This window comes from Eleutherodactylus coqui, chromosome 7 (genome assembly GCF_035609145.1).
Source record: "Eleutherodactylus coqui strain aEleCoq1 chromosome 7, aEleCoq1.hap1, whole genome shotgun sequence".
NCBI classification, from domain to species: Eukaryota; Metazoa; Chordata; class Amphibia; order Anura; family Eleutherodactylidae; genus Eleutherodactylus; species Eleutherodactylus coqui.
In genome coordinates, this window is record NC_089843.1 from 185,392,105 (window position 1) to 185,536,283 (window position 144,179).

The following is a 144,179-nucleotide window of genomic DNA, read 5'->3' on the forward strand; positions in this document are numbered from 1 at the left end:
GACATGAGGGTGGTGTGGCTGTGAGGCCAGCGTGTGGCATGAGGGCAGCTGAAGGCTGCGCATGGGACACTTTGGTGTGCGCTGTGGTCACTGGGTCGTGCGGGGGGGTTGGGCAGCATGTAACCCAGGAGAAGAGGCAGGGGTGTGTCCCGCAGGCAGTGCTTGTGCTTAGTTGGAGGTAGTGTGGTGCTTAGCTAAGGCGTGCCTTGCTAATGAGGGTTTGTCCGAAGTAAAAATTGGTAGGGGGGGGGGCACTCTTGCCGCTATTGTGGCTGAATAGTGGGACCTGGAAACCTGAAATGCAGCCCAGCATGTTGCCCCTCGCCTGCCCTATCTGTTTCTGTGTCGCTTCCAGCACTTTCTTGGGTTTTGCAGATTTTCACCAATGAAAACCTTAGCGGAGCATGGCTGATATACAAAAATGCTCTAGTCGCCCATTGACTTTAATGGGGTTCGTTACTCGAAACGAACCCTCGAGCATCGCGGAAAGTTCGACTCGAGCAACGAGCACCCGAGCATTTTGATGCTCGCTCATCTCTAATAATCATATCTTATATCAAATGCTTAAGAGAAGAGTCCATATTGTCTTTTTTCAGGAGACCCAGTTCTGCAGAGGCCATATTCCCACCATTTATGATTGTTACCACACCTCTTGGTTCCACAGTTCGAACCGGTCTGCAAAATCAAAGAAAGCTTCATTCACCATCCACAAATCTCTGCAGCACAAGGTAATTGATGCCATTACTGACCCTAAGGGCATATTTGCATTGCAAAAGTTGAAAGTCTGGAATTTGTTATTCACTTTAGCCAACTGATACCTCCCTAAGCGGGGCTCGGTGTAAAACTGCAAACAGTTCTTAATAAAGCTGGCGCACTTTGCTGAGGGATCAGTTGTAGCTATGGGTAACTGTTATTTAACCTCAGCCCTTAATGGAACCTTAAAAAGTCATTGCTTTTGGAGAAGGATGACATAAAAAAGTGATTATATTAAGTGTTTTTATTGCCCAAAAGAAGTTAAGCTAAAAAAAATATATAAATTTGATATCATCAGCAGGTTTTTTATAGGGTATAAAGTATTTTTTAAAAGACATTTTAAAAAACTGTATAAATTTGGTATTGCTGTAATTGTACTGACCCACAGAATAAAAGTAACACACTATTTATATAACATGGTAAATAAGTTAAAACACAAAGTAATGGCCAATTGTTTTTTTTCATTACTCCCAGAAAGAGTTAATAAAAGGTAATCAATAAGTTACATGTAGCCTAAAATAGTGCCATTGAAAAATATAACTCATGCCATGAAAAACAAGCCCTTATAGAAACACAGAAAATGGAGTGCAGAAAAAGAGCCCATTTCCATTTAGGCCTTAGTCACACGGGCATTTTTTCCCGCGATTTGAGGATCGCATGACGGATGCGCATCCGCAAATCGCGTGACCAGGACCAAAAAATCGCCCGAAAATACTGCTCCTAGCCGCGTTTCAATAGAAACGGGCCGGAGCTGTCCAGCGCATTGAATTCAATGGAGCCGGCAATACAGCCGACTCCATTGAAAGCAATGCGCTGCGGGCGATCGTGGGATGAATTGTCGGTAAGGGCTTAAATATATAAGCCTTTCCCTGCAATTCATCCAGAAATGTGTAAAAATAAAAAAATATATATACTCACCTTGTCCCGGCAGACGGAGTTCAGCCGCGGCTGCCGGCAGTTCTCCTGAACTACTCTCTCTAGTATTCAGCAGCCGGGGATTTAAAATCCCCGCCTGCTGAATGAGCTGCTTCTGATTGGTCACAGCCTGACCAATCAGAGGCAGCTCTCACTCACACCCATTCATGAATTCATGAATGGGTGAGTGAGTGCTGCCTCTGATTGGCTCAGCGCTGAGCCAATCAGGGGCAGCTCTCAGCTGTCATTCATAAATTCATGAATGGGTGTGAGTGAGAGCTGCCTCTGATTGGTCAGGCTGTGACCAATCAGAGGCAGCTCATTCAGCAGGCGGGGATTTTAAATCCCCGGCTGCTGAATACTAGAGAGAGCAGTTCAGGAGAACTGCCGGCGGCTGCGGCTGAACTCCGTCTGCCGGGACAAGGTGAGTATATATTTATTATTTTTTTATTTTTACACATTTCTGGATGAATTGCAGGGAAGGGCTTATATATTTAAGCCCTTCCTGACAATTCATCCCGCGATCGCCGGCAGCCCATTGCTTTCAATGGAGCCGGCTGTATTGCCGGCTCCATTGAATTCAATGGACAAACATCGTTCTTCTCTGCCACAGCTGTTACAGCTGTGGCAGAGGAGAATGATTTGTCTACTATATGTTCTCAATGGGGTCGGCGCTGCTGCCGCCGGCCCCATTGAGAGCATATAGAGAAGAGAACAGGAATCGCAGATAGGTGCGATCTGCGATTTCTGTTCTATAATTTATCAGACGAGCGCATAAAAAGCGCTCATGTGTCTGATACCATTGCAAAGCAATGGTTTTATAAAATCGGCCGACGCATGCGCATGCGCAAATCGCGGCAAAAAACGCCCGTCTGACTGAGCCCTTAGTCTGTCCTTATGTTATTTCCTTGGTATTTCTCTCTGAGCTCTATGATTATCCAATGGATGCCTGAATTCATTTATTGAAAATTTTTCACCCATATCTATTCCAAGCATTTGTTATTCTTTCAATAAAAATATTTTCTGACATTGCTTCTGATCTTCCCTTAACTTATCTCAGAATGTGCCCACCTAGTTTCCTAATAAAAACACTTCCTTCCTGAACCATATTTAGATCTTTCACATATGTAAAGGTTTTGATCATGTCTCCCCTCTCCCTTCTTTCCAACAGGCTGTACAAATTAAGTTCTTTAAGGCCTCATGTCCACGGGGAAAATCAGGCCCGCTCCGGATTCTCCATGGAGAATCTGCAGCGGGTCCCTCCTGCCCCGCGGACATGAGGGCTGAAAATAAGAATAAATGTGAATAAACTCACCTCCCATCCGCTCCGTTTCTTCTCTTCGCCGCGGCGTCATCTTCTCTGCGTCGCGGCCGGATCTTCTTTCTTCGGCTCGGCGGATGCGCATGATGACGTCGGTGACGTGCCCGCGCATGCGCCGTCCCGAAGAAAAAAGATCCGGCCGCGACGGAGAGAAGATGGCGCCGCGGCGAAGAGAAGAAACGGAGCGTGTGAGTAAATTCCGAAAATTTTCCACACAAAAATGGAGCATGGTCCAGATTTTTTCATGCTCCATTTTTTTTTAAATCTCTTTTATTGACGATCCGCGGGTATTTATCTACCTGCGGGTGGTCAATGCATCCCTATGGGGTGCGGATCCGCGGGCAGGAGAAGAGTTAAAATCCGCTGCGGATTTTAATTCTTATTTTGCCCGTGGACATGAGCCCTAAGTCTTTCCTGGCAAGTTCTGTTCTTGAAGTCCAAATATGCTGGCCCTCATATCGTTACATCAATAGAAAAACAAAATAGTTATGGCTTTCAAAATGCGACAATAAAAAAAAATAATCATTGCATTTTTAGGGTTCAAAAGAGTCGCTGTCTTAAGGGGTTAAAAAATAAAGAAAGTAGACATTGCAAATGAAAGGTAATATTTTAGGGGAATTCATACATGATTTCTATGTAGACATATCAGAAACTTTAGATGTAAGGAAACCCATAGAAACAAAATACACATCTACTGGGCTATCTTCGGATATATAAATCGAGATAAACAAATATGTACCCTTAAACTTTTGTTTATGGTGGCCATGGCAGGGGTGAAAACAGTCTTACAGACATGGATTAACGCGGTGCCTCCCCCCCCCCCCCCCCCCCTCCCTTTCAAACTCTTCTTGGAGAAGCTCTCCTTCCTTATGCCTATGGACTGGGTTGAGGCCTCTCTCCAAAAGGAGACATAGATAGAGGGATTCTTCCAGGTATGGGAAAGCTTTATTGACATCCTATTGTACAGAGTAAAAAGAGCAATATATGAGTCTTTCAGAACGACTACGTGGTATATGACGAGATCTATGATGGAAGACCCCCCAATTGGCGGGGTGTGACTGACACAAGGGGCGTGGTGGGGGCTTGTGTGTACCGGAGTGCATATATGCTTCCGAGATGGATATCTGTATCTGTTCAGGATTCTATGGAAGAGAAGAGGTACAAAAGACAAATGAAAGAAATTTATGGTATCAACTTAGTTTATGGTTGGTTAGGTTGTTGAAATATGTTGAAGGTTTTCAACCCAGAATGTGTCTCCATGCCTTCACCTGCCCTCTTTTCCTGTCCCCCCTACCCTTCGTACAAAATGAAAAAGTAGGAAAATCATACTTAAGTATTAGTGATTGAATTTATTGGCAAGAATAAAGGATAGAAGATAAATATATACATGCTTCTATACAATTGTATATCATTATATGCTTTGTAAAAGTATGGAAACCCTGTCTAATGGAAAAAATGTTTAACAAAAAAAAGTTGATTAAAATACACATCTAAATAGGAATATGCTTATATTACTTCTATGAAATAAGCCATTTTCCTCAGAATCTGACTATTTAGGACACAAGATACAATGATATTACTTTTGTATATAAACTTGGACCTTAAAAGCTCCTTACTTAAAATAGTTTTTGGAGGGAAAACTAGATGAAAGGCTTTTTACTGCACTCTACTATACTCTGAAAGATCATTATATGTTGGCATTGGTGACCAAACCCTTCCAGTAAACTTAGACCTTCAATTATATGGAACGAAACAAACATGCTGGCATTGTAGGGACGTTTTTGTAAACTGTGTGGCCATAGCAAGTGTTGACATTACAGGTTCTTATGGTGAGAACGCTCTTGGTGATGTCACTCCTGTGGTTTGATTGGCTGGAGATGAACAAAGAGGGAGTTTATATTGCAATATGTCCAACAAATCCAACAAGCTAAATCTGTGCTCTTCACTCTTAGCTTCAGAACACTTTGAAAAAGGTAAGAAGGACTTTTCCAGCATTCATTCACTTATCTACTATTTGCCTTTTATGTGTTTATGTAAATTTTATCCTTGTATAAATTTTCATTCAGAAGCTGACAATAACTAGTAGTAACTATATGGATTAAATAGACTTTGGCTAACTAATTGTAATGAAGATCTACAGTGTCCTTTTCAAATATGGCCTTCTGGGGCCCTCTATTTGCCTGACAACAATATGATATTTATGTATAACATTTCTTATTTTATTTTATTATTTTTTTATTTACTTTGATTCTGGATGTTTTTAAAATGATAATGGCGTTCTTTAAAGAAAATCTTTTGAAGGCATATATAGACCAAGTGCCTTTGGGATGTTTTGAATTACATAAAGCTGATCTGGGAGGAAACTAAGCCTGGTTATTATTATTTTTGCTCAACTGAGCATCAATGTTAGTAGTATAGTGTGTGAGGTATAAACTTGGTTTTCATAGTTATTGAAAATTGGGATTCCAAGTAAAACAACAGCTTTCATCGCAAACTTGAATGGAAATCCATCAAAGTGTGATCTTCTGATAGTTCTTAGATATCAGTCAAAAGACATCATCATTGCAGTCCATAACCCTAGATCATGTATGATTACCACCACAAGCTTTAGAACCCTTACACATATTCAGAAAGTGGAAACATCTGCCACAATGCTTCAACCACGGAGCTAGACAAATCAATGAGAATTCCATTAGAGTATTGCATAAAAGATTTTCATACTGTATCAGAGTGGTACAAAGGGGTTCAGGTGCTCTGCAGTTTGGGTACAAGCATACAAACTGGTGCTAATTATGATTAAACTGTAGCTACACTTCTAAACTTATAAATACTACAAGGAAAGAGGGATAGTTGTATACTGAATACGTATGCTGAGCCAATGGCAAAAGTATGACATCAATGCTTAAATGCAGATAGATATCAGTAAAACTATTAAGAAGAAAAACGCTTCAGTAACAATTTAATGACGTCTTTGGCCAGTATAATAAGAAAACCACATGGAGTAGTAGGTGCTTAAGTGCTCTTCTGGTGAGTGGGTATCAAAGGAGATGTTAAAGGGCCGAAAATGGGAAGGCACCTTAATAGGACATTTTGTACTGTCTTTAATTATAAGGGTAAAGGAGGATGGGGAGGGAAATCAATATACACAAATTATTGTTGCATTATTATTGTTTTCAAAGATCTTTACATGTTTCTTTTATGTAATAACCCCTTAAGGACTTGGGTGTTTTGCTCCTAAAGGACCAGACACATTTTAAAGATTATACCCATGTGGTGGTTTAATTGCCCCTTTTTTTTTCTTCCGCTACCAGAATTATTTTTTCAGTTTTTTTTCCCATGACATATGGGGCTATTTTTTAATATATTTACTTTCACTGACATTTTCCCCATTTTTCAGTTTTATTAGGGATAAAACAGTAAAGAAATTGTTTTTTTTATTTGTTTTTAAAATTAGTATGTTTACAGCTATAAAATAAAGTATAGGAATGGCTTCCTCATTTTTGTTCAGACGTCTTGATATATAACTTCTATAGTTTTGGATTACAGGGTGCATATGGTGACAGTTTTAGTATATATATATATATATATATATATATATATATATATTTAGTCTGGGGTCATTTACATCACATTGTTTTGTTTTTTTTAATTTCATACTTTTCCACTATAGCTGAGGCGTCCATAGGAGCCCCAGTTACGGGGTAAAATATCCACCTGTAGTGACATCAGTCACTAACAGAGCTGATCTGGGTCTGTGATGCTTTTCTCAAACAGACTCCTTAAAGGGATTGTCCACGATAAGAAAAACATGGCTGCTTTCTTGCAAACACAACACGGCCCTTTTACATGGGTTGTGTCTGGTACTGCAGCTCAGCTCTCATTCACTTCAATAGAGCTAAACTGCAATATCACACATGACGCTATGGACAAGGGTGGCACTGTGTTTGGAAAAAAGCAGCCTTGCTTTTCGAACCCTGGACAATCCCATTAAAATGTAATGTATCATAATCTTCCTAAGCTTGTGCATCTCTTTTTAATTGACAGCAAAATGAAGACGGCACTCATATTTATCGTTCTTTGGGGTCTCAGCAGTGCGTTTTATGTGAGTAAGAAACAATAAGTGGTGACATTTTATATAGATTTAACATCTCATTATCTGATAGTATTAAATATTTTATCATTATTTTATTCTTATAAAAGCAATATTAGAAATACATTTTACATCCAAGCACTTGTAGATTAAAGTACAGACTGCCAACAGTCGTTGATGTCACAAGCACCAAGTCATCTTGACCGGTGGCACTCATCTTCCTCTCAGTGCTGTCCTCTGGAGCAAGGAGGCAGACATGTGTGAATGAGATTACATCTTTCTGTCAGCCCCCTCTATTCACTAAACTGTACTGAACTTTCATAAAAGTATATGGAGGTAGGCTAAACTACTTACCCCTATGCAATGTAGGCAAGTCATGTTGACATGTAGGTCAACGCCAGGCTCACCTTATGGGCCAGGGAGGACATGACCAGCAGCACCAATATGGTCAGGGTAAATTACCGCTTCAGCTGGAGAACGTCTTGCAATCTTACTATTATGCGTGATAAGTTGGTATTACGTGGGACAATTTGTCGGCAAAGCAAACTTATAGGCCACATGGTGATGCTTTAACAGACACTTTAACAACAGTCTCCTTCTTGGGTGGCGACACTGACCGGTGCCAGAGGTGTTTGTCACCTGGCAGCAAGGCACTTGCTTTCTCATTCAGCAATTAATCAGCTTTAGGCTTGCTTGCAAACAACGGCAAGGATTTGTGCCACAGTGCTGGGTGCATCAAAACACTTGTGGGAGCATCGGTCAGCAGTTCCTGCATGTACAAAACTCAGAACAAGTGCAAAAATTGCAATTTAAAGGTGCTCCATTCTCACTCCTACATACATGTGCAAAAGCCACCACCACACACATGGCTACATGTCATTACAAATACACAGTCATCCTTAAAGTGACAGTACAAAATACAAGCCTAAAATAAACTTCATATGGAAATATTTGCATTAACACATGGTCTGCAGCAAAGTGGTAAAATGCACGGAGGAATCTGCCATTACAGACCCATAGGCCACTCTCACACATGTGCTCAGTATAATGCCATAATTTTGATTGCGGCGCTTTGCAGCGATTTTACTTTATTTTTCGGATGCAGGTTCCTGCGTCTGACAGCGTGTTTTAGCACACCCTATAATTTTGATGGGTGATGAGGTGCGCTAAACATGGCAAAATAGAGCAGACAGCGCTTGAAAATCGTGGCGCTAGAAAGCACCGCAATCGAGTGCATGACTGCAAGGCCCCATTGAAATCAATGGGAGCATTATACCGCGGTGTTTAAAACGTCACGGTAATCGCGGTAAAAAGCGTATGTGCGAGAGAGCCCTTACAGACAACTAATATAAAACGGGTTGTCCGGAATTAAAATATTGATGACCTATCCCCAGGTTAGATCATCAATTTTAGATTGGTGCGTTCATCAGTTTAAAATTGGTGTGAGTCCGTTGCCGGAGATCCCCACTGATCAGTTGCTTGAAGTGGCGCAGTGTTACGATCAACACCAACCCTCCTTTCAGGCGAGTGATGTCAAGTTATTCACGATGTGGACTAAGTGCAGCTCAGTCCCATTCAAGTGAATAAGATTAAGCTGCTATACCAAGCGCCACCACTACAAAATGTACAGTGTTGTGCCTGGTATGCAGTGAAGAGCTGCAGTGCTTGCCTGGACACCGTGGCCTCTTCAAACAGCTGATTGCCAAACCTCCATGGATCTGATATGTGTCCTGAAGGCAGGTCACCAAATCCCAGAAAACCCCTTTAAAGAACAATCATAATAGTAACATAATGTGTAAAGGTTGAAAAAAAAAGACTTTTTTCCATCCACTTCAGCCTATTATCCTGCAATGTTGATCCAGAGGAAGGCAAAAAACACCATGAGGTAGAAGCCAATTTTCCTCATTTTAGGGAAAAAATTCCTTCCCGACTCCAATCTTGCAATCATAATAATCCCTGGATCACCGACCCCTCTGAAGTAATCAGCGATATAACATGTAATATTGTAACGCTAAAAAAAGACATCCAGGCCCCGCTTATAATCTATTAGTGAGTTCTCCATCAACATGTCCTCAGGCAGAGAGTTCCGCAGTCTCACTGCTGTTACAGTAAAGAACCCCCTTCTCTATCAGTGAATAAACCTTCTTTCCTCTAGAAGCAGAGGGCGCCCCCTTGTTACAGTCACAGTCCTGGGTATAAATAAATGATAGGGAAGATATTTGTATTATCCCTGATATATTTATACATAGTTATTAGGTCACCTCTCAGTCGTTTTTTTTTTTTTTCATCTAAAGTGAATAACCCAAATTTTGATAACCTTTCTAGGTATTGTAGTCCGCCCATTCCATTTATTACTGTAGTTGCCCGCCTTTGAACCCACTCAAGCTCTGATATGTCCTTCTTGAGTACTGATGCCCAACATTGTCACAATATTCCATGGGTGGTCTGACCAGTGACTTGTAAAGATGAAGATCAATGTTCTCGTCATGCACCCCTAGACCTCTTCTGATGCACCTCATAATCCGATTCGCCTTTGTAGCAGCTGCCTGACACTAGTTGCTCCAGTTGCATTTACAGTTAAAAGGAACCCGTTAAAAGGTTCATGCTGCACAAACCACAGACAGCATGAATCCAGGACAGGTAGGCCCATTGTCCCCATGTATGTGTTATTTTGAAATGCTGAGGTGTTTCAGAATAAACACATTTTAAAGTTGACTTGGAACTGAGCTCTAAGTCAACTCCATGGCATTTCAGAATAACACACACATGGGTGCACTGGGCATACTGACATGAAAAATTACTTGGAGAGTTTAGTTAAAGGAACCTGTCATTGGGTTTCTTCTGCCCGAGCATGGCTAGCATGAGCCTAGGACAGGTTCTTTTAACTAAAATCCCCAAGTCCTGTCAGCGTGTCCCAGTGGTTTCCCATTTAGTGTGTAATGGTGACATGTATTTCCTCTGCCCATGTGCAGAACCCTATATTTATCAGTGTTAAGCCTCATTGGCCACTTTTTTGCCCCAACTTGTCCAGATCCATTTCTAACTGTATAGTGTCCTCTATGTTGTGTAATGATTTCCTAATAATGTGCATTCTACTGAGATGGGTGAAGTGCATCTTGGTGATGTTTGACAAGATGAATGTAATCACACCGCGGAAATGGTTTTTTTTTAGCAGACATTGTACCTTGTAGACTAGTATTGCCAATACCCGCCTATAACATGTACTAGAACATTTCTGGGTTCACAAGCAGGCCTTATGTCTGATCTCCTACAACTTAGAATGTATTTATATTATGGTGCTTCCTGTCCGTTATTTATTTTTTGTTTTGAAAAACCCCTTTGCTAAACTATTCTTATACAGAAAAAAGGGAATTTCAGCTAATGTGTACTAAATATTTTCACTTTTAAGATAAATCGTTTCCAAAGGAAATGGAAAGGGGATGATTCTGATGAAAAAGGGGTAAGTGATATATTTTATTTTCTGGGGTATCAAAACAACCTTAGGGCTTCTTAAGACGAGTGTATTTGCTAGTGTTTTTGTGCGTGTTTTTGGTCAAACGGATCTGTCTTATGATGGAACAGCATCAAATAGACTCAATTGACTATAATTGAGTCCATTCGGTTTCCGCCGAGCTACCCAGCATTTTATTGGAAGAAAAAGCGTTGCATGCAGTGCTATATATTCTGGTATTTTGGTCCAGGATCTGCGCTGAACCCGATGCGAACCCGTCCTTACTTCATCATTTTAAAGATATAGATGTATTGCAAAAGAGCAAGCTCATAAAACTACATTAACTCTTTATATTTCAAGAGCTTCTTCCTCTACAGATGGGGGTTTGGGAGATCCTTATATAAAGGGTGGCTTCACACAGGCGTATGCGCAATTGGGTCGTGAACGTATTACTGTACTTTTTTGTGCACACAGGGCCTGTTCAAATGGGAGAGGTATATACTCCATGACTTAAAAGACTATTTAGTGTAATGAGGTCCAGATGTGATTCCCATATTTTGCGCATCCCACTGCATATTGCCTGTGCATTTGTGCACCCCTTACAGACTTCTATGGGGCCCTTTGGTGTGCAAATGTGCACAAAGTAGAGCGCGTTCTATTTTTTTGCACGTTATATCAATGGCTTCAATTCTCTGCATATTGCGAATGCAAATTATGCGCACACAAATACATTTGTGTCTTGGCCAGTGGATGCGAATTTTAGCTGTGTGCAGATAAAATGTTATTTTAAAGCGTTTGGAACAAATGCTGTAAGTGTATGTGTGGGATCACCATCTATATATGTTTTGGCAGAGAATACCTGCAATTACATGATTATAGAGGAACGTCGCGTTCACCTCCTCTACTTTAGAAGTCGCACTGTAAATGATCATTAAAGTGAATACATAGCCCAGCAAAAAATGTGATGGCACTTATTTTATAAGCACGCAAAATCTATTTTCAAAGTGGAGCCTTTCTGGATGGACTAGACCAATACTTGACCCCCAACCACTGCTTTACCTACTATATAACTAGTTTATGCAAAATGGTTAGATAAATATCCCTTTCTCTCCATTGCCTGCCAGTGTTTTTGTCATATTCACTGAACTGTGTAATGAAATTGACCATTCTGTCCACATAAAACCAACCATAGATGAAAAGCAAAAATGCACATTGAGAGCACGCTCATTCATATACAGGTACGCCACAAACTCTGTTCAAATGCTTTTCACTTCAAAGCTATCGCTAATGCTGTCACTTCTGTTCTCATCCTTGCTCTCAGTCTAAGAATTTCTTTCAAGTGCCCACCTCCAGGGGGCACTATTCACATTAGCCCCTCTCTCCTGTCCTCCCCTATGCACAGCTCACATGCACTCTATACTTTCTTACTACGCCTCACACCCCCTAATACCACTAACAAATATAACTGCCACCCCCATAAATCTCCTAACCATCTGATCACGCTTGCTATCTTGCTGCTACTAGCAGCTGGGGGTATCTCTCCCAATCCTGGCCCACCCTCCACTGCTCCTAACTACTACTCCCTACCTGACTCACTAAGACACCCCTCAAGCCCAACTGCTAGCCCACGCGAACCCTACCCTGACTCCTTTCAATGTGCCCTCTGGAATTGCCAGTCAGCATGTAATAAACTCCCCACCATCCACGACTATTTTACTGCCCATTCTTTTAATCTGCTTGCTCCAGAAACATGGATACAGCAGTCTGACACGGCATCCCCTGCTGCACTGTCTTACAATGGCCTGCAGTTCTCCCATACCCCGAGACCAGATGACAGGCGTGGTGGAGAAGTAGGTGCTCTTCTCTCCCCAAATTGTACCTACCAGGTCATCCCCCCTGTACCCTCACTCACCTTTCCATCATTTGAGGTACATACGTTACGGCTTTTCCGCCCACTGTCCATGCGAATAGCAGTTATCTACCGCCCCCCAGGTGCTGCTCGCCTGTTTTTGGACCACTTTGCCGCCTGGCTTCCCCATTTCCTATCCTGCGAAATCCCAACCCTCATCTTAGGCGATTTTAACATCCCCACTAATGACCCCAACTCCCCATCTGCCTCTCAGCTTCTTTCGCTCACCTCCTCCCTTGGTCTCTCTCAACTCTCAGCCTCTCCCACTCACAGGGATGGCAACACTCTGGATCTGGTCTTCCTCCGTCTCTGCTCTGCTTCCAACTTCACTAACTCCCCTCTCCTGCTCTCAGATCATAACATCCTCTCTTTCTCTGTCACGCTCCCTAACATCTCTCCACACCCACCTACCTACCGTACCTATAGGAAGTTTGAGGCCATATACACCCAAGATTTTGCTGAGTCCCTACAGTCCTCTCTGTCCCCTATCTCTCTCCTCTCCTGCCCCAACCTGGCTGCCGATCGCTACAACACCGCTCTCAAACATGCCCTGGATGAAGCGGCTCCCCCCAGGATCCAAGCCATCCGATGTAGACTGCGGTAACCCTGGCTCACGCCTCAAACGCGCTTTATCCAGCGGTGCTCTAGAAGTGCTGAACGGCTGTGGAGGAAGTCGCAAACATCCACAGACTTTCTCCATTACAAATTCATGCTCAGAACCTACAACCTCACCCTCCATCATGCCAAACAAGTCTATTTCACCTCTCTCGTCTCCTCATTATCCCACAACCCTAAACGGCTCTTTGATACTTTTCACTCCCTTCTCGGTCCTAAACCGCAGCCCCCAGTGACGGATCTCAGTGCTGTAGAGCTGGCTGCCTATTTCAAAAAAAAAATTGATGACATCCGTCAGGAAATAACTTCCCAATCCCAGACTAGGCCTGACCCTAGTCTTGTCAGCACTGCATCTAGGTCCTGCTCAATGTCTGTACTCAGACCAGCGACAGAGGAAGAAGTCTCCAAACGGCTCTTCTCTGCTCGCCCCACCACCTGCGCTAGCGACCCTCTCCCCTCACACCTCCTCCGATCCCTCTCCCCAGTGGTCATCTCCCATCTCACCACTATATTCAACCTCTCTCTGACCTCTGGCATCTTTCCCTCTTCTTTCAAACACGCCATCATATCCCCACTGCTAAAGAAGCCGACTCTTGACGCGACTGACGTTGCCAATTACCGACCCATCTCAAACCTCCCCTTTATCTCCAAACTACTTGAACGGCTGGTTTACTCCCGCCTTGTAAGCTATCTATCAGAGAACTCTCTCCTCGACCCCCTACAGTCTGGCTTCTGACCCCAACACTCGACAGAAACTGCCCTTACAAGGGTATCAAACGACCTACTGACAGCCAAATCGAGGGGCGACTATTCCCTACTGATCCTCCTCGACCTCTCCGCAGCATTTGACACTGTTGACCATAAACTCCTCCTCAGTATGCTTCGCTCCATCGGCCTAAAGGACACCGCTCTCTCCTGGTTCTCCTCCTACCTATCTGACCGCTACTTCAGTGTCTCCTTTGCTGGCTCTACCTCCCCTCCTCTTCCCCTTGCTGTTGGGGTCCCCCAAGGCTCAGTCCTCGGCCCCCTCCTTTTCTCTATTTACACAGCCCCTGTTGGACAAACCATCAGGAGCTTTGGCCTCCAATACCACCTCTATGCTGATGACACCCAGCTATATACCTCTTCCCGTGACATCTCTGCACCTTTCCTCCAAAACATCACCAACTGTCTGTCTGCTGTCTCCAACACTATGTCCTCTCTCTACCTAAAACTAAACCTCTCTAAAACTGACTTACTGGTATTTCCACCCTCCACAAACCGACCTCATCCTGACATCTCCATCTCAGTGTGTGGCACCACCATAACTCCCAAACAGCATGCCCGCTGCCTTGGGGTCATATTCGACTCCGATCTCTCATTTACCCCATACATCCAATCTCTCGCCCGAACATGTCAGCTGCACCTCAAGAATATCGCAAGAATCCGCTCTTTTCTCACCATAGACACGCTGAAAACACTTGTTGTTGCCCTCATCCACTCACGACTCGACTATTGCAACTCATTGCTGATCGGCCTCCCCTGCACCAGACTCTACCCTCTCCAATCCATCCGGAATGCCGCAGCCCGGCTCATATTCCTGTCCAGCCGCTACTCGGACGCCTCTGCCCTGTGCCAGTCACTGCACTGGCTGCCCGTTAAATACAGATTTCAATTTAAACTTACTACCCTAATCCACAAAGCCCTCCACAGTGCAGCGCCCCCCTATATTGCCTCCCTCATCACAATCCATCACCCAGCCCGGGCTCTCCGCTCGGCAAACGAAACTAGACTGCACACCCCTCTAATTCGAACTTCTCACTCCCGCCTCCAAGATTTCTCCAGAGCAGCACCAGCCCTCTGGAACGCATTACCAAAGGATACCCGGGCAATCCAGGACTCGAAAAACTTCAGGCGTGCTCTAAAAACGCACCTTTTCAGGGAGGCATACCGCATACCCTAAACCGACTCCTCTGTATGCCACCTGATAACATGCTCCCTGACCTATTGACTGCAATCCCTGCTAGCTGTCATAAACTGCCCCTGCAGTCATACCGATTCTGCCGTCACACGGCCAAACATCTGACCATTGTTTGTGTATAGAATCCCTCACTCTCCACCCCGCTATACCGTGCACATCTCCAGCCCTTTACCTTTTGTATCCCCCCATTACTTGTAGTATGTAAGCTCGTTGGAGCAGGACCCTTCCCTATTGTTTCCACCAACTGATTACGATTGTAACCGTCGTTCTGTAATTTTTTGTACTTTTGTCTTTCTGTATTCCCCCTGTCTATGTAAGCGCTGCGGAATATGTTGGCGCTATACAAATAAAGATTATTATTATTATTATTTACCAATAGAGAAATACATTTTGTATTACACTTTATTATTTAGTAGTCTGTCTATTATGTGTTTTTAGATTGACTCATAAAAGGGGTTGTCCCGCGAATTTAACTTAATGCCTATCCACAGGATTGGTGATAAATTATTACTGAGATGTAGTCCTACTGCAGGTACCCCCATTAGAATGGAGATCCTGCAAGTGTCCCTGAAGGAAAGAAGTGATAGTCTTGCATGCGCATTATTGCTCCCTTCATTTCTATGGGGCTGCCAGAGATTGTACTCGGCTGTATCTCAGACTGCCCCATAGAGATAAGTGATTGAAAAATTCTCCATAGTGTTACCTATTGGAATGGTAGCTACTAGAGATGAGCGAGCATACTCGCTAAGGCAAACTACTCAAGCAAGTATTGCCTTATTCGAGTACCTGCCCGCTCGTCTCTAAAGATTCGGCTCAATGTGTAAAGAGGTGAAGCAGCATCCACGGAAATTATTTCAAACGCTTTAATTCCCCCAGCATAAAACAACGTTTCAACCAACTTGTGGTCTTTGTTGGCTGAAACGTTTTTTTATGCTGGAGGAATTAAAGCGTTTGAAATAATTTCCGTGGATGCTGCTTCACCTCTTTACACATTGATTCCTCTTAAACTCGGTCCAGTGGATCCAGGACCGATTAAGAAGCGTGCAACTTCCTGCCCAGTGGGTTCTTCCCTCAGATAGAGCTTTGGCGTGTGCTGTCGTCGATTGTCTTTCTTGCTACGATCTAAAGATTCGGCTGCCGGCGCGGGTGAGAGGTGAGTTGTGGCGGTGAGCAGGGGGAAGCGGGGGGGGGGGGGGGGAGAGAGGGAGAGAGAGATCTCCCCTCCGTTCCTCCCTGCTCTCCCCCGCCGCTCCCTGCCCCCCGCCGGCAGCCGAATCTTTAGAGACGAGCGGGCAGGTACTCGAATAAGGCACTACTCACTCGGGTAGTTTGCCTTAGCGAGTATGCTCGCTCATCTTTAGTAGCTACCCTTTGAATCAATATCCGACAGGCCTTGCAATATGGGATGTGAGCCAAATCTGAATATCCATGAACTTACAGCTGTTTCGTGGGACTTCGCCCCACATCGGTGTACAGTAGGATTCTGGCTAGCTAGATAAGAGGCCATCAATGTGAATCCAGGGAGGTAATCTTTCTCCTTCTGGGGATAAATCATTGTTTGAGGCTGCATCTCCAATAACGTAGATGGGGATTGCAGCAGGTAACAATAGGTGGATGTGAGTAAGTGGACCCAATAGTCCTGGTAGGTAAATCCAAAGAAGAAAAGAGGAGGGTGGAGTGACATATTAAGAATATAATTTAAAAACAGATTTTTTTTTAAGACATATAAGGTTCTGCCAGTCCACATTTTGCCACCCTATATAACGGGGCACATTAATGTTACTTGCTGAAAATTAAAGACCATGGACCCTAGGTGCAACCCTTTTGATCAGAAAGATAATTGAAGCAAGGGAATTAACCCAATTCTTCTATATCAGTTAATAAAACAGCCAGTATACACGCGTTCTATTGCATTTTAGGTGCTGTTATTCTTTTTTTTGTTGATTACGCCAAGCACGTCTGCCCTATCATCTACCATACTCTATCTAGCCATTTCTGAGAAAGGGACTGTGTCCCCGAAATGCGGGGATCCCATATGTGGCATTTTTGGCATATACTGTCAACGGGAGTACTCCTTTACTCTGTGGGGAACACTGGCGTAACTATAGGGGAGGCAGGGGGTGCGGTTGCACCCGGCCCAGGAGCCTTAGGGGGCCCATAAGGCCTCTCTTCTCCATATAGGGAGCCCAGTACTATGAATAAAGCATTATAGTTGGGGGCCTGGTTACAGTTTTTGCACTGGGGCCCTGGAGCTTCCAGTTACACCTCTGGTGGGGAAGACTATAATGGTATTAGTGTAGTATGTCTCCACTGGAAGTATGGGTTGGCTGGGCTCACCTACAGGTAATGCAGGTGCTGGCCACAGCTCCCGATTGGTGGAGACATACTACACTAGAACTAGTACTAGTAGGCGGCTCCCAGCCCTCCTCATCCCAACCAATGCCGGTCAAGAGGAGTGTTCAGGAGCTTCCTGCTGTAGTAATGCCAGAGCCAGGAACCGGCTACTAGTACTGAGCGTTACTAGTGTTGTATGTCTCTGCTAATCGGGAGCTTTTGCGAGCTTCGGGCGTTACCTGTTGGTGAGTCCGGCCAACCCATACTTCCAGGGGAGACATACTGCACTAATACCCACTATAACTATCAGCATGTCCTGAAAGTCTAGAACTATCAGGGCATGCAGGGAGTTATAGTTCTTTATAGTGGAGATGACAGTCATTTCTTTGCAAAGTCTGTAGCTGTCAGTACAAGCCAGGACTTATAGTTACCCACAGAGACGTGACGAAGAATTTCTTCGCAATCATGGATGCTGAGGCCAGTGATCGGCTGTAGTGGTCACATGCCATTACAGCACATCATTGCTGGCAGCCTGTAAGCAAAGGCCAACAGGCGGCTACCAGAGCAACTATGCTGCACTAGAGGGACATAGAAGATGCCAGTAGTGCATTGTGTTGTTTTTGGTGTTTTTTTTTTTTTGGGGGGGGGGGTTTAACTACTACTTAACCCCTTTAAGAGAGGCATGCTATGGGTTTCAGAAACTTGGAGAAGGTAGTGAAAAGCTTAATTGCAACATCCTTAGTGGCTTCAGGCAGTGAAGGGCACATGCCTGGTGGTCTAAGGCAGGGAGGGGGTTAACAGGCAGAACTCTGGTGGTCTACAGAAGAGAAAGGGCTAATAGTCACATCCATAGTAATTCATTTGACAGTGAGGGGTTAATGAGGTATATTTTCGGTTGTCTAGGACAGGAAAATCCTAGCTGTCCCTGAACTTATGCCCTGGTTGCCCCCTTACCACAGCTACACCCCTGTATAAAAGAACTACAGCTCCCAGCATGTCCAGGCCATTATGGGTTATAAGAAGAAATTATAGGGAGAGAATATGGAAGGGGAGAACTACAAATCCCAGCATTTTCATGGTGTCATTGTGTGATACCAAATGACATTACAGAGAGGATGTATAAGCGAAGAGAACTACAACTCCCAGCACTTCCAGGCTCTTATTATGGGATGTCAGAGGATACTGCAGGAAGGAAGAGACAAGAACTAAAAGTCCCAGCATTTATCTCACTACCAGCTGCTGACACACCATAGAAAAGACTGAATCCATTACTTCCCTTCCTCCTCCATACAAAGTTCCGCTCCCTCATAGCACATGCTGGTAGCGTATTTGTGCAGCGCATTACCCCTGAACAAACACAGTGAATAGAACCCATTTCAATGAATGGGAGCATTATTGCGTGTTTTTTGTGTACGCAAATGTGCACAATGGCATATTAGGGGACATCTAATAATATTTCACAACACTGCTGATAATGCCGTTACATAATATATCATTGAAAGTGACTACAAAGGGAGCTTCACTTAATAAGACGCTGTACGATGTATTTGCTGTCTCAGTAGCAGAATGTACAATCAGTGAAACAATGTATTTTTCATCCGCCAGGCAGTAGGAAACAGATACAGCAACGTTCTCAGACACATGTACTTCCAGGCACCTCCAAGATACATAACTTATGCCAAGGTAAGAACAAGCTCTTCTATGTAGCAAGTACTTTTTATGCCTCAAGCACACACTGGAATTTGTGGTGGATTTGTGGCAATGTGCGGATACATTTTTGGGGTCGGGAAGGATATTGTTTCTCCTTAGGGAGAGCAGCTAGAAGGTGTGAGGAGACTTATAAGGCCATCCATGCTCCTCTGGGAAATATGCAAATGGAATGATGGAACAATACCTCTACAGCACCACCTATTGGAAGGCAGCATTCCTGCAAGTCAATGTCAGACCTTGTAACAATGACTGGGAATATGAGTCAAAGATAGAATCTTCTCCAGTAGGAAAAGACAGCCATGATAATCTTTTCCTTCTGGAGAAGACTCTGGCTTTGGCTCATAATTCCCAGTCATTGTTATAAGGCTTGTTAAAAGGTCTGACATTGACTTGGTGCAGAAAATTTCCACAACGAATCCGCAGCGTTTTTGAAAAACTTGAAATACAAGAGTTAAATCTAAAGGCAGGTCTGCAATTAAAATGCAGCCAAATCCACACCATTTAGGAGCAGATTTGGCAACTGCAGATTTTGATGCAGATTCGCTATGGATTTTCCACTGTGGAAAGCTAGCAGTAAATACGCCACGTGTGAAGGTGGACTAAGCGCTCTCTACCTTCTCCCTCAATTCTAGGTACCCTGTTACTACTGATAGTATTATCATTACCTGTGATTACATATTTCTCTTAAATAAAAATTGCCCTCAGACCACATGATGTGTTTTATGAAATATTTTAGGGAAGCGATTCTTCAGAGGAAAATGAAGATGGCTCTGATGAGGTATGTGAATGGCCGGCGACTCAATGTTTTCTTTCTCTATTTTGCATGCAATATTCAAATAAAAATATATAGAAATAATATATAATAAAGCTCTATAGCAGGGGTGTCAAACTCATTTTCACCAAGGGCCACATTGCAATTATGGTTGCCTTCAAAGGGCCGATTGTAATTGTAAGCAATTGTATAATAATAGTGACCACCATAGTGGCCGCAGTAGTAATAGTGACCCAACTAGTAATAGGGTCCCCCACAGTGACCCCGGTAGTAATAGCATCCCCTATATTGGTGGTCCCACTAGAAATAATGTCCCCTATATTGGCCTCAGTAGTAATAAGTGACCCCCATAGTAGTCCCAGTATAATAGTGATTCCCTTATTGACCTCTGACCAGGCAGCATCCCTACAGGCACAGCACTCACCCAGCTCCGATCCCATGGCAGCAGTCTCTTCTAAATCTTTGACCTTTCCCCTTGGCATCCATGCTGCGGACAGTATGGTGCACACAGACACCGGGGGAAAGAGGTTTGTGGTCACAGACTCTTTACTGCCACCGCCAGATCAGAGCTGAAGGCTGGGTGAGTGGAGTGTCTGTTAGGTTGTGCTCTTTAATAATAAGACCTTTTTATCAAATTTTAGTAAGCTGGTGTGAAGGCTAGAATTTCGGGTTCAGTTTTCAGTGAATTTTGCACTTTTTTTTCAATACAGACACTATTTTATATACATATTTGTAGAGATGTTTTTTTCCTGGATGGATGCCTGTTACTATTCAAATTTCTTAGGTATCACTTCCCCCACTATCTTGTTCATATCATTTTCTTCTCTGGATTCTCTTCTAGTTCTTTCTTTGTAGCTGCTACTAATAAAATGCAAGTTTCCCCCAAACTATTACCGTACTATTGAATTCCCCTAGGGATCACTTCTCTGACCCTTTCTATTGCTTCCTTTTTTTCTCTGGATTCTCTTCTCCTCATCCCAAAGAAGGACTATAAGTCTGAAACGTCGCTACCTGTGAATTCTTGTTACATGAAACCTTTTGTTAATTGATATAAAATGTCTATAGTGTAGTTCCTTTTTAACAATTTTTTGGCTTCTAAAGAACCCCAGGCAGTAAAGCTCTGAACTGGCACACAGTTGGCAAGTTGGGCTTTAGAGAGGAGTACAACCATTTGGGACTTTACGGCACTAGTCCTCATAGTGTGTAAAAATAGTGAAATCACCCAAATTAAAAACTTTTTTAATAGTATGTTCTTAACCCATTAAAGACCAAGCACTGTAAATTTACAGCGCTGGTCCTGGGCTTTAATCCCGGGTGATAGTAAAATATGGCGGAGAATTAAAGCGCCTGCTCCTGCAATGTAAAGGTAATTGTTACAAAAATAAGTTTTAAAAAATTGCAGAATAAAATAAAAATATGTATATATAGAAAAGAAAACGACCCGCCGCCAATGCCAACCTAAACTGTCGCCATGTTTGCCCTGTAATCCAAGACTATACAAATTGTACAGCGATCCCTCGCTATATCGCGGTTCAATGATTGCGGCTTCAGTGCATTGCAGATTTTAGATAGACCATATATAATTCTGTTTTTACAAAGTTTTTCGCTATATCGCAGAATTTTGCGGTACATATAGGAAATAAAATACACCACTAGCGCTTGCCAACGCAAGATTGTACACGGCACACTATTGGCTGATGGAATGTGTTCTGTATCGGGCGCTGATTGGCTCACTGATCGTAGCATCGGTCTGTTTGTTCACTTTTGCGATTGTTTGGCAGTTCACCCAGCAGATTGATTTGTGTAAATATAGCGCTGCTACTTCGCTGATATTCACGTATTGCGGGGGTCTCTGGAATGTAAACCACACGATAGACGAGAGATCACTGTATATCAAAATCTCCATAACAAAATGAGGAACCCAATTCTGTACTTTGTTTTAGCGTAAATATACTAATTTTAAAAATAAACAATAGAGATGAGCGAACGTACTCGTCCGAGCTTGATATTCGTGCGAATATTAGGGTGTTCGGGATGCTCGTTACCCGTAACGAGTACCACGCAGTGTTCCGGTTACTTTCAGTTTCCTCTCTGAGACGTTAGCGTGCTTTTCTGGCCAATTGAAAGACAGGGAAGGCATTACAACTTCCCCCTGTGACGTTCAAGCCCTATACCACCCCCCTGCTGTGAGTGGCTAGGGCGATCAGATGTCACCCGAGTATAAAAATCGGCCCCTCCCGCGGCTCGCCACACATGCCTTGTGACTTAGCTGAGGGAAAGTGCTGCTGCTGGTGCTGCTGTAGGGAGAGCGTTAGGAGTCAGTGTAGGCTTCAAGAACCCCAACGGCCCTTCTCAGGGCCACATCTACTAGTGTGCAGTACTGTGTTAGCACAGTATTTTTTTTTTTTTTTGTCCAAAATTGGATCTGCAGAGCATTGCGCCCTGCAATAGGGACAGAAGTGGGGGTTAGGCAGGGAGAGTGTTAGGAGTTAGTGTAGGCTTCAAGAACCCCAACGGTCCTTTCTAGGGCCACTTCTATCCGTGTGCAGTACTGTCCAGGCTGCTGTTAGCAGTGTTGCATATTTTTTTTTTTTCTCAAAACCGGCTGTGCAGAGCATTGCACCCAGCATTAATACTACAGGGATAGAATTGTGTAGGCAGGGCCAGAAGACATTTATTATTCATTGAATACACGCAGTGGGGTCTTCCCTAAGCTAAAAAGGAAAAAAATTATATTTGGCCTGCCTGTGTCAGTCCTAAGGTCTCCGTGTACGTGTGTGCTGCGTGTACAACGTACAAAAATCAGACGCAACCAGCTACGCTTTACTGCAGCCTAGCGCCATTGTCTTTCCTGACTGGCAAATACCTGCTCTGCTAGAGTTAATAACTCTGCTACACTATACTTGTGTGACACTTTTTGGGTGTCGAAGCTGGACACGTGGCCTGAACTCGCGCTGTATGCCCTGGAGGTGCTTGCTTGTCCTGCGGCTAGCGTCTTGTCAGAGAGTGTGTTTAGTGTGGCTGGGGGAATCATCACGGATAAGCGTACCCACCTGTCAAACGACAGTGCCAACAGGCTTACACTCATCAAGATGAACAAAGCCTGGATTTCCCCAAACTTCTCTTCTCCACCAGCGGACAGCAGTGATACGTAAGCAATACGTAGGCTGCACCCGCGGATGGAAGCTACGTTCTCTCTCACCATCCAAAACGGGGACATTTCTGCTTCATCAATCTGTGTCTAATATTCCTCCTCCTCCTTCTGCTCCTCCTCCTGAAACCTCACGTAATCACGCTGAACGGGCAATTTTTCTTAGGGCCACAAGGCTCACTCATAATTTTTCTAAACAATTTTTATATGTTTCAATGCTCTTAAAAGCGTTGAAACTTTAACTTGAACCAATTTTTCGTTAAACTGGGCTGCCTCCAGGCCTAGTTACCACTTAAGCCACATTAACCAAAGCGATTAATGGGTTTCACCTGCCATCTTGGTTGGGCATGGCCAATTTTTTGGATGTACATTAGTACTGTTGATACAGCAATTTTTGTGGGCCCTCGCCTACAGTGTAATCAAATGAATTCTTGAGCCCACCTGCATTACAGCTGACGTTACATCCGCTGTGTTGGGCAATGCAATGGGATATTTTTGTGTATCGCCGGTGGGTTCCAGGGAGCCACCCATGCTGTAGGTGCACACGGAGTTTAACCTACATCTGTCCACTTGTAAAGAACCCCAGTCTGACTGGGGCATGCAGTGTGGGCCGAAGCCCACCTGTATTAAGCACGACATTACTACCTCAGCTGTGTTGGGCAATGCAATGGGATATTTCTATGTACCGCCGATGGCTTCCTGGCACCCACCCATGCTGTGGGCCCACAGGGAATTATAAATGCATCTGTTTCCACTTGTAAAGAACCCCAGTCTGACTGGGGCATGCAGTGTGGGCCGAAGCCCACGTGCATTAAGCACAACATTACTACCTCAGCTGTGTTGGGCAATGCAATGGGATATTTCTATGTACCGCCGGTGGCTTCCTGGGAGCCACCCATGCTGTAGGTGCACACGGAGTTTAACCTACATCTGTCCACTTGTAAAGAACCCCAGTCTGACTGGGGCATGCAGTGTGGGCCGAAGCCCACCTGTATTAAGCACGATATTACTACCTCAGCTGTGTTGGGCAATGCAATGGGATATTTCTATGTACCACCGGTGGCTTTCTGGCACCCACCCATGCTGTGGGTCCACAGGGAATTATAAATGCATCTGTTTCCACTTGTAAAGAACCCCAGTCTGACTGGGGCATGCAGTGTGGGCCGAAGCCCACCTGTATTAAGCACGACATTACTACCTCAGCTGTGTTGGGCAATGCAATGGGATATTTCTATGTACCGCCGGTGGCTTCCTGGCACCCACCCATGCTGTGGGTCCACAGGGAATTATAAATGCATCTGTTTCCACTTGTAAAGAACCCCAGTCTGACTGGGGCATGCAGTGTGGGCCGAAGCCCACCTGCATTAAGCACGACATTACTACCTCAGCTGTGTTGGGCAATGCAATGGGATATTTTTATGTACCGCCGGTGGGTTCCAGGGAGCCACCCATGCTGTAGGTGCACACGGAGTTTAACCTACATCTGTCCACTTGTAAAGAACCCCAGTCTGACTGGGGCATGCAGTGTGGGCCGAAGCCCACCTGTATTAAGCACGACATTACTACCTCAGCTGTGTTGGGCAATGCAATGGGATATTTCTATGTACCGCCGGTGGCTTCCTGGCACCCACCCATGCTGTGGGTCCACAGGGAATTATAAATGCATCTGTTTCCACTTGTAAAGAACCCCAGTCTGACTGGGGCATGCAGTGTGGGCCGAAGCCCACCTGCATTAAGCACGACATTACTATCTCAGCTGTGTTGGGCAATGCAATGGGATATTTTTATGTACCGCCGGTGGGTTCCAGGGAGCCACCCATGCTGTAGGTGCACACGGAGTTTAACCTACATCTGTCCACTTGTAAAGAACCCCAGTCTGACTGGGGCATGCAGTGTGGGCCGAAGCCCACCTGTATTAAGCACGACATTACTACCTCAGCTGTGTTGGGCAATGCAATGGGATATTTCTGTGTACCGCCGGTGGCTTCCTGGCACCCACCCATGCTGTGGGTCCACAGCGAATTATAAATGCATCTGTTTCCACTTGTAAAGAACCCCAGTCTGACTGGGGCATGCAGTGTGGGCCGAAGCCCACCTGCATTAAGCACGACATTACTACCTCAGCTGTGTTGGGCAATGCAATGGGATATTTTTATGTACCGCCGGTGGGTTCCAGGGAGCCACCCATGCTGTAGGTGCACACGGAGTTTAACCTACATCTGTCCACTTGTAAAGAACCCCAGTCTGACTGGGGCATGCAGTGTGGGCCGAAGCCCACCTGTATTAAGCACGACATTACTACCTCAGCTGTGTTGGGCAATGCAATGGGATATTTCTATGTACCGCCGGTGGCTTCCTGGCACCCACCCATGCTGTGGGTCCACAGGGAATTATAAATGCATCTGTTTCCACTTGTAAAGAACCCCAGTCTGACTGGGGCATGCAGTGTGGGCCGAAGCCTACCTGCATTAAGCACGACATTACTACCTCAGCTGTGTTGGGCAATGCAATGGGATATTTTTATGTACCGCCGGTGGGTTCCAGGGAGCCACCCATGCTGTGGGTCCACAGGGACTTCACAATAGGGAGTTGTACCTGCCTGTGTCTATGAATTAAAAACCGCGGTCTGACTGGGGCATGCAGACACCTTGACAGAATGAATAGTGTGTGGCACATAGGTTCCCCATTGCTATGCCCACGTGTGCAGCTCCTGATGGCGGTGGCACAGGATTCTATTTCTCATTGCTTCTGTACAGCATTGTGGGCTATCGCCCCGCCCCTTTTAAAGAGGGTCGCTGCCTAGCCGTGCCAACCCTCTGCAGTGTGTGCCTGCGGTTTCTCGTCATGGCAGACGCACTTCTAAATAGACATGAGGGTGGTGTGGCATGAGGGCAGCTGAAGGCTGCGCAGGGACACTTTGGTGTGCGCTGTAGGGGGGAGGGGGGAGGGGGGGTTGGGCAGCATGTAACCCAGGAGAAGTGGCAGTGGAGTGTCATGCAGGCAGTGATTGTGCTTTGTTGGAGGTAGTGTGGTGCTTAGCTAAGGTATGCCATGCTAATGAGGGCTTTTCAGAAGTAAAAGTTTTTGGGAGGGGGGGGGCCCACTCTTGCCGCTATTGTGGCTTAATAGTGGGACCTGTGAACTTGAGATGCAGCCCAACATGTAGCCCCTCGCCTGCCCTATCCGTTGCTGTGTCGTTCCCATCACTTTCTTGAATTGCCCAGATTTTCACACAAGGAAACCTTAGCGAGCATCGGCGAAATACAAAAATGCTCGGGTCGCCCATTGACTTCAATGGGGTTCGTTACTCGAAACGAACCCTCGAGCATCGCGATAATTTCGTCCCGAGTAACGAGCACCCGAGCATTTTGGTGCTCGCTCATCTCTAATAAACAACTAAAAGTGTAAAGAAATTTTGGGGCTTCTAAAAAATAGGGAAAAAAATCTGTAAAAAACATTCAAAAATAGCCCTGTATGTCAAGAAAAAAAAATACAGCAAAAATAATTTTGGTAGCTATAGCTAATGAAAAAGAATAGAACTGTACAACTAGCACATGGGTAAAATCCCTAAAAAGTGTCTGGTCCTTTTGAATGGAAATACCCTTGTGCTGAAGAGGTTACATTACCCATTATGGACATTTTAATTGTATTTTTCATTCTTATATGCTGATTTTGATACATAAAGTGTGACATTTATGTTTACAGGTCAGGCTTGCAGATATGGTTGGTCATGATTTTATCATCTATTTATTTTTACACATTTCATTTTGCATTGCTCACACACTGAATACACAGCATATATTAACCCCACTGATATTTGCCAAAAAAAATCTAAACAATTTGTAAAATTCAGTGTGAAAAGGAGAATAAACAGTAAAATGGCAGCTGAAGGAAATGAGCGATTCCTATCCTTCATAAAGTTTTTTAAAGTAAACTTTTCACTTTACTAAATTTGTATGTGCAGAATACAAAACAATGTGGCATGGAATCTTCTATCCTGTTTTTAAATCCTGTGGTTTTATGACTCATTGCAAAGACCTTTTCCCAGTAATGTATTCTTGCTTCTAAACCACCATAGAGGTTAACCTCAAACACAACAAAAGGCAGAGATGCGCTGCTCTGGTTATATAGATTCCAGATGACTCTTCTAAGAATGAAGACAGGAGCTAAGATAAAATACTGATATTTGGTGCAACATCAAACCCTCAATAAATAAATGCAACAGGGCAAAACGTGGTAAAAAAAACAGGCCAGTCATAGCCAGAAAATGAAAGAAATACTACTGTGTTGCTTTCCTGTGTGTTTTAATAGTTAACTGCTATTTTTCTGGTATTATATGTTATTTTACTTATCTGATTATAGCAGGAAGAGTCGGTGGATGCTGGTAAAAATGGAAACAATGCTGCATCAGAGGAAACAGGAGCAGAGGAATCAGAAGGAAATGGGGCAGAGGAAGAGGCAGACTCTGAAGGTGCTGAGGAGGAGAATGGAGGAACGTCTGCTCCAGAGGTAACAACTCTTCATTAAACCCATTGGAGGAGATTTATCAAAAGTTGTACAAGGAAAAAGTAAAACAGATTCCCATGTTAAAGTATTAAGGTAATCACTTAATTTAGGTGATACTCAAGGGGTATCGTAGCCTTATTAATCAGGTATGCCTAATTATTATTTGAAGCTTCAGAGAAGAAAACAATGAGAAACGGTCAAGTGATGTTTCCAAGCTCTTCTGTTTTATTGTTCCAATCCAACAGGTTATATAGTGTGGCACCCCCCCACAAATTCAACAATTCAAAGTCTACAACATGTGTGATACTTCTCTCTTACTAAAACATTACAAAGGTTAATTATGACAAAGCTGCATGCTCAGCGTCTGATGCCCTGTTAGTAAAATTTAACTACAATGCCTGTCTTTTGCATACGTACTTCTTCTTATGCACATAACATTACTGCGTAAAATAGAATTCAATACTTTCCCACCTATAATAACCAATCAGGTTCCTGGCTTCATTTTTTACAGCAGGCTTCCAAAATTTAAGAGAAGCATACACGTTTTATTGTTTTTCTTCTGCTGATAGGTAGAAGAAACAACTGCAAGTCAGAATGAGACCACAAGCATCATCCAAGAAAGCAGTACTGAAGCACAACCTACACAAGTCGCTATTATTGAGGAAACAGCTGCCGTTCCTGCTGAACTCCCTAGAAGTAATGATTATGATAACCTAGGTACTGAGGAAGGAAGCAATGGTGGTGTTCCAAGCACGGCACCTGTATATGAACCCGATAATAACGGGTATCAATATGAAAATGGCTATTATTATCATGAGAATGCTGTTGAGCCTAGAGGAGTAAAAGGTGAAACCTATGGAAGGTATGAGGATGAATATCAGTATAGAAACTATTTGCATCAGCTCTACGCTCAACAATACTACCAGCATTATTATCAGTAGACTGAAACCATTGGAAATGAACACATTTCATAATGAGTTTTAGGATTTGTTAATATGTTCTCTTTAATTACTGAATTGCTATCGGTTTAGCACTTCTTAAGGATCATAAACTCTGATCATTCAAAAAACAGTTTTGTTAATTATTTTGGTAAATATTCATTGGATCAATCGAGTCTGATTGTCCAACTCAGGTATCTCCCTTTCCTTTTTCTTGAATACAAGTAGTATATAGGTTCCTCTATCACTGGAAGAGAAGGACTGGTCTCATCTATCACAAAATGTATATGTATTTTTACATCTGTAACATTGATATACAACCTCAGCATACTGATATTTTTCCTCATTATTAAAGTGTTTTCAGTGGGATACACTGAATAAAAAAAACAGTCTCCAAACAAATGAATTGTGTTTTGTGAAGAAATCCGACAACTCTTAGTGAATCACATATTGCTAAATCAATGGCAAATGAACCACTTGATATTTTTCTGGTGAACTCTTCTGAGCCAAAACCATTGGCAAGTACAACCAATGATGTCTGTTACTAAAACGTATTTGCATATCTGTAGAGTGTCTATGTCTTCACCACTTTAAAACCTAATGAGGCATTATATGGACATTAACGTACATTTGCTGCTTCATGTGTATTCCACGAAACATGTAAAAATCATAATAAAATACTTGCTCTCTATTCAAGAGTTGTGTCTTTGATCAAGATAGAGATATACTGGAAATACTGTAAATTCATCAGAATGAGATCAAAAGGTTTAGTAAAGATTTCGTATAGTTAAAATGGTTCAATTTTCAGATCAGAGAAAAGGTGTCCCAAAAACTAAAATTACATATAAGAATATTTTTCTGATCTTTAGTCAAACAGCAAAGTTTTGGATGCACAAAGTATTAGTGAAGATTTCAGCTAAGTATGAGCTGGAGATATAAATATATGATGACTGATTATAATGTATTTTGAGGAATACATGAACACAACCCAAAAAAGGGATAGAGGAGAGAAAGGGGAGTAAGGCCTTAGTCAGACGGGCGTTTTTAGCCGCGATTTGCGCATGCGTCCGGCGATTTTATAAAACCATTGCTTTGCAATGGTATCGGACACATGAGCGCTTTTTATGCGCTCGTCCGATAAATTATAGAACAGAAATCGCAGATCGCACCTATCTGCGATCTGCGATTCCTGTTCTCTTCTCTATATGCGCTCAATGGGGCCAGCGGCAGCAGCGCCGACCCCATTGAGAACATATAGAAGACAAATCATTCTTCTCTGCCACAGCTGTAACAGCTGTGACAGAGAAGAACGATGTTTGCCCATTGAATTCAATGGAGCCGGCAATACAGCCGCTCCATTGAAAGCAATGGGCTGCCGGCGTGCGCGGGGTGAATTGTCGGGAAGGGCTTAAATATATAAGCCCTTCCCTGCAATTCATCCTAAAATGTGTTAAAATAAAAAAAAAATTGTATACTCACCTTTCCGCTGCAGCCAGAGTCCAGCCGCGGCCGCTGTCAGTTCTCCTGGACTGCTTCTCGGCACTATTCAGCCGGCGGGGCTTTAAAATCCCCGCCTGCTGAATGATCTGCCTCTGATTGGTCACAGTCCTGACCAATCAGAGGCAGGTTTCACTCACACACCCATTCATGAATTCATGAATGGGTGAGTGACTGCTGCCTCTCAGCGCTGAGCCAATCAGGGGCAGGTCTGACTCACATCCATTCATGAATTCATGAATGGGTGTGAGTGAGACATGCCTCTGATTGGCTCAGCGCTGAGCCAATCAGGGGGCAGGTCTGACTCACACCCCCTTCACACCCACTGCAGGACGGCCGCGCGGAGCTCCGGCTGCCGGGAGAAGGTGAATATATATATATTTTTTATTTTTACACATTTTAGGATGAATTGCAAGGAAGGGCTTATATATTTAAGCCCTTCCCGACAATTCATCCCGGGCTCGCATGCAGCGCATTGCTTTAAATGGAGCCGGCTCTATTGCCGTCTCCATTGAATGCAATGCGCTGGACAGCTCCGGCCCGTTTCTAATGAAACGCGGCTAGGAGCAGATTTTCGGGCGATTTGCGGGCGACTTGCGGGCCACTTGCGTGCACCGGTCACGCGATTTGCGGATGCGCATCCGTCATGCGATCCGCAAATCGCGCGAAAAACGCCCGTCTGACTAAGGCCTAAGGGATGTGCATACACGTTGGACAGAATACACAAGCTCAAACGCCCACTTCAAGGGTTCTTGTTGTCTTGTGAGTCCCTACTCTAACAAGACAACTAAAACCCAAAAAGGAAGTCTTGCCTACAAGCGGGGTGATTGCCCCAGTAGGGTTGGCCCCACGCTGAAACCTAGGAGCCTGGCCCACCATAGATGGTAAAAGGCAGAAACACAAGACAAGGGAAAAAGAACACACCACACACTAAACAGAACAGTTCACACATAGTGTCTGAAGACCTGCAAGCAGACACTGAACACGTCACTGTTCACACCAACAAACAGACAAGGGAATCCCACCCAGAAAATCATGCATGCAGATTACACCAAAGCAGAACATGCATGACTCCAAGCACCACAGTTCAGAGAGGGAATGAGATAATGAATAAATGACCAGCACCCTCCGGTAAGAGGGGCTGGTATTTATATGCGGAAGACATAGCATCACATCGCTCATGTGTCTGACCCAATTCAAAATAATAGGGTTCACATTTGTGCATCTTAAAACGCACAAAACTTACATGATTTTCTCGTCCGTGTGATGCCGGCCTTATTGTAAACAAACTAAAAGAAGATATCCAGTAGTTTGTTATTTAAGCTGTGAAGAAGATTTCTAACTTATTACAGATGTAGCTATTCTTAACATGATTGGAACATCATTATAACTCAGTTGACAGGGTGGCTGGGATCCTGGGTTCAAATCAAACTAAGGATCCAACTAAGGAGTTTGTATGTTCTCCCATGTTTACATTGGTTTCCTTCCACACTCCAAAAACATACAAAAAGTGCTGTAGAATGTGTATGTGCTATATAAATAAAGGTTATCGCAGCCAGCACTCGATTAGCCAATCACAGCCATTTATCAAGTGCTGGCTCTGATTGGCTAAGCGTCAACCAATCACAGCCAGTGCTTCCAAGAGGCGAGTATTTTTCAATCCCTGGCCAGAAGAGAAGAAGAAGATTAGTGCGTCTAAGGTGATGTATGTCTACTTTTTTTTTTCCTTGCAGTTAGGGCTTAGTTCAGGCTTTGACAGTAGGATTTCCTACTATCAAAGTTGCATCGCACCGCACAAAAACCACGTTTTCGTGCAATGCGATGCAACAGAGAGGAAGGCTCCAAAGGGAAACATGGGCTACAAAACCTCACGAGTCGTGTGCATATCGCCGAACCCGCGAGGTTTTTGTGTCGGGTTGTCTCATGCTACAAAATATTGCATGTGTGAAGTAACCCATAGGAAAGCATGGGCTTCTCATACATGCGATTTGTAGCACTGTAGCAATGCTACAAAATCGTGCGACTTTGTCGCCTGTGTTAACAAGGCCTAAGTGGCATAAAGCATAAAGGGGGTTTCCAATAAATTCAACGACCAACAGAGTAAAATCAACAAGGCATTTATATTTATTTCCACACAGTCAGGGCTCTATCACATGGCTGTGAACAGGTGCACAAATCTAACGTCTGTGCGCCTGTTCAGATGGCACAGGCCCCGGCGCATACACCCCAAGCCCGCAATGCCGTTGGGCCACTCCTCCCTCTCCCTCGCCATCTCACCTCCTCTCTCCTCCCGTCCGGCTGTGTGCAATGGGAGGGGCAGGACAGGGGCAAAGCTAAGCTCCGCCCCTGTCCCACTCCTCCTCTTGCAAACTGCTGGAGGAGAGGAAAGAGGAGGGAGGGAGTTTAGCAGTCACACTACTAAACTCCCTCCCACCTCCTTTCTCCGGCCACTGTCACTGGCTCCCATAGGAGCCCATGCAGCGGCCGACGTATGCCTGCCCAAAGGATAGTTCCAGGAATATCTTTGCGGACCAGCATGAAAGCGCTCGGCGCTACATTGGCCCGGCCGGGCGCTTTCACGCCGTGGAAATACGGCCATATGATCTAATGCATTGGAATCCAATGTATCAGATCGTAGCGTATATTAGCCAGCCGTGAAAATGGCAGCCGATATACGCTTGTGTGAAAGAGGCCTAAGGGCTCTTTCACATGAGCGTATGCATTTTTGCGGTCGCCCACACACACCATTAAATTGTGGGAATTAAGAAATACCGCAATCAAGTCCCAAGTTTAATTAGCGTTTTCTCATCCATTCACATGGCTGGGTGTGACATATTAGCGAAAAAATACGCCGCGGCCTGGAAATCCTTCGCTCGGCATAAATCCTCAGAATGACTTCAAATGCCTAAATAGAGGCCCTTGTAAGCTTCTCCCTGTGTTGGATGCTGCTAAACTGCCTCCCCCTCCCTACTTTTCCAGCTCCCATAGAAGTCTATGGGAGCCACCAGTGTATATTGGTCAAACGATAGAACCAGAACTATCTTTTCCGCTCGGCGATTGTTCATGGCGCAACAAAATTGCTGAATGGCTGTGATTGGCTCATCGAGCGCCGGCTGTAATTGGTTGGTTGGCACTCGAATAGCCAATCACAGAGCTCGCTTTGCTGGAGGCGGGGTATTCAAAGCCCTGTCACCAGGAAGAAGCTGACATGTCAGATGGGGGGGATACTGCAGTTTGTCATAGCGCTGGCCGAGACCATCGGGATGCCGTGGACCAGGTAAATATAAGCCCCCCCCTCAAAAATAAGACACTGTGCTTCTTTTGGGGCAAAAATTAATATAAGACAGTGTATTTTCGGGGAAACACGGTATGTTTCGATATATAAGGGGTCAGTACAGAGATCTCTCCCATCATCTATTATACCCAGGCCTGGGACAAGGGGGCGCTCTAATAACTATGTATAAATATATCAGGGGACAATACGGAGATCTCTCCCATCATCTATTATACCCAGGACTGTAACAAGGGGGCGATCTAATAACTATGTATAAACATATCAGGGGACAATACAGAAATCTCTCCCATCATCTATTATACCCAGCACTGTAACAAAGGGGCGCTCTAATAGCTATGTATCAGGGGACAATACAGAGATCTCTATTTGTACCCAGGACTGTAACAAGGGGGCGCACTCTACGTCTAGAGGAAAAAAGGCTTCTACACCAACATAGAAGGGGGTTCTTTACTGTAAGAGCAGTGAGAATATGGAACTCTCTGCCTGAGTACATGGTGATGGTGAACTTATTAAAAGAGTATAAGAGGGGCCTGGACATCTTTCTTTAGTGTTACAATATTACATGTTATAGTCACTAATTACTTCGAAGGGTCAGTGATTCAGGGATTATTCTGATTGGCACATTGGAGTGAGGAAGGATTTTTTCCCATAACTGGATAATATTGGCTTCTATCTCATTTGGGGTTTTTTTGCCTTCCTCTGGATAAACATTGGGGGAGTAAAAGGTTGAACTGGATGGACATTTGTTTTCTTTTGGCCTAACATACCATGTTACTATGTTACATGCTCCCCTGTTGCCAGTGAACTCCGAGTGCGGTCTGAAAATCTGACACTTATCAGACCATTGAGCACTTAACTCCCATCGATTTCTAGGTACAAGTGCACACAGAAGTCTGAATAGAGTCCGATTTTTTGTGGCCACCCATGGACTTCACTGGTGGACAATGAGGGAAAGGGGGAGCTGATAAGTATAAAATATACATCCCCCAGCTCCCTGTCACCTCCCCAAACAGCACCATAAAACCTAGTTAAAAATGGTGCACATCTTACAAATTCTACTTGGGGTATCAAAACTTATGAGAACAACTGTAGCTTTGGGTCTGGGGCATTGATTGCCAAATGAATTACAGAGAGTTACTCAGATCTCTAGACTCTGGCCATCCTTCTGTCAATCAGTCCAGACATCACAGGACATGATGTAGCAGGGCTATGGAACAGAATACATTGAGACATTTCCAACAGACGACACATCAGGGGCCTTCTGCAGTGACAGGAAGAAGGCAGCACAAATGTCATTCATTAGGAAGTTGTCCTAAGTCAGAAGGATCGGGGCATGCAGGCAGCCAAATGTCAAATGGGGGAGCAAATTACACTTGTGGAGGACACCAATGAAACAGCCACTCACATAACCTCCTAACGTAGAGGGGGGGGGGGGCTGTTTAGTGTATACCCCTACACAGAGTAGTAAATATAGGGTGTCAGACCTTCTGGTACATGTAGTACTTATTAGTGACGCCATATATAAATCCGCCATATATAAAGTGAACCATGTTCGTATGTTGAGGTGGTGCACATGTCTGCCCTCCTGTTTTTGTGTAGGTATATGGCCATTTTCAGTGATCGTTTGTCTGTTTTTATGTTTCAGTGATACTTTATCTATATGAGTGTAGGGACTCACAATAAGCGAGGAGCCTTGACATTGGTTTGTGAGCTCAAGTATTTTGGTTAAAATACCATCTAATAACTTGCATTTATTACTCATTATTCCCATGCAGTGCGGCTTCTTAATGCCTGGGAAGCCCGGAGTGCCAGTATCAATGTGGTTCACCTTTGGGGTGCAGGGCAGCACGCCGGATTTATATATGGCGTCACTAATAGGTTGCTAGCCTGCATGGTGCACTACATGTACCTGAAGGTCTGACACCCTGTATCTAGTACTCTGTGTAGGAGTATACACCAAGTAGCCACACCCCTCTATATTAGGAGGTTCTGTGAGTGGCTATCTCATCAGTTTCCTCCACTGCTGTAATTGGCTCCCTCATTTGGCATTTGACTGCCTGCATGCTGAGGTGGTGCTCATGTCTGCCCCTCTGTATCTGTAATTATATGACCGTTTTCAGTGATTATTTCTCCCACAGATTACAGTTGATCATTTTTGATCCTAACAGTAGGCCAACCTGTAATCAGCTTATTATCAACAGACTCTTCTACAAAAAGCAATTATTTAAAGTTAAAAACCCCTTGACAAAATATAGGATTGTTATTAGAGATGAGCGAACGTGTTCTTCCGAGCTTGATATTCGTGCAAATATTAGGGTGTTCGGGATGTTCGTTATTCGTAACGAACACCATGCGGTGTTCTGGTTACTTTCACTTCCTTCCCTGAGACGTTAGCGCGCTTTTTTTGGCCAATTGAAAGACAGGGAAGGCATTACAACTTCCCCCTGTGACGTTCAAGCCCTATACCACCCCCCTGCTGTGAGTGGCTGGGAAGATCAGGTGTCACCCGAAAATAAAAGTCGGCCCCTCCCGCGGTTCGGCTCAGATGCCTGGTGAGTTAGCTGAGGAACAGTGCTGTTTGTACCGGAGCTGCTGTAGGGAAAGAATTGGTAGTTAGTGTAGGCTTCAAGACCCCCCAAAGGTCCTTATTAGGGCCACTGATAGCTGTGTGTTGGCTGCTGTTAGCAGTGCCATTTTTTTTTTTCTCAAAATCGGCTCTGCAGAGCGTTGCACCTGGCATTAGGGACAGAAGTGCTGCATAGGCAGGGAGAGTGTTAGGAGTGAGTGTAGCCTTCAAGAACCTCAACGGTCCTTTCTAGGGCCATATTTATCCGTGTGCAGTACTGTCCAGGCTGCTGTTAGCTGTGCTGCATTTTTTTTTGCTTCTCAAAATCGCCTCTGCAGAGCATTCCACCCTCCATTGATACTGCAGGGAAAGAATTGTATAGGCAGGGCCACAACACAGTTATTATTCATAGAATATACGCAGTGCTGCCTTTTGCTTGTAAAACAAGTGAAAATAATTCTATTTGTCCTGCCTCTGTCCGTCCTAACGCCGGTGGACACGTGTCGGCTGCGTCTGCAACCTGTAAAAATCATACGCACCCAGCTAAGTTTTACTCCTGGCTTCGCCATTTGCTTTCCTTAATTGGGAAAAAAAATACCTGCTCTGCCACAGTTAATAACTCTGCTACCCTCACGTTCTGTGACACATTAGCAGGAAAACAGCACAGTTATTAAACTTCTCATGTTCATAGAATATACGCAGTGCTGCCTTTTGGTGCAAAAAAACGGAAAATAATTCTATTTGTCCTGCCTCTGTCCGTCCTAACGCCGGTGGACACGTGTCGGCTGCGTGTGCAACCTGTAAAAATCATACGCACCCAGCTACGTTTTACTCCTGGCTTCGCCATTTGCTTTCCTTAATTGGGAAAAAAAATACCTGCTCTGCCACAGTTAATAACTCTGCTACCCTCACGTTCTGTGACACATTAGCAGGAAAACAGCACAGTTATTAAACTTCTCATGTTCATAGAATATACGCAGTGCTGCCTTTTGGTGCAAAAAAACGGAAAATAATTCTATTTGTCCTGCCTCTGTCCGTCCTAACGCCGGTGGACACGTGTCGGCTGCGTGTGCAACCTGTAAAAATCATACGCACCCAGCTACGTTTTACTCCTGGCTTCGCCATTTGCTTTCCTTAATTGGGAAAAAAAATACCTGCTCTGCCACAGTTAATAACTCTGCTACCCTCACGTTCTGTGACACATTAGCAGGAAAACAGCACAGTTATTAAACTTCTCATGTTCATAGAATATACGCAGTGCTGCCTTTTGGTGCAAAAAAACGGAAAATAATTCTATTTGTCCTGCCTCTGTCCGTCCTAACGCCGGTGGACACGTGTCGGCTGCGTCTGCAACCTGTAAAAATCATACGCACCCAGCTACGTTTTACTCCTGGCTTCGCCATTTGCTTTCCTTAATTGGGAAAAAAAATACCTGCTCTGCCACAGTTAATAACTCTGCTACCCTCACGTTCTGTGACACATTAGCAGGAAAACAGCACAGTTATTAAACTTAGATTATTCATTCACTAGAGGCAGTGGGGCCTTTCGTTTTCAAAAAAGGGAAAAAATTATATTTGGCCTGCAGTCTTGCGCCAATTTATTTCCTGCCTGTGAAATCAAATCACTGGTAATACAGCATGCTGAGGGGTAGGGGTAGGCCTAGAGGACGTGGACGCGGCCGAGGACGCGGAGGGCCAAGTCAGGGTGTGGGCACAGGCCAAGCTCCTGATCCAGGTGTGTCGCAGCCGACTGCTGCGCGATTAGGAGAGAGGCACGTTTCTGGTGTCCCCACATTCATCGCCCAATTAATGGGTCCACGCGGGAGACGGTTATTAGAAAATGAGCAGTGTGAGCAGGTCCTGTCCTGGATGGCAGAAAGTGCTTCGAGCAACCTATCGTCTACCCGCAGTTCTGCGCCGTCCACTGCTGCCAATCCGAATCCTCTGTCTGCTGCTCCTCCTTCCTCCCAGCCTCCTCACTCCACTACAATAACACCTGCTCAGGAGCGGGAACACTCCCAGGAACTGTTCTCGGGCCCCTGCTTAGATTAGGCAGCAGCGGTTCCTCTCCCACCAGAGGAGTTTATCGTCACTGATGCCCAACCATTCGAAAGTTCCCGGGGTCCGGGGGAAGAGGCTGGGGACTTCCGCCAACTGTCTCAACAACTTTCTGTGGGTGAGGAGGACGATGACGATCAGACACAGTTGTCTTGCAGTGAGGTAGTAGTAAGGGCAGTAAGTCCGAGGGAGCAGCGCACAGAGGATTCGGAGGAAGAGCAGCAGGACAATGAGGTGACTGACCCCACCTGGTGTGCAACGCTTACTCAGGAGGACAGGTCTTCAGAGGGGGAGTCAAGGGCATCAGCAGGGCAGGTTGCAAGAGGCAGTGCGGTGGCCAGGGGTAGAGGCAGGGCCAGACCGAATAATCCACCAAGTGTTTCCCAAAGCGCCCCCTCGCGCCATGCCACCCTGCAGAGGCCGAGGTGCTCTAAGGTCTGGCAGTTTTTCACAGAGACGCCTGACGACCGACGAACAGTGGTGTGCAACCTTTGTCGCGCAAAGCTCAGCCGGGGAGCCAACACCAACAGCCTCACCACCACCACCATGCGCAGACATATGATGGCCAAGCACCCCGCAAGGTGGGACGAAGGCCGTTCAGCGCCTCCGGTTTGCACCCCTGCCTCTCCCCCTGTGCCCCAACCTGCCACTGAGATGCAACCCCCCTCTCAGGACACAGGCACTACCGTCTCCTGGCCTGCACCCACACCCTCACCTCCGCTGTCCTCGGCCCCATCCAGCAGTGTAGTTCAGCGCACCGTCCAGCCGTCGCTTGCGCAACTGTTGGAGCGCAAGCGCAAGTACGCCGCCACGCACCCGCACGCTCAAACGTTAACCGTCCGCATAGCAAAATTCATCAGCCTTGAGATGCTGCCGTATAGGGTTGTGGAAACGGAGTCCTTCAAAAGTATCATGGAGGCGGCGGCCCCGCGCTACTCAGTTCCCAGTCGCCACTACTTTTCCCGATGTGCCGTCCCAGCCCTGCACGACCACATCTCCCGCAACATTGTACGCGCCCTCACCAACGCGGTTACTGCCACGGTCCACTTAACTACGGACACGTGGACAAGCACAGGTGGGCAGGGCCACTACATCTCCCTGACGGCACATTGGGTGAATTTAGTGGAGGCTGGGACAGAGTCAGAGCCTGGGACCGCTCACGTCCTACCCACCCCCAGAATTGCGGGCCCCAGCTCGGTGGTGGTATCTGCGGAGGTGTATGCTTCCTCCACTAAAGCACCCTCCTCCTCCTCCTCTGTCTCGCAATCAAGATGTGTTAGCAGCAGCATGTCGCCAGCAGTCGGTGTCGCGCGGTGTGGCAGCACAGCGGTGGGCAAGCGTCAGCAGGCCGTGCTGAAACTACTCAGCTTAGGCGATAAGAGGCACACGGCCCACGATCTGCTGCAGGGTCTGACACAGCAGACCGACCGCTGGCTTGCGCCGCTGAGCCTCCAACCGGGCATGGTCGTGTGTGACAACGGCCGTAACCTGGTGGCGGCTCTGCAGCTCGGCAGCCTCACGCACGTGCCATGCCTGGCCCACGTCTTTAATTTGGTGGTTCAGCGCTTTCTGAAAAGCTACCCACGCTTGTCAGACCTGCTCGTAAAGGCGCGCCGGCTCTGTGCACATTTTCGCAAGTCCCACACGGACGCTGCCACCCTGCGCACCCTGCAACATCACTTTAAGCTGCCAGTGCACCGACTGCTGTGCGACGTGCCCACACGGTGGAACTCTACGCTCCACATGTTGGCCAGGCTCTATGAACAGCGTAGAGCTATAGTCAAATACCAACTCCAACATGGGCGGCGCAGTGGGAGTCAGCCTCCTCAATTCCTTTCAGAAGAGTGGGCCTGGTTGGCAGACATCTGCCATGTCCTTGGTAATTTTGAGGAGTCTACCCAGGTGGTGAGCGGCGATGCTACAATCATTAGCGTCACCATTCCTCTGCTATGCATCTTGAGAAATTCCCTGCAAACCATAAAGGCAGCTGCTTTGCGCTCGGAAACGGGGGCGGGGGAAGACAGTATGCCGCTGGATAGTCAGGGCACCCTCCTGTCTATTTCTCAGCGCGTACAGGAGGAGGAGGAGGAGCATGAGGAGGATGAGGAGGAGGGGGAAGAGACAGCTTGGGCCGCTGCTGACGGTACACCGGCTTATTGCCTGTCATTCTTTCAGCGTGTATGGCCTGAGGAGGAGGAGGAGGAGGAGGAGGATCCTGAAAGTGATCTTCCTAGTGAAGACAGCCATGTGTTGCGTACAGGTACCCTGGCACACATGGCTGACTTCATGTTAGGATGCCTTTCTCGTGACCCTCGCGTTGCACGCATTCTGGCCACGACGGATTACTGGGTGTACACACTGCTCGATCCACGGTATAAGGAGAACCTGCCCACTCTGATTCCCGAAGAGGAAAGGGGTTCGAGAGTGTTGCTATACCACAGGACCCTTGCGGACAAGCTGATGGTAAAATTCCCAGCCGACAGCGCTAGTGGCAGAAGGCGCAGTACCGAGGGCAAGGTAGCAGGGGATGTGCGTAGATCGAGCAGCATGTACATCCCAGGCAGTGCAACAGTCTTTAAGGGCCTGGCCAGCTTTATGGCTCCCCACCAAGACTGTGTCACCGCTCCCCAGTCACGGCTGAGTCGGCGGGAGCACTGTAAAAGGATGGTGAGGGAGTACGTAGCGGATCGCACGACCATCCTTGGTGACGCCTCTGCCCCCTACAACTACTGGGTGTCGAAGCTGGACACGTGGCCTGAACTAGCGCTGTATGCCCTGGAGGTGCTTGCTTGTCCTGCGGCTAGCGTCTTGTCGGAGAGGGTGTTTAGTGCGGCTGGGGGAATCATCACAGATAAGCGTAGCCGCTTGTCAACCGACAGTGCCGACAGGCTAACACTCATCAAGATGAACAAAGGCTGGATTTCCCCAGACTTCTGTTCTCCACCAGCGGACAGCAGCGATACGTAAGCAATACGTAGGCTGCACCCGCGGATGGAAGCTACGTTCTCTCTCACCATCCAAAACGGGGACATTTCTGCTTCATCAATCTGTGTCTAATATTCCTCCTCCTCCTCCTCCTGCTCCTCCTCCTGAAACCTCACGTAATCACGCTGAACGGGCAATTTTTCTTAGGGCCACAAGGCTCACTCAAATAATTTTTCTGAACAATTTTTATAAGTTTCAATGCGCTTAAAAGCATTGGAACTTTAACTAGAACCAATTTTTCGTTACACTGGGCTGCCTCCAGGCCTAGTTACCACTTAAGCCACATTAACCAAAGCGATTAATGGGTTTCACCTGCCCTCTTGGCTGGCCATGGCCAATTTTTGGGATGTACATTAGTACTGTTGATACAGCAATTTTTGTGGGCCCTCGCCTACAGTGTAATCAAATTAATTTTTAGCCCACCTGCATTACAGCTGACGTTACCTCAGCTGTGTTGGGCAATGCAATAGGATATTTTTATGTACCGCCGGTGGGTTCCAGGGAGCCACCCATGCTGTGGGTCCACAGGGAGTTGTAACTGCATGTGTCCACTTCTAAAGAACCCCAGTCTGACTGGGGCATGCAGTGTGGGCCGAAGCCCACCTGTATTACGCACGACATTACTACCTCAGCTGTGTTGGGCAATGCAATGGGATATTTCTATGTACCGCCGGTGGCTTCCTGGCACCCACCCAGGCAGTGGGTCCACAGGGAGTTTAACCTACATGTGTCCACTTCTAAAGAACCCCAGTCTGACTGGGGCATGCAGTGTGGGCCGAAGCCCACCTGCATTAAGCACGACATTACTACCTCAGCTGTGTTGGGCAATGCAATGGGATATTTCTATGTACCGTCGGTGGCTTCCTGGCACCCACCCATGCTGTGGGTCCACAGGGAATTATAAATGCATCTGTTTCCACTTATAAAGAAACCCAGTCTGACTGGGGCATGCAGTGTGGGCCGAAACCCACCTGCATTAACCCTTTCCAGTCCACTGTGTGACCTGTGAAGACATTAGGGTTTAAGGCTGTACAGCTCCGTTGTTGGCAGACGTCCGTCGGGGTTCTCTTACTGTATATTGCCAGCCTCTCTGCTGTCGGAGCCTATCCTACGTGTCAGCTCATGCAGTACTGGCTTTAGCCAGCATATAGCGCCGTTGTATAACGGCAGAAAAAGAGTAAGCCCCCTAGGAAAACCATATACAAATTGGATTGGAAAGGGTTAAGCACAACATTACTACCTCAGCTGTGTTGGGCAATGCAATGGGATATTTCTATGTACCGCCAGTGGCTTCCTGGCACCCACCCATGCTGTAGGTGCACACGGAGTTTTTACTACATCTGTACACTTATAAAGAACCCCAGTCAGACTGGGGCATGCAGTGTGGGCCGAAGCCCACCTGTATTAAGCACGACATTACTACCTCAGCTGTGTTGGGCAATGCAATGGGATATTTCTGTGTACCGCCGGTGGGTTCCAGGGAGCCACCCATGCTGTGGGTCGACAGGGACTTCACAATAGGGAGTTGTACCTGCCTGTGTCTATGAATTAAAAAGCCCGGTCTGACTGGGGCATGCAGACACCTTGACAGAATGAATAGTGTGTGGCACATAGGTTCCCCATTGCTATGCCCACGTGTGCAGCTCCTGATGGCGGTGGCACAGGATTCTATTTCTCATTGCTTCTGTACAGCATTGTGGGCTATCGCCCCGCCCCTTTTAAAGAGGGTCGCTGCCTAGCCGTGCCAACCTCTGCAGTGTGTGCCTGCGGTCCCTCGTCATGGCAGACGCAATTCTAAATAGACATGAGCGTGGTGTGGCATGAGGGCAGCTGAAGGCTGCCCAGGGACACTTTGGTGTGCGCTGTGGGGGGGAGGGGGGGCGGTTGGGCAGCATGTAACCCAGGAGAAGTGTCAGTGGAGTGTCATGCAGGCAGTGATTGTGCTTTGTTGGAGGTAGTGTGGTGCTTAGCAAAGGTATGCCATGCTAATGAGGGCTTTTCAGAAGTAAAAGTTGTTGGGAGGGGGGGGGGGCCCACTCTTGCCGGTATTGTGGCTTAATAGTGGGACCTGTGAACTTGAGATGCAGCCCAACATGTAGCCCCTCGCCTGCCCTATCCGTTGCTGTGTCGTTCCCATCACTTTGTTGAATTGCCCAGATTTTCACACATGAAAACCTTAGCGAGCATCGGCGAAATACAAAAATGCTCTGGTCGCCCATTGACTTCAATGGGGTTCGTTGTTCGAAACGAACCCTCGAGCATCGCGGGAAGTTCGTTCCGAATAACGAGCACCCGAACATTTTGGTGTTCGCTCATCTCTAATTGTTATCACAAACAAGGATGTTTCAAAATGAGAGAACAAAGTAATCTTGCAAATATGAAATCTAATGGCTTAAAAAAGAAATAATGTTACAGCCAGCTTTTGAAACTTCTTAGGGTTCTTTATCAGGCCGATGAAGAAACCTAGCATTATAAGATATCGTATCTATCTGTTTCTTTTTCTGAGAACAACAACATTTTGTTCTACTGGCTAAAGCCCCATTTGCACGCAAAGATGATCACTTAAAATTTATCAGTTTTTGTCAGTTCTGAGCGATTATTTAGCATTGGCTACTAATGGGCTAATTAGCCCATTAGTAGCTTACTAGCTTCATTTGCATGTATTTAAAAGACAACAGGTGGTCTGTTTTCTAAATACATGGCTATTGTTCTGCCACAGGCTGATGGCTGCAAACAAAATCAGCCTGCCCCTAAAAAAACTCAGCATGCAGTCCCTGCTATCAGGGACAATGGATTTCACGCTGACCTGATGTCAGCAATGAACGAACAGTGCACAGTAAGTGCACAATGGGTGCGCATTTACACGCAACGGCTATCGCTCAAAAGTCGTCATTTGGACGAATTAAATGGGCTTTAAGACTGCTCTCACTTCTACGGAGAGGATTCAATTTTCCTGCTCCTCTTTGGGTGCAGGAAATGGGAATTCGCCGGCTGAACAGATCCATTTCAGGACAGAATCGAGACGAAAAAATGCCAAAGTCTATATTGGGGTCTGTTCGGTTTCTGCCCTGCTGCCCATCATTTTATGGGAAGAAAAAGCGCTGTATGCAGTACTATTTCTCCTGGTATTTTGTGCTGGTTCTGCGACGGAACCTCCAACTGGAGATTTCAATGCAGATGTGAAAGCAGCCTAAGGCCAGGCTCACACAACCATGTGAGCCAGCGTGTTGCACACAAGTCTTGCGCACCAGCACGCAGCAAGTACTCACTGAGATGTGTACTTGCTGCATGCTGCAAATCTCCATGCACTATCTTTGCATTTATGGACATGTAATACGCGCCAGGATAGTGCATGTTGCACATTTTTTGCGCAAGCAATGCACACAAAAAAAATGCTTGTCTGAGTGGCCCCGTAGAAATTAATGAGCTATTGACTTATGCATTGCAATGACAATATGTTTGTGTGAGAGCGGCCTAACACTGTACCAAATTTTTTTCATTTAGCGAAAAGAATATTTCACAAACGCAATATCTAAACTTCAGTAACACACTAATAATTTATTTTGTCATTAAGGTAATAAAAATGTTACAAAATGACTTGCTTTGTTGAATAAATATGTTGTTTATATGTAGCTATTCTAAACTGTTACTAGGAAAAGTAAAATAAAAAATCCCACACCACTTGTTTACGATGGCGGTTCGTGCCCTTAAAATACAAGACTATAATTAAAGCTTTTCAGGAAATGATCTATGTGTATCTGGGAATTCATTTCAAAAGAAAAAATTGTTGGTACATATTTCATAAACCTTTAATTAATTAATTAAACGTGACTTGAAACATGCAAATACCCTAAATTCACACTTTTTCTTTGTCTAAATGTGCATTTCTATTCCCACTCTAATAGTAAATTAGTGACTGCACTTTCCATTGTCTTGTGGTGTTCTTCTGAAAACCACAAGTATCCCTCTACGTATCACTGCGGTTAGCAGTTCTCGCATTCTCCAGCTCATCTCCTTCTGCAGTATCTCCAAAATTACTACGTAAAGGAAAATTTCCACATCTGATATTAACAGAACACAACGTTTAGGTCTAAAGATATTCCAATCATTTCTTTGGTGCTGACTATAAAAATCCTCTATTTTTCAATAAGCTGTTTTGTTTTCTTTCTAATTGCTGAAACCACAGATTTATTTTAAGTATGAAATAATCCCATCACATTTCTGTATACTTGTGACTTAGACTCTCGGGACATCTGATTGGCCGTCCCTATATTTAAAGTTCTGAAATAAACAGCATTCATTCAGAGGGGATGAAGCGCTAATAGATGGCAGGTAAATATTTTTTACATATGCTTGTAGTTTGTTGTACAGTTTGTTACATTTGTTGTTTGTAATGTTACTGTTAGATTGTATACAGTGACTGCTTATTTGATAAATAAGATTGAAATTGTAGAACAAAAGCAACTAGCAAAGATGCATCAAGCAGACACCACATGGTATAAGAAACCAGCCCAGAAGTCAAATAAATACATTTATTTATTACTATCATAATCTCAATGTACATTGGCCCACTGTATCATTTTATTTTGTGTCCTCTATCAACTTTTATCATATTTTTTTTGCATTCATGATTTTGTTCAATCAAGTTTAAATTTACCTTGGGTAATTAAAGTGGTTGTATCACAAAGCATTTTCTTCATACCTGTAGTTAAATGTATAGATCTAAAGATTTTTTCCTATTTACAGTTGTTGAAAAAAATGTTTCTATCACCAGATATTTCAGGACTAATGTTAGAATAGCGCCACCTGCTGTGTAAAGTCTGTGTCCACATCAGTAATTGCACCAAGGTGGTCACACATGGTCCTTGGTGTGGTGAGCAGCTGCGTCTTTTCTGATGTCAGTAGAGATGTAAGTGATAAGAGAGTGATGCTCTTTTTAGACACAGCGAGAACTGCATGATTCTTGTTTGCCAGAGCGAATGAACTAATGACATCATTACCGGCTCATTCACGCTTATGCAGCCTGTTTTTTTTTTTGGCTTTTTAAAAGAAACTTTTATTTAGCCAAGATTATTAACAAATAAACAGAGGCAGCCAGCACCGCAGGTGCCCATCTCGGTGGTACATCACAGTGCATAAATACAGAAACAGAAAAGCCATCATTACTTATGTATGTGCGTACATTCCTCCTGACAAATAGTATTTGGCTATAAAATTTTATTTCAACTTTGTCAACTGTTGCCAACCAAAGAACCATAAAGAAAAGAGCGACTTTAAGTCCGGAGACCGAGTGCAAAAGTAAGAAAAAAAGGGGGAAACAACAAGAACACACATTCTCGCGGTACTTCTGCAGTGCTCTTTGCGGAAGTATCGCGGGATGGACGGCTTCCATTGATTGCAATGGAAGCTGTCCGCACGATCTTCTGTACAGAATAGAACATGTTCCGATTCTTCCCTGCAAGTGGAAAATCACAGTTGATTTTCACTTGTGGGCAGGGGAGCATCGTTTACCACAGCATGTCTATGGACGGACATTGCTGCAGAATTCGTGGCGGGTGTCTGAACGCAAATTCCGCAGCGATAATCTGTCCGTGGGCATTTGGCCTTACTGTATATTCCCACCATTACGCTGTCAGAGCGTCTCTGGCATGTCAAGTACTGCAGTACTGGCTTTAGTCAGCAGACGGCGCCATTGTACTACGGCCACAAGAGAAAGCCCCCCCCCCCCCTTCACCCCAATCCAAAATTGGATTGGAAAGGGTTAAACCACCTGCTAATCAATACAAGTACAGTTGTAGGTCATCATCATCTGCAAGAGCCCTTAATTACACTACTTAAACCTGGTATAGTCTTTATATTTAGGGCTCATTCACACAGGCAAGAGAAAATTAAGGCCGCATAACAGTACAAAATGAAACCAGCGATTTCAATGGTTTAATTTTCATTAGCGGTATAATCACCCATTAATTGAAAAGACAGGACTTACCCTAATTTTCCCACAAGTAGTATTAACAGGACTAGCAGGACCTATTTTATAGCTGTTTCTTTCAAACTCGTGCGCTATGGAGCAGAGTTTGAAAGGCCTGGGAACGGCGGAGGGAAAACCGTTCATGGGCAACTACGCTCCGTAGCGGCGAACATATTTGTGCATGCGCCCACGTGTTAAAGCCCTAAGACATTATCATCTGATAGAGCCCTCAAACTGGAGCATCTGGAGCCTACAAGTAAAATTCATTTTGGGGGTCTGAAGTACAGCTACATGCAAATATTATCCGATCTCCATTTGTAAATTGTCGGCCTCTGCATTCTTCATACACTTTCATGAGAAGGAGTCTGCGTTTTTGTGCATCCTCGTCTGCACTGACATATATAGAGCATGCAGCAGGTATGAATGTGCGCTTAATGAGCATGCAAATGCGCAATTCCATGAAAAAAGGACACATTTGGATCTCATCACGGTGGGGGGGAGTCCTATGTGACAGTGCCGTGCGCACACAGAAAAGTACAGTAAAATGCACTGATATGTGTGCAAAAGTGCCTCATTCATGGCACAAATGCGTTGCCCTGAAGCGTGCACAATTGGGCATACATCCATGTGAAGCTGCCCTGAGGCTGTATTCACATCAATGACTTTCATGCGTAAGTTCTGTCTGATTGCTAGAAGGCCAGAACTCGCACGTGAAGAAAAACATTAATTTCAATTAGTTAATTTTCATGAGCAATTTTTTTCCTGGACCAATAGTCAAAGATAGAAAACGCGCAGCATGTCCTGTTTTGGGGAAATTCTTGTTCAAGCATCGCCCATTATTTGTTAGTTAACACAACAGGGCGTAAACTTATGTCCTATGGATGGTGCGGGCTCAGAAGTGAACCCATGCCATCCCACAGAGGGGGTCAATGAGAACACCAATCCCTGCCCATAATCTTTTACATGCTGCAATCAATATACATTGTGGCATGTAAAGGGTTCACAGAAGGCCAATGGATTGCCATGGCAACTGGATGACAGACACTGGTGTTCCGGCCTGCTATGGCCTGTGATCGCTATAATAACGATAATACATTGCAGTACAGAATTACTGAATGTATTATCATAGCGATCAGAGCTTTTATGTTTCATGTCCCCTACAGGCAGATAAAAAAATGTAAAAAAAATAAAATAAAAAGTTTAGAAATATAGCCCATAAAAGAAAAAAATAACAAAAAAATTGTTTTGCACATTTCCCCCATATGTTGATATTATCATATCTGTAGCAACCTGTACAATAAATTGATTGCATTTATTCTGCACAGCAAAATACATTTTAAAAAAAACTGAAGCAAAAATCTTATTTTGTTCATTGTGCCTCCCAAAAAAACGCAATAAAAGAAATCAAAAAAGACATGAACCCCCAAATGGTACCAATAAAAACAACAAGCAGTGAAGCAAGTCTTCTGCACCATTGCACCATGCAGTGCTTATGTGTGTGGGGTTCGGGGGACTGAAAGCTCACTCCTCGCTCAGGACGTACCGCATGATTTACCTATTCCTCTGTAGGCCAGTCTGAGGCCTCTTTTACACAGCGTTTTATCGTGGCTAAATTGCGACCATCTGAAGCATTGGATTCCAATGCATTTGTTCAGATTGGCAATTTTCTGGTGTGTAAAACCGGCCAGCTGGAAAAGATAGCACATATGGTGCGCTTTTATGCAACGCCGAAAGGATAGGACTTGTCCTACCTTTTGTGGGAATACACTGGCCGTTGCCATAGACTCCTATGGGAGCCTACGATAGCCATCAGAAAAGGGAAGGGGCATTGCTATAGTCCCTCCCCCTCCCCTTGCTGGCAGGTCCCATATGCTAGGGCAGAAGGAGAAGGGAGTTTAGCACACTAGCTCTGCTAAGCTCCTCTCCCGTCCCTTTGCTGGCAACTGGCAAGGGGCAGAGAGGGGAAGGGAGTTTAGCAAAGCTGAACTTTCTCCCCCTGGCTGACGGAATTCTGGGCTGCGGTGTATATACACCACAACCCGGCTGTCTGAATGGGCGAGAAAACAGGAGAAGCAGACGCGACTTGGTAGTGGCTACCTCTCGTTCATGTGATTTTCGGACGCAATGCGGGCGGCCGAAAATCGCAGCACCCGTGTAAAAGAAGCCTGAGCCTGTATAAATGCAAGTGGTATCATACATCAAATATGTTACAAAACTTAGCAGAAACTAATCGAAATGTAGAATAACAAATTCCAGAATAGAAAAACAAACTGCAAGAATTCCTTATTTTGTATCATGACTTAATTATTGTGCTTTGCCTTTAGTAACATTTAAAATGAAGCTTATCCTTGTATCGATCTGCCTTTTTTCAGAAGCCTTTCTACTTCCAGTAAGTATATTTGGTACTATATACTTTAGTTATCAGATGGCAAAAATGTGTTGGGACTATTCACATCTGCGTTTGCACTCCGTTATGACTTTCATTTTTGGAACAGAGAAACTGAAGTTAAATTGAATTTAAACAGATGAGGTTTATTCCCATGGAAATCAATGATAGATCTGATGAGCCTGGAGGTCCCTTCCAACTCTACCATTCTATGATTCTATTCTATCCGTTCACTTTGACTTCTTTTTCTTTACAGGACCAAAAAGTGCAGTCTGCTACGCTATTGGTCGTGTAAAAAAGAAAAAGAAGTCAAACTGAACGGATTCAAATGGAAATATTTCCGTGCTTTTTTTAATCATTGATTTCAATGGCAAAAAAACTCATCCTTTTAAATTCAATTTAACTTCAGTTTCTCTGTTCCAAAAACTGAACCCGAAAAGAGTTGTGTTATTAGGTGTGATGAAAGGCACAGAATAGAATCATAATGGTAGAGTTGGAAGGGACCTCCAGGGTCATCGGATCCAACCCCCTGCTCAATGCGGGATTCACTAAATCATCCCAGACAGATGTCTGTCCAGCCTATGTTTGAAGACTTTCATTGAAGGAGAACTCACCACCTCCCATGGCAACCTTGTCCACTCATTGATCCCCCTCACTGTCTAATATCTAATTTGTGTATTAGTGTATCTTGACGCCACCGGAAGCTAGGGGTTTTACAGGAGTAATGCCCCTGTCACACCCCTAGCTCCTGATAGGGTCAACGTATTAAGGTCCTAGCAGCACAGTGTGGATTGATTTGTGTGTGCAGGGCATGCAGAAATCAATCCACACTGTGCTGTTGCCTGTGTCTGCTGCGGTCCGGGCGTTAATTGAGCAATGCTTACCCCCCCTGGGCGGCGCCTCAAGGCTCCCTGCCTTCCGTCCCCTGACTCCTAGGTACGGGACGCCAGCTGTGTGCTCACAGCCGGGGGCCAACTGACTGCTGTGTCTTGCGTGGGCCGGCTCTTTTATGGCTGACGGGTGCTCCCCCAGTGACAGCTGAGAATACTGTGGCCGCCTCTGTGCAGGGCCAACTGTCTGCTCTGTCTTGCACCGGCTGGCTCTCTGCTGGGTGACGGCTAATCCCCCGCTGACAGCTGACAAGACGGCAGCCGCCTTTGTGATAGGTGAGGGCGGCCGCGTCAATGATCCGTTACGGATGCTCCCTCCCTGACAGGTGAGAAGCTAAGTGCTATCCCTTCAGTCGGCCGGCAGGGGCTATGTGGAAGGTGCCGCAGCACCCCCTCTATGCCTTCTGTAAATAATTTTATTGCCCTTGCAGGACCTGAGAAATAACAAGCGCTGCAGCAAATCACATTGAGGGGGCGTCACCCCCCTGTCAATCTTGACTCCACCAGGAATTCCTGGTGGCGTCAAGATACACTAATACCATTTGTGTCTCCTCCCTTTCAGTTTCATCCCATTGCTTCTAGTCTTTCCTGTACAAATGAGAATAGAGCTGATCCTTCTGCAGTGTGACAACCCTTCAGATATTTGTAGAGCTATTAAGTCTCCTCTCAGCCTTCTTTTTTGCAAGCTAAACATTCCCAGATTCTTTAACCATAACTCATAGGACATGATTTGCAGACCGCTCACCATCTTGGTAACTCTTCTCTGAACTTGCTCCAGTTTGTTGATACAACTCATCCTGTAAAAACACAAGCCCTCATGCAGCTATGTCAATGATCAAATAAAAAAGTTATTGCTCTTAAACTGTAATGATTCAAAAGTGAAAAAAAGGCTTTAAGGGCTCAAGATAGGTAAGTCTTGAAAGGGTTAAAATGAAATTATTAAATATGTTTTTAGCTATTAACAGTATTGTTATTCTGCATCCACACAGGTTGGATTTTATTTGATATCCTAATAACATTTTTTCTTTGCTTTTTTTTATATGAAGACACAATCTCCTGATGATGTCAGCAATACAGACGGCTGCTGTGAACAAAACCCAAAGGTAAGTCTTAAACAATTTTGATTGTAAATGGCAGAATAAAATAGTACAGCAGTGTCAATCAGCAGAAAAAGAAGTATATTTAAAATGTAACAAAGTTGCCAATCCAGGTTTCAGTTTCTCGGCTGATTTTTTAATCTATGCTCCTGTACTTTCTTTTAACTATTTTTCCTGTGGGTGCCGTTACATGGGCAGGTTTTGTTCAGGTTTTTGGATACATTTTAGTATGGCAGACTAAGCTTAGGGTATGTTTACAGGGGGTAAATACTGTGGAATGTCTAAAGAGGACATTCCATGGAAAATCTAGCAGCATTTCCATATATGCAGCTTATTTCAGAGGATACAGCGCTCCCCTCCAAAATCTTCTGCTGTCAGTGCCTTCTGCACCCGGTAACCGGCGGTCTGTACTGTGCGCAGCACCGCTGGTCAGGTGAGCAATGGTGCAGATTGTGACTGTGTTTTGCATGCGGAAATGCTGTGGAATTGCTGTGGAATTTTCACTGTGGACATTCTGCAGCATTTCCTCCACATGTAAACATACTCTTAGGCTCCATTCAGATGGGGCAGTTCAGAAACAATAAAAACCGCACTAAAAAGTGCATTGGTGAAACTATGTGTGTTTTTACTATGTTTGTAGTAAAATGTGTCAAAAAAACACACACAGTTTTTCCAATGCAATTTTTGGTGCGTTTTTTATCGAAACTGAACCACCCTGTGTGAATGGAGCCTGAGGGTGCCTACCCACTAGCAATATATTTTCTTGCTATATGAGAGCGAGTGCCTCGCAGCGCAGAGAAAACTCAGCGATATCGCTCAGTGTGCTCAATTGGGCTAGTGATAGCAGCGCCGGCCCCATTGAAAACATAGGGAGTACATTGCGGACTTCTGCCATAGCTGTCACAGCTATGGCAGAGGATTCCTTCATTCCTGCAGGATGAAGGAATCTTCTGCCATAGCAGTCACAGCTGTGGCAGAAGTCTGTGATGCTATCCTATTGCTTTCAATGGGGTTGGCACTGCTGCGGCCCCATTGAAAGCAGCAATGATTTGCGGGAAAGGGCTTGAAATATAAGCCCTTCCCTGAAAATCAGCCCTAGCTGGGAAAAAAAGGGAAAAAAATTATTCTTACCTAGAAGAACCATTTGGCTCCTCTGTCTGGCCCCGGCAGTCATCTTCTGGCCCCGAGAAAGCACTTGTCTCATTGGCTGAGCGCTCAGCCAATCACAGGCAGCGCTTAGCCATTAAATGACAGCTGTGCGCTGCCTGTGATTGAATTCAATGAATGGCTGAGCGTTGCCTGTGATTGGCTGAGCGTTGTGACCAATCACAGGGTATAAAGGAACCCGCTGGGATGAAGAAATCCTCGGCCATAGCTGTCACAGCTGTGGCAGAAGTCTGCAATGTACTCCCTATGTTTTCTATAGGGCTGGTGCTGCTGCCTCCAGCCCCATTGAAAACACTGAGCGATACTGAAGATTTTTTCTCTGTGCTGCGAGGCTTGAAAGTAAAAATTGCAAATGAGTTTGAATCCATTGAAAATCATTGGTTTCATAATTATGCGTTTTCACTTGCTCTCGCATCGCATGAAAATATATCTCTAGTGGGTAGGCACCCTGAGGCCTTAGTCAGACGGGCGTTTTTAGCCGTGATTTGCGCATGCGCATGTGTCCGGCGATTTTATAAAACCATTGCTTTGCAATGGTATCGGACACATGAGCGCTTTTTATGCGCTCGTCTGATAAATTATAGAACAGAAATCGCAGATCACACCTATGTGCGATCTGCGATTCCTGTTCTCTTCTCTATATGCGCTCAATGGGGCCGGCGGCAGCAGCGCCGACCCCATTGAGAACATATAGAAGACAAATCATTCTTCTCTGCCACAGCTGTAACAGCTGTGACAGAGAAGAACGATGTTTACCCATTGAATTCAATGGAGCCGGCAATACAGCCGCTCCATTGAAAGCAATGGGCTGCCGGCGTGCGCGGGGTGAATTGTCGGGAAGGACTTAAATATATAAGCCCTTCCCTGCAATTCATCCTAAAATGTGTTAAAATAAAAAAAAATTGTATACTCACCTTTCCGCTGCAGCCGGAGTCCAGCCACGGCCGCTGTCAGTTCTCCTGAACTGCTTCTCGGCACTATTCAGCCGGCGGGGCTTTAAAATCCCCGCCTGCTGAATGATCTGCCTCTGATTGGTCACAGCCCTGACCAATCAGAGGCAGGTTTCACTCACACACCCATTCATGAATTCATGAATGGGTGAGTGACTGCTGCCTCTCAGCGCTGAGCCAATCAGGGGCAGGTCTGACTCACATCCATTCATGAATTCATGAATGGGTGTGAGTGAGACATGCCTCTGATTGGCTCAGCGCTGAGCCAATCAGGGGGCAGGTCTGACTCACACCCCCTTCACACCCACTGCAGGACGGCCGCGCGGAGCTCCGGCTGCCGGGAGAAGGTGAGTACATATATATTTTTTATTTTTACACATTTTAGGATGAATTGCAGGGAAGGGCTTATATATTTAAGCCCTTCCCGACAATTCATCCCGGGCTCCCCCGCAGCGCATTCCTTTAAATGGAGCCGGCTCTATTGCCATCTCCATTGAATGCAATGCGCTGGACAGCTCCGGCCCGTTTCTAATGAAACGTGGCTAGGAGCAGATTTTCGGGCGATTTGCGGGCGACTTGCGCGCACCGGTCACGCGATTTGCGGATGCGCATCCGTCATGCGATCCGCAAATCGCTTGAAAAAACGCCCGTGTGACTAAGGCCTGAGAGTGATCAAAAGTTTAAATGAAAAAATTACCAGCCCTACTGCATTTTCAAAGTGACAGGTTCCCTTTAAATGTATTGCAGGGATGTACTGCAGTTTTTGAAATGTCTCTTTAGCCCAAACAAACGGAGGATACAGAATGGGGGTCTAGAAGAATTCACACTTCACTGTGTGAATAAATAATTCTGCTCATATATTGAATGGACTTTAACAATTGATTTTTAAATTGTTTTTTTTTGTTCCTACCTTGTGTTTAGCTAATTTACAAAGGTCATACTTCCACCAGAGGTCTAAATGTCTATGTATTTGAATTTCTACCAGAAAATAAAGAAGCCAAGGTACATCTATATTATGATTATAAACAAATGGAAATTTACTGTTGTGTTTTAATGACAATATTTAATAATATCAGAATTTTGACTAAAAATATTTCAATTTACTAGCGTAATAATATATAAACTTCTTGATATTGAAATAGCTTCATAAAGTATGAAAAGTCATTGAATAATGGAAATCTCAGGATCAATAGACATGTTAATGATATGCAAATGATGAAAAATTGAAAGAAAATATTCAAAATATCTCCATTTATTCAGTATCCAGTATGAGGGACACACGCAGAAATACATACACTTATATGTGTTATACGCATTTCAGTGTTCTGCCACACAGAATGTGGCAACACTAATCAAGATTAGTGTTGTTGAGCGATCAGTGAAATAATCGGGTTAGGATTGACAACCAGATTTTTAAAAATAATAATAGCAACGTAGATACTTTTCCAGACTTTGGTTCATCCTTTCTGTCTGCCATTTGTTTCTGGATGAGAGTTAGAGGAAAAGGACAATTTTGAGAAGTTTACAAAGCACCCGCCAAAACCGAGACACAAATTGCACACCCCAATCAGAGTCTATATTAACTGGTAACCTGTGTAATTTGACAATTTCCTTGCAGCAGACCAATTAGAGAGACCAGCTTCCTTCTCAGTCAAGCCAGTAGGAGGCTTCAATATTTCAGAAAATCCATTAATAAATTTTCTATTGCAATTTGCGAATCCAAGAAACCTTTGAAGTGCCTTTAAATATTCTTGCTGGACCCAGTCTAGAACAGCCTGTTCTTTATCTGGGCCTATCTGAAAATCTTGCAGACAAATAATGTACCCTAAGAAGGAAATCTCTTGCCCCGAAAAAAAGATTGGGCCCATAAGATTAAACACATGACTTTCTGTCAGCCTGCTGCCCAGAACTAGCTCAATAGTGCAATCATATTCTTTATGCGGTGGTAATTTACCTTAGAGAACACATCTACGTAATCTGCAATATAAATCGGGAAGAGGATTAGTTTGAATTATGCTGATGTTGCTTGGAATACACTCATCCAAACAACTCTTTCCCCTGCGACAGATATCTATGGATTCCCATTCAATGACTGGATTATGTTATCGTGACCAAAGCATTGCTAGCACAACTTGCACTGGAAGAGGCTCAAAGACATATAATTCTATCTCCTATTAATGGAATAACCTGATTTTCAAACAGACCCCTTTAACATAGAATTTAAGGTATTTTTTTTTATAACAGTGAGAAATGAATAGCAAATACAGGTATAGATTAATTGAGAAGAATTCTAGATAGATCTATCTGCTTAGCAAATTGCTGATCTATTAAATTTATTCCCGACCTGCTATCAATAAATACAGTGTTTGGAATTTGTTGCCCATTAATGGTCAATTCAGCTGAGACGATTGGCTTGGAACTTGTAAGCCAACAATTCGCTGACCTAGGGGACTACCATCATCCCCCAACAAGCCAATAAGTTTACCCAGAGCTGAACTTTTCATTTTGACCACTGGACAATGGTGTACAAAATGTCCATTTTGCTCACAATACAAACATAAACCCCCAGCTAGTCATTGTTCATGACGCTCTTTCCTCCCCACAACTCCTATCTACATAGGTTCCTTGAATACCTCAGGAAAACATGAGGCCAAGCATACAATAGATTCATACTCTCCTGACTCCTGGGCTATATCACAAATTCGCCTGTCAATTCTTATGGCGAGAGCCATAGTCATCTCTGAAGAATGAGGTGAATGAAATTGAATAATAATATATTTTACTTGACTGGATAATCGAAAACAAAATTGACTCTTAAGTGCTGGGTCATTCCACTGGGTATCATGTAATCAGCGCCTAAACTCCGCACAGTAATCCTCCGCAGTACCCTTACCTTGCCGGAGAGTGCGAATCTTGCTCTCGGCTAATGCTAACTGGTCAAGTTCCTTGAATAATAGACCCGGAGCAGCGAAAAAATCATCAACTAAGGCTAAAGCTGCTGATGTACGAGGAAGGGAGAAAGCCCAGGCCTGTAACTGAGAAATAATTCTTCCCAGCCTCTGGGTCTCGTTAGCGGACGACTGTGCTCTTAGCTTAAAATGAGGCTTGCATGACTCCCAGGAGGTTACAAAATCCTGATGCTTCCCAGAAAAACAATCTGGGAGATCAAGTTTAGTTTAGTTTCTTTAACCCCTTAAAGATATGGCCTATTTTGGGCTTAAGGACACAACGATTTTTGGCGGATTTTCTTCTCCATTTTTCAAAAGTCATAACTTTTTTATTTTTCCGTCGATGCGGCCATATAAGGGCTTGTTTTTTGTATGGAGAACAACAGTTTTTATCGGTGCCACTTTTGGGTACATAGACTATATTAAAACTTTTATTGTTTTTTTTTATGATAGCAGGGAGAGAAAACGCATCAATTCTGCCACAGATTTTTTTTTGCAGCGTTAATCATGCAGCATAAATGACAGTCCATTTTTTCTGCGGGTTGGTACGTTTACAACGATACCAAAATTCTTATATTTTTTTTAGATTTTTCCACTTTTCTGCAATTAAAAACCCTTTTTTTAGAAATATTTTTTTTTCTAAATCACTGGATTCAAAGTCCTGTAATTTTTTTATTTTTTTTTATGTACGGACCTCTATGAGGACTTATTTTTTGCAAGACAAGCTGTAGTTTTAATTGGTACCATTTTGGGGTACATACGGCTTTTTTGATCACTTTTATTGCATTTTTAGGGAGGCAAAATGCTAAAAATTAGCATCTTGCCTCAGTTTTTTAGCATTTTTTTTAACACTTTTTTCCGTGCACAGTCAAAAGCATGTGCAACTTATTGTACGCGTTGTTCTGGATGCGACAATACCAAATATGTAAGGTTTTAATTTTTTTTAACCTTTTTTTATGCTAATATAAGAAAAAGCAGCGGGAGGCTGGCTATGACTGACAGCTGGCTCCGGCTGCGGGATAGCGCGAGATCATAAGTGATCTTGCTCTATCCCCAGGACGTACCTTTACGCCCTGTTGCGGGAAGTACCCTGCTGCCGGAAGTACCCTGCTGCCAGGACTGAGCCTGTTGTTTGATATGCAATAACTCAAAAGACAGTGCCTGTAAATGTTTGGTTAACGCCTCAATTGGATCAATCACCAAACAGTGTTATTACATTTTGGGCTAGTTATAGTGTCACATATAGTGTGAGCAGTTACGGAACAATAAGTGATCAGTACAAGTTGAATCAGATATAGCTGTACAAGGACCAGAATGCCAGAATCACCCAAACTGGACCAGACCATCAAGCAGAGCACCAGTCTTAAAAAGGATGAACCCACTCGGAGGGAGACTGGAATCAATCCAACCTATATGACGACTATCAAGCTAACAGTAAAACCCTGGATATGAATAACCAAAGTAACTAAAGCTGTCTGAAACAACAGTCCTAATACACAATAGTACAACTTAGTGGCATAGCATATGGCCAAGTACAAAAACAGTATAACCAGCAGGAAGTGTCCCTGCTAAATGGACTAAATAGTCATAAAAAGAAACTGATTGGCTGGCTGAGCTATCAATCATTGAATCACTGAGGCAGGAGGATCAATAAAGAAAATGGAATATATTCACTGGAATGATCCCTTAAAAATTAACTTTTATTTAAATAATTAAAATATGGTGCCCCATAAACATAACGAGAAAGACAAGACAACATAAAGAAGGATATAAATTGCTGGTTATGTGCCTCTATGGATGTCCAGGCAACTTGATTATCAATCAACCAGAGCTATCAATCATCTCAGCCATCCTATCAGCTAAACATCAGAAAGGGTGTTTAACCCTTTCCTGCCCAGGCAGAATGAAATATATAAGTGCCAATAGGTGCAATATGAATCCAGAAGTCACGGCACAACTGACACCCAGGTTCAAATCCCCATCAAGGTGAAATCCAAACCTAAAACTCCAGCACTGTAAGGCAGCAGTTCTAATCCAACACACCTGTACTTTCTGCTCAAAGCAAAGAGACAATATTCTGGTGATTATTGCTAAAAATCAGATTGGGATGATCCAATCTGATTTAGCATAAATCGGCACGATTTTTTCATGACAAGCAACAATAATCAAGATGTGCTGCTGGCAGCTCCATTTACAATTGCCAACCAATATTGTCCCAGATGTGCTCAATGGGAGGCAAGTCCAGAGATGCGGCATGCCATGGTAACACATTTAGGCTACGCTTACTGCAAACAGTTGCACGACAACATGCAGCCTGGCGTTATCGTGTTGAAAAACAGCTCCTGGGATACTTTAGAGAAATTACCTTATAGCCTAATGTTATACAAGTGTTTTCTAGACACTGTTTGACACCCTAGGCTTGGGATGTGACGTCCAATTTCACTCGTAGTACAGAATGGATCACTACATGCCATTCTTCTAATCTGACGATCCATCAGTGCAGAGATTCACCTCTTGCTGTCATTTGAGTTTATCGTCATTCTCCCAACCACTGGGACACACAATGCTGAACAATGCTGACATCTTGGCCTATGCGCATAGCAATCTGTGGGAGTGATAAACCAAGGTCTCTCCATTCAAGGATTCTGTCCCTCTCATGCCACAAATTGGAGCTAGATACTTGAAAATGTGATCATTTGCATATCTTAGTGACACCTTCTATTTCTTCAATTAGCATAACCTTACAACTTGTCCCTTCTTGGTGTTGCAATTTCAATGTTGAGGAGTGTAATATTATTAATGTATATTACAGCAGTTGCCAAGAATTGGTAGTTATGGTTTATTTACTTGCAGAGATATTGGCGCTCTCTTGCTTTGTTGTGGCAACCATATTTGAACAGGAAGGGTAATGTCTCTCCTTAAGTAGAGCACCAAGAAGGTGAGTTAGGAGACTTATAAGGCCATCTATGCTCCTCTGGGTTATATGCAAATAAGGAGAATGGAACAATACCTCTGCAGCGCCACCTATTGGAAGGCAGCATTCCTTCAAATCAATGCTTGACCCTTTATACAGGTCTGTAGAGCATTGATTGGAAATTGGATTCTGGCTTGGTTTTCAATTCCCAATAATTGCTCTACAGACCCGTATAAAGGGTCAGGCATTAATTTGAAGGAATGCTTCCATCCAATAGGTGGCAGTGCAGAGGTAATGTTCTATCTCCCTTATTTGTAAAAAGTATTGCATCATGTCCTATTCTCTTCAATTTTCATGGAGAAGGACATACAATGTGCAGTGTCTGTGGAGATCAGGCACTCTAATGTACAGTGTCCAAGTTTCTTGGGCGCAGCTTGCATACGGCCATGTAAGTCCAGCCTAATTCAAATGCGGCAACCAATATGGCTGCATTTCCTGTTGTCACTATTGACCGAATGGCAGATTCAACAGAGAAATATCAATATTTTTGTAACAAATTTTATAAATAATTACTAAACAATAGCCAATGCTGAGTCACTAACAGTTAATTTTACATTTTTGCTGGAAATTCTTTTTAACGAATATGATCTAATTATATTATATAAAAAGTATTCCATTATTTTATTAACTTTTCTTCCATCGGTTGAAGTCCAACTGCTGGGACCCCACTGATGTTTAGAATAAGAGAGTTATGGCTCTGCTTTACGGCAGCTTTACATGGGTGTATGCGTTTTTGCACGCACCTCAATGCTATGTTTTTGCGGTACGAACTAGTTTTTCTGGGGCGTGTATTGACATATTTTACTGTACTTTTTGCATTTGCAAGGTATGGTTTTTTGCAGATAGGATATAGCCATGCTCTGATTTAAATGGTTATTTAGCCTAATAAGCTCCAGATGTGTTCTTTCTTTTGCGGAATTGAGCAGCATATTGAGCATCCTGTTGTGCATTGTGTACCCCCATGGACTTCTATGCGAACCTTTAGTGCGCAGATGCGCACAACAGTAGAGCATGCTACTTTTTTTCACACGCGCAAAAAAAGGGAAATGAGAAAAAACCCATTTAAATCAATAGGTTCCATTCTCTGTGCAATTTTTTTGCATGCAAGTACGCCCTTGTAAAGCCACCATTAGTGCTGTATCCGCTTCAAAGTATTTCTTGCACAGTTGTGCTCCTGGAAATCAGCTGCGCAAAGAACTTCAGCACAGCCCCCATAAAGTGAATGAAGTTGTGCTGCAATTCTATGTATAGCGAGTGACAATGATCACCTTTGCAGGAAACAGTGAAGAAGATTCAGAGTTTAATTAGCACTACTGGACCATTATTCTTAGGATCAGTGGGCGTTCCAGCTGTTGGATTCCCACCAGCCAGTAAGTGAGGGCCTATCTCAGCAATAAGCCATCACTTTATGAGACAGTAGTTCTGTTGTCAAAATAAATGTGCAACTCCTGTTCTTGTTTTGCACCTTAACAAGTATTAATTTCTATGAGGGTGCGTTCACACGAGCGTAGGCGTATTTACGTTTGCACAAGCGCAGCTTATAATCGCCGGAAAGAACGTTTTTCGCCGATCACGACCAGAGCTGGAAAGCGTATTTTCGTTTGTTGCTACTTTTCAAACGGTCTTTTCGGCCATCGAATAATCACCGGCACGTATTTCGGTCGCGTATGTCCGTTTTTCCGCGGGTTGCCGTTTTTACGTGCCGTAAAATCGCCCATGTGAACGAATACATTCGAAACCATTGCCTCAGATGGTCACGTATATACGTTTGGTCGCAAAAACGCACCGTTTATGCGCTCGTGTGAACGCACCCTAAGACTGATAGAGTGTAGGAAGCCAAGAGACAAAACATGCATCGTCTGTTGTGCTATATACACACGTCAGAAAATTGCATTGGTACAAGATAAGGTAAAACATTCTAGTACTTATGTCACTGCTTGGATTTTTCCATCAATGTACCGTAAATATCAGCCACAATGATTGATGCGTCTCTCTGAACTTTGTACTAGAGATCTCTAATGATGGGAATATCCAAGTATTGCAGAAGAAGCCTGGACACTCATACAAGTGCTCTCAGATCTGCATCAGTATAGTTTTCTGACATGTTGCTATTCCAGACAAAGTAGATTTGTCTAAACTTCCTCTATTAATGGTATCTGATCAGAAAAATAGAAACTATTTATGCACGGCTGCTAATAAGTATGTGTCCTACCCTCTGTAATCCAAAGAAGTGTAGGGATCACATTGCATTGGGGATTGGTGATCAAGACACATTTCTTCTGCTCCTTTCACAATTAGAACTTTGGGGTAATCTAAAAGTTATTATAGATTGGAGCATCTATTATTTTATTACCTAAACTTTGTATTTCATATGATCTAATTGAAGGACAAAAGAGGGCAAGATGACAGAAGTGCATTTAAACATACAGAAAATACAGAAGGCCATGAAGATACAATTATTCCGACCAACAAACCTGCAAGCATAAAGGCTCCTGCTACAGAAACTAGTACCAGAAGTAATACCCATATGCCTAATTTGAAGTTGGATACTAATGATAGTACAAAAAGTATAGCTCAGAATGACATTGAAATGTATGGAGATGCAGGTTTCGTCCCTAATACCACAGAGGGACTTAAAGGTACAGAAAATAGAGAAAACCATGAAGATACAATCATTCCGACTAACAAACCTGCAAGCATGTATGGCAAGGAAACGACTCCTAATAAAGAAACTAGTACTAGAGATAATACCCATAGGCCTAATGTAAAGTTTGATGCTAATAGTACAATAAGTGCAACTCAAAATGACATTGGAATATATGAAAACACAAATTTCCTCTTTAATGCCACGGGGGGACTTCAAACAGAAACGTCACATACTAGAGATGGGCAGACTAATGGGTACAGCAACGGACCTGATTACTATGGCACTGAGGGTAGTGCACTTTTTGACATTCCAGGCTACAATGACACTGATAGTGATAACCAAGGCCCACAAGTAGACTTCCCAGCAAATGTTAATGATTTAGGATGCTCTGAATCGGAGGGACAATGTAAGAATCTACCCAAGTCCGAAGAACATATACTTGTGACACAGCCAACAACACATAAGGACTATTTTAAAAGCACTACTAAAGATAAGCCTGATAGATATACAAACAGGGAGAGAAACACAAAAAAGAGCATGCAACCAAAAAAAGCAAAGAAACATAAAGGTGAAAAGCAAACTCATAGTACTATCCATACGAAAGACATCCCAATAAGGTACAATACTGGGAAAACATTCCAATACAGTAGAGGACAGAGAAGAAAGATTGGTGGCAACCGACATAAGTATTACAGAAGCAGCTCATCAGAAAGTAGGAGTGAGAGTAGCCAGGAATTTGACTGAGTCTTTGGATCATCCATGAAGAAGTAGAGTGCTAGAAGGCAGTCCATCATTGGATGGGGGCTGGTTATCTTTTCCTTTTCAATTTTTAAATATTTAGGGGCTTTCCAACTAAAGACTTTTATGACATGTCAGAAAAGTAATATTAGTGCGTATACAGCTGAGATCTCTCATCAATCTTAAGAACAAGAATGTCCTAATGTTAAAGGAACAGGAAAACACTATCCCTAATTCCTATTCACTTCAGTAGAGGAGGAATGCGTATTAATGGGAACTTCCTCAAAACCACTTCCGCAGATCGCCTCATTCTACAAATTGGTGAGGTTCCAACGGTCAAATATGTCATAGTTTTCTTTATTGAGTAGCCCTTGCAATACTTTTGAATGTAATTCTTGACAAACTATCTAATTATATGGGGCAGACGAAAAATTCTCCAGCCTCCCCAGTATGTCCGATCCTTTGTTGTCCCCTGAGATAAGCCTTCCCTGAGAGGTAAAGTAGTGGCTTATTCGCTATCGAAATAAATATCCATACTCAGCTTTTTCGAGTGTGTTTATTTATGGGGAAATTGTGGGAAAAACTGTTTGGCTGTCCATTATATTACGGTATACATATTGACAGCTTTTACTCTCTGTATTGTTTATGTAATAGTCTTCTTTAGTTTTATGTCAAACTGGGATTAAATAATTTCATAAAAATATGGTTTGTAGACATATAGTGATAAATGTCTGAAAATGCCACAAATCTTTTTCTCTAAACATTTTGGGGTGGCCATATTTTTTCAGTATAGGACTTACTTTTTGTGAAGCTTGAGTTAGATGATTTACAATACTAAGGTACCAAAGACTGCAAATGATAATGCTACATTTTACATGTCCCTTGTTTGCGCCCCCTAAAAGTTACTAGCCACATTGACTTATGGCTCTTGCTCCACAGCCATGACCTCCCTGCACTTTACACCATGCTTCTTCTTCTCTTTGCCTTTGACATATGAGTTGTCATTATGTGTGAAACCCACATCAGCTATGCATATTGGTTGAGACTCACTAGATGATTCAACAGTGTATTTAGCTGGAAAAGAGTAGTAACAGGAACATTGAAATGTGTGAAGGCATAGTTTTCCCTTTCCTAAGTAGATACCAGCAAAAAGGCCTGATGGCCTAACTTCAAAATTTATTGCCGCCCCCCCCATCCCCTTCTCCTCACATACACACTCTGAGGTCTACCGGTAGATCGGGATCTACTATTTGACCATGTTTATAAATGAAAAACTTTACCTTTTAATAATGCCTTATAAACCCAAATGACGAAAACACACATATTTATCGTATATACTCGAGTCTTAGCCGACCCGAGTATAAGCTGAGTCAATAGGTTTTACCACCAAAAACTGGTAAAACTTTTTGACTCGAGTATAAGCCTAGCTATACTCGAGTATACACTAGGTAAAGAAAAAATGCAATACTCACCTCCCACCGGCGTCTGTGTCCCCAGTGCGATGGTCTCCCCGGCAGTGCGACAAGCTGCTTGAGAATTCTCCCCGCTGTCATCTCCCTGATCGGCTTTGAATTCCCCCGCTGTCTGCGCTGTGTAAGTAAGCGCTGTGATTGGATCGAGTGCCAGCCAATCACAGACGGCGCTCGATAAACCAATCACAGCCATTCAGTGATGTCATCCACTAAATGGCTGTGAAGGATCGAACGCCGGCTGTGATTGGCTGGCACTCAATCCAATCACAGCGCTTGCCTACACAGCGCTGACAGCGGGGGAATTCAAAGCTGAGCAGATAGATGACAATAGGGAGAATTCTCAAGCAGCTTGCCGCACCGCCAGGAAGACCATTGTGTAGGGGACACAGATGCCGGCTGGGAGGTAAGCATTGCAGGCTTTTTGTTGTTATTTTTTTTTACCTCACTCGAGTAGAAGCCAAGGGGGGCTTTTTCAGCATTAAAAAATGTGCTGAAAAACTTGGCTTATACTCCAGTATATATGGTAAGTTACATTGCTTGCAACATGTAGATATATGACTACTATAATAAACCCACTAATGTGTTGCACTTTACAAGCAGTAGCTACTCATCCTGCTTAAGAATGATAATTAGAATGCATTCAAGTAGATTGTAATATTTACAGTGTTGTTTTAATATGTGTATTGAACCATTTATTAATTAAATTGATGTGGCCATCTTGATGTATTACATTGTGTTATTTTATGGTTTAAACAACCACAAATAATTGTACAGCTTAAAGTGTTACAATCATATAACACTTTAAATAAGCATCTTTAAACCAGTTTTGGTGCTAAAATGCTCAGCATTGTTGATCGGAGGAGGACCTGCTTCCTCCTCAAGCACTACCCCCACTAGGAATCTCCAGTTGCGGGGGCTGCACAGAGGGCACTTTGCAAAAAAAAAACCCTGTGTTTTGTGACACAATAGTATACTCTTATTTACAAAATTACTCTTTGTGCTTCAAAGCAGCGTGCATATATTTCGTCGACAGAAACAAAGCTAATGAGCTATGATGCAAAGGCTCATGTTGGGGCTTCCACCCTGCTCAACTCTACCTTTGACTGTGGCCCTGGCCAGAACTTTCAGTTGCATCGCTGGGTGTCTTTTAATGATCAATCAGTGCAGCACTAGATACTTGGGACATTGCTAGCATCTTAAAAGATCAGGGGAACAGGCCCCTCCCCTCGAAAAAACGATAAAAAATAGCAAAAAATCAATGTCTATAATACAGCTTTTGTAACATTAAGCCTAGGTACAACAGCTCAGCTTCATATATGATATACCTCTAAATAAAGCAGTTTTGAAATGATAGTTGTAATGTATACAAGTTCTACACAGCAAGACATGATTAAGGTGCAGTTACAAAGATTTATGAAAATAAAGGAAACACCTAGATGAGCATTATTAATCCTAGGTGTTTCCATTATTTTGATGTGGGTCACGAAGGGTATTGTTTCTCCTTACGGAGAGCACCTCGAAGGTGTGAGGAGACGTATAAGGCCATCCATGCTCCTCTCGGAAATATGCAAATGGAAAGATGGAACAATACCTCTGCAGCACCACCTATTGGAAGGCAGTATTACTGCAAGTCAGATGTTTTAAACAAGCCTTGTAACAATGACTAAGTATTGTGAGCCAAAGCCAGAATAACCATACACAGACAGCTGTTTCGGATGATAGCCCCTCATCAGTGCGCAGTAGGTTTCTGGCTTGGCTGGTGAGAGGCCTATAGACATGGGTATAGAAGGATATCATTTCTCCTTAGGGAGAGCATGTAGATTATTTTGATAAACCCCAATACATCCAGTGACTCATCATCAATAAAGCTAGTGGAGAAACCTCTTTCTGGCTGACATAGTGTATTGTGTTGCAGCGTGTGTAGCTTGAATACTGTTTCATACAGTGGATATTATTATTGTAACTTTGTGAATTTTGTAATTTCTTATATTTTTCAATAAATGTATTTTGTGGCACATATTTGTTCATTATAGCATTTCCAAAAGCTTGTATAGATATGTACAACATTTTTTACCAGGTATTTCTCACAAATAATTTTTTTTACTTACAATGGTGATCTTGTTACCTTGTAATAAATTCATGGTTTGAACATTTCAGTTTTCCATTCATGTCCAAAGAAAAACAAGAGTCCTGAGTTGTTTGGAGTAAGTGTCTACCATCTAGTGGTCGTTCCTAAACATTTTTTATCAGAAAAGCAAATTGGAAAATATGAAGCTAAAAATCAACATTATATGATCCGCATTAAATATATAGTTACAAAAAAAAAAATCATTGGGGATTATAAAAGCTGGCTCTGTGGTTAACCCCGTTGCCATGCAGAACTGTGATTTGCAATTCAATTCTGGCAACATTTGCATAAAGTTTGTCTTCTCTACATATGTTTGTATGCTTATTCCCCAACGACTAGGATTTTCCCCTAAACTCCAGAAACTACTAAAGGGTAAAAATAAGCCAAATATTCAAACTTTGTTTCAGTAAATTCAATATGTTGTTCAATCCGATGCAAACTCCATCTCAACTTTCCGTCTTCTATACAGAAAATTGCATAGGGACAGATGAAGACTAGAGATGAGCGAGCACCAAAATGCTCTGGTGCTCGTTACTCGGGACGAAAATTTCGCGATGCTCGAGGGTTCGTTTCGAATAACGAACCCCATTGAAGTCAATGGGCAACCCGAGCATTTTTGTATATGCCGATGCTCGCTAAGATTTCCATTTGTGAAAATCTGGGCAATTCAAGAAAGTGATGGGAACGACACAGCAACGGATAGAGCAGGCGAGGGGCTACATGTTGGGCTGCATCTCAAGTTCCCAGGTCCCACTATTAAGCCACAATAGCGGCAAGAGTGGGCCCCCCCTCCCAACAATTTTTACTTCTGAAAAGCTCTCATTAGCAATGCATATCTTAGCTAAGCACCACACTACCTCCAGCAAAGCACAATCACTGCCTGCATGACACTCCGCTGCCACTTCTCCTGGGTTACATGCTGCCCAACCCCCCCCCCCCCCCGCATGACCCAGTGTCCACAGCACACACCAAAGTGTCACTGCGCAGCCTTCAGCTGCCCTCATGCCACACCACCCTCATGTCTATTTATAAGTGTGTCTGCTATGAGGAGGAACCGCAGGCACACACTGCAGAGGGTTGGCACGGCTAGGTAGCGACCCTCTTTAAAAGGGGTGGGGCGATAGCCCACAATGCTGTACAGAAGCAATGATAAATCCAATCCTGTGCCACCTCCATCAGGAGCTGCACACGTGGGCATAGCAATGGGGAACCTATGTGCCACACACTATTCATTCTGTCAAGGTGTCTGCATGCCCAAGTCAGACCGCGTTTTTTTATAAATAGTCACAGGCAGGTACAACTCCGCAATGGGAATTCCGTGTGCACCCACAGCATGGGTGGCTCCCTGGAACCCACCGGCGGTACATAAATATATCCCATTGCATTGCCCATCACAGCTGAGGTAATGTCATGTTTAATGCAGGTGGGCTTCGGCCCACACTGCATGCCCCAGTCACACTGGGATTCTTTAGAAGTGGACACATGCAGTTACAACTCCGTGTGGACCGACAGCATGGGTGGGTGCCAGAAAGCCACCGACGGTACATAAATATATCCCATTGCATTGCCCTGCACAGCTGAGGTAACGTCAGATAAAATACAGGTGGGCTTCGGCCCACACTGCATGCCCCAGTCAGACCGGGGTTTTTAATACATAGACACAGGCAGGTACAACTCCCTAATGTGAAGTCCGTGTGGACCGACAGCATGGGTGGCTCCCTGGAACCCACTGGCGGTACAAAAATATATCACATTGCAGTGCCCTGGACAGCAGAGCTAACGTCTGATTAAATACAGGTGGGCTTCGGCCCAAACTGCATGCCCCAGTCAGGCTCAAGTTTTTAATAAGTATACACAGGCACGTACATCTTCCTAATGGGAAGTCCATGTGGACCGACAGCATGGGTGGGTCCCAGGAAGCCACCGGCGGTACATAAATATATCCCATTGCAGTGACCAGCACAGCTGATGTAACGTCAGCTTTAATGCAGGTGGGCAAAAAATTAATTGGATTACACTGTAGGCGAGTGCCCAAAAAAATTGGTGTACCAACAGTACTAATGTACGTCAGAAAAATTGCCCATGCCCAACCAAGAGGGCAGGTGAAACCCATTAATCGCTTTGGTTAATGTGGCTTAATTTGTAACTAGGCCTGGAGGCAGCCCAGTTAAAATAAAAATTGGTTCAGGTGCAAGTTTCAACGCTTTAATGAGCATTGAAACGTATAAAAATTGTTTACAAAAATTATATGACTGAGCCTTGTGGGCCTAAGAAAAATTGCCCGTTCGGCGTGATTACGTCAGGTTTCAGGAGGAGGAGCAGGAGGAGGAGGATGAATACAATACACAGATTGATGAAGCTAAAAGGTCCCCGTTTTTGATGGTGATAGAGAACGATGCTTCCATCCGCGGGTGCAGCCTACGTATTGTTTAGGTATCGCTGCTGTCCGCTGGTGGAAAAGAGAAGTCTGGGGAAATCCAGGCTTTGTTCATCTTGATGAGTGTAAGCCTGTCGGCACTGTCGGTTGGCAGGCGGGTACGCTTATCCGTGATGATTGCCCCAGCCGCACTAAACACCCTGTCTGACAAGACGTTAGCCGCAGGACAAGCAAGCACCTCCAAGGCATACAGCGCGAGTTCAGGCCACGTCTCCAGCTTCGACACCCAGTAGTTGTAGGGGACAGAGGCGTCACGGAGGACTGTCGTGCGATCGGCTACGTACTCCCTCACCATCCTTTTACAGTGCTCCCGCCGACTCAGCCTTGACTGGGGAGCGGTGACACAGTCTTGTTGGGGAGCCAGAAAGCTGTCAAAGGCCTTAGAGAGTGTTCCCTTCCTGTGCTGTACATGCTGCCTGATCTCCGCGCCTCCCCTGCTACCTGGCCCTCGGAACAGCGCCTTCGGCCACTAGCGCTGTCGGATGGGAATTTTACCATCAGTTTGTCCGCCAGGGTCCTGTGGTATAGCATCACTTTCGAACCCCTTTCCTCTTTGGGTATGAGAGTGGAAAGGTTCTCCTTATACCGTGGGTCGAGCAGTGTGTACACCCAGTAATCCGTAGTGGCCAGAATGCGTGTAACGCGAGGGTCACGAGAAAGGCAGCCATGTGTGCCAGGGTACCTGTACGCAACACATGGCTGTCCTCACTAGGAAGATCACTTTCAGGATCCTCCTCCTCCTCCTCAGGCCATACACGCTGAAAGGATGACAGGCAAGCAGCATGGGTACCCTCAGCAGTGGGCCAAGCTGTCTCTTCCCCCTCCTCCTCATCCTCCTCATGCTCCTCCTCCTCCTCCTCAACGCACTGAGATATAGACAGGAGGGGGCTCTGACTATCCAGCGACATACTGTCTTCCCCCGCCTCCGTTTCCGAGCGCAAAGCGTCTGCCTTTATGCTTTGCAGGGAACTTCTCAAGAGGCATAGCAGAGGAATGGTGACGCTAATGATTGCAGCATCGCCGCTCACCGTCTGGGTAGACTCCTCAAAGTTTCCAAGGACCTGGCAGATGTCTGCCAACCAGGCCCACTCTTCTGTAAAGAATTGAGGAGGCTGACTCCCACTACGCCACCCATGTTGGAGTTGGTATTCCACTATAGCTCTACGCTGCTCATAGAGCCTGGCCAATATGTGGAGTATAGAGTTCTGGGTGGTCGATAGATTGCTGGATGCACTTTCTGCCATCCACGACAGGACCTGCTCACACTGCTCATTTTCTAATAAAGGTCTACCGCGTGGACCCATTAATTGTGAGATGAATGTGGGGACGCCAGAAACGTGCCTCTCTCCTAATCCCGCAGCAGTCGGCTGCGATACACCTGGATCAGGAGCTTGGCCTGTGCCCACACCCTGACTTGGGCCTCCGCGTCCTCGCCCGCGTCCACGTCCTCTAGGCCTACCACTACCCCTCAGCATGCTGTATTACCAGTAGTGCAGAAACAGAACGCTGTAATTAAATGTGCCGCTTATTCGCCTGTGGTTGGAGGCTGACTTCCCTTACGGAAGTCAGCTCCGCTGTCCTCGGCCCCATCCACCAATGTCTCTCAGCGCACCGTCCAGCCGTCGCTAGCGCAAGTGTTGGAGCACAAGCGCAAGTACACCGCCACGCACCCGCACGCTCAAGCGTTAAATGTGCACATAGCCAAATTTATCAGCCTGGAGATGCTGCCGTATAGGGTTGTGGCAACGGAGGCTTTCAAAGGTATGATGGCGGCGGCGGCCCCGCGCTACTCAGTTCCCAGTCGCCACTACTTTTCCTGATGTGCCATCCCAGCCCTGCGCGACCACATTGTACGCGCCCTCACCAACGCGGTTACTGCCAAGGTCCACTTAACAACGGACACGTGGACAAGCACAGGCGGGCAGGGCCACTATATCTCCCTGACGGCACATTGGGTGAATTTAGTGGAGCCTGGGACCGCTCACGTCCTACCCACCCCCAGAATTGCGGGCCCCAGCTCGGTGGTGGTATCTGCGGCGGTGTATGCTTCCTCCACTAAACCACCCTCCTCCTCCTCCTCCTCCTACGCAACCTCTGTCTCGCAATCAAGATGTGTCAGCAGCAGCACGTCGCCAGCAGTCGGTGTCGCGCGGCGTGGCAGCACAGCGGTGGGCAAGCGTCAGCAGGCCGTGCTGAAACTACTTAGCTTAGGAGAGAAGAGGCACACGGCCCACGAACTGCTGCAGGGTGTGACAGAGCAGACCGACCGCTGGCTTGCGCCACTGAGCCTCCAACCGGGCATGATCGTGTGTGACAACGGCCGCAACCTGGTGGTGGCTCTGCAGCTCGGCAGCCTCACGCACGTGCCATGCCTGGCCCACGTCTTTAATTTGGTGGTTCAGCGCTTTCTGAAAAGCTACCCACGCTTGTCAGACCTGCTCGGAAAGGTGCGCCGGCTCTGCGCACATTTCCGCAAGTCCCACACGGACGCTGCCACCCTGCGCACCCTGCAACATCGGTTTAATCTGCCAGTGCACCGACTGCTGTGCGACGTGCCCACACGGTGGAACTCTACGCTCCACATGTTGGCCAGGCTCTATGAGCAGCGTAGAGCTATAGTGGAATACCAACTCCAACATGGGCGGCGCAGTGGGAGTCAGCCTCCTCAATTCTTTACAGAAGAGTGGGCCTGGTTGGCAGACATCTGCCAGGTCCTTGGAAACTTTGAGGAGTCTACCCAGATGGTGAGCGGCGATGCTGCAATCATTAGCGTCACCATTCCTCTGCTATGCCTCTTGAGAAGTTCCCTGCAAAGCATAAAGGCAGACGCTTTGCGCTCGGAAACAGAGGCGGGGGAAGACAGTATGTCGCTCGATAGTCAGAGCACCCTCCTGTCTGTATCTCAGCGCGTTGAGGAGGAGGAGCATGAGGAGGATGAGGAGGAGGGGGAAGAGACAGCTTGGCCCACTGCTGAGGGTACCCATGCTGCTTGCCTGTCATCCTTTCAGCGTGTATGGCCTGAGGAGGAGGAGGATCCTGAAAGAGATCTTCCTAGTGAGGACAGCCATGTGTTGTGTACAGGTACCCTGGAACACATGGCTGACTTCATGTTAGGATGCCTTTCTCGTGACCCTCGCGTTACACGCATTCTGGCCACTACGGATTACTTGGTGTACACACTGCTCGACCCACGGTATAAGGAGAACCTTTCCACTCTCATACCCGAAGAGGAAAGGGGTTTGAGAGGGATGCTATACCACAGGACCCTGGCGGACAAACTGATGGTAAAGTTCCCATTCGACAGCACTAGTGGCAGAAGGCGCAGTTCCGAGGGCCAGGTAGCAGGGGAGGCGCAGAGATCAGGCAGCATGTACAGCACAGGCAGGGGAACACTCTCTAAGGCCTTTGACAGCTTTCTGGCTCCCAGCAAGACTGTGTCACCGCTCCCCAGTCAAGGCTGAGTCGGCGGGAGCACTGTAAAAGGATGGTGAGGGAGTACGTAGCCGATCGCACGACCGTCCTCCGTGATGCCTCTGCCCCCTACAACTACTGGGTGTCGAAGCTGGACACGTGGCCTGAACTCGCGCTGTATGCCCTGGAGGTGCTTGCTTGTCCAGCGGCTAGCGTCTTGTCAGAGAGGGTGTTTAGTGCGGCTGGGGGAATCATCACAGATAAGCATACATGCCTGTCAACTGACACTGCCGACAGGCTTACACTCATCAAGATGAACAAAGCCTGGATTTCACCAGACTTCTCTTCTCCACCAGCGGACAGCAGCGATACCTAAACAATATGTAGGCTGCACCCGCAGATGGAAGCATTGTTCTCTATCACCATCAAAAACATGGACCTTTTAGCTTCATCAATCTGTGTATAATATTCATCCTCCTCCCCCTGCTCCTCCTCCTGAAACCTGACGTAATCACGCCGAACGGGCAATTTTTCTTAGGCCCACAAGGCTCAGTCATATAATTTTTTAAACAATTTTTATACGTTTCAATGATCATTAAAGCGTTGAAACTTTCACCTGAACCAATTTTTATTTTAACTGGGCTGCCTCCAGGCCTAGTTACAAATTAAGCCACATTAACCAAAGCGATTAATGGGTTTCACCTGCCCTCTTGGTTGGGCATGGGCAATTTTTCTGACGTACATTAGTACTGTTGGTACACCAATTTTTGGGGGCCCTCGCCTACAGTGTAATCCAATTAATTTTTTGCCCACCTGCATTAAAGCTGACGTTACATCAGCTGTGCTGGGCACTGCAATGGGATATATTTATGTACCGCCGGTGGGTTCCAGGGAGCCACCCATGCTGTGGGTCCACAGGGAGTTGTAACTGCATGTGTCTATTTCTAAAAACCCCAGTCTGACTGGGGCATGCAGTGTGGGCCGAAGCCCACCTGCATTTAACATGACATTACCTCAGCTGTGATGGGCAATGCAATGGGATATATTTATGTACTGCCAGTGGCTTCCTGGCACCCACCCATGCTGTGGGTCCACAGGGAGTTGTAACTGCATGTGTCCACTTCTCAAGAACCCCAGTCTGACTGGGGCATGCAGTGTGGGCCGAAGCCCACCTGCATTAAACATGACATTACCTCAGCTGTGATGGGCAATGCAATGGGATATATTTATGTACCGCTGGTGGCTTCCTAGCACCCACCCATGCTGTGGGTCCACAGGGAGTTGTAACTGCATGTGTCCACTTCTAAAGAACCCCAGTGTGACTGGGGCATGCAGTGTGGGCCGAAGCCCACCTGCATTTAATCGGACGTTACCTCAGCTGTGATGGGCACTGCAATGGGATACATTTATGTACCGCCGGTGGGTTCCAGGGAGCCACCCATGCTGTGGGTGCACACGGAATTCCCTTTGCGGAGTTGTACCTGCCTGTGACTATTTATAAAAAACGCAGTCTGACTGGGGCATGCAGACACCTTGACAGAATGAATAGTGTGTGGCACATAGGTTCCCCATTGCTATGCCCACGTGTGCAGCTCCTGATGGCGGTGGCACAGGATTATATTTCTCATTGCTTCTGTACAGCATTGTGGGCTATCGCCCCGCCCCTTTTAAAGAGGGTCGCTACCTAGCCGTGCCAACCCTCTGCAGTGTGTGCCTGCGGTTCCTCCTCATGGCAGACGCACTTATAAATAGACATGAGGGTGGTGTGGCATGAGTGCAGCTGAAGGCTGCGCAGGGACACTTTGGTGTGCGCTGTGGACACTGCGTCGTGCGGGGGGGAGGTTGGGCAGCATGTAACCCAGGAGAAGTGGCAGCGGAGTGTCATACAGGCAGTGATTGTGCTTTGTTGGTGGTAGTGTGGTGCTTAGCTAAGGTATGCATTGCTAATGAGGGCTTTTCAGAAGTAAAAGTTGTTGGGGGGGGGCCACTCTTGCCGCTATTGTGGCTTAATAGTGGGACCTGGGAACTTGAGATGCAGCCCAACATGTAGCCCCTCGCCTGCCCTATCCGTTGCTGTGTCGTTCCCATCACTTTCTTGAATTGCCCAGATTTTCACAAATGAAAACCTTAGCGGAGCATAGGTCCCATACAAAAATGCTCGGGTCACCCATTGACTTCAATGGGGTTCGTTACTCGAAACGAACCCTCGAGCATCGCGATAATTTTGTCCCGAGTAACAAGCACCCGAGCATTTTGGTGCTTGCTCATCTCTAGTCAGCACCATTCCTCTAGTTAACCATTGATTAAAGGGGTTGTCTCGCGAAATCAAGTGGGGTTATACACTTCTGCATGGCCATATTAATGCACTTTGTAATATACATCGTGCATTAAATATGAGCCATACAGAAGTTATTCACTTACCTGCTCCGTTGCTAGCATCCCCATCGCCATGGTTCCGTCTAAATTCGCTGGCAGCTTGCTTTTTAAGACGCGCTTGTGCAGTCCGGTCTTCTACTCTCAGCACGAGCCGCTTCAGCCTGCTAGCCGCTACAGCTCTTCTGCGCATGCGCAGACGAGCTGTCACTTCTTGGGAGCGCGCTGGAGCGGCCATTCTGTACTATCCTCTCTTAGAGAGGGGTGCAGTAACTTGAGCCGCCCAGCTGTCCCGAGAAGCCGCCCAGCTGTCCCGCCGCCCTGCCGCCCAGGTAAGTGATGGGTCGGGGGTTATGTGTCACTAACAGACGTGGGCCCCTCCGGGTGTCCTAGCGCTGGGCTCCGGAGCCTATCGCTGGGCTCCGGAGCCTAGCGCTGGGCTCCGGAGGCTAGCACTGGGCTCTGGAGCCTAGTGCTGGGATCCGGAGCCTAGCGCTGGGCTCCGGGTGTCCTTGCGCTGGGCTGCGGGTCCTACCGCTGTGGCCCGGGACCTTCACCTGTCTTGAGGGGACTCCTGCTGGGCCGAGGGGACTGCCGCTGGGCCGGGGGGACTGCCGCTGGGTCGGGGGGACTGCCGCTGGGCCCCGGAGCCTTCATCTGTTGTCAGGGGCCTAGCGCGGGGGAGCCGGGGCCTAGCGCCGGTTACCTGCTGCCTGGCGGTGGGTAACTGTGTGCCGCGGTCGGCCGCGTTCAATCCCGGGGTCCGGTCGGCGGCTGCGGGGCGTCTGGTTGTCAGGGAAGCACAGCTGGTAGCGTCTCGGGAGCGCGCACATCGGGCTACAGCAAGCGCGGTGCACCATAGGAAAAGAACCGGCGGCCATCTTTTGGAAACGTGATATAAGTTGCTGAAAGACAAGAACTGTGAATAGAATCCAGCTTTAAAACCCATTTACATGTGTGCATAGTTATGTATGCTTAAAAAGGGGGACTGGGCAATAAAAAAATTCCACTCTTGCCTCGAGACAACCCCTTTAAATTTGTCCGAGGAACGGAAACCTATCCAAGTTGCCCACGTGGCGTAATAGTTGGAAAATTTAGCCTCGTCCCTCGCTCTTAGTTCCTCCATGTATTTGATATCGTCCATAGCTTTTACCCACCTTAAGCATGTAGGAGTCTCTGTTGTGTTCCACAGTTGCGGTATCACCTGCCTCGTTGCTAGAAGGAAGAATTTGAGGACCTCTTTCTTGATCGCGGCGATTGGTCCTGGGATGATAGAGAGGAGGGCCATCTCTGGGGAAAATGAGATCTCTGCCATAGTGAGGGTATTGTATAGAGCATTGACTTTCCTCCACAGAGAGGACACCAGGGGGCAGGACCACCAGATGTGGATCATTGACCCTACGTCATTGAGGCATCTCCAGCAGTTGCTGCTGACATTGGAGTACATCCTGGCCAGGCGTGCCGGGGTACGGTACCATCTGGACAAGATTTTGTAATTAAGATCGTGGTGCCTGCCTGAAACAGACATCTTGTGGGTCATGATATAAGATTTGGCCCAGTCACTATCTTCTAGATGCTGGCTCAGCTCCCTCTCCCACTTTCCCCTGTAGCCCAACCCACCGTCTGGCGCGTCCCCGGACACCAAAATGCCATAAACCGTGGAGATCTCCCCTCTCCGATCAGGTGATGTGGCGCACATCTCCTCGAAGGGGGTGGGCTGGCGGGTCACCTCCGAGAACTGGCCCTGAGCTCGTATGAAGTGGTTTAGCTGTAGGTGTTGGAACCTCGCACCGGCTACCTGGCTCCCCTCCCCCACTAGTGCCTCTAATGGTTTAATTCCATCCGTTGTCATTACGTCTTTAATTCTGGGGACCGGTGTTTCCAGCCTGTCAAGCAGGGGTAGACCCCGTGCGCCCAGTGGGAAGTCCGGGTTTCCCACTAGGGGTATCCAGGGGCCTGGTATCGATATCAGTCCTGTTTTTGCTGCGAAGCCGTCCCACTGTTTCAGGGTGATCCCCAAGAGCGGGGAGACCGTAACCCCACGTCGCCCCAGGCTACCTTTTAGCCAAAATAAGCCCTGCGCGTTGAAGGGGGCTGAGTCTTGTTCGAGCTCAACCCACCGCTTGGTGGTTCTTCTGAGCATTAGGTCTAATATACATTTGCCTATTGTCGCCCTATGATACTTTGCAAGGTCCCGTCCCCCCCCCCGCTTCTTTTTTTGGTGTTAGGATTTTGTAGCTCACTCTGGGCCTTGCTCCGTTCCATACGAATTTGACCAGTGCTCTTCTAAGTCGCGTGAAGAAGGTTTTGGGTATCTGTATTGGTAGGGTCTGGAACAAGTAGAGGAATCTAGGGAGGGCGTTCATTTTTATTGTATTAATCCTGCCGAACCACGATAAGGTCAGGGGTCGCCACCTCTCCAGGTCCCTCTCCAATGCCGAGCAGAGGGGTCTGTGGTTGATATCAAACAGATTGTCCAATTTAGCCGAGATGTTGACACCCAGGTACCGAATGTGGTCGTCTCTCCATTTCAGTGTGAGTCGGGATTTTAGGAGGGCAACTTCCGGGGAGGGGAGGTTTATGTTTAGTATTTCAGATTTGTTGACGTTTATTTTAAAGTTGCTTAGCTGGCTATATCTATTAAATTATTGTAATATGGCCGGGAGGCTAGTTTGGGGGTTAGTCAGGTAGATGAGTAAGTCATCCGCGAATGATGCCAGTTTGTGTTCGGAGTGCAGGGTTGGGAAGCCCTTGATGTCTGGGTTTTTTCTTATGGCATTTGCGAGGGACTCCATGACTAAGACATATAGGGTAGGCGACGTCCGGCAACCCTGTCTCGTTCCATTGCGGATATTTACCGAATGTGAGAGCCTGCCGTTAACCCTGATCTGTGCCGTGGGGTCTCTGTAGAGTGCAATGATCCAGTTCCGTAGTCTGGGTCCGAGTCCTATTTTTTGGAGTGTGGCCTCCAAGAAGCCCAAATTCACTCGGTCGAACGCCTTTTCGGCGTCCACCGATAGGAGGCTCAGGGGTGTACCCTCCTGCTGGGCTCTTCCGATCAGAGATATTGTCCGTATGGTGTTGTCTCGGGCCTCTCGGCCCGGGACAAACCCCACCTGGTCTCCGTATATCAGCCCTGGTACGGGGGGGTTGTAGTCGGGCGGCAATAGTTTTAGCAAAAATTTTTATGTCCACATTTAGGAAATGAGATTGGGCGGTAACTTCCGCATTGTAGTGGATCTTTTCCTGGCTTTGGGATCACTGTTATAATAGCCTGTAGAGCTTGGGGCGGGAGCGGGCAGTTCCTAGAAATGGCGTTGAATGAGCTGTGTAAAAGGGGGATTAATAAATTCCCGCACGTTTTATAAAATCTGGGTGTGAAGCCGTCTGGGCCTGGACTTTTGCCTATTTTGAGCTTCTGTATCCCCTCCTTTATTTCTTGTTCAGAAATATCGACCTCTAGTGCCTCAGAATCCCCGCTGGGTATGGGGCCGGGGCCGTGGTCTTCCTGGTAGGCTGCCAGTCCAGCATGTCCATTACCCTCGGGGTCCGTGCCTTCCCTACGAATGTTATAGAGCTCCTCGTAATACTTGTGGAAGCAGTCCACTATCTCTGCGGTGGCGTGCACTTTCTTTCCTCTAGAGGAGTTCAGTGCAAAGATGTAAGAGTGGGTTTCTCGAGGGTTGAGGGCTCTAGCTAACCATGCACTGCATTTATTCCCGTATTCGTAAAATCCTCCTCTCAGTTTGTCTCTAGCGCATAGGGTAGCCTGGTCCATGATTGTCAGGATCTGTTGACGCAGTTGAGAGATTTCTGCACCCGTGGTTGCAGAGGCTTTTGCTTTGTTAGACAATTCTGCATTATCCAGTTTTGTCAACAAGTCCCGTAATCTGTTGGTCCTCTCCCTCTTGAGCCTGGCTCCGTGCGAAATAAACACTCCCCACAGTACACATTTCAGTGCCTCCCATTTCATGGTCGGGGCTGTTTCGTCGTTTTTATGGTTTTCTATAAAATTTTCTATGGTCTGGTGTATCTCTTTCAAGCAGTAGGGGTCTCCTAGTAGGTTGTCATTTAGTCGCCAACTCCGTTGTTAATTCCTAACGTCTTCCCCCACTAGTGCCCCATAGACCGGTGCGTGGTCAGACCAAATGATCCTGCCAATTGAGCTTTTGGGCGCCAAATCTAGGAGACTATGTGAGATGAAAAGATAGTCCAGCCTGCTATAGCTGTTGTGGACTGCAGCATAGTGGGTAAAGTCCTTGACCTCGGGGTGGAGTGTCCTCCAGAGGTCAATGCGTTTAAGCGCAGTCAGCTGTCTCCTCAGTCTACGTATGGCCGCCAGGGACACGCCAGACCTACCTGATGACGAGTCGAGTTGTGGGTCCAAGCATAGGTTCAGGTCTCCTCCCAGGATGATTGGGGTTCCAGAGGCGAACCAAGCCAGCTCTCCCAGTACCTGGATCCCGAAGGCGATCTGACCTGAGTTAGGAAAGTAAATATTAGCTACTGTGAGTAACTTTGCTCCTAGTTCTAGTTTTAGGAAGAGGAACCTGCCCTCTGGGTCAGCCTCTGCAGAGAGGAGGTTGTGGGGGAGGTTTTTGTGTATTGTAACGGAGACTCCGCACACCTTTTTGTCGGGGTGAGTACTATGGTGGGGGTAGAATCTGTTATTACATTTTGGAACGTGACCACTTTTAAGGTGGGTTTCCTGGAACAGTGCGATGAGAATGTACTTCTTGTGCATGTGTGCCAAAATCTGGCCTCTTTTAGACGGACAATTTAATCCTCTGGCATTGTAGGTGCAGAAGGATGTATTTGTCATGTTGTGAATTGTTGTCTTGGGTCGTCGCTGCCGTGCAAGACAGGGGGGTTAGAGGGGGGAATAGGAGTGTAAGTGAGAAGGGAAGGGTTGGGTGACAGAAATATAGCTATCTGTCAGTTGGGGGATAGAGCCCCGAACTAAGCTGTGTAGGTATCCATCTGGCCAAAGCCAGGGATTAGAGGGCACTTAGTGGCGTCTAGCCTGTTGGGGGAAATAGGGGGAGATACCGTCGCGGGTCCTCCCGCCTCATCCACTAGTTGGTTAACTCAAGTAGCGATGCCCCTGAGGGGCAAGAATACAGAACCCGTAACTTTTAAATGATTGCGTTTCAACAGCAGTCTATAAACTTGCGACTAGGGTGTGCCTGAGAGCTCTCCTTAGCTTAACTATTACAACCTGAAAGCATAGGGGAACGCAAATAGAAGGGGAGAAGGAGGAGGGAGAATCGCTAGGGGAGAGGGGGAGGTAAAAAGAGAAAAAAAAAAGAAGAGGAGGAGGGGGGGGGGGTCTGTATCATTCAGGTTGTCGATTGGCATCCTCTTAGGTGGAGTCGTCTCTCAGGGCTCCCTGGGTCAGCTCAGTTGTTGTTTTGGTCTTTTTTGGGCCTCAGGTGGGCGTGTTGGGTCCGGGACTGCTTTTGCTCTTTCTCTTGTCGGGTCATGCCTCTTGCCAGACCTCTCTGGGAGCTATGACTGGGAGGGATGGCAAAGATGGCCAGTCCGGAAGCGCCACCATGGGTAGCTCCAAGGCCCCCAGGAATCTTGGGAGGTCTGCTGGGGTCTTGAAAATCGCAGATTTGCCGTTTTTGGAAGCTATCAGCTGGAACTGGTATCCCCATCTATACAATGTTTCTTTCTCTCAGAGCGCAGAGAAGCGGTCTCACCGCCCTGCGGAGCTGCAGGGTGCGCCTTGCTAGAACCGGGAAAATTGCAATGGGGGTTCCGTTGTGGCTGAGAGCTGGATTATTGTCTCTGGCTTGTTTCAGAATCGCCTCTTTGTCTTTATAAAAATGAATCCGGCATATTACGTCACGTGGTTTCCTCAGGTCTTCTGGTCTGGGGCCCAGGCTTCTATGGATACGATCTATTTCTACAGATTGTGAGCGATCGCGGTGCAGTAGGGAGCTGAACAAGTTTTGTGCCCAGTTTTCCAGCTGTGGAGGGGTTACTTCTTCAGAAAGGCCTCGCAGGCATATGTTATTACGCCTGTGCCTGTTTTCCAGATCGTCCAAGTGGGATAAGATTTCTGAGATCTGAAGGGTCTGGGCATTGATAACTTGGCTATGTGTGTCTAACATAGAAAACACCTTTTCCTGAGAGTCCTCCACATTTTGCAATCTGTGACCCTCATGTCTCAATTCTTGTTGCATAAGAGACAGTGCTTGCTTGTGGGAGTCCTCTAACCTTTGAAAGTCTCTTATTGTGGGTAGTGCTCGCAGATGCTCCTTCCAATCCCAGGAGTCACCTTGTTGTAACTCTTCTGAGCGTTCGTTGTTAGGCGATGTGTTGTGGCTGCGGTTGTCGGTGTGGCTCCGAGTGCGGGGGTGGTCACTGGTACCGGGTGGAAACCGTGCTCGGTCGGAGTGATTTTTTTGCCTATGAGGCGTTGCTGCTTCACTGGAGTGGCCATCTTGGCCTCTGTTGAGTTGTGAGTAGTGGCCCCTATCCTAGTAGCTGTTTCCAGCAGGGGGGCTTATTGCTTGGGGCTGCTTGTGTGCTGTGGGCTGCTTACTGGTGTTGGGGTTCTCCTGGGACGCTGCTTCTTGCCTCTGCTTATGGTAGGCTATGCTGCCACCTCTGTCCTCCTGTGAGGGTGCTGGGGAGGGTGGCTTATAATTCCTGCCCTGTCCCTCTGTGTCTAGCCCCTGTGCTGCTGCTGGGTCTGGGTGACATGTCACTCTCCTCCTGGCCCTCGCTGTCTTCAGGGGACTCTGGAGGCTTGGGGGAGCTCACCTCTTTTGCTGGGGCTGGAGTGAAGCGCTGTGGTGTTTCCCCTGTTTCTTCCTCTCCTGCCGAACAGGAGTGACAGCGGTCTCCGGAGCGCCCTGCTTGCCTGGGAGTTCCGTTGCTGCGGTCGGGAGGTGAGGAGAGGCTGCTCGCGCGGTCCGGCGCCATCTTGGGTCGTGGAGCGGCTAGAGACTCTCCTGCGGCCCATGGAGGTACCGGTGTTTCTGTTAAGCTGCTGTTTTTCTTTTTTTGTGGGCTTTTAGCTGTGGATTCGGCGGGAGCTCTGAGCTTAGGCTGTTCGCGCCGCCATCGCCAAGCCACGCCCCGTAAATGGGCCTTTACACGTTATGATAACTTTCTGTGCCACAGTTTATTTACCTTTTTACTTTTTTCTTACAATGGGTTTTCTTGTGCTAAGATAAGAGAACAATAGTTTTTAAATGGCTTAAGATAACTTGTCACAGAAAGTTATCACAATCAAGTTAAACTTTGTTGTATCTGTAGTTATCAAGATTGAGCTTAACAATATCCAAACTGGACTAAATATGAACTGTCACTCTCTATGCTTGTAGTATAATTCCCTAGAGGTTAAAAGGAGGAGGGATCATGACTTGTGATCTAACAAGACTCATAGTAACATAGTATGTTAGGCTGAATGAAGACAATGTCCATTGAGTTCAGCCTGTTTCAACCTCCTTGTAAAACCAGAGGTAGGCAAAAACCCCATGAGACTCTGAGTACCTGTGGTCTTATCCAGTACTGTAAACCCTGTCACGTGGGTACTATCCAGACAAAATAGGAAGCCTTAAAGAAAAAAAGACTTTGTCACCTCAGTGAGTGGTTGTCCTGAATATTTCAGGGGCAGTGGTCTGCCCATTGTCCATAGTCATGTTCAATCCCTCTTATAGTCAACAACTGGGACAGAACATATAGTACCTTGCCTTGTGATTCACCTTCAGGTTCCATCCACTCAGGTCCATGTTCCACTTCCCAAATCTCTGTTGTAAGACTCTAGGGAGTGCATAGTTAAAGGGGTTGTCCCGAGGCAGCAAGTGGGTCTATACACTTCTGTATGGCCATAATAATGCACTTTGTAATATACATTGTGCATTAATTATGAGCCATACAGAAGTTATAAAAAGTTTTTTACTTACCTGCTCCGTTGTTAGCGTCCTCGTTCCCATGGAGCCCGACTAATTTTCGCCCTCCGATGGCCAAATTAGCCGCGCTTGCGCAGTCCGGGTCTTCTGTAGTCTTCTATGGAGCCGCTCGTGCCAGAGAGCGGCTCCGTGTAGCTCCGCCCCGTCACGTGCCGATTCCAGCCAATCAGGAGGCTGGAATCGGCAGTGGACCGCACAGAAGAGCTGCGGTCCACGAAGCAAGAGGTTCCCGGCGGCCATCTTCACAGGTAAGTATAGAAGTCACCGGAGCGCGGGGATCAAGGTAAGCGCTCCGGTAAGCTGTCTGTACGTCCCTGCATCGGGGTTGTCTCGCGCCGAACGGGGGGGGGGTTGAAAAAAAAAAAAACCCGTTTCGGCGCGGGACAACCCCTTTAAACAAAAGGGCACTTATATCTTGCTGTCTTTTTCTTTCTATCTTGTTCCCATTTGTCCTTTAATTAAGGTGTCACTATAGGGCATTATTGATCCTTTGTTCTTCCCTTTGCCTCCCTTGTTGTCTGGGATCTGATTAATTTTAGAGGCTGGTCTTCAGTCTAATTAATTATACGGATCTGCTTTGGGGTCTAAAAGTAATTTTAGCAGCTGGTCTGAATTGATTTCAGTTTTCTTCGGGTCTGGTATGAATTAAATTAGATTTGGAGTTCTCTCATATATTCAAACATAAGGTCTCCCTTTAATATTTCATAATTCTTATCTGATAGTATAAGCAGAGCTTCTTGAATATCTTCCTCTCATTCCTATATGACAATCCTTTCCTCCCTCCACCCCAAATGGTATCCATGTTGTGGGTTCCAAACTTTGTTTGATAAAGCTAAATCAGATTTGATTAGAACAACTAAGGAAAAAGAATATATTTGTGTCCCTAATCCTACCATCTCTTTAGTATTTTTCATCTTCCAAAGATACATAAAGGTTTGACTAAGACCCCCCGAAAGACCAATAATCTCTGAAATATCATCTCTTAGGCCGCCTGCAGACGAGCGGGTCGGATCCGGCAGCGAGAAATCTCGCCGCGCGATCCGACCCCAGAGCCTGCAGAGACGAGCGCGTACTCACCCGCGCCTGGCGGCCCCGGCTCTTTGATGTGCCGGCTGCCGCGCAGCCGGCGCATGCGCAGACCGGAGCCGGCGGCCAGGTGAGTGCGTGCTCCGCACAAAATTAGAACATGCCGCGGTTTGTTTGCCGTCTGCATAGGAGTGCGTATTGTAATGCACTCCTATGCAGACTTTCAGCGGCGGAAATCCCGCGGGAAATCCCGCGGCGGGATTTCCGCTCGTCTGCAGGCGGCCTAACATGTAAATTATCATATTCTATGGCTGTATTATTACAAATATATGTAATTAATTTGAAATCACACTACAAAGAGACTAATGATCTAATGTTAGATAACGTAGCCCGCAAAGACTCATGGATGTGGCTCACTCTTGGAATGGCTTTTGTTGTATTCCAATATCCCAGATAACAAAGGGATTGATTCTACGTGGTATTTTATAAGTAGGGATCCAGATACAGTATGTCATCTATTCAAGTGGACTTTATACTTGATGCTATTTTTTATAGTGACTAATAATGCATTTCCATTGCGTGGGCCGTGTATAGGCAGTTTCAGGGCACTGTGATGGGCACAAGGTTTGTCCCAAGTTTTACAAACTTATATATGGAGCTTTTTGAGAAGCCATACATCTATGCAATACACCCTTGGTTTAAAAATATCAGAATGTTTGTTGGGATTTGTTAACATCTGAATAATAATGTATGGGGGTTAATCTTCACAAAATCATATTTACAGGTCCAGATTATTTATTCGGATCTTGTTATTTTTACACATAGAGATGCTATCAGAACTAAAACTTATTTAAAACCTGTCGATAATATTAGTACCCCTTTAATCAAAATTGGTCCACAATTATGTGAAAGTTAACAATTCTGTTTGCAGTTGCCACTAGTTGCAGCTTACAGATTCACTGCTCTGTACCACCAGGGACTTTACCATTTACCCCTTCTCTTTTCCAGATCACTAAGGGATTTACCATTGACTACTTTACTATTTAGCCATAGTATTATTTGGGCACTGAATGGCAGTATTGTGAAGGCTTTGTTAGTATTCAGGTATCAACATGCTAATAAACGGTGCATATGTATCTGTAATTTATAGTTGTATGTTAATTTTGAAATGACAAGAACAACTGTCAAAAAATGTTGAGTGGGAGGAAAGGGGGGGGGGGGGCTAATCTACTTGTTGCCCCATTTCCTAAAAAGAACAGCCCTGAGTGCATGTAAAAGATAGCAAAATCAGAATGTGAGTCCACAATGGGACACAATGTAGGTGTTTAGAATCTGTGAAAATGTTGGCACTATATACTGTACATTATGATAAATAATCTCTATTGATTTACTCCAGGTCTATGACTTTCTCACAATTAACCACATCTGTGTTTTATATTACACATTCAATGTGTCAAAATGATTCAAGTAGGTAGTGAGTTTCATGTGAACGAAACACATCACTAGGTTCTGAAGTGCATTTACTGTACCTATGCTACTCCATATACTGAGCATTTTCATAGAGCCAAGCCTATTTGCAGACAAGTAATACTTTTTGTTTAATGGGGTTGTCCAAGATTTTAAATTATCCCCAAAGGGCATACACTTGTGAAAAATAATAAGTATAATATACTTTCCATTAAAATTATATTTTGCTTGCCTTGCCAACAGTTTATTGGTTCCTTAGATTTGATGTGACGACTAGGCTGCGAATGAACGAGGCATGCATGTACAGCCAGGCTGGCACTTCTCTGTTCAGCCTCTGGATGCACCTGTTGCCAGGACCCCACCTATCATATCAGGCATATATTGTATGGCATATTTTCTTATCCACTTCATAGTTATGAGCTAATTGTTCAATAACTTATTGAAGAGATCAAGGCCTCATGTCCAGAAGCAGATCGAATTCCGCTTGTGAGAGCCCGCCTGTGGCCAAGGACACTGTGATACCTGTGCGGGTCTTCTTTTTCTTCACAACACATGTGTGCGGAAGCACCAGCCGGCACGCCGTCGCACAGGCGCAGTGGAGTTTTTTTGTTTGTTTGTTTTTTTTAAACTCCTGATTTCCAACGGTATCCAATTGTCATTATGGACGGGTCACGGATCGGACGGCTTCCACTGACTTCAATGGAAACCGTCCGTGCGGGATCCACAGTGAAATAGAGCATGCTGTGAAAGGTCCGCAAATCAAATCTGCATGCTTTATTTCATTTGCGAACACCCATGTATCCCTATGGGTGGCTTGATTTGTGTATCTGCCACGCAGGTCAACCGCACAGATTCTGTAAATCAGATCCGCCTGTGGACATTGGGCCTTAGTCTAAGTATTTTTTTATATGTATATACAGATATATAGCTATATAGTGATTCTGTTATTTTGCAACTAGCAGCATCATTTGGATGTCCGGTGGTGGGGGGCTTGCTGCAGGTCTGTTGAGACTGCAGGCAGGAACCCGAATTATTAACAAGAACGAGCAACCTTCCCCATGTGCTACTTTCCCTCCCCAAAAAACAATGAATGAACACACAGACTCCATGATTCTTTTATGTGGTATAAAGTGGTGATATAGCTCAGTGGCGGATTAAGTAGACCTCCCGCCCATACGCATAATGGATTGTCACTCCCCAAATCACCCCCCCCCCCCCAATGTCAGAAACTCCTGTATTTTTTTTACATGCTGGTTCAACATTCACATGACCACTGCAGCCAATCACTGACCTCAGCAATCAATGATGATCAGTGAACTGGCTTGCAAACACTGCAGAGCTTCTGGGATCAGAGTGGCGACGCTGGACTTGAAGGGCATTTAAAACAAGAGTATTGATTCTGCTTTATTTTATACAGTTAGGGTGTATTCACACATTGCAGATTTTCATGCAGGTTTTACCTTTTCAATTGAAGAGGTAAAGCCTGCTGTAGCTCTTCATCAAAATCTGCAGATGTTAGTGCCGATTTTTCAGAGCAGAAAGTCTGCACTATTCGGTGTGATTTTGACACAAATTTGCAGCAGACTTCCACCCATTCAATTGAAGGTGCTAAATCTACAGCAAATCTACATCAAGATCCATACTGTAAAAACACTATATATGGACCAATATTAACAGACGCTCTGCAGACTGTTAAGTGGTTACAGTACCAGTAACCTTATGCAATCCAATTTTGGATTCTGGGTTTCCTAGGGGGATTTCTCTTTCTGCCATTTTACAATGGCGCCATCTGCTGGATAGAGCCAGTACTGCAGTATGTGACAAGTCGGAGAGGTCCCTGACAACGGAGAGGCCAGTAATATACAGTAAGAATACCCTGCCGAACGTCTTCCGACATCAGAGCTGTACAGGCTTCAATCAGAATGTTTAAAGATGTCTGACAGTGGATTGGAAAGGGTTAAACAATCACAAAAAATAGCCATATACTTACTGATACAGGAGGGCAGATATGTGCACCACCTGAACATGCAGGCTGCTAAACTACCAAATGAGGGAGCCAGTTACACCTGTGTAGACACTGATGAGACAGCCCACCGAACTATTATGGCGTCATTAATAGTCTGCTAGTCTGCATGGTGCACTACATGTATCAGAAGGTCTGGCACTTTGTATCTACTCTGTGAAGGCGTATACACCAAGCAGCCCCCCTCTATATTAAGAGGCGGTGTGAGTGGCTGTCTCATCGGTGTCCTACACAGGTGTTACTGGCTCCCTCATTTGGTAGTTTGGCAGCCTGCATGTTGAGGTGGTGTATATATTTGCCCTCCTGTATAAGTAAGTATATGGCCATTTTCAGTGATTGTTTATTTGTTTTTCTATTTCCCTTTCTGTGATACAGTTAAAGTACTATTAAATCCAGTGATGACAGGTAATGTCCTCTCTGACTGGAGTCATTCACTTTCCTTTTTTTTCTATGCAGCCCAAACCACAATGACGATTACTCCCATTCACAACTTGTCTTTGCAGAATTTGACACACAGACATCTGATTTTGTTTCTCAAACTTCTACAGAATCTCCCCATCCATAGTAGTAATAATGCTACCCCGGGTCTCCCACACAGTAATAGTATCCAATTTTTCAGCTTTTTGTGCTCCCTGTAGGTCCCAAACGATATTATTGTATCTTGATGCCACCAGGAAGTCCTGGTGGAGCTAAGATTGACAGGGGGTGATGCCCCCTGTAGCTGATTGGCTGCACGGCGGCCCGGGCTGTAGGTCCTGGCTGCCCACTAAGCAAAACGTAAAATTTCAAGGCCTTAATGTCAGAAGCTGATAAAGTCTCTAATGAGATGAAACGCGTTGTACAATAAAGGAGAGTTCATTTTCGGAAGTGCCATCCAGTGGACTGTTGATAAAGTCTCTAATGAGATGAAACGCGCTGTACAATAAAGGAGAGTTCATTTTCGGAAGTGCCATCCAGTGGACTGTTTATAAAGGAGCGCGGGTTCATTTTTTCTTCACTTCATTCAGCATTTCTGATTCAGTTCCCGGTCTGGGAAACAGAGGACCTGCTCAGCTCTTCTGCTTTTTAGCCCAGCAGGATTTCAGAAATATCTGTAGATAGTTCTATAGGCCATACAGGATTTTGTGTGCTAGTAGAGACCCTGCATAGGGCTCCACAGCACACCGGGTAAGTTAATCCCATATATTCTTTATATAGTAAATTGGATTTGCATACTTCCTGGAGCGCTATTCTCATCCCATACTTTATTCCATTTATTAATGATGACCCTCATGGCCTTGTCCAGTAAAAATGGTCCCTTTAAGAATGACCCATTGCCCCTCATGTTTGTCCTGTGATTAGCCTACCTGGAAGCGAGCTGGCGACCTGCAGCACAAACTACAGAGGCCAGGAGCAGGAGGAACAATGCAAGTGAGGTGACTATAGCTGTATTTTTATTGCAGTGCTGAATTTCCACTGGCAGAATAGGGGCATTTGGATGGCTGTGTGCCCTCCTTGAGTCTCGGGCCCTACTGCTTCCATGATAATCTGCCATTGGTACTTTAGCTTTTATTACTAAATATTAAATTGAGGACCATTGTCTACATACTGATTCACCCAAATCTTTCTCTTTGTCTCCTTGTCAAGATGCACCCCGAGCAGGTTTTATTAACAAATATTAGCGTTGATGTCACCACACCAGATATTGGCTATAGTTGTGCTAATCACTTTCCCAAAGCCATAGTAGTAGTATAGGTGCCTACATGTATATATTATACAGGATTACACACCACTAACTCATAGAATCATAGAATGGTAGAGTTGGAAGGGACCTCCAGGGTCATCGGGTCCAACTCCCTGCTCAGTGCAGGATTTGCTAAATCATCCAGGACAGATATTTGTCCAGCTTTTGTTTGAACCCTTCCATTGAAGGAGAACTCACCACCTCCCGTGGTAGCCTGTTCCACTCATTCATTACCCTCACTGTCTAATATCTAATCTGTGTCTCCTCCCTTTCAGTTTCATCCCATTGCTTCTAGTCTTTCCTTGTGCAAATGAGAATAGGGCTGATCCCTCTGCACTGTGACAGCCCTTCAGATATTTGTAGACAGCTATATTAAGTCTATTCTCAGCCTTCTTTTTTTCAAGCTAAACATTCCCAGATCCTTTAACCGTTCTTCATACGACATGGTTTGCAGACCGCTCACCATCTTGGTAACTCTTCTCTGTACTTTAAGACAAATCAGTCTGTGATGCTCATTTACATCATGGAGGCTTTTAAGTTCTAACATGACCTGTGCTTTGTTGAAAATTTGTTGTGGCGAGCTATGCATTCTCCCCTCCTACAGGGTGCAGCCGGTAGATTCTAACCCCTGCCTATTTGTGTTCGCCGCACTTGCAGCTGTTTTGGGCCACTTTATAATTTTTTCCAGGGTCACTTTGGGTTCCCAATTCGCCCCTGCCTATATCTTAAAGGTGTGTGGCGTTTGTGGACAATGCCAAGGTCAGGGATAACTCTTCTAAGTGTTTACCATATTAGCTGTTTTTTGTTCGACTTACTTATTTCCTAATTTATTCCCTGTAATTGTTACAATGCAGCATATTTGAAATATATCATGTAGGGAGGGGTTCTCAAAGGATATTTAAAATGGAGACAGCATGACAAAACAACACTGAATAAATTGAAAAATAGACTGCTGCTAGTCATTCTTCTCACTAGAGGTCACCATAACATTTCTAGTGAAATATGTGGAAAATAGTCTGTTATGTTAGAAGTGGGAAACTTTTTACGCCCTACAGTAGACCAGAAAAAAATGAAAATACTTGAAGAGCAGGCAGTACCTCTTGTCACTGTTCCTCCTTTATTGGTCCCATCGCGGAATTCTGCACCGTGAAATCACCCGACCTCACCCGCCGCATGCTCTATTTGCCGCGGGTGTACGCGCGGACGGCTTCCATTGTAGTCAATGGAAGCCGTCCGTCACGCTATCTTCCGCTGTAGCACAGCGGAAGATAGCATGAAACCGCTTCCCGCCAGCCGCGTCATATGACGCGGCCGGCGCGTCATGTGACACTTTGGGCGTGTCATGTGACACTGTGGGCGTGTCATATGACGCGGCCGGTGCGTCACGCGCTCTATTGCGCATGCGCGCCAAAGCGTCATGCGGGACGGAAGACTCCGGATCCAGTGGTAAGTATTAGGGTCTCTGGGGGGCGCCGTGACGGGCTCCGCCACGGAATTCTGCGGCGGAGCCCGTCACGGCCGTGTGCAGCCGACCTTATAGTACTCAAATGTTGTAAAAGTGCATCATGTTGATAATGATAAAGTTTCAGCTGCCCTTTTTTTCTTGCTCCATCGTAAAACTGATAGTGTCGTAGTTCATCAATGTACTAGGTCAGAGAAGTGAATAAGCTCTCCATCTTGAAGGATTTCTGATAAGCTACAAACCTCCTTAAATTTCCATCTCACAAAGCCCTCCAAACTGGCCAGCTCTTGTAACCATGGAGTTTCCAAAATGGAAATCAATTCGATATACTCCCAATTTTTAATATGGATTGAGCCTTCCACCAAATTTTATGCATCATATAAAGTGTGGGAACTTTTTTAGAGTTGATCTTAAAGAGGTTGTCCAGTTACTTGACAAATCCCTTCAATAGCGCTCATTGTAGTAAAATAACAAACTGAGCACTACTTACACCTCCTCCGCCACCAGGATCCATTGCTGCTGTTGAGACAGCTGATGTCACTGGAAGTCTAGCGACTGCTGCAACCAATCAAAGGCTGTAACATAACCATTTGGCTGGAATCATGACGTCCAGGATGTGAGCATCGATGCCAGGAGAACGTGGGGTAACACTGCAGCTTCTGATTGGCTGCAGCGATCACCTGACTTCCAGTGACGTCAGCTGTCACAACCGACACCAGAACTATGTACATATCCCTATTCCACACCACCTCTACTCGAGCCAACCTAAACAACCAATCACCGTTAATCAGTCAACTCAAATAACCAATCATCGTGAATCAGCCAACCCAAATAACCAATCACTGTGAATCAGCCAACCCAAATAACCAATCACCGTGAATCAGTTAATCCAAACAACCAATCAGGTTGCAAATGGTGTGGAGGTGGAGTGGAAAAAGCTAATATGCGTGGGGCAGCAGTGCAGGATCCCAGCAGCAGAAGAGGGGTATGTACTGATCAGTTTATTTCAATACAGTGAACACTGTTGAAGGCATGTTGTCTGGTAACTGGACAACCCCTTTAAGTTTATATGCCTCCAAAGCTTCAGACAGTGGCATAGCTATAGGGGTCGCAATTATGGCCAGACCAGGCCCCTAAGCCAGAGGAGCCCAGAGGCCCCCTTTGCCACATTTCTGCAGTGGCCCAGCACAATAAAAACACATTTTTAAAAAATACAATTAAATCTGCATCACCGCATTCTAAGACCCAGAACATTTACATACTATGCAAGGTTTTGTTTTCTGTGGGAAGAGTTGTAGCTTTTCGATTTTTGATGTCTGGTTAACTCATTTAAGTGGGAACTATTGCTTTGAGGACATAAAGGAGGCACTGTTACTTTGAGGACGGAAAAGGGACACAATTTCATCCTCAGTCACCTTTAGGGGGCACTATTACTTTGTGGGCACAAAAAAGGTACTGAGATGAGCAGTGTAGGTAGCAACAGGATGGGGAAAGTGTACAGAGATGTGTCATGGCAGGAAGAGGTCTTCATGGCATTCTGAGCCCAGGCAGGGAAGAAAAGGCTAATGGACAACTGTCATCAGAGGAGACAGAAATTGTGACCATTGGAGATAACTGCACTATAATCACTATCACTGCAATCTGATATATTTTATATATATATATATATATATATATATATATATATATATATATATATATATATATATATATATATAAAATTATGTTATATTATTACAGCCACTGTGTTTAAGACTGCTATGTTATAAAAAATGTCTTATAGCTATGTCGTTTCCCATATATATTTTGTTGTCTCCAATGTATATACTTTTACTTTTTTCGGGAGGGGGGATGCCCTAGTTGAACTTGCACCTGGGTCCACCAGCATTTAGTTATGCCCCTGGGCTTCAGAGAGTCTGATAGAAGTCTGATAGAGTCTAAGAATTTACAAATCATATTCTGACATAAACACTCCTCTGGCATTTTCCACCCCCTAAAATGCTCCAGTTGGGCTGCAAGAATAGGTATTAGTGTATCTTGATGCCACCAGGAAGTCCTGGTGGAGCCAAGATTGACAGTGGAGTGTCGCCCCCTGTACTTGATTGACTGGCGGCATCGCTTCCCTGCAGGTCCTGGGCGCTCAGTAGAATACTTTCATCCCTAAAGTAAGGTCCTCCAGTGCACACACTCAGGCAGGCATGAATACCAGGCAGCGCTCATGAAAGGGGGAGGACAGCGGGGAAGCCACTTTCAGTGGTGAAAGCAAACTATTGCACGGGCCAGGGACTCGGTACATCTGTCCGCCAGGGGTATTCAATCATTCAGTTCTGATGAACTTACAGCCCTGCTAAGCTCCTAGCAGCGTGCAATTGCATGGCTTACACACGCTGCTAGGACCTTCAATACTTGAGCCAATCAGGAGCTAGAGGTGTGAGAGGGGCGTTCCTCCTGTCAAACCCCTAGTTTCCGGTGGCGTCAAGATACACCAATACCGCAAGACTATAAGTTGATGAATCCGGAACTGTATGGCCTCCAATAGTTTTATCTCTTTGCAAGGATTCTAATTTAATTCTGGCTACCCCTCAACACCATATAGATTCTCTTAAAGTACTGTTGACTTTTTTTTTAAATTTGCGGCAAGTCAAGAAGAATATATAGTAACTATAGTATCCAAATCATTTACTAGCATGAGTTTTGATTTCCAGTTAATAGCTAATCTAGAGTAGTGTCCATATAGTCGTCATAGAGTTTTGAAGGGAGACTCTGCAAGGAAAAGGAGCATATTGTTAGCATGATGCGTAGGTTTTTCCTCCAAATTCTCCTTATGGAAACCATCAATACCCACATGTGCTCTAATGCAAACAGCAATAGGTTTGATTGCTATCGCAAATAACAGGGGAGCCATTGAGCACCTCTGTTATATCGCCCTGCCCAGTTCAAACATGTCTGAAAGAGTCCCATTTACTAATATAAAGTAAAGTAACAGAATGTAGGTGGTAAATCTATAGATAAACCTAATTTTAGACCAAACCAGCCAAAGGAATGTCTGCTCTATACTAATGAAGGCTTCGGCTGCATCTAATGAACAGATATTTTTTTTGCCCCAGGGTATCCACCAGCAGCTGTAAATTCAATTATTGTCCTCACAAATTCATTGCAGTGGATTTAGCTGGCCTAAAGCCAGTTCGATCTGAAGGGATGAGAGTAGTCACCCCCCTACTCAGCTGCATAGCCAGAGCCTTTGCTAACTGTTTTAACATGCACTGGAAGCAATGGTATGGGTCATCATGAATCAGGTACCAGAGAATCCTTCCTAGGTTTTGGAATACTCACAACGATAGCCTCCCTTGTACAATTTGGCTCCCTCCCCCATGTCCCTGACATGCATCCTGAAAAACTTTTAAGAGTTCAGTCAACAGTAAGTCCCCAAATTTATACAGGTAGTCCATTCATACCTGGTGATTTACTATTAGCTAGGGCTAATTAGCCGTAGCTTCCTGTAGCTCTTCGAAGTGCAAAGGGGAGTATAACATGTCCCCTTCAGAGGGTGATAGAGTTGGAAGAGTAATGGAATTAAGATATATTCCGATTTGTTCAGAAGTAATTTGGAGACTAGAATATAGCAATTCATAAAAGTTCAGCAAAGTATCTGATATCTCTTGAACAGTGAGGTCACCTGCCCTGTAGAGGATCTCAATGATGCTCTACTCTGGGCACTAGTGGCGGCAGTAGGATTTATAATGCAAAATCGAACATTCTCCTATGGTCAACCGCAGAACCATTTTACACCATAAATCCCTTTCCTTACCTGTTCACCCTGTTTTCGTAAACCTCTTCCCTCCTTGCTCATATTTGTTTTTACAAATTTGTCTATTTTGTAAATGTGTAGGATTAGTTATTCACCACCAGGATAACTTCTCAAACATGTGTGGTAGGCCTAAGCTTTTACCAGATGTAATTATATGAGTCATGTTGGATACTTTACCTTCACAACTTCTTCTCCACCTCTTACCTGGTGCATACTATCCTATTTTGTTTTTATGCTTTGTGTATCTGTTATGTGGTTCTTCTGTTATTACATGTTGTAGCTTTTCTTTCTTTGTACATAATTTGAACATTTTAAAGGATGTCTGTGCTTCCACAAACTTTTTTTTTATTGTCTCAAGCAGGTGTGCATCTGCTAAGTTGAGCCTCTTGTCTCAGGCAGCACTTCCAGGTGAGAAGAGGGGGATGGTAGCAACATAGAGCCGACTCACCCTCCCAAAGTCTGGCCAGCAGGAGAAGTGTCTTCCTCAACTCACAGTGCTGCCATGTGGCTATTCTATATAATTGCACGGCGCTGCATGGTAGGACTGAGTGAAGGAAGACATTACTCGTGCTGGCCAGACTTTGGGAAGGGAAGTCGACAACAATACAAAATTATATAAGATAATTAATACAATGGAGGACAATGTATGGTTGGCTGCAAATAAATCTAAATAAGCTGGGGGCTTGGGTAGAAAAATGGCAAATGAAGTTTAACATTGATAAATGTAAGGTTCTGCACATGGGCAGGAGAAATGGAGATCACCAATATACACTAAATGGGGGACAGCTAGGGAAAAGTGAGATGGGAAAAGACGTGGAGATACTAGTTGACTGTAGACTTAACTGGAGCAATCAATGCTAGTCAGCTGCTGCAAAGGCAAATAAAGTTTTGGGGTACATTAAAAGAGGTATAGGGCTGGGGCGAGAACATTATTCTTCCACTATACAAAGCACTTGTCAGGCCTCACATGGAATACTATGTACAGTTCTGGACACCAGTGCTCAGGAAAGATGTTGCAGTGCTGGAGGGGGTTCAAAGAAGGGCAACTAAATTAATAAACGGAATGGGAGGACTAGAAAACCCAGAGAGGCTATCAAAATTGGAATTATTCACCCTGGAAAAAAGGTGGTTAAGGGGCGATCAAATAACTATGTATAAATACATTAGGGGATGGTACAAGGATCTCTCCCATGATCTGTTTATACCCAGGACTGCAATGGTAACAAGAGGGCATCTTCTACATCTAGAAGAAAGCAGGTTTCATCACCAACACAGAAGGGGTCCTTTACTGTAAGAGCAGTGAGACTGTGGAACTCTCTGCCTGAGGACGTGGTGATGGTAAAATCCATCAAGGAGTTTAAGAGGGGACTAGATGTCTTTCTAGAGCGCTATTATATTACAGGATATAGACATTAGGTGACAAGCAGGGTTGTTGATCCGGGTCTTAAAGTCAAGTAGGAACTTTCAAATGTTGATCCAGGGATTATTCTGACTGCCATTATGAAGTTGGGAAGAAAATTTTTTTCCCCCCCAAATTGGTGAAAATTGGCTTCTGCCTCATTGTTTTTTTTTTTGCCTTCCTTCGGATCAACAAGGAGGGGGTAGAAAGAAGCTGAAGTAGACGGACATATGTCTTTTTTAGCCTTGCATACTATGTTACACAGAGGGTAAACTATAAGCTTTGGTGATCATAGACTTGGCACTATAACCCTTTGTAATATAGGCTTGGCACTATAACCCTGAGGGGACGCAGACTTTAATCCTGTGGGGCCATAAACTTGGCAGTAAATCCCTGCTGGAAGCTCCGACCTGGCAATATAACCCTGTGGGGAGCACAGAGTTGGCAGCATAACCTTTTGGGAGTCATGGTAGTCTGGACCCGTACAGAAAATAAAAATTAAAATGGACGACAACAATTAGAGAAGACATCACGTGGTCATTGGAGGTAATTGCACTGCAGTTACTATCACTATGTAGAACTAGTATTTGACAATTATTTAGAGATCTACTATCATACAAAAAGCTAAACCGCTGTATCTAAACCTGCCATTTTATAGTTATCCTGTCTCCAATATGTAGTTTTTGAGGGGTAAGTGACCTAAATTCTGAGCTTTGGCTTAAAGGTCAGCATGCAAACTGCAGGATTTTAGGATTTTTTTTAATATCGATCCTGACAAGAAATGTAAAAAAAAATCAACAAAATTCTTTAAAAATCTGTTTAACATAAAAAACCTGATTTATACAATAGGTAATTTTTTGATGACACATTCATTGTAGTGTCCTATAATGATTATTTTCCCTAAAGTTACCATTTATATTGAACTAGCTGATATACCCGGCTTCGCCCGAGTTAATTTGGTACTGGTGTTTATCTGGTGTTCACACAGAAAATCTTATGAAGTCGTACTTACTTTAGAGATACCGAGGAAAAAAATATGTTCACCATTTTGCATGGTTCTTTGCGTTACCCAGGAAACACCACATGGAGGTAACCACGCGACGTTTTATATAAAATGACATCAGGAAGTGAGAGAATTAGATTACGTAGGTAAAATTTGGACGCTAATTCTTTTGCGCTTAGAATTGAACAATCGAGTTGGGACCCATTAGCTTTTCCTATTTATGACATAATCAATGCTTGTGCCAAATTTCAAGTTTTTATGACATCGAGAAGAGAGATAATTAGATTACGTATGTAAAATTTGAAGGCTCATTCTTTTGCGCTTAGAATTGAATAATCGAGTTTGGATCCATTAGCTTTTCCTATTTATGACATAATCAATGCTCGTGCCAAATTTCAAGTTTTTATGACATCGGGAAGTGAGAGAATTAGATTATGTGCATAAAATTTGGACGCTAATTCTTTTGCGCTTAGAATTGAATAATTGAGTTGGGACCCATTAGCTTTTTGTATTTATGACATAATCAATGCTCGTGCCAAATTTCAAATTTCTATGACATCAGGAAGTGAGAGAATTAGATTACGTACGTATAATTTGGACGCTAATTTTTTGCGCTTAGAATTGAATAATCGAGCTGGGACCCATTAATGTTTCCTATTTATGACATAATCAATTCTTGTGCCAAATTGCAAGTTTCTATGACATCGGGAAGTGAGAGAATTACATTACATAAGTAAAATTTGGACGCTAATTTTTTTGTGCTTAGAATTGAATAATCAAGTTGGGACCCAATAACTTTTCCTATTCATGACACAATGAATGCTCGTGCCAAATTTCGAGTTTCTATGACACCGGGAAGTGAATTAGATTCCGTACGTAAAATTTGGACACTAATTCTTTTGTGCTTAGAATTGAACAATCAAGTTGGCACCCATTAGCTTTTTCTTTTTATGACATTATCAATGCCCATTCCAAATTTTACGTTTCTATGACACGGGAAAGTGAGAGAATTACATTCCTTACGTAAAATTTGGACGCTAATTCTTTTGCACTTAGAATTTAATAATTGAGTTGGGACCCATTAGCTTTTCCTATTTATGACACAATCAATGCTCATGGCAAATTTCAACTTTCTATTACACCAAGAAGTGAGAGAATTAGATTCCGTACGTAAAATTTGGACGCTAGTTCTTTTGCGCTAGAATTGAATAATCGTGTTGGGACCCATTAGCTTTTACTATTTAAGACACAATCAATGCTCGTGCCAAATTTTAAGTTTCTATGACATTGGGAAGTAAGAGATTTAGATTATGTACTTAAACTTTCGACGCTAATTTTTTTGCACTAGAATTAAATAATCATGTTGGGACCTCTTTATTTCTCCTATTTTGGACATAATCTATGCTCTTACCAAATTTCATGGTTCTATGACATCGGGAAGTTGGAGAATTAGCGACGAGTCAGTCTGTGAATCAGTCTTAATATATATAGATAGATGAGTTTGTCAAATTCTCAGTTTTTTTCAACTTGCCCATACTCACCAGTTGTTCCTCATGATGGTTCCCAGGGAAGGGAATAGTCTTGCCAATACAATACAGACGAGACAATGCTTCTTTGAACAAGCGAGTGATGTCACCACCAACCCGTTCGTTTGACAGGCAAATGTTTCGTTGTCTGGTTCAAACAAGAACCTTTTAGTCCCTGTTTAATCGAATGAAAGAGATTGAATGATTGCGGCTCAAACCAAACGATAAGTCAACAAGCCAACGATGATTTTTATGCCTGCATAAGATGAACGGAGAACAAAAAGTGAACAATTCTCATTCGTCATTCAGTCTTTGGCTCGCGTTTAGACCGAACAATTATTGTTCACTTTCACTAATTTGAACTATTTTTTTGAACAATAGTCGTTCCGTCTAAAAACATATCAAGGTGGGTTTCATAAATGAAGTTCACATTCTTTTCATACAATATTGTCTCCATTCCTCAGATTGATTTGACTACACTGAAATGTCTCCGGTTAAACACTATAATTTGTGCTCAGCAGCATCATTCAGGCTTCAATTATAGTTACACAAATTGTTTTAGCCTACTACTAATGTGCTCGTTATCCTTATGGGTTCTGCAAAAATAAACTACATTTCTCTTAAATTGTTTCCGTAAGTTTATTGAAGTACATATGTCCGATTATAGATTTGGAATAAGTAGATTTGTTTATTCATGTCCTCGTTTGGGCAGTCGATATGCTAAGTAGTATGAAACTCATTCACTCTTATATTACATACAACATACAATTCAGTGTTCCCTATGTTACTGCAAACCAGAGCTACTAAAACTGTAATAGTATCCACTGGTAGTATAGCAGAACACTACAAGTAATTCTGCTAACCCAATGATTTCAGGTCAGAGATGTTTATTTACATTTACTTAATATTTCTGTAACTAAGAATATTTCTATTTCTGTACCTTATACTGCTTGTTTATGTCTTTTATATGTATAGCCATTAGTGAAGCCTCAATCAGAGGACTGTAATGTGCCCACAAGACCCAAAACTACCATAGGGTACTATGGCCATCTAAGTTTAATTCATTTGAACCACAGATTGCTCCAGACTTCAGGGCCATAATACAGATGCCAAACTGCAAACACAGTACGACTGTCTAAATTAAGGTTTCCAAACCTTCTAGAAATTCCTGGACTGTCTGTAAAAACAGAGCAGTTTTTTCCAATGTCCGTGAAAAAAAAAATATGTCTGTGAATTTTTTTTGAGGCTTGAAGTACTTGAGCAAATCATTATGACTGTAATTATCATTATATTTCAGCTCACAGGCTCATTTCACACAAGCATTTTATCATTGCGTTTTGGCGCAATGAAATGCCGTCCGAAAATCACAACCATCTGAAGCATTGGATTCCAATGCATTTGTTCAGATGGGCAATTTTCCTGTACGTAAGATCGGCCGGCCAGAAAAGATAGTGCATACGGTGCACATTCCGGACAGCCGCTTTTACGCCGACCAGAAAAGATAGGTGTTGTCTTATCTTTTGCCGGAATGCTCCTATGGGAGCCTATGAGAGCCATCAGGAAAGGGAAGGGGGAGAAAATTTAGCAGCGGCTCGCGGTGCTAAAGTCCCTCCCCTTGCTAGCAGCTCTGATAGGCTGGGGAGGGAGTTTAGCATAACTAGTTAAGCTACCCTAGATGGCAGACGGCAAGGGACGTAAAGGGGGAGGGAAGGGAGTTTAGCAGAGCTGAACTCTCTCCCTCTGGCCGACATAATCCCAGGCTGTGGCGTATATACACCGCATCCGGCCGTCTGAATGGGCAAAAAATGCATTAACCTCTCGCGGCCGAAAATCACAGCGCCTGTGTGAAAGAGCCCTAAATGCTGGTAATGAGTACATAGCAGTCTCTATGAACACATATTAATTATCTTCATAATTTATTATGATTTTTCAATTTGTCCGTAAAAAATGTTGGCTGTCCGTGATTTTTGTATAAGCTGAGCAAAAAAAAAAATAAAAAAATCAGGTTGGCAATCTGGGTCTGAATGAGGACTGATAAGTATGTTCACATGTTGTTGAAGTAGTTTCTGTGACGATCCCATTTATCTGAATAGGATTGCAGAAATCTCTGCAGATGCTGCAGAAACAGCCCCATTGAGATATATAGGATGGATTTTCAGTCAGAAATTACTACTACAAATCCACCACATGTAAATAGACTTTCTCAAAAAAAAAATCAAGCACCTAAAAAGAAGTTGTCATTTTACTGCAAAACTCAACATGCAGTTACATCTCAGTCAGATAAATGATTAGAATTGTGGTATGATCGGATGGTCTTTCCGGTTTCATAAAACATTTCCAAAGGAAAATTGCCCACATTGAAAATTGCCTACATGAAAATTTGCACACACATATGTAGTGGCCCAGTACATCATCCTGGTCCCCTTCATAAATGTCATACATGTTTGTCTCATGTAGATTAACTGTGCAAAACCTGTCTTGTCATTTCCAGTGTGTGTATTTAACTCTGCTAAAATCATAGTCTGCCTGTAAATGTATCAGTCTGTCATGTCATGTGGTTTTAGTGAAGGTATAAATAGGAGTGCTTAAGAGCGGGAAAATAGTCCATCTTCATTGAGTTCCATCTTCAGTGGTAGTTCATGACCTAACACAGAGCCACATGGAAGCACCTTCAGCTTCCTTGTAGTGAAGATGGAGGAGAAGGAGAGATTTCCGTAGCGACTGCAATCTGGAGGTGAGTGGAGTGAGTCTCAAAACCGTAAGAGAGAGCATTCGTAAGTTATTTTGTATAGAGAGACCCAGTGCAGAGGTACTAATTCGGACCTTCATGTTTTGCCTATGCGGCCACCCAAAGCCAGGATCACCATATAGAAGTACGCTACTAAGTCACAGCCGTGCGTCTGTAGTACGGGGTGTTGTTGTTAATTCTTAAAGTTAATAATTGCTGCCAGAGTGTCTGTGGAGTGACCCCTACCCCCTTTCCTCCTGCGGAGTGTTCCAAGTTCAGGAGCGGTGCCTTACAGATAACGTGGACTGTAGGACCGGTTTCATCCTGTGTATCCTCCCTATCTCTGATCTTCTTTCTACCTGCACTGTGAAGAATTGTACGTGAAGTACTGTGAATAATTGTTTAATAAAGTTACTGCAAGTAAAGTTTATACTGGGCTCTAACCGTTCCTGGGGACCCAAGGTACTATACACCAGTGTCTGGTTTTTTTTCTCCGCCACGTAGCATACCGGTGTGTGGGAATGGTGAGGTCACCACGACAACTACTACCCCCATCATCCTGTTTATTGGCATTCTCTATCCTAGGGGTGTTGAAGATGGCCTGCAAGCCCAGCTCTGGCCTTGGCCGTGTATCATTCCTTAGGGAAAAGGAGCCTGGTAAGTGCCGCCGTGACAAGCCAACACTTAACCCTCCCAGCTCTCCATGTTTGTCAGGTGTCCAGGGTACCCTTCTGGGGTGTTGCACATATTTTTGCATCATTGCAGCACCATGAAGTCAAGGGTCTGTTCAGATGATATGCGATCTGATTGTGATTTTAGATTGAACAATGCAAAAATCATGAGAATTGATGCTTTGCAAACACATGTTTGTACCAGTATACTGTTATCATCAAAGGATAGATACACTCTGGTCTCATCAATCACTGCTCCTGCTTGTGCCTGACTCCTTCATCCCAGCACACAGCAGCAAATGCTAAGCTCAGGATAAAGCATTAAAGGAGATGTCTCGAGGAAGCAGTGAATTTTTTTTTTTGCCCAGTCCCCCTAATTAAGCATACATTACTAAGCCCCCCTGTAAATGACTTTTCTAGCTGGTTTGTACTTACCGTTCCAGCAACTTATAAAAGTTTCCCCAAGATGGCCGCCGGCTCTTTTCCCGTCGCTTGCTGCAGTCCGACGTGCGCGCTCCCGAGACGCTACCAGCTGTGTCTCCCTGACAACCAGACGCCCCGCAGCCGCCGACCGGACCCCGGGATTGAACGCCGCCGACCAGTCACCCACCGCCAGGCAGCAGGTAACCGGCGCTAGCCCCCCGGCTCCCCAGCGCTACCCCCCGGCTCCCCAGCGCTACCCCCCGGCTCCCCAGCGCTACCCCCCCGGCTCCCCAGCGCTAGACCCTGACAACAGACGAAGGCCCCTCGGCCCAGCGCTAGGTTCCGGAGCCCAGGGCTAGGTTCCGGAGCCCAGCGCTAGGTTCTGTAGCCCAGCGCTAGGTTCCGGAGCCCAGCGCTGGGCCCAGCGCTGGGCTCCGGGGCCTAGCGCTGGGCTCCGGGGCCTTCACCTGTTAGTGAACATCACCCCCGACAGATCACTTACCTGGGCGGCTTCTCGGGACAGCTGGGCGGCTTCTCGGCTGGGCAGCTCCAGTTTCTGCACCTTCCTCTAACAGAGGATGGTACAGAATGGCCGCTCCAGCGCGCTCCCGAGCAGTGACAGCTCGTCTGCGCATGCGCAGAAGAGCTGTAGCGGGGAGCACACTGAAGCGGCTCGTGCTGAAAGGAGAAGACCGGACTGCGCAAGCGCGTCTAAAAAAGCAAGCTGCCAGCGAATTTAGACGGAACCATGGAGACGAGGACGCTAGCAACGGAGCAGGTAAGTGAATAACTTCTGTATGGCTCATATTTAATGCACGATGTATATTACAAAGTGCATTAATATGGCCATACAGAAGTGTATAACCCCACTTGATTTCGCGAGACATCCCCTTTAAGGCGTGTGATCCACAAGGATCTATCAATGACATCTGTACTCAGAGAGTTATCACTGCGTTATCTATGGGGTTACATAAGACTGCAGGGAACATTTACTATATCATCTGTATTCAAGAAGTTATCACTGCGCTATCTGTGGGGTTAGGGCCCTTTTACATGGGATGATCTGTCGAGCAAAGATAACTGACAGGTCGCCCCAGCGATGATCATTCCTGTGCTTTGGGCATGATACCCCTCTTGATGCACGTCACAGACCTCTCACCAGCCAAACCAGCAGCTGTCTGTGTATGGTTTTCTGGCTTGGTTTCCTATTCCCAATCATTGCTTTACAGACTTGTTAAAAATTTGTACAATAAGTAATGCTGCCATCCAATAGGTGGTGCTGCAGAGGTATTGTTCCATCTTTCTTATTTGCATAAATTACCCAGCGGAGCATGCATGGCCGTATAAGACTCCTCACTCACCTCTAAGGTGTCTTCTCACACTCCAGCTGGGTGCTCTTCTAGGGGAAAGACAATACCATCACCCAACCCACTCACTCACCCCCTAGGTATCTCCACACGCTTTTTGGGTGCTCTCCTTAAGGAGAGACAACACCCCTATTGACCCACAGGACTGAATTTAACATGTAGTACATTATCTAGATTCAGAACATGCCATTTTATTTTAAACTAGCGTACCCGTCGCGCGTTGCTGCGAAGACAGACATACATACATACATACATACATACATTCGTTTTTATATATCTAGATGACGGCAGCAGCGACCACTGAGGTTTTGTAGGCCGCTGCTTCCCCCTTGCAGGCTGAATAAAATAGCCGTTGTGTGGAACATCCAATTTATCCGGCTGCTGTGGCTTCTTGGGAAGATAGCCTAGTACATGTTTGCCCACTTCCAACTCCAATGGAGACTGACTGTAAATGGCTGGCGTGCTCTAGTATTTATGGTTTCAAGCTGTACGTGTCATTGCATACAGTCTATCTATCTATCTATCTATCTAACTATCTATCAGGGTTATTGCATACAGTCTATCTATCTATCTATCTATGACATCAGGAAATGAGAGAATTAGATTCCGTACGTAAAATTTGAACGCTAATTCTTTGGCGCTTTGAAGTGAATAATCGAGTTGGGACCCATTAACTTTTTCTATTCGTTGCTGCGAAGACAGACAGACATACATTCGTTTTTATATATCTAGATAACAACCAATCACAGCGCAGCTTTTTTAGGTTACCTCAGTGGTATAATATATAACAACCAATCACAGCGCAGCTTTCATGTTACCTCAGCTTTATAATATATAACACCCAATCACAGCGCAGCTTATATGTTACCTCAGCAGTATAAAATATAACAACCAATCACAGTGCAGCTTTTATGTTACGTCAGCAGTAAGAGAAATAACAACCAATCACAGCACAACTTTTATTCTGCCTCAGCAATATAAAAAATAGCAACGAATCACAGCGCAGCATTCATTTTACCTCAGCGGTATAATATATTGCAACCAATCACAGCACAGCTTTTAGTTTACCTCAGCATTCTCAATATCCAGGAATTGTCATGTGATACGTTCGACGGATGCATCATTTTGTAGTTGAACACGCATCCCGTTGCTCGTAATGCCTTTTGCTTTTGTGCTTGAGATGGAAATCAAACGATCTTTGTCTGGGGGGGCATAACTGTCGACGACGCTCGCACCACCTATCGTAGGATAGATGTACTATGCCAGTAATCTTCCCAGGAGTGTACTCAACAACTTCCCATTAACTTTTCCTATTTATGACATAATCAATGCTCGTGCCAAATTTCAAGTTTCTATTACATCGGGAAGCGCGAAAATTCGATTACGTACGTAAAATTTGGACGCCAATTGTTTTGAGCTTAAAATTGAATAATCGAGTTGGGACTCATTAACTTTTCCTATTTATGACATAATTAATGCTCGTGCCAAATTTCGAGTTTCTATGACATTGGGAAGCGAGAGAATTAGATTCCGCACGTAAAATTTGGACGCTAATTCTTTTGCGCTTAGAATTGAATAATCAAGTTGGGACCGATTAGCTTTTCCTATTTGTGACATAATCAATGCTCGTGCCAAATTTCACGTTTCTATGACACCGGAAAGTTTCTATGTGAGAAAATTACATTCCGTACGCAAAATTTGGACGCTAACTCTTTTGCGCATAGAATTGAATAATCGAGTTGGGACCCATTAGCTTTTCCTATTTATGACATAATCAATGCTCGTGCCAAATTTCACGTTTCTATAACACCGGAAAGTGAGAAAATTCGATTCCGTACGTAAAATTTGGACGCTAATTCTTTTGCGCATAGAATTAAATAATCGAGTTGGGACCCATTAGCTTTTCCTATTTATGACATAATCAATGCTCGTGCCAAATTTCACGTTTCTATGACACCGGAAAGTGAGAAAATTACATTCCGTACGTAAAATTTGAACGCTTATTCTTTTGCGCATAGAATTAAATAATGGAGTTGGGACCCATTAGCTTTTCCTATTTATGACATAATCAATGCTCGTGCCAAATTTTAAGTTTCTATGACATTGGGAAGCGAGAAAATTCGATTCCGTACGTAAAATTTGGACGCTAATTCTTTGGTGCATAGAATTGAATAATGGAGTTGGGACCCATTATCTTTTCCTATTTATGACATAATCAATGCTCCTGCCAAATTTCACGTTTCTATTACATTGGGAAGTGAGAGAATTCGATTCCGTACGTAAAATTTTGACGCTAATTCTTTTGCGCATAGAATTGAATAATCGAGTTGGGACCCATTAGCTTTTCCTATTCATGACATAATCAATGCTCGTGCCAAATTTCACGTTTGTATGACACCGGAAAGTGAGAAAATTACATTTCGTACGTAAAATTTGGACGCTTACTCTTTTGCGCATAGAATTAAATAATGGAGTTGGGACCCATTAGCTTTTCCTATTTATGACATAATCAATGCTCGTGCCAAATTTTAAGTTTCTATGACATTGGGAAGCGAGAAAATTCGATTCCGTACGTAAAATTTGGACGCTAATTCTTTGGTGCATAGAATTGAATAATGGAGTTGGGACCCATTATCTTTTCCTATTTATGACATAATCAATGCTCCTGCCAAATTTCACGTTTCTATTACATTGGGAAGCGAGAGAATTCGATTCCGTACGTAAAATTTTGACGCTAATTCTTTTGCGCATAGAATTGAATAATCGAGTTGGGACCCATTAGCTTTTCCTATTCATGACATAATCAATGCTCGTGCCAAATTTCACGTTTGTATGACACCGGAAAGTGAGAAAATTACATTTCGTACGTAAAATTTGGACGCTTACTCTTTTGCGCATAGAATTAAATAATGGAGTTGGGACCCATTAGCTTTTCCTATTTATGACATAATCAATGCTCGTGCCAAATTTTAAGTTTCTATGACATTGGGAAGCGAGAAAATTCGATTCCGTACGTAAAATTTGGACGCTAATTCTTTGGTGCATAGAATTGAATAATGGAGTTGGGACCCATTATCTTTTCCTATTTATGACATAATCAATGCTCCTGCCAAATTTCACGTTTCTATTACATTGGGAAGCGAGAGAATTCGATTCCGTACGTAAAATTTTGACGCTAATTCTTTTGCGCATAGAATTGAATAATCGAGTTGGGACCCATTAGCTTTTCCTATTCATGACATAATCAATGCTCGTGCCAAATTTCACGTTTGTATGACACCGGAAAGTGAGAAAATTACATTTCGTACGTAAAATTTGGACGCTTATTCTTTTGCGCATAGAATTAAATAATGGAGTTGGGACCCATTAGCTTTTCCTATTTATGACATAATCAATGCTCGTGCCAAATTTTAAGTTTCTATGACATTGGGAAGCGAGAAAATTAGATTCCGTACGTAAAATTTGGACGCTAATTCTTTGGTGCATAGAATTGAATAATGGAGTTGGGACCCATTATCTTTTCCTATTTATGACATAATCAATGCTCCTGCCAAATTTCACGTTTCTATTACATTGGGAAGCGAGAGAATTCGATTCCGTACGTAAAATTTGGACGCTAATTCTTTGGCGCATAGAATTGAATAATCGAGTTGGGACCGATTAGCGTTTCCTATTTATGACATATTCAATGCCTGTGCCAAATTTCACGTTTCTATGACATTGGGAAGCGAGAAAATTAGTTTCCGTACGTAAAATTTGGACGCTAATTCTTTGGCGCTTACAATTGAATAATCGAGTTGGGACCCAATAGCTTTTCTTATTTGTGACATATTCAATGCCCGTGCCAAATTTCAAGTTTCTATGTGAGAAAATCACATTCCGTGCGCAAAATTTGGACGCTAACTCTTTTGCGCATAGAATTGAATAATCGAGTTGGGACCCATTAGCTTTTCCTATTTATGACATAATCAATGCTCGTGCCAAATTTCACGTTTCTATGACACCGGAAAGTGAGAAAATTCGATTCCGTACGTAAAATTTGGACGCTAATTCTTTTGCGCATAGAATTAAATAATCGAGTTGGGACCCATTAACTTTTCCTATTCATGACATAATCAATGCTCATGCCAAATTTCACGTTTGTATGACACCGGAAAGTGAGAAAATTACATTTCGTATGTAAAATTTGGACGCTTATTCTTTTGCGCATAGAATTAAATAATGGAGTTTGGACCCATTAGCTTTTCCTATTTATGACATAATCAATGCTCGTGCCAAATTTTAAGTTTCTATGACATTGGGAAGCGAGAAAATTAGATTCCGTACGTAAAATTTGGACGCTAATTCTTTGGCGCATAGAATTGAATAATGGAGTTGGGACCCATTATCTTTTCCTATTTATGACATAATCAATGCTCCTGCCAAATTTCACGTTTCTATTACATTGGGAAGCGAGAGAATTCGATTCCGTACGTAAAATTTGGACGCTAATTCTTTGGCGCATAGAATTGAATAATCGAGTTGGGACCGATTAGCGTTTCCTATTTATGACATATTCAATGCCTGTGCCAAATTTCACGTTTCTATGACATTGGGAAGCGAGAAAATTAGTTTCCGTACGTAAAATTTGGACGCTAATTCTTTGGCACTTACAATTGAATAATCGAGTTGGGACCCATTAGCGTTTCCTATTTATGACATAATCAATGCTCGTGCCAAATTTCAAGTTTCTATGACATTGGGAAGCGAGAAAATTAGATTCCGTATGTAAAATTTGGACGCTAATTCTTTGGCGCTTAGAATTGAATAATCGAGTTGGGACCCATTAGCTTTTCGTATTTATGACATAATCAATACTCGTGCCAAATTTCATGTTTCTACGACATTGGGAAGTGAGAGAATTAGTGGCAGTGATGGAAATCGAACGATCTACGTGGGGGGGGGGCGTAGCTTTCGACGACGCTCGCACGCGCGCCATTTATCGTAGGATATTTGTACTATGCCTATAATCTTCCCAGGAGTGTACTTAACAATTTCCCAAAGTTTCATGGCGATCGGATGAATGGTGTAGTAGCGCATAAAGGACAAACAGACAGACACGCACGCACGCACGCACACAGACATACATTCAATTTTATATATATAGATCAATGCTCGTGCCAAATTTCAAGTTTCTATGACATTGGGAAGTGAGAGAATTAAATTCCGTACATAAAATTTGGACGCTAATTCTTTTGCGCTTAGAATTGAATAATCGAGTTGGAATGAGACATAAGGCCTTGCCCATAAGCATTCCCCAACCTCCAAGAACTGAACCTACCTACCTGAATGAGATTTTGTAGGCCGCTGCTTCCCCCTTGCGGGCTGAATAAAATAGCCGTTGGGTGAAACATACAATTTATCCGGCTGCTGTGGCTTCTTAGGAAGATATCCTAGTACTTGTTTACCCACTTCCAACTCCAATGGTAATTGGCTGGCGTGCTCTAGTGGTTCCAAGCTGTACGTGTCATAATAGAGCCTTAATGACATCACAATGCAGCTTTATAGAACATGTTGGGGCATGTTCAAGGGCGTCCGATGTTGATGACATCAGTGATGACATCACAATAGCAGGTGGCTTACTTATTCGATCTACGTGGGGGGTCGTAACTTTCGACGACGCTCGCGCGCCCGCCATTTATCAGAGCATAGTTGTACTATGCCTATAATCTTCCCAGGAGTGTACTCAACAACTTCCCAAAGTTTCACGGCGATCGGATGAATGGTGTAGTAGCGCATAAAGGACAAACAGACACGCAGACAGACACGCACGCACACAGACATACATTCATCTATATATATAAAATTGAATGTATGTCTGTCTGCGTGCGTGCGTGCGTGCGTGCGTGTCTGCGTGCGTGTCTGTTTGTCCTTTATGCGCTACTACACCATTCATCCGATCGCCATGAAACTTTGGGAAGTTGTTAAGTACACTCCTGGGAAGATTATAGGCATAGTACAAATATCCTACGATAAATGGCGCGCGAGCTTCGTCGAAAGTTACGCCCCCCCCCCCACGTAGATCGAATAAGTAAGCCACCTGCTATTGTGATGTCATCACTGATGTCATCAACATCGGACGCCCTTGAACATGCCCCAACATGTTCTATAAAGCTGCATTGTGATGTCATTAAGGCTGTCAGTTCTATGGCGACATGTAAAGAAATTGACTTTGAAAACCAATATGCGTGTTCAACTACAAAATGATGCATCCGCCGAACGCTTCGCAAAACAATTGCTGGATATTGGAAATGGGAAAATGCCTATCGACAGATCTACACAATGTATCACATTGCCAACAAACTTTGGAAAGATGACATCAACCAAAGACGAATTGATCCAAAAGGTGTTCCCAAATATTGCGCGGAATTACCAAAATCATCAGTGGCTCAGCGCATGTGCTATATTAGCAGCTACCAACAACGATGTCAATGCCATCAATTTCAGCATTCAAAACGGAATACCAGGCGAAGCGACAACATATAAGTCCATCGATACTGTGATGAATCAAGATGAAGCTGTCAATTACCCAATGGAATTCTTGAATTCACTCGATTTTCCAGGTATGCCACCGCATATTTTAACATTGAAAATAGGCGTGCCTATCATTCTTCTCCGAAACATCCATCCACCAGACTTTGCAACGGTACAAGACTTTCAGTGAAAAAGATGATGAACAATGTCACCGAAGCTACAATTCTGAATGGGAAATTCAAGGGGAAGATGTTCTGTTGCCACGGATTCCAATCATCCCAACAGATATGCCATTTGAATTCAAACGTTTACCGTTTCCGGTGCGACTCGCTTTTGCAATGACCATCAACAGAGCACAAGGACAATCGCTGCAAGTGTGTGGGCTAGATTTGGAGAGTCTTCGCAGCAACGCGCGACGGGTACGCTATTATGACACGTACAGCTTGGAACCACTAGAGCACGCCAGCCAATTACCATTGGAGTTGGAAGTGGGTAAACAAGTACTAGGATATCTTCCTAAGAAGCCACAGTAGCTGGATAAATTGGATGTTCCACCCAATGGCTATTTTATTCAGCCCGCAAGGGGGAAGCAGCGGCCTACAAAATCTCATTCAGGTAGGTAGGTTCAGTTCTTGGAGGTTGGGGAATGCTTATGGGCAAGGCCTTATGTCTCATCCCAACTCGATTATTCAATTCTAAGCGCAAAAGAATTAGCATCCAAATTTTATGTACGGAATTTAATTCTCTCATTTCCTGATGTCATAGATAGATAGATAGATAGATAGATAGATAGATAGATAGATAGATAGATAGATAGACTGTATGCAATAACCCTGATAGATAGATAGATAGATAGATAGACTGTATGCAATAACCCTGATAGATAGATAGATAGATAGATAGATAGACTGTATGCAATAACCCTGATAGATAGATAGATAGATAGATAGATAGATAGATAGATAGATAGACTGTATGCAATAACCCTGATAGATAGATAGACTGTATGCAATAACCCAGACAGATAGATAGATAGATAGACTGTATGCAATAACCCTGATAGATAGATAGATAGATAGATAGATAGACTGTATGCAATAACCCTGATAGATAGATAGATAGATAGACTGTATGCAATAACCCTGATAGATAGATAGATAGATAGACTGTATGCAATGACACGTACAGCTTGGAACCATAAATACTAGAGCACGCCAGCCATTTACAGTCAGTCTCCATTGGAGTTGGAAGTGGGCAAACATGTACTAGGCTATCTTCCCAAGAAGCCACAGCAGCCGGATAAATTGGATGTTCCACACAACGGCTATTTTATTCAGCCTGCAAGGGGGAAGCAGCGGCCTACAAAACCTCAGTGGTCGCTGCTGCCGTCATCTAGATATATAAAAACGAATGTATGTATGTATGTCTGTCTTCGCAGCAACGCGCGACGGGTACGCTAGTTTTTATATATATAGATGAGTAAATGAGAAAAAGAAAAACTTCATGTGATCAGGGAAGTATTTGCTACTATATACTTGAGGACCAGAGCCTACGGTGTCCAGACATGCAGGGGCATTCTTAGGAGGAGGTGGAATTTTTTTCTACACTCTTATTTGAAACTCCCTTCCCCTGGTCTCTGCCGAAAAGGCATACAGCTTTGGGGGTTTAGCGGGTGGGAGAGGCCTTCTACATACATCAAGAGTGCAGCTGGTAGAAATCCTCAATTTCCTCTAAGAATCTTTTGACAATGAGTGTGTAGATATACTATTATTTCCTGCGTTGATATACTGTAAATCTGCACAGAAACCATAAGATGAACAATATGGTTTCTATCACAAGTTACTTAGTCACACATATCCATGGCCAACTAAGCTCTTTCATATGCCCGGCACAAACATAGCAAGGAACAGCCAGTACTGACCAGCCTTCAGACTTCAGGTTCTAAAAACAAGAGTACACTTGTTGGAAAGTAGCAATGACGTTTGCCTCATGTGCTGTTGATTTTACAGTATCACAAATGACTGCACTTTTTATCCTCTGGAACATTCCAGCCCAACTTGTAGAGGAGAGAATTGCCAGACAAATTATACCTTTTATTATGCAAAGTCCATTCTTATAAGACAAAGATACATTGAACTTGTCACATAAATATTCTAAATCTTACAAAATATGTGGAAGACATATCAACATTATATATTTATGATGACTCTCTATGTCGAATAGGATCCATGTTAAAAAATACCTATTAGCTACGTCCACTATATAATATCCTCCCACTTTATAAGGCACTTGTTATTCCTCACATGGAATACTGCGCACAGTTCTGGACACCGTTGCTCAGGAAAGATGTTACAGTGCTGGAGGGGGTTCAAAGAAGGGCAAATAAACTAATACATGGAATGATGGGACTGGAATACGCAGAGAGGTTATCCAAATTAGGATTATTTACCCTGGAAAAAAGACGGCTAATGGGTGATCAAATAACTATGTATAAATACAGGAGAATAAATACAAGGATCTCTCCCATGATCTGTTTATACCCAGGACTGCGACAGTAACGAGAGGGCATCCGCTACGTCTAGAACAGTGTTTCTCAACTCCAGTCCTCAGGACCCCCCAACAGGTCAGGTTTTCAGGATTTCCTCAGTATTGCACAGGTGATGTAATTATTGTCAGTGCCTCAGACATTGCCACAGGTGTTCTTACTATAGGAGATCCTGAAAACATGACCTGTTGGGGGGTCCTGAGGACTGGAGTTGAGAAACACTGGTCTAGAAGAAAGTAGGTTTAATCGCCAACACAGAAAAGGGTTCTTTACTGTAAGAGCAGTGAGACTGTGGAACTCTCTGCCTGAGGATGTGGTGATGGCAAAATCCATAGAGGAGTTTAAAAGGGGACTTGATGTCTTTTTGGAGGGGAAGGATATAAATCTTAGGTTAATTGTTAATCCGGGTATACAGGCAATTAGGAAATATTAGGGGTTGATCCAGGGATTAGTCTAATTGCCATTAGGGAGTCGGGAAGGAACTTTCCCCCAATAGGGCTGATTGGCTCCTGCCTCTCGGGGTTTTTGCCTTCCTCTGGATCAACAACACAGGAGGATAAACAGGCTGAACTAGATGGACATTGTCTTCATTCAGCCTTACATACAATGTTACTATGTTACTTCCGATAAATACAAATGTAAAAGTACACATTGGATGTTATTTATCAGAACTGATGAACAGAGAAAAATGGCCTGGTTAGCCATAGCAACTAGTCAAAGCTGCATTCTGATTGGTTGTTATAAGTAACAGGACTAGTACTTTTGCTAGACGGTTTTGATAAATGGGGCCTAAAGAATGACTGATTTTATACGCTGCGTCCAAAAATAGGTCTTGCCCTATCTTTTGCCAAGAAATGCAGAAAGCTCCCATAGGCTTCTATCGGAGCTGAAAAAAAGGGAGGCGGAGGGAGTTTAGCTGCTTCCAATGCTGGGATAAGAACACAGCTGTCGCTATTTAAGCATTTATAGTCATTCTGAGGATTTCTGCCGAGCAATGGATTTCCGCACTGCAGCGTATTTTTTCGCTGATACACTGCATCCGCCCCTGTGAATGGATGAGAAATGCTAATTAAGATGGGGACAACATCGCAGCTATTCTTCATTCATGTGATTTTAGGCCGCTATGCAGCAAAAAACGTAAAAACTAATACGGTCATGTAAAAGAGGCCTAAGACAAGACATGTACAAGCGCAGGGAGTAAAAGATTTCATACAAAATGTTTATTTGCTACACATTAATGACCAATGAAGTTTCATATAGGTTCCTAGGATGACTTCACACAAGCATAAGTGCAATTGCTCAGGCCTTAGCGCAACATTTTTGCGCTATCAACGAGGTTTTTTTTATGCACATATTGATGTATTTTACTGTACTTTATCTGCCCACAGGCCATGTTCATTTGCATGCGGCAAACTTTATATATTGATCATGCAATATGTGTTGGTGGTTTAACATGCTAGGTACAACAATATGCACATGTAAGAAGGGTGAGCAGTGTCCTGCTGCGTCTGTTACTAAGCAGTTTGTACAGCTGCACCAAACCCTGCCCCTTCCAACCAGTGAAGCTGCGAGCACCGGGCAGAGCCATAACTTGCAGCTTCTGGGCCCCAATGAGAAATCTGTAACAGGGCCCCCAACTGTAGTGCTTTATTTATAGAGAAGAGAGGCCTTATGGGACCCCTAAAGCTCCTGGGCCCGGGTGCAACCGCATCCCCTATAGTTACACCTCTGGTGGTGAGTGTAAGCACTGCCTCCTGCCTGTGACACAGCAAGGAGAAAACAGATAAAGAGAGACAAGCACCTGGTTGGAGAATCTCCTCTTCAGCACCATCATTGTGCCAAGCCCCAACCCCGAAATGCGCAGAATTTGGCTGAAATGTCTAGATGCTGGGCAGACACCTTAAATAAAAGAGTGTGAGCTGCGTCACAGTAGAAAGAGGCCCTGCAGTATCCAGTGAAGCAGCATCAGAAATAGATACAGCAGCAGCCCTGAAAGAAGGACCGAGCAGCCTTGCATGTGAAGTGGTTTAAGCCTTTGTCCACAGCAGCAGGGCTGTCCCCATGCTGGGGAGCAGCACAGAAGACCACCAGATCGATGATTGAAAGAACCCTGATGACTGGGAGCCAAAGATAGAGGGCTGACAGCATGGAGCCATAGAGCAGCAAGGATGTCTGTAGGATAGAGCTGGACTGGGACTTCCTGGCACCAGCAGCCGGAGTCAGTTGAGGTCAAACCTCCCACAATCAAAGTGTAAGTGAGACCCACCAACGTTAGATGTTCACACCAATAATGACTGGCCAGAGGGTAAGCAGGCCTGCTGTCAATTTAATGAGGACACAAACATTACCCATTCAGATAGAAGTAAGTTAATGAAAACTTGAACTACCGAAATCCTCCAGCCTAGACATCCATGGATACTACTACTGTAGTACAGTTGGCACAAACTAGTGTTATGGACATGGTACGTTGCCAGCATTGTGATTATTGCATACCAAGTGTATAGTGTAAGTACGAGATGCTACGGGTGTAAAGTCACAGGAAGACCACCGGATGCAGAACGGGAGAGAAGATTGTACAGAGCAGAACCCCTCAATAGTGATGTCTACAACATTAAGCATCCTAGGTGTAAGGACATGGACCCCAGGGGGGGTGAAAGTTACAGTAAGTGAGTCAGGTATTGAGCGCATGGCAGAAAAGCCCGATTCAGATGACTTGCTGCGACAAAATATAAGAGGGATTGTAAATGTGAAGTACCCAAATGTTATATGTAATTTATGTTACTGTGGGACATTCAAGAACAAGAACCCTCCTATAGAGTGAAATTGTTTAAGCCTTGTATTCAGTAGTTTATTGTCGAAATGCTGAATCTACATAGCCATAGTGAATAAAATTTTGGCTGCTGGCAGACACCATTGGGCCGCTTTCACACGGCCAAGAAAATCATGCGAGATTTGTGAGTAGTGGAAAAATTACTCATGTGCCTGAATTCATTCAAAAGAATAGATTTCATATTTGCGAGTTTTGGGCACATCGCATTGCACAAAACTTGCACGAGAATCTTTTTTGTGTGACTAAGCCCTTAAGGTGCGGATTTGACCACTGTAGTTTTGCAGCGTACTTGCTGTGGGTTTTCCACTGCGGAACAAATATGCTTAGTGTTAAGGTACCTTAGGGCTCCTGTACACGGACGATTTTGCACCTGTTTTTGCGCGCAGAAATACGGTTGCAGAAACCGCATACAATAGAATCCATGGATTTCAATGGCTTCCCTCATATTGCTCATTTTTCCGTGTACATCTCTGGCGGGTAAGAAAATACACGATGTGCTCTATTTTTGTGAGCATTTGTCCATCAAAGGCCCCACAAGAGTCTATGAGAGCACGGAAAGGTGCATCATATGTGTGTGAGAAATGTCGTTTTTTGCCGCCATCTGTCAGGGCGCTTTAAAGTTTGCAGGTAATTGCAGCCAAAACATGGCAGGCATTTTGGAGGGGGCTTAGGAGAGCCTCCATTTGGAAGCCTCCATTATCAAGTGGAGATAGAATTGCTCATAAATTTTCGTAGATTAGATGCCAGGGAATAAACCCCAAACCTTCTCCTCCTTTTCAGAACACACTCCACCATCTCACATGCCTGCCAACTTTTATGAGATAGCTACCAAAAGAAAAGAGCATCCTCGTCATCACAAGACATGTTTCCAACCTCAGCTACTCTCTTCCAAAGCTAGAAAGTACCAAAAACACTGGATAGCGTCATACAGCCCATGTGTAGAGTTGCCACCCGGCCGGTAAACCACCGGCCTGGACGGTATTTTTTCTGCAGGCCGGTGCCGGAATTTTTTTTACCGGCCATATTACAGGCCGGTATTTTCACAGAGCCTGCACTGCCCCCTAGCGCCAGTTACCTCTCCTCCGGCAGGGGAAACACAGACCTGCAGAGTCGACAACTTCCAGGGCCTCCGATTATGTCATGTGATACCCTGTGTGGGAGGAGTCAGGGATCACATAACCATGGGGGCTAAGTAGATGTAGGACTCTGCAGCGGTGGTAGGACTCTGCAGCTGTGTGTGTGTGTGTGTGTCAGGATGAATGTAGTGGAGTTGTGTGTGTGTGTGTGTGTGTGTGTCAGGATGAATGTAGTGGAGCTGTGTGTGTTGGAGCTGTGGGGTTCTGGATGGATGGATGGATTGATTGCGTGAGTAGAGTTGTGTGTGTGATGTGTGTGGGGGTCAGAAGGGATGTAGTGGAGCTGTGTGTGTGATGTGTGTGGAAATCAAGATTGATTTAGTGGAGCTGTGTGTGTGAAGTGTGTGGGGGTCAGGATGGATGTAGTGGAGCTGTGTGTGTGATGTGTGTGGGGGTCAGGATGGATGTAGTGGAGCTGTGTGTATGATGTGTGTGGGGGTCAAAATGGACATAGCGGAGCTGTGTGTGTGATGTGTGTGGGGGTCAGGATGGATGTAGTGGAGCTGTGTGTGTGATGTGTGTGGGGGTCAAAATAGATGTAGTGGAGCTGTGTGTGTGATGTCTGCAGATCAGGATGGATGTAGCGGAGTTGTGTGTGTGATGTGTGGGGGTCAGGATGCATGTCCGGCCAGCCCTGCAGTGACAGTGTCGTGACCCGAGGAGGAGACTGCATGTAGTCTTTATGTTTAGGTGGTATATGTTATATCAGCTGTATATATAATTACATACAGGACATATCTACCTTACATCAGCATCACTACATACAGGGAATGTATATCTCCTGTATATAGTGATATGGATCATGCTGGGGTAACCTGGGTATCTCATGTATATAATTATATATGTGTAGTTTGTATGCGATGCGAGCGTCTGCAGCGTGTACTCGCGAGTAGATGGCATGTGATTCACACTGAACGTCATCTACTCGCGAGAACATGCTGGACGGGATCCCGCACATCGTACAGCCGCTGGACGGGATCCAGGAGATAAAGGAGGAAAAAAATGGATAGGCCATGCCCCCGACACGCCCCCTTTTTTTACCATGGCCAGTATTTTTTTATGACAAAGGTGGCAACCCTACCCATTTGGAATATTTATGGATGATTGCAGGGGGCTGGGTCAATGTTGACAGCATGACGTATTGCTAGCGGGATTTTATACGAACGCAAAAGCACAGCTATTGTGAACGGCAAAAAAGAAGAGAAATATATGCTGTTACATATGGAAAATTAATACCTTCACTGCACAAATACGTTGCGCAGGAGTGGCCGAGTTTGCGCTTATGCTTGTGTACAACAGCCCTTAGGTCAGTTTCACATCTGTGTTAGAACCTTCGGTTGGAGGTTCCGTCACAGATCCAGCTCAAAATACTGGGCAGCTGGGAGTGAAAGCGGATGGACCCCATTATAGTCAATGCGGACATCTGGTGCCGTTTGGCTCCGTCCACAGACTGTTCGGCTGCGGGGATTCCCCTGCCCTGCTCCTCGAACGGAACTTGAAAGCAGAACCCGAGTGCAGATGTCTAACCCCCCTTAGAGTATTCATTCAATCTCAATATCCGGGGAATGGCTGACCAATACAGATTGCTGGGCTGAGGATAAGAGAGCTTAATTTTATATGGGACCTTCCCAGCGCAATATATACTATTTTACATGCCAATGTTTTTAAAGTGGCTGCAACTGTGAAATATATGATTAACGTATCAAGACATTTGGGTACACAGACTGTCAACACAGAACTGTTATCTAGGAAAGGGAAAAACTATCCTAGGAGAACATCCTGGAACTCGGTGCCTCACCCTTAATGAACGCTAGCCAACATTGACGTTCAAAGTATTTATTTTAACCAAAGACATTGAGAAAAAAAACCTAGAAAACAGGAAGCTATACTGCGGGATGATAATGTGTTAACTGTCCAGCTGATCAGACATGGGGGTGGGGGGGCATCATTTCCTACAGACAGTAATACAGCAGTGCTGGCGGCAGACAATGTTATTACTAGTGGTTTGGGCTCTTTATGCCAGTAACGTTATAAATAAAACTTACATCTTTAGAAATCCTTATTGTTTTTCACGACACTATATGCAGAATGCAGACACATTTTAGTTGACTATCTCAAGTTGATTTTCCTCTGTACTGTTAATGCTTCCTTATTTCATAAATACAATGTAGGCAATGTGAACAACTTCATGTAAGAGTTATGTAGAAATAACAGTTTAACCCTTTAAGGACCAAGTTCAGTAAATGTAGGGTGCTTGGTCCTTGGCTTTAATCTGGGCTGATACTAAAAATACGGCATGGGTTTTAGGCATGTTTCACACGGGCGACAAAGTCACACGTTGCGACAATGCTACAAATCGCATGTATGCAAAGCCCATGCTTTCCTATGAGTCCCTTTCATTTGCGATGTTTTGTAGCATGTGACATTGCGAATCAAAAACCTTGCAGGTTTTGCGATATACCCGTGACTTACGATGTTTTCTAGCCCATGTTTTTCTATGGAGCCCTCCTCTCTGTTGTATCGCATCACACAAAAATGCCGTTTTCGTGCAGCGTGATGCAAGTTTCACAGCAGAAAATCCTACTGTCAAAGCCCTAAACTAAGCCCTAGCTACAGGGGAAAAAAAACACATACATAACCTTAGAAGCGCTGACAGCTCCGCTGTGTCTTCTGCCTGGTCTACAGAAGTTGTTTTCAGGCATATCTTCTGGCCAGGGATTGGAATGTCCCCGCCTCCAGGAAGCGCTGGCTCTGATTGGCTGAGCACTACGGTGCTCAGCCAATCAGAGCCAGCGCTCGATGAACCAATCACAACCATTCAATGAATCAATGAATGGCTGTGATTGGTTCATCAAGCGCCATCTCTGATTGGCTGAGCCCTGACACTCGTGAACCAATCACAGCCAGCGCTTCATGGATGCAGGGATTTTGATCCGCCAATCCAGAAAGGGCTTGCAGAAGACTTCAAGCAAGTGCTGGGGAGCTTTAGGTGAGAAGACGTACCAGAGATGACATCGCTTCTTAGGTGATGTTTTCTTATTATTTTTTTTTACTTCAGCTAGAGCTTATTTTTGGAGTAGGGCTTATATTTCAAGATCCCCCAAAAAATCCTTGCACATGGTGCTACAAAGTCCTGGGACTTATGGTATCACCATAAGAAAATGCAGCGATATCGCACAGACCACCAATGTGATATCGCTGCAATTTTCTTGCGGTGATATCATGTGACCCGTCTGAAACAGGCCTAAAGCTCCTGCTCCTGCAATCTAGCAGGTCAGGTCCTCGGCTGTCAGACACAGCTGAGGGCCCGTAGGAGAAGCGGTGCAGAGAGAAAGTGTAAGTGTTACTTCTGCTAACCAACACAGTGGTCACGTGATCGGCGTGTGTTTCCTGCTACAAAAGAGCTGCAGGGTCCTACAGACCCAGATCAGCTCCGTTAGTGACTACTGTCACTACAGGGGGATGTTTTTTCCTGTAACTGGGGCTCTTATGAAAATGTCCAAAACAAAATGAAGAACCCATTCCCATACCTTATTTTAGCAAAAATATAGCAATTTTAAAAATAAACAACTATAAATTAAAAATATATTTTTGTTAGCTTTTTACCTCTAATAAAATGAAGAAGCTGAAAAAAAATTCTGTGAAAAAAGATATTGAAAAATAGCCCTATGTGTCACGGAGAAAAATGCAGCAAAAATAATTTTTGGTGACGGAATTTTAAATCCCTTGAAGTGTCTGGTCCTTTAGGACCAACACACCCTGGTCCTTAAGGGGTTAATACAGCAGTGATTTTTCAGTTGTCTTTATGACAGACATTAATTAACAAGTATCAAGGAAAAGTGGTTAAGAATAAAATGTACGTTGTAACTTTTGCCTTTCAGACTAACGGGTTACATTAACATGTCTCCAATCGTGGGGCCACCTAAAATTAAATATTATTGTCTAGGTGTGGCCGTCCTGAGCAGTTTCCCCACAAATGACATCATTCTCACATCATTGACTTGTTCCCACAGTTAGACAACCACTAGCATGAGACCTGCATCCTACTCTCTCTAAAATACACGTATGTGTCATCCCTGTAAATGAGGGCATTGCCTAAATAAAGCAACAGGAAAATAAGCAAAACTGAACTGCATTTCATTAAGCACAGAAACATGACAGCCGAAGAAGCCCGAATGGTCCTTCTAGTCTGCTTTAGTATCTATTGGGGCTTATTCACACGGGTGAGAATCTTGTTAGAGTTTTGTGTGTTGCAAGGTGCCCAAATACGAACTTCATTCTTTTGCAGCATGTTCTATTTTTTTGCGATCCCCCAGAATGCCTTCTCCATTGCTAGGTCGCATACCGTGTGATGTGAATGTGCGTGTGATGTGATGCTTCCCATTGAAATGGAAAACACTTGTGATCCTGTGATCCACATGACTGAGGATTGCAATTTCACAGAAGTGATGCAAGGCTTTTTGCATCGGCGTGAAAAACGCACATTGGAAAGCGCAATATCAGGTCGAGTTTCACAGCCCGATATTGCGCTCGCCTGTGTGAATGTAGCCTGAGGACTTATTCACACGTCCATAAATCAGCTGGGTTTTCACGCCCGGCCGATATACGGTGTACCTTTCTGCAGGGGGAGGTAGCGGGCTGGGAGCAGTGCACTGAGCTCCCACCCCCTCTCTGCCCCTCACCACTGTTTGCAATAGGAGGGCCAGGACAGGGGCGGAGAACTGCTCCCGGCCTGCCTCTTCCCCCTACAGAAAGGGACACCATATATCGGCCGGGCGTGAAAACCCGGAGATATAGGGACATGTGAGTAAGCCCTAAGGGTAGACCTCTGCTTATTCCATGCAACTTGAATTCATTTATTGTTGATTTTCCAACCTCGTCTGCTGGAAGTTTGTTCCAAGGATCCACTGCTCTTTTAGTAAAATAACATTCCCTGACATTGCTTCTCATACCCCCAGCTAATCTCAGATATTCCCCTAGTTCTAGCATTTAGCTTCCTAATAAAAACACTTCCCTCCTGATCCTTATTTATACCTTAAACATATTTCCCTTCTTTTCTCCAAGATACATATAAATTATGTTCTTTAAGCCCCTAACACTAGAGGACGTAAGTTTACATCCTGGCTGGGGGGTACCTTCACACTGGCGAGAAAATCACGCGATTTTCGTGTGATTGCAGAGTGAGTAAAAACACAGAATTATGAAAACAATGATTTTCAATGGTTTCCTTCACATTTGCGATGTTTTCACTCATGTGATGTTGTGAGGATGAAAAAAAATCGTAGCATGTCCTACCATTCTGCGTTTTGCGTTTTTCAATCTCCCATGTTTCTATATGGAGCCTCCTTTTTATTGCAGCACAAACTTGCAATGTGTTTTTAACATTAGAAAGTCCTATGGACTTTCGCGTTAAAAAAATCGTGGCAAAATCGCGTGAAAAAAACATGCAAGAAAATCACATGTGGCAGTGATGTTTTTGCAAGAAAAAGCAGCGCTGACGCTCAAAAATCACAGGAAAATTTTACCGCAAGTTTCTTGTAGTGATATCATGATCGCCAGTGTGAAGGAGCCCTTAGGGTGCTTCAGATGACTGTATGCGCAATTGCCATATTTGCGCATGTATTGGCGCCCAATACTGTACTTTTTGCACACGCTTGGCCTGTTTACATGTGGGTGCTGAACACCCCAGGCCTGATTTAAAAGGCTATTCAGCCTAATGAACTACTGATGTGTTCTGTTTTCCACAGAATTGCGCATGTTCTTGTGTTTGGGCTTCTGTAAGGCCCTTGGAGCACAAGTATGCTGAAAAATAGAACAGGTCTGATTTTCCATGCGTGAGAAATGCACACGCAAAATACAGAAATGTCGTACTGACAGCTAGAGACAGTAGAGATCTTTAATTATTCCCTACTTTCATGTCCCATTGTGTTTTCTTGGCATATGTGTGGTTCATCAGATAACTGAGAGGGACAAACAAGGTAGTACTAATGCAAGTGGACCATTCATAAAACACTAAGATATTTAATAATACACAAATTCCATCAGTATAGATAAACAAAAAATGTAAAGAGACAGCAGTGATAACCAGGCTCAGATTATTCACTCAGAACACCAATATGCTGACCTCCTTCTCTGGTCAGCGTCATGAAGCATGTGGCATTCTCCACTAAAAACAGCTCTCTGCACAAACATGTGGTCAGGTTGGCAGCACGCAGCTTTCTCACAAGGGTGATATGGCTGGTTTTCTCGATTTTAGTAAATAAAACTTAATTATTGCATGATGATAAGTTTAAGTTTCTGGGCACCTTTGGGGGTTGGGGCACTTTTTTCTACTTCTACACATGTATTTTGCTCTAAAAAACATTTTTGCAATAGGGTTTAATTAAAAAATTTGGACCATTCGGCTTCTGCAGCTTGTACATATTACTGTATATACAGTGTTTCCCCAAAAATAAGCCCTAGTTACACTACATAAATAAAAAAGGAATACATTACGTGGCCGCCTCAGTCCAAGTCCCTCATGCGCTCTCCAGCTCAGCCAATTCATAAATCCCATCTCCACAACACAATGGCTGTTGATTGGTTCTTCAAGCGCCGTAGCTAAACCAAATAATGCTGCACTGGATAAAACAATGTGATGGCTGTGATTGGTTCTTCGAGCGCTGCATTGATTGGCTGAGTAGCGTCGAAGAACCAATCACAGCCATTGCTTCATGAAGGCGGGATTTATGAAACCCATAACCAGAAAATTAGGTTGTACGAGCAGCTAAGGCCTCATGTCCATGGGCAAAATAAGAATTAAAATCCGGAGCATTTTTCCTGCCCGCGGATCCGTGCCCCATAGGGATGCATTAGACACCCGCAGGTAGTTAAATACCTGCGGATGTCATTTTCCCCTGCAGGCGCGGGTCCCACGTGCAGGAAAAAATCCGGACATGCTCCATTTTCGTGCGGGTCTCCCGCGGGGACGGCTCCCGCAGGCTTCTATTGAAGCCTATGGAAGCCTTCCGGATCCGCGGGAGACCCGCGCCTGAATTAAACTCACCTGCTCCAGACGGTACGGGTCTTCCCTTCTCCGCGGCCGGATCTTCTTTCTTCGGCAGCCGACGTGCCGAGCACATCCACCGGGCCGAAGAAAAAAGATCCGGCCGCGATGGAGAGAAGATCAGGCCGCGAAGAAGGGAAGATCCGGAGCGTCCGGAGAGGTGAGTAATAGAGATGAGCGAACACCAAAATGTTCGGGTGTTCGTTATTCGTAACGAACTTCCCGTGATGCTCGAGGGTTCGTTTCGAACAACGAACCCCATTGAAGTCAATGGGCGACCAGAACATTTTTGTATTTCGCCGATGCTCGCTAAGGTTTTCATGTGTGAAAATCTGGGCAATTCAGGAAAGTGATGGGAATGACACAGTGACGGATAGGGCAGGCGAGGGGCTACATGTTGGGCTGCATCCTAAGTTCACAGGTCCCACTATTAAGCCACAATAGCGGCAAGAGTGGGCCCCCCCCCCTCCCAACAACTTTTACTTCTGAAAAGCGCTCATTAGCATGGCATACCTTTGCTAAGCACCACACTACCTCCAACAAAGCACAATCACTGCCTGCATGACACTCCACTGACACTTCTCCTGGGTTACATGCTGCCCAACCGCCCCCCCTCCCCCCCCCCACAGGGCACACCAAAGTGTCCCTGGGCAGCCTTCAGCTGCCCTCATGCCACACCACGCTCATGTCTATTTAGAATTGCGTCTGCCATGAGGAGGAACCGCAGGCACACACTGCAGAGGTTGGCACGGCTAGGCAGCGACCCTCTTTAAAAGTGGCGGAGCGATAGCCCACAATGCTGTACAGAAGCAATGAGAAATAGAATCCTGTGCCACCGCCATCAGGAGCTGCACACGTGGGCATAGCAATGGGGAACCTATGTGCCACACACTATTCATTCTGTCAAGGTGTCTGCATGCCCCAGTCAGACCGGGCTTTTTAATTCATAGACACAGGCAGGTACAACTCCCTATTGTGAAGTCCCTGTCGACCCACAGCATGGGTGGCTCCCTGGAACCCACCGGCGGTACACAGAAATATCCCATTGCATTGCCCAACACAGCTGAGGTAGTAATGTCGTGCTTAATGCAGGTGGGCTTCGGCCCACACTGCATGCCCCAGTCTGACTGGGGTTCTTTATAAGTGTACAGATGTAGTAAAAAGTCCGTGTGCACCTACAGCATGGGTGGGTGCCAGGAAGCCACCGGCGGTACATAGAAATATCCCATTGCATTGCCCAACACAGCTGAGGTAGTAATGTTGTGCTTAACCCTTTCCAATCCAATTTGTATATGGTTTTCCTAGGGGGCTTACTCTTTTTCTGCTGTTATACAACGGCGCTATATGCTGGCTAAAGCCAGTACTGCATGAGCTGACACGTAGGATAGGCTCCGACAGCAGAGAGGCTGGCAATATACAGTAAGAGAACCCCGACGGACGTCTACCAACAACGGAGCTGTACAGCCTTAAACCCTAATGTCTTCAAAGGTCACACAGTGGACTGGAAAGGGTTAATGCAGGTGGGTTTCGGCCCACACTGCATGCCCCAGTCAGACTGGGGTTCTTTACAAGTGGACACATGTAGGTTAAACTCCCTGTGGACCCACAGCATGGGTGGGTGCCAGAAAGCCACCGGCGTTACATAGAAATATCCCATTGCATTGCCCAACACAGCTGAGGTAGTAATGTCGTGCGTAATACAGGTGGGCTTCGGCCCACACTGCATGCCCCAGTCAGACGGGTTCTTTAGAAGTGTACAGATGTATTAAAAACTCAGTGTGCACCTACAGCATGAGTGGCTCCCTGGAACCCACCGGCGGTACATAACAATATCCCATTGCATTGCCCAACACAGCTGAGGTAACGTCAGCTGTAATGCAGGTGGGCTAAAAATTAATTTGATTACACTGTAGGCGAGGGCCCACAAAAATTGCTGTATCAACAGTACTAATGTACATCCCAAAAATTGGCCATGGCCAGCCAAGAGGGCAGGTGAAACCCATTAATCGCTTTGGTTAATGTGGCTTAAGTGGTAACTAGGCCTGGAGGCAGCCCAGTGTAACGAAAAATTGGTTCAAGTTAAAGTTCCAATGCTTTTAAGCGCATTGAAACTTATAAAAATTGTTCTGAAAAATTATTTGAGTGAGCCTTGTGGCCCTAAGAAAAATTGCCCGTTCAGCGTGATTACGTGAGGTTTCAGGAGGAGGAGCAGGAGGAGGAGGAGGAGGAATATTAGACACAGATTGATGAAGCAGAAATGTCCCCGTTTTGGATGGTGAGAGAGAACGTAGCTTCCATCCGCGGGTGCAGCCTACGTATTGCTTACGTATCGCTGCTGTCCGCTGGTGGAGAACAGAAGTCTGGGGAAATCCAGCGTTTGTTCATCTTGATGAGTGTTAGCCTGTCGGCACTGTCGGTTGACAAGCGGCTACGCTTATCTGTGATGATTCCCCCAGCCGCACTAAACACCCTCTCCGACAAGACGCTAGCCGCAGGACAAGCAAGCACCTCCAGGGCATACAGCGCTAGTTCAGGCCACGTGTCCAGCTTCGACACCCAGTAGTTGTAGGGGGCAGAGGCGTCACCAAGGATGGTCGTGCGATCCGCTACGTACTCCCTCACCATCCTTTTACAGTGCTCCCGCCGACTCAGCCGTGACTGGGGAGCGGTGACACAGTCTTGGTGGGGAGCCATAAAGCTGGCCAGGCCCTTAAAGACTGTTGCACTGCCTGGGATGTACATGCTGCTCGATCTACGCACATCCCCTGCTACCTTGCCCTCGGTACTGCGCCTTCTGCCACTAGCGCTGTCGGCTGGGAATTTTACCATCAGCTTGTCCGCAAGGGTCCTGTGGTATAGCAACACTCTCGAACCCCTTTCCTCTTCGGGAATCAGAGTGGGCAGGTTCTCCTTATACCGTGGATCGAGCAGTGTGTACACCCAGTAATCCGTCGTGGCCAGAATGCGTGCAACGCGAGGGTCACGAGAAAGGCATCCTAACATGAAGTCAGCCATGTGTGCCAGGGTACCAGTACGCAACACATGGCTGTCCTCACTAGGAAGATCACTTTCAGGATCCTCCTCCTCCTCCTCCTCCTCCTCCTCAGGCCATACACGCTGAAAGGATGACAGGCAATCAGCCGGTGTACCGTCAGCAGCGGCCCAAGCTGTCTCTTCCCCCTCCTCCTCATCCTCCTCATGCTCCTCCTCCTCCTCCTGTACGCGCTGAGAAATAGACAGGAGGGTGCCCTGACTATCCAGCGGCATACTGTCTTCCCCCGCCCCCGTTTCCGAGCGCAAAGCAGCTGCCTTTATGGTTTGCAGGGAATTTCTCAAGATGCATAGCAGAGGAATGGTGACGCTAATGATTGTAGCATCGCCGCTCACCACCTGGGTAGACTCCTCAAAATTACCAAGGACATGGCAGATGTCTGCCAACCAGGCCCACTCTTCTGAAAGGAATTGAGGAGGCTGACTCCCACTGCGCCGCCCATGTTGGAGTTGGTATTCGACTATAGCTCTCCGTTGTTCATAGAGCCTGGCCAACATGTGGAGCGTAGAGTTCCACCGTGTGGGCACGTCGCACAGCAGTCGGTGCACTGGCAGCTTAAAGTGATGTTGCAGGGTGCGCAGGGTGGCAGCGTCTGTGTGGGACTTGCGGAAATGTGCGCAGAGCCGGCGCGCCTTTACGAGCAGGTCTGACAAGCGTGGGTAGCTTTTCAGAAAGCGCTGAACCACCAAATTAAAGACGTGGGCCAGGCATGGCACGTGCGTGAGGCTGCCGAGCTGCAGAGCCGCCACCAGGTTACGGCCGTTGTCACACACGACCATGCCCGGTTGGAGGCTCAGCGGCGCAAGCCAGCGGTCGGTCTGCTGTGTCAGACCCTGCAGCAGTTCGTGGGCCGTGTGCCTCTTATCGCCTAAGCTGAGTAGTTTCAGCACGGCCTGCTGACGCTTGCCCACCGCTGTGCTGCCACACCGCGCGACACCGACTGCTGGCGACATGCTGCTGCTAACACATCTTGATTGTGAGACAGAGGAGGAGGAGGAGGAGGAGGGTGCTTTAGTGGAGGAAGCATACACCTCCGCAGATACCAGCACCGAGCTGGGGCCCGCAATTCTGGGGGTGGGTAGGACGTGAGCGGTCCCAGGCTCTGACTCTGTCCCAGCCTCCACTAAATTCACCCAATGTGCCGTCAGGGAGATGTAGTGGCCCTGCCCGCCTGTGCTTGTCCACGTGTCCGTAGTTAAGTGGACCGTGGCAGTAACCGCGTTGGTGAGGGCGCGCACAATGTTGCGGGAGACGTGGTCGTGCAGGGCTGGGACGGCACATCGGGAAAAGTAGTGGCGACTGGGAACTGAGTAGCGCGGGGCCGCCGCCTCCATGATACTTTTGAAGGACTCCGTTTCCACAACCCTATACGGCAGCATCTCAAGGCTGATGAATTTTGCGATGCGGACGGTTAACGTTTGAGCGTGCGGGTGCGTGGCGGCGTACTTGCGCTTGCGCTCGAACACTTGCGCAAGCGACGGCTGAACGGTGCGCTGAACTACACTGCTGGATGGGGCCGAGGACAGCGGAGATGAGGGTGTGGGTGCAGGCCATGAGGCGGTAGTGCCTGTGTCCTGAGAGGGGGGTTGCATCTCAGTGGCAGGTTGGGGCACAGGGGGAGAGGCAGGGGTGCAAACCGGAGGCGGTGAACGGCCTTTGTCCCACCTTGCGGGGTGCTTGGCCATCATATGTCTGCGCATGGTGGTGGTGGTGAGGCTGTTGGTGTTGGCTCCCCGGCTGAGCTTTGCGCGACAAAGGTTGCACACCACTGTTCGTCGGTCGTCAGGCGTCTCTGTGAAAAACTGCCAGACCTTAGAGCACCTCGGCCTCCGCAGGGTGGCATGGCGCGAGGGGGCGCTTTGGGAAACACTTGGTGGATTATTCGGTCTGGCCCTGCCTCTACCCCTGGCCACTGCACTGCCTCTTGCAACCTGCCCTGCTGATGCCCTTGACTCCCCCTCTGAAGACCTGTCCTCCTGAGTAAGCGTTGCACACCAGGTGGGGTCAGTCACCTCATCGTCCTGCTGCTCTTCCTCCGAATCCTCTGTGCACTGCTCCCTGGGACTTACTGCCCTTACTACTACCTCACTGCAAGACAACTGTGTCTGATCGTCATCGTCCTCCTCACCCACAGAAAGTTGTTGAGACAGTTGGCGGAAGTCCCCAGCCTCTTCCCCCGGACCCCGGGAACTTTCGAATGGTTGGGCATCAGTGACGATAAACTCCTCTGGTGGGAGAGGAACCGCTGCTGCCCAATCTAAGCAGGGGCCCGAGAACAGTTCCTGGGAGTGCTCCCGCTCCTGAGCAGGTGTTATTGTAGTGGAGTGAGGAGGCTGGGAGGAAGGAGGAGCAGCAGACAGAGGATTCGGATTGGCAGCAGTGGACGGCGCAGACCTGCAGGTAGACGATAGGTTGCTCGAAGCACTTTCTGCCATCCAGGACAGGACCTGCTCACACTGCTCATTTTCTAATAACCGTCTCCCGCGTGGACCCATTAATTGGGCGATGAATGTGGGGACGCCAGAAACGTGCCTCTCTCTTAATCGCGCAGCAGTCGGCTGCGACACACCTGGATCAGGAGCTTGGCCTGTGCCCACACCCTGACTTGGCCCTCCGCGTCCTCGGCCGCGTCCACGTCCTCTAGGCCTACCCCTACCCCTCAGCATGCTGTATTACCAGTGATTTGATTTCACAGGCAGGAAATAAATTGGCGCAAGACTGCAGGCCAAATATAATTTTTGCCCTTTTTGGAAAACGAAAGGCCCCACTGCCTCTAGTGAATGAATTATCTAAGTTTAATAACTGTGCTGTGTCCCTGCTTATGTGTCACAGAACGTGAGGGTAGCAGAGTTATTATAACTCTGGCAGAGCAGGTATTTTTTTTCCCAATTAAGGAAAGCAAATGGCGAAGCCAGCAGTAAAGCGTAGCTGGGTGCGTATGATTTAGCACTGTTCTTCACGCAGCTCACACGTCTCCACCGCCCGTAAGGACGGACAGAGGCTGGACAAATAGATTTGTTTTCAGTTTTTTCCCACCAAAAGGCAGCACTGCGTATATTCTATGAACATGAGAAGTTTAATAACTGTGCTGTGTCCCTGCTTATGTGTCACAGAACGTGAGGGTAGCAGAGTTATTATAACTCTGGCAGAGCAGGTATTTTTTTTCCCAATTAAGGAAAGCAAATGGCGAAGCCAGCAGTAAAGCGTAGCTGGGTGCGTATGATTTAGCACTGTTCTTCACGCAGCTCACACGTCTCCACCGCCCGTAAGGACGGACAGAGGCTGGACAAATAGATTTGTTTTCAGTTTTTTCCCACCAAAAGGCAGCACTGCGTATATTCTATGAACATGAGAAGTTTAATAACTGTGCTGTGTCCCTGCTTATGTGTCACAGAACGTGAGGGTAGCAGAGTTATTATAACTCTGGCAGAGCAGGTATTTTTTTTCCCAATTAAGGAAAGCAAATGGCGAAGCCAGCAGTAAAGCGTAGCTGGGTGCGTATGATTTAGCACTGTTCTTCACGCAGCTCACACGTCTCCACCGCCCGTAAGGACGGACAGAGGCTGGACAAATAGATTTGTTTTCAGTTTTTTCCCACCAAAAGGCAGCACTGCGTATATTCTATGAACATGAGAAGTTTAATAACTGTGCTGTGTCCCTGCTTATGTGTCACAGAACGTGAGGGTAGCAGAGTTATTATAACTCTGGCAGAGCAGGTATTTTTTTTCCCAATTAAGGAAAGCAAATGGCGAAGCCAGCAGTAAAGCGTAGCTGGGTGCGTATGATTTAGCACTGTTCTTCACGCAGCTCACACGTCTCCACCGCCCGTAAGGACGGACAGAGGCTGGACAAATAGATTTGTTTTCAGTTTTTTCCCACCAAAAGGCAGCACTGCGTATATTCTATGAACAGGAGAAGTTTAATAACTGTGCTGTGTCCCTGCTTATGTGTCACAGAACGTGAGGGTAGCAGAGTTATTATAACTCTGGCAGAGCAGGTATTTTTTTTCCCAATTAAGGAAAGCAAATGGCGAAGCCAGCAGTAAAGCGTAGCTGGGTGCGTATGATTTAGCAATGTTTTTCACGCAGCTCACACGTGTCCACAGCCCGTAAGGACGGACAGAGGCTGGACAAATAGATTTGTTTTCAGTTTTTTCCCACCAAAAGGCAGCACTGCGTATATTCTATGAATAATAACTGTGTTGTGGCCCTGCCTATACAATTCTTTCCCTGCAGTATCAATGGAGGGTGGAATGCTCTGCAGAGGCGATTTTGAGAAGCCCACAAAAAATGCAGCACAGCTAACAGCAGCCTGGACAGTACTGCACACTGATAAATATGGCCCTAGAAAGGACCGTTGAGGTTCTTGAAGGCTACACTCACTCCTAACACTCTCCCTGCCTATGCAGCACTTCTGTCCCTAATGCCAGGTGCAACGGTCTGCAGAGGCGATTTTGAGAAAAAAAAAAATCCCACTGCTAACAGCAGCCAACACACAGCTATCAGTGGCCCTAATAAGGACCTTTGGGGGGTCTTGAAGCCTACACTAACTACCAATTCTTTCCCTACAGCAGCTCCGGTATAAACAGCACTGTCCCTCATCTAACTCACACCGCATCTGAGGCGAGCCGCGGGAGGGGCCGACTTTTATATTAGGCGAACACCTGATCTCGCCAGCCACTCACAGCAGGGGGGTGGTATAGGGCTTAAACGTTGCAGGGGGAAGTTGTAATGCCTTCCCTGTCTTTCAATTGGCCAGAAAAGCGCGCTAACGTCTTAGGGAAGGAAGTGAAAGTAACCAGAACACCGCATGGTGTTCGTTACGAATAACGAACATCCCGAACACCCTAATATTCGCACGAATATCAAGCTCGGACGAACGCGTTCGCTCATCTCTAGTGAGTAATTCTTATTTTCAGCCCTCATGTCCGCGGGGCAGGAGGGACCTGCTACAGATTCTCCACGGAGAATCCGTAGCGGGCCTGATTTTCCCTGTGGACATGAGGCCTTAGACTGCGAGGACTGCAGGTACAGCACGGACCTCTGAAAAACTGCATGAGGGACCTGACTGTCTTTTCCCTTAGATCCATCATTGATGGCTTCTATTTAAGCCCTTATCTCGCCACTCCTGAAAGTTCTTGCCACTAATATGTAAATGGACCCTAATATATGTCCAAAAGAAAGTTCTTCTTTTTTGTGATTAGAAATTAGCTGCTAAGAATGTTCAGGAGAGATATGAAGGAAAAGTCAGTCTGCAGCTTACTATATACAGTGATATGTAGAAACTGCAGAAGTCCAATGGTATAAAATCTCAATACCTAAATGATTTTTAGCCCAAAATACATGTTTTTATGTAAATGGAATGCCCCAAACGGCATCCATAGCCTTTAAAGGTGATGTCCCACAGTATAGCACTTGGTTCTTTCCATCAACCCCATAGACATTGAATGGAGCAGCATGGTGCATGTTCGTCCACCGCTTCATTCAAACTCCCCCGTACTGTGGTCACGCAGTGAGAAAGAACAATGGACTCAGGTCACCCATTCTAGTGATCAGTGGCCATTCCAATGATCATCTATATTGTACATAAGTGATAAATGTCCATTGGGGGATAACTCCTTCAAGCAACTTTCTCATATACTTTGTGTTTGCTTTGCCCGCTAATTCAGACAATAGATACATTCTTCTTATCATCCAGAAACTGAATTCTGAACAGGCTTGAACAGAATATTCTGTACAGCTAAGGTTTGGCTACAATGCTATCCAGTCTTTGGGTCTCCTCTATAAGGCCTCCTATGCACATAGTTATTGTGCGTCCTAAGTAACTGAACGGCAGTGCACAAACTGCAATATAGATCTGCACTTTGAACCCATTTATTAATGGTAGGCCATATTGAAAGTTGCATTGTGACACTTGATGGGCCCCACTTACCTATTATGTCAATAGGGTGCTACAAAGTGGATAAAAACAGCACTGCATGGAACACTTTTTTTCTCATCAAAAATGATGGAATCTATCTTTGCACAGATGTGAGCAGTGATTAATTGTGAATCATTTTGGGTTTATTCTCATTAAGCTTTATTTGTGCCACTTGACTTGTGATCTCCTGCCAACAAGGCAAACATTCGATGCCCAAAAATTTTCATACATGTCATGTTCTATGGATTTATGGACATGCAGGTACTTCTCGTGACACTATGGGGTAACTCTGTTGTTGTTAGCCGTCTAGTCATTCACGACCCTCGGCGCCCCCAAAGGCTCTCTCCCTCCATGTTTTTGGTTTTGCACTGCTTCTTTCAGTTGTGTGATATCCATGTCAGCATCCGCTCTGACAGTATCAACCATCGTGCTCTTTGGTGGCCGAGTCTTCTTTTGCCACTGATCTGTCTAAGCATTATAGATTTTACCCTCATTAATACATTGTAGAAAACTATCGGAACAGGACAGATATTTGTGCCGATGGTGTATTTAGGTCAGTGAACATTGCTTATGCCCTTTTCACATTGGACAATTCTTGTTTGCCTGAGTGAACAAGCTGGTGATGTCATCGCCCGCTCATCCATGCTCCAGCAACGTGTTTAGACTGCATGATTATTGTTGAAATTCATGCAGTTCTCGCTCATATTTCTATGTGGACGATAAGTGTTTAAACTGCCCAACAAGTGAACAAGCCAGCACTGGTTTTTATGCCAAATTAACAACGAGCAAGAACCTCACGATTATCGTTCGTCGTTCAATCGTTGGCCGATTGTGCTTCAGTTTTGCTTGTTTGAATAATTTTCTGTACACTAATCATTCAGTCTAAATGCAGCATTATGGCAGCTTCAGATGAGCGTATTACAAAATATGCCCGCTGCTGCACAACTTTTTTGTGCAGAGAACGAAGTTATTTTGCGCAGGCACCACTAGTTCACATGGGCGAGGCAATCACCCCACCCTAATTTAAATGGCTATTAAGCCAAACAAGGTTCTGGTGCGTGTGGGTTTGCGTACATCCTGTAGACCTCTATGGGGATCTTTGGTGCATAAATGTGACCAAACCAGAGCAGGTCCTATTTTTTTGCACCTGTGAGTACCGCGCACGTAAAAAAAAAAAAGTGAATGAACCCATTGAAACCAAAGGGTTCTATTCTCTGCGTTTTGCGCACGGGATTCTGAAGGAACCCTTAGAATGGACAGAACTGTTGTGTGAAGTCTTAAAGCCTTCATCAGACGAGCATATGAACAAATATGCTCGCTTCAGCACAATGTATTTGCAAAGTGAACGAGGTGGATTTGAGTGCATGTCTGTGCATAGAACTGTACTTTTTTGCGCATGCTGGGCCTATTCTTATGTGTGTGGCACCTCCCCTCTTGCTTTAAAAGGCTATTTAGCTTAATAAGTTCCAGATATGTTCTATTTTTGCACATCTCCTATAGATTCAAAAAGATAGAGCAGGTCCTATTTTTTGTGCTTGCACAAAATGTGCACAAAGAAATCATGAACGTGAAAGAACCCATTGACATCAATGGGCTCTATTATCTGCGTATTACACGCGTATATTTCATTTGTGCAAATATGTCCGTCTGAAGAAGCCCTAAGGTAAGTATGTTTTTTTTTAACCTTTGGATTTGGATAAGAATGTTCCCATTCCTGGCAGTAATGAGATATCTTTGTGATGCATTAAAACACAAAGTATATTAGAAAGTGACCCAACCTTTCACTTTGTAAATATTTATTTGGTTGTCGGCTTTAAGGGCCTAAATACATGGTTATGATTTCACTGGTTTTGTTTTCACTGTTGGGACTCTGACCTGTTAATTGTACCAGAAAAGCTCGGGCAGGACCTATCTTCCCGCTGTTTTTTTCAAACACCTACATTATGGCATGAAGTTCGAACGGCCTGAGAAGGAAAAAAAACAAAAACTTTGATGTGCAACTATGCTTTGTAGCAGCGAGTGTAGTTGCACATATGGCTGTGTGAAGCCGCCCTTAACAATCTCTTTTTGTCAGAAGGTTCTCCCCAAAATAATCAGTTCAGAAGGTGTCCTGCTGATGTGACCCCTGTATTTTGCAGGGAAACCTGGCAGCTAGTGTTCAGTTGCACAGACAAGAGACATTAATGACATTCAGTGTTACCCAAACAAGTCACTGCACTGTCCATGAAATAATCTGTCCGATTCTTCTACTAAAACTTACTCTGAAATTGTTGTAACATTTGCTGATTCTCAGAGTTTCATTGAGGACTTCTTTGCTGAAAGTAAACTACAATACAGATGGTTGCAACATTTTTCAAAAGAATTTCCATGGTCTAAACATATGGCACCCAAAGTTAAAACTGGAATGTTTTTTTTCCGGAAGACATATAATGAACATATAATTTTCAGGAACTGTAAAAACCACTCTTGTGATAGGACACAACAGGAAAGAAGCTTTACACTGTACCCATAAGAGTAAAGATTTACACAGTATCTGTTTAACTTGAGCAGACATACAACACCACATCCTTAACTATGGTTTGTGCTTCCTCCACATTTATTATATATGATAGCAGGCTATAGTCTTAGGAAGCGAAAAGGTTCACTTGTGGGATTTTGGTTCACAACGAAATGAGTCTTGGGAATATGATTCTGTGCTGTTACAGAATTGTAAAATATGCTTGCACACAATAGTATCATTATTAGTAGGTTTTAATATGTTGGTTTTGTTATACAAAAAAAATCCCGCCCCTGTAAGAAGTTGTCATTTTGCTGCAAAACTCGGCATGCAGTTCCATCTCAGGCAGATATGTAAATGATGAGAGTTGTGGTGTGATTAGATGAATGGACATTCAACCTGAGGTCCTAAAAGCGGTTCCACCCTTGGCCTATAGAAAGGCTCTCGGAGGCTCCTTGTGTGTAGTGACCTCTTCTTCCGCTTGTGTAGAGCTTGCTGACCACTAGACACCTCTACGACATAGAGAAGAGATTTCAACCCGTTACCAGAGTCTGAGGGGGGCGCATTATTGGGATGTGAGAAGGTGGATGGTCAAATTGATGAAAAATCAACCAAAAAGTGGCTTAAAAAATACCAGAAAAACCAAACCTAAATACTGTGCGAGAATCCAGCCTATGTCAATTAATAAAATACTTAGTCAAAGAACATGTAAAAAAAAAAGTATATGAACCACATGGTTGGAAGTTTATCAGCAGCTACTTACAAGGACCTGGCCCATGCATGTGTTACATATAATTGGTAGTCAATCGGCTGGCCCGCTTCCTAATAAAAAGCTTTAGCAGCCTATTGTCGTTTACAACCTCCTTAAACCTCTTATGATTTTACCCAGAAACAGCCAGTGATCCAGGATTTTCTGGGTGAAAATCACTGCATGGCCAAGCAACTTCAAAACTACCGCTGTAGAGAAAATCTGCTTCCATTCAGTTAACGCCCTCTTGTAAGGCACAATTGTTGTGTAAACCGCTTGTTAGAACGGGCGGTTGGCACCATAACTGTTAGGCGTAAACACATGCAGTGAAACATCAATCGCTGATCAGATCTTTCACGCAAACCCAAAAATCATTGTTGGTCTGTTACTGCATTTATGAACAACTATCTGTTTACTGTGAATGGAGGCGGACTGGCTTGAACGATCTTCAACCCAATTCACTTTCATTTACTGAGCCATGATGTGTAAAAGCACAGGAGTGATTATCGCAGTTGTCATGTGTAAAAGGGCCTTAACTTTGGCTTCCCATTTTCTGATCATCTAGATTGCTCATGAACAGTCTGCCTGATGACAAACTGAGCTGTATGGCTGTTTCATCACAGGAGCAAAGTCCTCTCTATCCCCTTCCCTTCACTGATTTCTATGATCAGTACAAGTCAGAAAGAGGAAGCTGAAGAGGGAAGACTGTATTTAATGTCATGATGAAGCCCCTTCAGACTGTTTGGGACATCTGGAAGAAAGATTGTCCAGAGAAGAAAAGGTGAGCGCTATCATGAGTCCTGAGTTATGCCAACAGTAAAGCATCCTGAGACCATTCATGTGTGGGGTTGGTTTTCACCCAAGGGGGTGGGCTCACTAACAATTTTGCTTAAGAACATTGCCATGATTTGCCACAAGGCAAAAGTGATAACTAAGTGGCTTAGTGAACAAAACATTGAAATTTTGGGTCCATGTCCAAGAAACTCCACAGATCTCAATCCCATTAAGAAGCAATGGGATGAAACTGTGGTGAATTCTCAAAAAGCGGGTGGACAAACAAAAATACAGAAATTGTGATAAACTCTAAGCATTGATTGGGCAAGAATGGATGGCCAGCAGTGAGTATTTGGCCCAGAAGCTGATATCCAGAAAGCCAGGGAAAACTGCAGAAAGGTTCAACACTGTAAATATTGAGTCTTTACCTAAACTTGATGTATTTGTCAATAAAAGTTTTAAAACTTATGACATATTTATAATTGAACTTCAGTATATCATAGAAACATCTGACTGAAAATCTAAAAACACCGGAGCAGCAAACTGTTTGAAAACAAACATTTGTGTCAGTCTCAAAACTTTTTGCTGTGACTCTAAAAGACAGACATTAAGGCCTCCTTCCCACGAACGGATTTATGCCGCGTAAATTCGCGGCAAAAATCCGCTGCGTGGCCCCCTGCTATTAGGTTCTATTGAACCTAATAGCACAATGCTCACGATGCGTAATTCCACCGCGGAATTACGCACCGCGATTTCTCCCGTCCTCACCCGCAGCATGCTCTATTTGCTGCGGGTGAGGACGGGCTGTACGCGCTGACGGCTTCCATTGCAGTCAATGGAAGCCGTCCATTCACGCTATCTCCCGCTGTAACCAGCGGGAGAAAGCGTGAAAAAACGCTTCTCCACCTACCGCCGCAGCGTCATTTGACGTGGCCGGCGCGTCACGTGACACTGCCGGCCGCGTCACGTGACGTGGTGGGCGTGTCACACGACGCGACGGCGGTGGGCGGGGAAGCGTTTTCACGCTATCTCCCGCAGGTAAGTATAGGGGCTCTGGGGGGCGCCGTGACGGGCTTCACTGCGTAATATTACGCGGCGGAGCCCGTTACGCTCGTGGGAAGGAGGCCTTAAGGGGTTGTCCCGCGAAAGCAAGTGGGGTTATACACTTCTATATGGCCATATTAATGCACTTTGTAATGTACATTGTGCATTAATTATGAGCCATACAGAAGTTATAAGAAGTTATTCACTTACCTGTTCCGTTGATAGCGTCCTCGTCTCCATGGTGCCGTCTAATTTTCAGCGTCTAATCGTCGGATTAGACGCGCTTGCGCAGTCCGGTCTTCTTCTTTTCTGAATGGGGCCGCTCGTGCCGGAGAGCGGCTCCGTGTAGCTCCGCCCCGTCACGTGCCGATTCCAGCCAATCAGGAGGCTGGAATCGGCAATGGACCGCACAGAAGCCCTGCGGTCCACCGAGGGAGAAGATGCCGGCGGCCATCTTCACCAGGTAAGTAAGAAGTCACCGGAGCGCGGGGATTCAGGTAAGCACTGTCCGGTTTTCTTTTTTAACCAGTGCATCGGGTTTGTCTCGCGCCGAACGGGGGGGCTGTTGAAAAAAAAAAAAAACGTTTCGGCGCGGGACAACCCCTTTAAGGCCACCTGTTCACGGGCGTTGCGAAGTCCCGCGGGAGCTGTCTCCCGAGAGCAGGAGCCGCCGCCAAATCTCCGCCGGTCAGCCCTATCTGATAGATAGGCTGGCCGCAGTGAATCGGGGGGGAATTTGCAGCATGCTGCGAATTGCCTGCCCTGAGCGGAGAATCGCAATGATTCTCCGCTCATGGACAGGTGCTGGCGTTTTTCATAGCAATGCTATGGAAAGCGTTGGCCGGCGTGGTTCGCCGGCGGTTTACCTTAAGCTTTAAGCCTAATGCACACAAGCATATTTTCACTGCGGGATCTGGAGCTCCGGATCCCGCAGCAAATACAGCCCATAGGACATGCATTAAAAAATGCATTTCCATGCCCATGAACAGGACCGCCAGCTAATTGGCTACTATGAACAGAAATCAACTGCGATATTCCACTCATGGGGTGGAAACCGCAGCATGTCCTATTTCAGTGTGAGCCTCTGCACTGCGCATGTGGGGCTGTGCGCCAGCTGGCACATACACAGCGCAGAGTGAAGACACCAGACAGGTAAGCCGGGGGTCACTGCAGGGGCACGAGGTCGCATCCCGCTGCGAGAATCTCGCAGTCTGAATCCAACCCAGCCATCTGCATTCAGCCTTAATGAAGACCTTTTTATTTTAATGAGTTTAAAAAAATAATGTAGATTTTATTGCATTTCTTATTCTTAAAGGGCATACAGTATATCACTCACACCTTTTTATAATTAAAACCAAATATTGATACATATTCAATTTTTCTAAGCAGATTTTATTTTCTGATTGTAGATTGTTTATTCTGTTTTCTGTACATGATTATGAGGGCTGCCATCTTGTTTAAGCTGCCACATAGGATCAATCCACAGGACCTGACTCATTGACTTCTGTGGTAGAGTGTTCTAGGCATGCTCTGAAACATGTACTGAGGTCATTCAACAGGGAAGGAGGTAAACTTTGACATCACTTGTTGTGAATCGCGGATCCTGTGTTATACCTTTCATTGTAATTCTGCCTGTGATGATAATGAGATTACTGCTGTTTTCTCTACAGAAAAGGAAGTGTCAGACTATTATTAGGCTTAGTGGTCAGTGAGAAAACTGCAGGATTTTAGGAATGCGTTTCTTCAAATATAGATCATGGAAATTAAAATAAAAATTAAAAAAACACCCAAAATGTTAAAAAATATATATTTACATTTAACCTAAAAACTTTATTTATACAATAGGTCATTTTCTGATTATACATTCCCTTAAAAAAATATATTTTACGTGCAGGAGCTATATGTGTGTTAGCTATATGTAGAGTTTATAAACATTTAGTGAATAACTTAAAATCTTGCTTTCGTGACAAGTCCTTATTCCCTCTTGTGTACATTAGCCTACATTTTATTGCAATGTTTTGCCAATTCATAGGCACTTTATGGCTATCTCTCTGAGGTCACGCAGAGGCGAGGGCAGCGGGGTACCAAAGCCACATGTTGTGGCATGCAATGAACTCCTTGCCCTGGGCTCTATGTCAAGTTTCTCCGGTTCCTGGCCCGAGGAAGCTGAAGCCTGGTCTTAAATAGTGAAAACTGTTATATAAAAAACAGGAAGCTAAATAAACAGTCTGTGCTTTGCTTAAAAAAATCTTGTTTTGAAATTACAAATATAAATGCCATAGTAGGTATGACTGCTTCCAAACTGACCCACTGTGATACAAGATATAGCTAATGGTGTGACGTGTTCATGACAGCATGTATATTTACAAAGGCATAAAGTGAATATCTTGGGCTTCAGTACAAAGTCTATAACAGGGTCCCCACCTACCATGTGTTAGTGGGGCCTTTGGACCCCCTCAGGCACCAAGGACCAGATATAGCCACTACTGCTATACACAGATTGTGTAAAGTATAATATGGTGTTCTTTTTATGACTTCCTAATAAAGTGCAGGCTTTGCTAGTACATATAGAAGGTGCTTTTGTTAACAGATTGATTGTCGTGAGTAATTAAACCTTGTCTATCAAGACAGGTCAGTGGGTATCCCTACACCAGCTGAACGTTACCCCCCTGAAGTCCATTCATTGGGATGTCTCAATGCAGCACAGGCTGTATGCTCCTAGCCAACTTCAGCTGCTGCTATAATCAGGCTGTGACTGCAGCAAGCTGAAGTTGAGAGAAGTGTAGCCCAACTGGTTGCACAAAGTCTAACGTGTCTCGGTGGTGGCTACTCTGCCTGTAGTGGTGGCTCTGGCAGCAGGTGGATTGCAATTGAGTCTTTAACAATAACAATTAGTGGTTTGAGTATTAACTGATGTGACGCCAGTGTCTGTGCATGAGTTAGTGTTATGCAACTGTGAAATAAAGAGTCCAATCCAAGCGCTTTAGTGAAACCAAAGGCACACAGTTTACTGGCAACTAGGAAAACAGGTTAGAGTCCAACAAACAGTAACTTTAGGCCCAATGTCCACGATTTTATTTGCGGAATCCGTGCGGATCTAAAACCACAGCATGCTCCATTTTCATTGTGGAATCTGCGCAGATCTTGCTTCATTAAATGCATTTGCGGATCACTCCAGAGGGAGAGATCAGGGGTCATAGTCTGATTACAGCAGCAGTGGCTGCCAGACTGGAGCTAGAGACAGAGTGAGTAAAATACTTGATGGTGTTACGTTGCTGTCAGTTGGTGGTCCACTAAGGGGAACACTATTAATACTGGGGTCACTATTACAACTTGAACAACTATGGGGGTCAATATTACTACTGGGGCCACCACAGGGTTTACTATTAGTACTAGGGCCACTAACAGAGGTACAACCACTACTAGGGTCACTATGTGGATCACTATTTATATGGGGGCCACTATTAATTTTTTTTGTGCAGGAAGGGGGTGGTACCATTTCACATTTCGCCTCAGGCTGCAGAAAGGCACTACTCCCAGCTGATCATTAACCATTAGGACTTCACTGTTTTCTTGCTACAATGCCATGAATGTAGTCAAGTTTTTTCTCTTAGTCCCAATCAGACAAGATGGCTACATAATTAACATAGAGCTTATGTCCCCTGCTCAGGTTAAATATAAATAAATATTAAATACTATAAAAATCACTAACGAGACAACAATATGAGCTGGCGAGAGCTGCTGCTTTACCATAGATGGCCGAGGAATTTGAAACTTCTTTTCACAAAGTGAATTGTAGATGAAATACAAAGCAGGTCAGCAATTACTGTATAGAATGCTTTAAGGTAACATCAATAATGTATACAATATTGAACAGTACTCCATAAGGGGATTTGCAGCCTTTACAAAAATATTACACCAGCATTATAAGTGATTAAGCATAACATAAGTAATATGCTCATCTTCTATCCACCACAGTATTCCTGTAATAACGGTTTCATGGTCCCCTCTCGTCTCCTCTTTACATCAATACCAGAATTATGTGTCTGACATCTACATGACTGTGCAGTTAATCACTGTGAACTCATAATTGACGGATTATCACTAGCGTTGCCCGTCATGATCGGCTGGGTGATAAAATTGGGTTGATTTTTGCAAAATCGAATTGGGTAAGCCTGACCCAATTTTTAGCCATAATAACAATGATGACATTGGTAGTTCTTCAATTAATGTAGCTAAGTAGTTCACACTGTTGCTTTGCAGTGCTGGGTCCTAGGTTCAAATCTCATCAAGGACAACATTTGCATGAATTTTGAAAAACTCCAAACAGATGTCCTTCTTGGTCAGATTTGAACTTAGAACTCCATCACTGCAAGGCAGCAGTGCTAACAACTAAGCCACCACACTTGCTCCTGACCTCCTCTGGAGATGAAAGAACAAGACAATAAACACAGAGATCATAAGAACTTCATACAGATGTTGCCCTTAGACAGATTTGAACCTAGAGCTACATCACTGCAAGGCAGTAATGCTAACAACTGAGCCACCACACTTGTTATTTCTTCTCTGGAGGAGGAGAACAAGAAAAATAAATATCTCCTCCTTAACATTTGGCTGCAATCGGGATCTTGTGGAGGCCAAACCAGTAAACTTAATTTTTTACTCCTATTCATAGAATCATAGAATGGTAGAGTTGGAAGGGACCTCCAGGGTCATCGGGTCCAACTCCCTGCTCAGTGCAGGATTTACTAAATCATCCCAGACAGATATTTGTCTAGCCTTTGTTTGAACACTTCCATTGAAGGAGAACTCACCACCTCCCGTGGTAACCTGTTCCACTCATTGATCACCCTCACTGTCAAAATGTTTTTTCTAATATCTAATTTGTGTCTCCTCCCTTTCAGTTTCATCCCATTGCTTCTAGTCTTTCCTTGTACAAATGAGAATAGAGCTAATTCCTCTGCACTGTGACAACCCTTCAAATATTTGTAGACTGCTATTAAATCTCCTCTCAGCCTTCTTTTTTGCAAGCTAAACATTACCAGATCCTTTAACCGTTCTTCATAGGACATGATTTGCAGACCGCTCACCATCTTGGTAACTGTTCTCTGAACTTGCTCCAGTTTGTATGTCTTTTTTAAAGTGGGGTGCCCAAAACTGGACACAGTATTTCAGATGAGGTCTGACTAAGGAAGAGTAGAGGGGATAATGACCTCACGTGATCTAGACTCTATGCTTCTCTTAATACATCCCAGATGTGTGTGGGCCTTTTTGGCTGCTGCATCACATTGTTGACTCATGTTCAGTCTATAATCTATTAGTATACCCAAGTCTTTTTCACATGTGCTGCTGCTTAGCTCAATTCCTCCCATTCCGTATGTGCTTTTTTCATTTTTCTTGCCCAGATGTAGGACTTTGCATTTCTCCTTGTTAAATACCATTCTGTTATTTGCTGCTAACTGTGCAAGCTTTTCTAGATCTTTTTGAATACTCTCTCTCTATCTCTCTTCCCTAGTGTTAGCTATCCCTCCTAGCTTTGTGTCATCACCAAATTTGACCAGTTTCCCATTAATTCCCTCCTCCAGATCATTTATAAAATGTTGAACAACACTGGGCCTAGGACAGAGCCTTGTGGTACCCCACTTGATACATTCTTCCACTTGGATGTGCAGCCATTTATGACCACTCTTTGAGTACAATCACTTAGCCAGTTGTGAATCCACCTAACAGTTGCCTTGTCAATCCCATATTTGGTCATTTTTTCAATAAGTATAGTATGAGATACTTTGTCAAATGCTTTACTAAGGTCAAGATAAACTATATCCATAGCATTTCCCTGCTTAACACTGTTGGTGATACTATCATGGAAGGAAATTAGATTAGTCTGGCATGACTTGTTTGTTACAAACCCATGCTGGCTCTGATTAATTACTCCATTTTCATCCAAGTACTTGCACACATGCTGTTTAATAATTTGTTCAAAGATTTTTCCCGGTATAGAAGTCAGGCTCATAGGCCTGTAGTTTCCTGGATCCACCTTGTTCCCTTTTTTGAAGATAGGGACATCATTTGCCCTTTTCCAATCTTCTGAGAGTTCTCCTGTTCTCCAGGAAGTTTCAAAGATTATGGCGAGTGGTTCAGCAATTTCCCCCGCTGCTTCCTTTAGTATTCTAGGATGTAATTCATCTGGACCTAGAGACTTGAATTCATTTAAGTTAGCTATTAGAGATGAGTGAACCTACTCGGCCACGCCCCTTTTTCGCCCGAGCACCGCAATTTTCGAGTACTTCCGTACTCAGGCGAAAAGATTCGGGGGGCGCCGTGGGTGAGTGGGGGGTTGCAGCGGGGAGTGGGGGGAGAGGGAGAGAGAGAGGGCTCCCCTCTGTTCCCCACTGTTACCCCCCCCCCCCCCACGCTCTGCCACGCCTCCCCCCACCCCTGGCACCCCCTGAATCTGTTCACCCGAGTACGGAAGTACTCGAAAATCGCGGTGCTCGATCGAGTAATTACTCGAAATGAGTAGGTTCGCTCATCTCTATTAGCTATGTGTTCCCTCACCATCACTCTGCTTACAGATAGCCTGCATTCTTTTATTCCCCCAATAGCACAGGGAAGATCAGTTGATGTTCCATCTACTTTCTGAGAGAAAACAGATACAAAATAGGAATTTAAAAGTTCGGCCTTCTCAACATCATTCTTAACCAATTCACCATTTTCGTCTTGTAAGCATCCAATAGCATCTTTGACTTTTCTTTTGCTTATGAAATACCCCCAAAATCCATTTTTATTGCTTTTGGCCTCTGTTGCAAGCCTCAATTCATTAGTAGCTTTAGCTTTTCTGACGCTTGCCCTCCTACAGTTTCTGCAGATGGCATTATATTCTTCTCTAGATATTCCCCCCCTCTTTCCATTTGATAAATATATTTTTCTTTGTTTTTACCTTGTGTGCAAGTTCTGTGTTCATCCATCCTGGTTTCTTTAAATGCTTTCCATTCTTCCTTCTTTTAGGGATTGTTAATGATTGTGCTTTGAGAATCTCATTTCGCAGTATTTCCCAATATTCTTAGACATTTCTGTCCTTAAGAACATCCAGCTATTGGCTTCTTCCTAC

At 44.8% G+C, this 144,179-nt stretch overlaps 2 protein-coding genes across 3 annotated transcripts; both read left to right on the forward strand.

Annotated features, from left to right (window-relative positions):
- The first annotated feature begins 4,895 nt into the window (after nucleotides 1-4,895).
- Nucleotides 4,896-29,116, forward strand: IBSP (integrin binding sialoprotein). Its single transcript, XM_066574833.1, has 8 exons — nucleotides 4,896-4,962; nucleotides 6,660-6,690; nucleotides 7,034-7,091; nucleotides 10,489-10,539; nucleotides 18,954-19,031; nucleotides 19,795-19,836; nucleotides 27,344-27,490; nucleotides 28,057-29,116. Exons 1-8 carry the CDS (start codon nucleotides 4,896-4,898, stop codon nucleotides 28,426-28,428), a joined length of 846 nt encoding a protein of 281 aa, XP_066430930.1. The 3' UTR covers nucleotides 28,429-29,116.
- Nucleotides 29,117-45,002: 15,886 nt separating this feature from the next.
- LOC136573005 (uncharacterized) lies at nucleotides 45,003-64,192 on the forward strand. 2 transcript variants are annotated; one of them, XM_066574092.1, is made up of 6 exons: nucleotides 45,003-45,157; nucleotides 45,600-45,734; nucleotides 49,118-49,182; nucleotides 51,116-51,172; nucleotides 54,205-54,285; nucleotides 61,592-64,192. In XM_066574092.1, exons 3-6 carry the CDS (start codon nucleotides 49,129-49,131, stop codon nucleotides 62,594-62,596), a joined length of 1,197 nt encoding a protein of 398 aa, XP_066430189.1. In that variant the 5' UTR covers nucleotides 45,003-45,157; nucleotides 45,600-45,734; nucleotides 49,118-49,128; the 3' UTR covers nucleotides 62,597-64,192. The 2 variants fall into 2 exon arrangements, with proteins under 2 accessions (XP_066430189.1, XP_066430188.1); XM_066574091.1 differs by lacking the exon at nucleotides 45,600-45,734 and having other exon boundaries at nucleotides 45,004-45,157.
- The last annotated feature ends 79,987 nt before the right edge of the window (nucleotides 64,193-144,179 follow it).

Excerpts from the sequence above, each read along its gene's own strand:
- LOC136573005 (XM_066574091.1), top strand. Across the intron at positions 51,173-54,204 it reads GCTGTGAACAAAACCCAAAG|CTAATTTACAAAGGTCATAC; the intron begins GTAAGTCTTAAA and ends CCTTGTGTTTAG. Across the intron at positions 54,286-61,591 it reads CAGAAAATAAAGAAGCCAAG|GACAAAAGAGGGCAAGATGA; the intron begins GTACATCTATAT and ends ATCTAATTGAAG.
- IBSP (XM_066574833.1), top strand. The coding sequence starts at position 4,896 with ATGTCCAACAAATCCAACAAGCTAAATCTGTGCTCTTCACTCTTAGCT. Across the intron at positions 4,963-6,659 it reads TTCAGAACACTTTGAAAAAG|CTGAGGCGTCCATAGGAGCC; the intron begins GTAAGAAGGACT and ends TTTCCACTATAG. Across the intron at positions 7,092-10,488 it reads GTCTCAGCAGTGCGTTTTAT|ATAAATCGTTTCCAAAGGAA; the intron begins GTGAGTAAGAAA and ends TTCACTTTTAAG.